General features: G+C 39.2%; 9 protein-coding genes and 1 long non-coding RNA gene across 15 annotated transcripts; 4 read left to right on the top strand and 6 right to left on the bottom strand.

The window, feature by feature from the left end:
- Nucleotides 1-8,290: 8,290 nt before the first annotated feature.
- Nucleotides 8,291-10,857, top strand: LOC141591488 (pentatricopeptide repeat-containing protein At1g07590, mitochondrial). Its single transcript, XM_074411838.1, has 2 exons — nucleotides 8,291-8,978; nucleotides 9,523-10,857. Exons 1-2 carry the CDS (start codon nucleotides 8,634-8,636, stop codon nucleotides 10,771-10,773), a joined length of 1,596 nt encoding a protein of 531 aa, XP_074267939.1. The 5' UTR covers nucleotides 8,291-8,633; the 3' UTR covers nucleotides 10,774-10,857.
- A 106-nt stretch (nucleotides 10,858-10,963) lies between these two features.
- Nucleotides 10,964-12,876, bottom strand: LOC141591489 (uncharacterized). Its single transcript, XM_074411840.1, has 2 exons — nucleotides 12,353-12,876; nucleotides 10,964-11,749 (listed from the first exon to the last, which is right to left on the bottom strand). The coding sequence occupies exons 1-2, from the start codon at nucleotides 12,837-12,839 to the stop codon at nucleotides 11,115-11,117; spliced, it is 1,122 nt and encodes a 373-aa protein (XP_074267941.1). The 5' UTR covers nucleotides 12,840-12,876; the 3' UTR covers nucleotides 10,964-11,114.
- A 2,545-nt stretch (nucleotides 12,877-15,421) lies between these two features.
- Nucleotides 15,422-21,248, bottom strand: LOC141591484 (glucan endo-1,3-beta-glucosidase-like). The gene is made up of 4 exons (XM_074411833.1): nucleotides 20,712-21,248; nucleotides 18,073-18,659; nucleotides 16,073-16,376; nucleotides 15,422-15,653 (listed from the first exon to the last, which is right to left on the bottom strand). The coding sequence occupies exons 1-4, from the start codon at nucleotides 21,157-21,159 to the stop codon at nucleotides 15,625-15,627; spliced, it is 1,368 nt and encodes a 455-aa protein (XP_074267934.1). The 5' UTR covers nucleotides 21,160-21,248; the 3' UTR covers nucleotides 15,422-15,624.
- A 1,158-nt stretch (nucleotides 21,249-22,406) lies between these two features.
- Nucleotides 22,407-26,667, bottom strand: LOC141591487 (bifunctional protein FolD 2-like). 2 transcript variants are annotated; one of them, XM_074411836.1, is made up of 6 exons: nucleotides 26,514-26,667; nucleotides 24,164-24,480; nucleotides 23,729-23,965; nucleotides 23,469-23,636; nucleotides 23,183-23,363; nucleotides 22,407-22,761 (listed from the first exon to the last, which is right to left on the bottom strand). In XM_074411836.1, the coding sequence occupies exons 1-5, from the start codon at nucleotides 26,665-26,667 to the stop codon at nucleotides 23,193-23,195; spliced, it is 1,047 nt and encodes a 348-aa protein (XP_074267937.1). In that variant the 3' UTR covers nucleotides 22,407-22,761; nucleotides 23,183-23,192. The 2 variants fall into 2 exon arrangements, with proteins under 2 accessions (XP_074267937.1, XP_074267938.1); XM_074411837.1 differs by lacking the exon at nucleotides 26,514-26,667 and adding an exon at nucleotides 25,344-26,295.
- LOC141591485 (bifunctional protein FolD 2-like) lies at nucleotides 24,387-31,093 on the bottom strand. Of its 2 annotated transcripts, none has more exons than XM_074411835.1 (6): nucleotides 30,775-31,093; nucleotides 29,156-29,472; nucleotides 28,426-28,662; nucleotides 28,158-28,325; nucleotides 27,148-27,328; nucleotides 24,387-24,480 (listed from the first exon to the last, which is right to left on the bottom strand). In XM_074411835.1, exons 1-5 carry the CDS (start codon nucleotides 30,992-30,994, stop codon nucleotides 27,158-27,160), a joined length of 1,113 nt encoding a protein of 370 aa, XP_074267936.1. In that variant the 5' UTR covers nucleotides 30,995-31,093; the 3' UTR covers nucleotides 24,387-24,480; nucleotides 27,148-27,157. The 2 variants fall into 2 exon arrangements, with proteins under 2 accessions (XP_074267936.1, XP_074267935.1); XM_074411834.1 differs by lacking the exon at nucleotides 24,387-24,480 and adding an exon at nucleotides 26,400-26,804.
- A 1,658-nt stretch (nucleotides 31,094-32,751) lies between these two features.
- On the top strand, nucleotides 32,752-36,908 carry LOC141591483 (methyl-CpG-binding domain-containing protein 5-like). Its single transcript, XM_074411832.1, has 3 exons — nucleotides 32,752-33,260; nucleotides 36,152-36,274; nucleotides 36,398-36,908. The coding sequence occupies exons 1-3, from the start codon at nucleotides 32,982-32,984 to the stop codon at nucleotides 36,659-36,661; spliced, it is 666 nt and encodes a 221-aa protein (XP_074267933.1). The 5' UTR covers nucleotides 32,752-32,981; the 3' UTR covers nucleotides 36,662-36,908.
- A 798-nt stretch (nucleotides 36,909-37,706) lies between these two features.
- LOC141591482 (triosephosphate isomerase, cytosolic) lies at nucleotides 37,707-41,069 on the top strand. Its single transcript, XM_074411831.1, has 9 exons — nucleotides 37,707-37,833; nucleotides 39,027-39,102; nucleotides 39,436-39,559; nucleotides 39,756-39,840; nucleotides 39,935-40,067; nucleotides 40,161-40,255; nucleotides 40,377-40,455; nucleotides 40,669-40,751; nucleotides 40,859-41,069. The coding sequence occupies exons 1-9, from the start codon at nucleotides 37,795-37,797 to the stop codon at nucleotides 40,907-40,909; spliced, it is 765 nt and encodes a 254-aa protein (XP_074267932.1). The 5' UTR covers nucleotides 37,707-37,794; the 3' UTR covers nucleotides 40,910-41,069.
- Nucleotides 41,070-53,702: 12,633 nt separating this feature from the next.
- On the bottom strand, nucleotides 53,703-57,708 carry LOC141590837 (uncharacterized). 2 transcript variants are annotated; one of them, XR_012520513.1, is made up of 5 exons: nucleotides 57,140-57,708; nucleotides 55,807-56,112; nucleotides 55,206-55,263; nucleotides 54,904-54,981; nucleotides 53,703-54,191 (listed from the first exon to the last, which is right to left on the bottom strand). It is a non-coding gene; the product is annotated as an uncharacterized LOC141590837 (long non-coding RNA). The 2 variants fall into 2 exon arrangements; XR_012520512.1 differs by lacking the exon at nucleotides 57,140-57,708 and having other exon boundaries at nucleotides 55,807-56,682.
- A 1,280-nt stretch (nucleotides 57,709-58,988) lies between these two features.
- LOC141591481 (putative serine/threonine-protein kinase PBL10) lies at nucleotides 58,989-63,569 on the top strand. Of its 2 annotated transcripts, XM_074411829.1 has the most exons (7): nucleotides 58,989-59,223; nucleotides 59,772-59,926; nucleotides 60,845-61,164; nucleotides 61,630-61,765; nucleotides 61,856-61,992; nucleotides 62,089-62,212; nucleotides 62,872-63,569. In XM_074411829.1, exons 2-7 carry the CDS (start codon nucleotides 59,875-59,877, stop codon nucleotides 63,309-63,311), a joined length of 1,209 nt encoding a protein of 402 aa, XP_074267930.1. In that variant the 5' UTR covers nucleotides 58,989-59,223; nucleotides 59,772-59,874; the 3' UTR covers nucleotides 63,312-63,569. The 2 variants fall into 2 exon arrangements, with proteins under 2 accessions (XP_074267930.1, XP_074267931.1); XM_074411830.1 differs by lacking the exons at nucleotides 58,989-59,223; nucleotides 59,772-59,926 and adding an exon at nucleotides 60,381-60,444.
- Nucleotides 63,570-63,572: 3 nt separating this feature from the next.
- Nucleotides 63,573-69,068, bottom strand: LOC141591480 (serine/threonine-protein kinase PCRK1). Of its 2 annotated transcripts, none has more exons than XM_074411826.1 (4): nucleotides 68,205-69,068; nucleotides 65,825-66,085; nucleotides 65,141-65,263; nucleotides 63,573-64,576 (listed from the first exon to the last, which is right to left on the bottom strand). In XM_074411826.1, exons 1-4 carry the CDS (start codon nucleotides 68,631-68,633, stop codon nucleotides 64,004-64,006), a joined length of 1,386 nt encoding a protein of 461 aa, XP_074267927.1. In that variant the 5' UTR covers nucleotides 68,634-69,068; the 3' UTR covers nucleotides 63,573-64,003. The 2 variants fall into 2 exon arrangements, with proteins under 2 accessions (XP_074267927.1, XP_074267929.1); XM_074411828.1 differs by having other exon boundaries at nucleotides 65,825-66,092; nucleotides 68,205-68,288.
- Nucleotides 69,069-129,788: the final 60,720 nt, after the last annotated feature.

Below are 129,788 nucleotides of genomic sequence, written 5' to 3'. Positions count from 1 at the left end.
TTAATTCAAAATTACTAAAAATCTCCCCTAAAATACTCATCTCGCCCCTAATGTTCATTTCTTTTTCCAAGTTTGCCCTTCTCTCTACTTTAACTCTCTAAAATTATTTTTTTGCGGTAAATCGTAAATGAGTAACGGTAATCCTTTTTTTTAATTATCTCTTTAATTCATACAATAATGAAAGTTCGTACAATAATGAAGGAAATCGATTTCAAAACGATTGGAATGCCGGACAACATTATCGGTATAACCAGGGACGAAGTTAGGACAAAATGAGTACCAGGGCCAATTGTATCTAATCAAAGTATATAAAGCACTCTTAATGATAGATTTTATTAGGCGGTTTTATGATAAATTAAAGTGGGACTAAAATCGTACAAATATCACTCCGGAAAAATTGTTATTGACAAAAAAATGTTTTATAGATCGTCCAAGCACGACGTATTATCTAAACAAATAAAGCAAATTGTAAAAAAAATTCATAAAACTCACTAAGATTCCTCGAACGCGTGACCATTGGGGCTGAATGCTAATACACTAACCATTATGCCATATTCATTTCATTGTATAATTGCCTACATATATGTTACTTATTCTCAGAAGTCTCACATGGGCCATGGCCCATCCGGCCCAGGCGTAGCTTCGTCTCTGGGTATAACGATCAACATTATAGTTACGGTAACGGTGAAGGAAGTGGTTATGGAGATATTAGGAGCACGGGAAATTACGAGGAAGAAGCTTAAAATACGCAACACAATGAGGTATTATACGTTCTTCCCTACATTTTAACTTTTTTTTTACGACACACGATTTTTAATTTCCAGAAAATACGCATTCGGGTGAAATTCACGAGATAACCAAAGCTAAATCGTGTGAAAATCACGAATCAACCCAGGCACATTCATGTAAACCGCACGAAATGATCCAGGCCCATTCATGTGAGTTACACGAAATGGCCCAGGTTTATTCGTATAAACCACACGAATAGGCCCGGGTTGTTTCGTGTGATTTACATGAACAGGCCCAGGTCATTTCGTGTATTTCACACGTCCAGGTTAAGGTTGTTTCATGTATTTCACAGGAATGGACCATATTTTTTTTTATTTTTTAAAAAAAAAATGGTTGATGAATTTAATTAGGAAAATATTGAAGATCCCAGTGAAGACGATGTAGATTACAATGATATGTTTGTATTTGAGTATCCATTTAAAACATTTGAAGAAGCATTTGATCGTTGTGATGAAGTTGCATACAGGTTAGGTTTTCATTTGGTAAAGGCTAAGTATCACATGGAAAAGAGTCCTCCGTATAAAATAGTGAAATGTGAGCGATACGGACCTTACAATAGCAAGGCTAAGGACGGATCCCGAGAAACCGTAAAGAAAATGGAAGACCAAAAAATTTATGTGTCCATTTGCAGTAAGGGTGATAAAAAGAGGTGAAGGTGCGTGGGTTGTAGTCCCGAAGTGCGGGGTTCACAATCACAAGTTTGGAAAGTTTCTAGAAGGTCATAGATGTAGAGCGAAATTTACTGAAGAACAAGAAGAATTGATTAAGCAGTATCGGCAGTCTCATGTGAAACCGGGATGGTTAGACATGCTTTTACGCTTAGGTATCCTGATCAACCGCCTCCGGTTCTGAAACAAATTTACAATGAGAATGTCCGATTGAGTACAAAGGATAGAGATGGGAGAAATAGTGTGCAATATATGTTGCATTTAGCGAACGAAGCTAACTACCTTAGTGAGTCCATCAAAAATCCTCTAACAAAAGAACTTACACATGTTTGGTTTACTCATCCCGAGGCAGTGCAGGTGTTCAAAGTGTGGTCAGATGTTATTGGTTCAATATGTAGGCGTCACACCTGTTGGTTCAATGTGTAGGCGTCACACCTGTTGGAAAAAGTTTTTTGGTAGGTTACGCGTTAATTGAGAGAGAGAGAGAGAGAGAGAGTACCGATGGGTATACGTGGGTTCTGAGAAGGCTAGAATCATTGTTGGAACCAGATGTGAGGCCAACAGTCATAGTTACGGATCACGAGCGTGGTCTAATTTCTGCACTTCCTGCTGTATTTCGTACTTCCCATCATTTTTTGTGCCTATTTCACGTGTACACTGCAATTGAGGCCAGAGCAACGAACATGGAAAGGAATGGTAATTTTGGGAAAGTGTTAGCACGCGACGCTTGGGAAAAAGTTGTTGAAGCTAAAACGTTTGATGAATGTAATATGGAGTGGAATGAGTTGAGGAAAAAATATTGTGATCATCCTGTACTTATCAGTTATCTTCAGTTGACATGGTGGCATAATATCCATAAGTTTGCCAAATGTTTTACTAATTTGGTACTTCATTTTGGTAACACAATTACGTCTAGAGTTGAGTCCGCTCATGCTCAATTGAAGATGTGGTTAGGATCAACTAAACTTACTCTTGACAGTATATGGAAACGGGCTGATGTTATGATGCACGGGCAACATATTGAAATTCCTAAAAAACGCATTTGGAAGATTCTATAAGCAAGATGGTTGTTACTAACATGTATTGTGGGAATATATTTTCAATGTTAAGTGGAAGAGTTTCGGCGACCGCCATTGAAGCAATGTTAGTGGAATATAATCGTGGGACTGATTTGGGTTATTACTTGCAGGAGTATTGTAGTTCCACATTATGGACCGCTCATAAGCTATTGTGTGCTTGTCGGTTACATACAGGTTTCCACGAAGGTAAAAGAATCCATCCAGATGATTTACATGTATTTTGCTCAGGGTTATCCTACACGGATTCCAGTCATCGCCGTTCTCGCCATAATGATGTGATTGAGGACCTTTTCTATAAAGTTCGAGCTTCCCGCCATTCGGTCCAAAGAGATGTAATTGAGTCAATGTTCACTAAGTTGTTTCCTGAGGATGAGGTTGTTGAGGAACCTGAAATAATAGATATACGACGTGGTCGTCCAAGGAAGTCCAATACCCGTATTAAATCTGCCTTCGAACATTCCAGATGTAGTTACCCGAGTACGATAACAAGTAACGGTGGAGGTATGTTAATTTTTAATGTTAATATTTAGTTAATTTCAATTTTTAATGTTAATAGTTTCTGTTTATATTTAGTTAATTTCAATTTTTAATGTTAATATTTACGTTAATTTTGCACTTTATATTTAATGTAGGTGATGCCCCCCGAGCTTAATTATGACATTATAACACACGTTGGTGTTTTTGCCTATGAGGATTGTATGCCTGAGGCGATCATTGATAGGTTTTTACTTTTTAGGAGCTTTTGACCCGGTGGGTGATGGTCATTGTGGTTTTCGGGTTATGTCGCATGCAAAAACAGGAAATCAAAGAAATTATCTCGAGATGCAACAACAATTGTTGGTGGAGCTAAAAGACAATCTTTATGACACTGTCTACTACGGTGAGCGAAACAGTGCTTGTAGAGTATGTAGACGAATCAAATGGGTTCAACATAAACCATGTCAAAAGCCGAATTGGATGGAAGCCTTGGATTTGCATGGTTTTGCAACATTGTTCAAGTGAACAATATGTCTCGTGACTTTGGGAAGTAACCTAAACGGCGATCGTGTATGGTCCGGTTCTTCTACGTACCTACCTCTACGACCAGTTCCAGGTGTCAGGTCCCCGTATGGTATTCTATGGATTCTTTTTACAGGTAATCATTTTGTACGTTTACGCATGGATGATAATTGTGCCATGCCTCCCATCCACACTCACTGGTTTAATAATCGGCATGAAGACGTCGCTCATTATGAAGACATTCATACTGAAAGACTTGATTTGTGGTGGCAATTTGTATCTTCGGGTATTATGTGGAACCCGTTTGCTTAGTTATTGTAATGTTTTAGATAATTGACTTAATTAAGTTAAACCATGTTTTAATTAAGTTGTAATTTTTAATTAAGTTAAACTAAAAGTGCAACATAATAATAAGTACAAGTCCAACAAGATAACAACTACAAGTCTAACAAAATAACAACAAAAAGTCCAACAAAATAACAATTACAAGTCCAACAAAATAACAACTAAAAGTCATCTAATAGTCCAACAACATCTAATAAGTACACCCCTACAAGTCGTCGGCTCTGATCTCAACCACCTTTGGACATCATCGCCGCCTCGACCTCTCCCTCGTCCAGACTCGACCTTCTGATCATGACGATCCCTCACCTCATTTTCCCGGCTCCTACCACGACCTCCAGATCGTCTGCCTCTCCCCCTACTACCCTCAGCAACCGGGGGTCAGCCAGTGTATGCACGCATCTGAGGATGAACATTCCTTATAAACTACGTGAATTTTGTGCTCACTGCAGGGTCTTCGACATTCTCGAACTGCGAGAACCTGTGAATAAGAGACTGTCCAACCTGAAAAAATGAAACAAATATATTATAAGTATTAGTGGACCACAACAAACTATCGAAGACATCGATCTGGCTGGTACGACTCAACAATATCAATAAATCTCAACAAACCATTGTAAACACTACGCGGGTGCTCGATCTCGGATGGTCGTGGTACGGTCTCAAGCTATCGACTTAATCGGCATCATATCAAGTGCTCCCGATAGGAGATCAAAGCTCTCCCTGCCTCACATTGCGGAACCGTACTAATGGACCACAACATAGCCCTGAGTGCACCCGGAGCGGCCGCCAAAGTAGCCATTGGCCTAAATGCCGGGAAATACTCAAATATCCAAGACTGCAACAAGGTCAAACAACCGCACAAACCTCTACAATCAGACCTCTTCGCGATCCCCATTTTCCTATATAGATAAGTAAGTGTGTCGGCACCCCAAGCACGCCCAACAATACTACCAACATCTCTAAGCATCGACAATGTGTTAGCCCGTACTCTATCACTTGATCTATCAAAAAATAACGTTGAACTCAATAAAATCATCAAGTAGCCCTGAGCCTCCGATACCATTCCTCGCTTGTCTCCCTGAACCAAATCTTTCAAAACTTTTTGTAAAATCAAATTTCCCTTGTAAATATTTGCATCCTTATCAGGTCCCCACTGACCTCCCAACTACGCCTCAGTCATACCCAACAACTCCGACATGTCAAGTATCGAATGTGCCATATCAGCATCGGGTATGCTACAAGGAAATCCATCAATCTCGATCCCAAGAATCTCCTGCACATCATGTAGTAATTAATATCGTCATCTCACCCCATAGCATGTTAAAAGTGTTGGTGTCTGGCTGCCACCTCTAAATAAAAGCACACAACAATGGCATGTTCAAATGTTTATGCATGATGTTGGGCAAGTAACTAAGTCCCGAATCCTCAACTAACTTCCGAACTGGTTCCGACAAATTTCATGCACGAAGCTCGGCCAAAGATCACTCTCTAGTATATTTAGTCAACAAACGCTCCGACTGAGGTTGACTCCACAAAAGGTAAGATATGTGTCCACCAAAACTTGGAATCACATCCGGTACTAATGGTCCTCCCGGTGCTCGCCCGTCAATATCCAGCTAGTATCTTTCCCTCTAGCCCTTACTTTCCTCTGCGGCTCAGGAATCGAAGTGCTAGACCCCTTACCATAGACCTCAAATTTAACATGGATCCCTCGCCTAATTATACGTAATGCAGAAGTAGCCTCCACATTTCCCCCTCCTGATTTCCCGTCTGCTGATTTCCCGCCACCTCATTTCCTTGCTCCTCATCTTCCTCCTCCTCATTTTACGACCCCTAATAATTTCTTACCTCTTCCTCAAGGTCTCTCTGATATTGCTCGTACTCGCCACCTTCATAGAAATCTGTCTCAGAAGCAATTGAAACTTCTTTCGACCCAAAACTAGTATTTCCCATCTTGAAAGTAATTGTTTTCCGGCGAGCAGAAGCATGAAGTTTGTTTCGACGTTCATCACCGTCGGTCATCTCCATCCCCTATTTACTAAATGAATAGGTGAACTCACAAACTTTCCCTCCAAAAAGCATCTTTTTAAATAAGGAAGTTATTGATATTTTAATTGTATTAACTAAATAAGGAAATTAATAATTATAATGAATTTCATTATATAATTCTTTTCATTAAATTAATCTTTTAATCAAATTATATAATCTTCACTAAACATTAAAATATTATATTTTAACTAAAGTATAAATAATATAAAACTATAAAATATTAAATTTTTTATTGATATTATTATTTGATAATGATTTGACTCATACTATTCATACTATGTATAAACAAAAGTATAACTGGTTTTGATTACTTTCATAACAAAAAAAATGTTGAGAGAATTTATAAATTGGAATCATTAGCGTTGTGGTATAAAAAATAACTTAAAAAAAAAAGTATTTAAGCACATTACTTAATCCTCTTAGATTAATTTTCAGTTTTAATATATTTTTTGCTTGAAACAAAATATAATAACGAGAAAAATGAACAATTAATGAGATACGCCTATTATTTTACAGTTCAATTTTACTTAGTTTTTTTTGAGTAATTTTACAGTTCAATTTTTTTCCTCAAAATATAATAATGGGAAATATGAAAAATTAATGAACGGTTACTTTAGCATGATTAAGTAATACAAAAATAAAAAGTCTATAAATACAGCGCATTCATTGCGCGGGATCTAAACTAGTTAACAAATAATTTATTAATACGAAAACAATTACGTAATATTACAAATATAAAACTAATTTAAACTTAATATTACAAATATAAAAATAATTCAAATGTAATATTACAAATATAAAACTAATTCAAACGTAAAATTATAAATCTAAAACGTAATATACAAATGTAAAATTATAAATTTAAAACTAATTCAAACGTAATATACAAAATTATAAATCTAAAACGTAATAAATCTAAAACGTAATATAGAAAGAGGGAACGTCTCTACAACCCTGATCATCTTCAATTTAGTTTTTCTCGTCTAAGCGTGAATGGACCCACCACAGAGGACTTTGTGCCATCTCATTCTTCATGCAGTCCAGTAAATTCCTTAACTAGCAATGATTCTACCTCTATTACATCGAGTGAGAGAAAGCATCTCTGATTTCGAGACAAAATTGGAGGAAGAAACTTTGTATGCTCAACTGCTGGAAGTGAAAGCAGAAGCCGAGACATTCAAGACTAAAGCATTTGCACAAGTTTTGAAACGTGAAAAGCTGGAAGCTCAAGGTATTCAAGCAATGAAGAAGGTGGTTTCACAATTCTACTACCTAGGATGTCGAAAATAACATGATACATCACATTATAGTTTGAAATTGAATAAGTTACTACCTAGGAAATATCTTAACTAGAGTTTCAGGGGTCGTCCTGTTTATTGAATTTGGTTTGTTCGCTTTTAAAATACTCGTAACCAAGTATGGTCAAAGCATTTCTGATCCACTAATCCGTTTGTTCGTGAGCTAAAAAGTTGAATGTGAATCCTACCCATAAGTCGACCCAAATCCGTATTTAATCTCCTCTATTATTCCTACGGTCAAGAGTCAATATGCTTGCAAATGTTATCGATCGGTCCTGATATGGGCCATAGGGCCCATATATTTCCTATGAGAGGACGTGGGCTGATCACTCTAATAGTCTACTTGGGTTGGTAGTATGGGTTAGAAGTCTGGGCTTTTTTTTTTTCATTTTGATTGATGCTACGATATAAAACGGTTTTATAGAAGAGTTAAAGTTAAATACACCATTTTTTTAGGGGAAAAAAGTACAAAACTTTGTTTTGACAACCTTATGTATCATTGAGAACTTACTAAACTTAATAATATTAGTAGTAATCACTAATCCCGATAACTTCTCAAAATATGTGATGCAGAATTTCATACAAATGGGACATTTTCAAATAATCGGAGCGGAGTTATAAAAATAAAGTTTAGTGTTAATTAAAATTAAGTATTTCAAATAATCGGAGTGGAGTTATAAAAATAAAGTTTAGTGTTAATTAAAATTAAGAATTTAAGTAATTAAAATAATCGATGATAGAGACTCTGTTGCAGTGTTTCATTCTTTGAACAATAATTTATTTCCTATGGTTGTAATCGATTTGTATCCGATTGAACTGGACATATGTTGTAGATGTCGTATGACTTTTTATTAATGATAATGATCTTTTCTCAAAAAATAAATAAATATTTAAATTGGATTATACTCTTTTTTGGCCCGTCCCATTTTTTATGACCATCAAATAAGAGTATTGCCGAAAAAAGTAGAAAGTAAGATTTATCCTCTTTTCTTTGGTGTTTACCATAAGTATACCTACTGGAGCACAGATAGCTGATACATTCTCCTTGGTATACTAAAAGCTTAGTTATTGTATTTTTCGGGCTCGACTTACAAATATACGAGGTAATTTTATAAAAGAGTTGATCAGAATTCTTTCACCGACAATTAGAACAATCTCTCCCGAGTTCCGAGTACTCAAAGTTAGCTAAGCTAACCATTAGCTCATAACCTCATACTATGCCATTCATTTCCTCATTTAAAAACGCATTCTAATTCCGCCATTCCCGCGAAACAAACCGCGGGAAATCAAAATAACATGAATTTCCTTCAAAATCACCCAAATTAAACTATGATTTCATTAATCTTCGCTTATAATCTGTTAATTAGCATCTCTAATGAACTGGGTTTCCATCAAATTTAACAAATATGAGATTATTACCCCTTGTTTACGGTCGCAAACTCAGTGCGGCATTTCATCAAACACTTGGTGTGCAACAGCAAATATGCAAATTACGACCCACATTTTCATTTTGCACCCATTCGACAGACGATCACCCCGATACGGGTCCGGAAAAGTCGAATAATCCGGACCCGAATGTCGTGGAAGCGCCAAAGGTGTTGTCTTTTAGGATAGAGAAGGTACCAAGAGGTGAAAATGTAGGATATGTGTTCCAAAAATGGATGGGTGAGGGTTTTCCTGTTCATAAAGGTGATATTTTTCATGCTATTAATCGGTTGAGACGGCTTAAGTTGCATAAACGCGCGCTTGAGGTATCGTTTTAAACTTACTCGCGGTGTTTTTGTTGTCGGGTTATTGAGTTGTTGATGATCAATGTAGGTTTAATGGTATTGTTTTAAACTTATTCGCGGTGTTTTTGTTGTCGGGTTTATTGAATTGTTGATGATTAATGTAGGTTTAATGGTATTGTTTTAAACTTATTCGCGGTGTTTTTGTTGTCGGGTTTATTGAATTGTTGATGATCAATGTAGGTTTAATGGTATTGTGTTATGTACTGGCATAGGATGTTCTTTTATTAGCTTGATTGAGTACATGTAAGTGTAAAAACTCAGATGAGACGGTCTTTGGGGAAGTTTTTTGTGTGTTGGGTCGGGTTCTAGATTGATATTTACTACTGTATCATAATCAGTCCTGTATCAGACGGTCTCACGAGACCTACCCAAATCATCGTGATCTCAAAAACCGTCTCACCTAAGTTTTTGCACTCAATCTTCTCGAAAAAAGGCTGAATGATAGGACTTTCTGTGAGCTGTTTGTCTTCACCACTGTGATTGTTGTAATTTGATCTTGTAACAGGTGATGGAGTGGGTGATCCGTGAGAAGCCGTATAAGCCGAAGGAATTGGATTATTCTTATCTTCTCGAGTTCACCATCAAAATTCATGGCATAGCTGATGGTGAAAAGCTGTTTACTAATGTTCCTACTGAATTCCAGAAGGATTTGCTGTACAACAATCTGGTAATTGCATGCATGGATAAAGGAGTGATCCGGCTGTCGTTGGAGTACATGAAGAAAATGAGAGAGTTAGGGCATCCCATCTCACACTTGGTCTTCAACCGCCTCATTATTCTTCATTCCTCTCCTAGACGAAGAAAAATGATCCCTAAAATACTCGCTCAAATGAGGGCCGATAAAGTTACTAGACATGTCTCAACTTTCAACATTCTCTTGAAGATAGAAGCTAATGACCATAATATTGAAGGATTGATGAAAGTTTTCGGAGACATGAAAAAGGCAAATGTTGAGCCAAATGAGATTACTTATTGCATTTTGGCAAACGCGCATGCTGTTGCAAGATTGTTAACTGTCTGTGGGAGTTACGTTGAGGCTATTGAAAATTCAAAATCGGGAACTAATTGGTCAACATATGATGTGCTCATCATTTTGTATGGATATTTAGGGAAACTGAAGGATCTCGAGCGAAATTGGGGCCGTGTGCTAGAATTACCTCAGGTTAGAACAAAGAGTTACTTGATAGCAATTGAAGCATTTGGTCGTATGGGACGACTTGATCGTGCTGAAGAACTTTGGGAAGAAATGAAATCAAAGATGGGTCTAAAATACACAGAGCAATATAATTCTATCATCTCGGTTTATTGCAAAAATGGGCTTGTTGACAAGGTTTCCGGGCTCTTTAAGGAAATGAAGACGAACGGATGTAAACCTAATGCTATAACCTATAGACATCTAGCATTAGGTTGCTTAAAAGCCGGTTTGACAAAGGAAGCCTTGAAGACGTTAGATATGGGATCAAGGCAAATTACGAGCAAGACGCTAACAAAATCAACTCCATGGCTGGAGACGACTTTAGCCATTATTGAGCTTCTTGCAGAGAAAGGAGATGTAGAGAATGCTGAGAGACTATTTGACGAGCTTAAGAAAGCGAATTATACCAGGTATACATTTGTTTATAATAGTTTGATAAAGGCTTATGTTCATGCCAAAGCCTATAGTCCAAATCTCCTTAGGAGAATGATTCTAGGAGGTGCTAGACCAGATGCCGAGACTTACAGTCTGGTTAAGCTTGTTGAGCAGTTTAAAACTTGATTAATCAACTTTCAAATTTTTCGGTATTTCTGTGTTCAGCAAAATATTGATTCCCACATATGTCAACTAGATTAGATGTTAAAATCACAAAGGGTGGTACTCGTAGCCTGGAGTTGAAGCTTATCGCATGATCGGTGTCAAAACTGCACTTGTGGCTCCATGTACACCAGAAACTAGATTATCAAGAAATACTGAAATGCACTAAAATGTCACAGATTATCCTTAATGCAGCAATCACAGACCGGAAAATTTTAGTCGTCCCTACTGAAAAAAAAAACAGACAGAAAACCGAAGTGGTTTCAATTCACTATTGAAGATAGCATTGCTCACTGAACCTGCTGTCAGAGTGCATTCTCTATTCTATACACAGGATAGCAATCCCAGGAATGTGCATTGGTTACAGTAAACTTAACTGCTGATATAAACCCGCTTTTCGAAAGCTTCCCCTCATCACACATATGGAAGGAAGGACCAGGTAATGTCGGCCAGGCAGATAAACCGTCAACCCAACAAAAGTTGTCATCTACTCCGGTCATGATAAATAAGTGTTTTTTAATCCTAACCAGTTTAGGTCCCTTATGGTCTAGCCAAGACCTGGCAACCTTGGTATCTGCATAAAACCCGACAAAGGTCCATTTTTTCGCCTTGGGTATAACATTGTATCGCCACAACTTCACCCCGAGGAAAGTAGACCAAGTAAGCAGAATCATTCGCCCGCCAACAGACCCTACAGAGTAGCCATCTGCCTCTTGTGGGATGAATTGTTTAGTTAAGACCCATTTTTTGGATTTAGGATGGTAAATTTGAGCTGAATGTTTATGATTTTCGCCACCAATGCAATAGAACAGTCCTCTGAATGCTATCCCTGTTGCGTTAGCTTCGGGTTTTAGCATCTTTGGAAGTGCTTCCCATTCCATTGTTGCAAGGTTTAACCTTTCTGCTGATCCCAATGGTTCTAATGCCTTTTCTTCTGCTTCTGATTAATTATCATAACAGTAAATACAGTATAAATAATTATGCAATAAAATCAGAGTGAAAGACTCAATTCCTTGGATATATGATGGAATGAAGAAAAATGACTTGAAACATATGCATTACGGGTCAACTATATGGTTATGACTGCGTACATGAAATTATTTTGGCTCATCTCGTGGCTAGAGAGACGGTTTTCATATGACCATGATGAAAATTCGGTTTAGGCCCGCTAGGTGGAGTCTAGTGGTTAAAACTTAAGTGAAATTCCCAAGAGACCCAGGTTCAAGCCTCCCCAAGAGCAAAATCTTGTGGATCATTCTTGGCCTGAGTCCATGCCTAATAGACTTCGAGCATGTCACCCTCGGGTGGCTTACCTGGTATACGTGGTTTGCAGGCTATCACGTACACACGAGGGTTTACCTAGTGCACACCGAAGCCGAAGGTGGCGGCTCCGGTTCCCTCGTCACCCCACCCAAAAAAAAAAAAAAAAAAAAAACGGTTTAGATCCAACAATGACAACCGCAAAATACAGGGTAAGGGACTAGGAGGGTCATATGTACGGAGTCTTACCCTTTATTATCGTACCTATGGAATCGAAACTTACCAGAAGAAGTAAGAGCCTTATAACCACCAGCAACATAAAGCCAACCATTAAGAATAGCAGAAGCAGCCGTAACCAAATTCCTATTATACCCTTCTTCTAACTCCATACAACTTTGAATATCAAACAGTTGGCTACTTTGACGTGAATAACTGCATAACTTTGCGTACTTCAACCCCTCGTTTGAAGACGGAAAAACGATCCTCACACATAAGAAATATTCAGGCATAACCGATATGACCTGTGTATGGCGTGGGACGGCTACGCCTACGAATTGCATTGGGGTGCATTCGTAGGCGTACCATTGCCATGGATTTCCAAATACAGTTTGGTTGGCATTTTGTTCGTTGTTGTTGTTGTCGTCGTCGGTTATTATGAATGAGATGTCTTCAAGATGGCCTGAGTTGGATGTAGAAAAAATGGATGTACGAGAGATTATAGAGAGATCTTTTGATGGTAAATTGCAGGGTTTTCTGCAAAGATACCACATTTTTTGTTTTAGTCTTAGATTCCTAGGTAGTTATGGACTTGTGTTTTGTGATCACTTATTGGATATAGATCCTATATATTGTTCATAACTAAATTGGACGTTTGAAATGGTCTCATCTATTCAAAATTAATAAAAAAAATTGATTATATTAATGATTAATAACTTCCCAAATTCTCATTTGGGTTGGACAGTATCTGTCCAAAGCCTGTGACGAGTCACGAGTTAAATAAAACAAAATGGGTAGATAAAGACAAATTATTTGTGACTTCGCATCCTGATTTTTGGCTTATCATGTGGGTGATATTTAACTCGTCACGAGCTTGTGACGAATATACCCGTCTCGTAACAAGAGAGACTTCCTGTAATAAATTTCTTATTATAAGGGTGAGACCGGGTACATACAGTTAATGTATTATACAACTGGTTGTATATACAACTTATTCAATGTAATTGAGCTTTGTTATAAAGTTATCGAGATCTACTGACAAAATTATCGAGTTATGATACAAAGTTACTGAGCTTAAAGGAATAATTATTAAGCTCAATAACTTCGTAAAATAGCTCAATAACTTGTAAAATAGCTCAATAACTTTGTGTAAGAGCTCAACAACTTTGAGGCGGTTGTACAATGCTACTATACAACTGGTTGTAGGATAGTATTTGTGGGGTACATACTAGTTTGTTGTTTCTTGCATATATATTTTCCAAATTAAATCGATGTTGTTTGTTGTTAGCGATAAACAGCTTGTTCTAAGTAGTTCATTTCAATTATTTGTGTACCTTTGGTGATGGTACAAAGATCAAGGAAAAAGGAGGGGCAATTATTAGACAATAAGGGGCCAAATTGAGTGTGGACGATCAAATTACTTATTAAAAACATTCCTAAAATAGAAAAGTGAAAAATTGACTGCGACACCAAAAAATGGAATATGTAAAACAAATGATCGAGACGGAGGGAATAAGCGTTGATTTTGTGCGCATTCGACCAAGATAGGCCCAGCCCAAAACATGGATTCTTCTGATAAAATAGCCCACATAAAAACCCGGAGCCCTACATATTTTTACATGCAATTTTAATGGATACGAAAAACTCAAATCACAGGACTTTTTTGGTACAAAAGTTTGTTGCTTGAAGAACAAGAAGAGAAACAAGAATTTGAACTAAAATCACCCAAAAAAATAATAAAACAAAAAAACAAAAAATTTAATAACAAACGGCATGGATTTAGGCAATTTTTCAGAGAAAGACAAGGCTAAGATGAACGCCATGATACACCACCTCGAAGTTCGCGATAGGTATTTTTCTCTACTACTCATTCCGTCCAGATTATTTGTATAACTTTAGTCGATTTATTCTTTATAGAGGTATTTTAATCGAAATTAAACAAATACTCTAATTGATTCGGAGTATTATTTTTTGAATTTTCGCCTTTATATTTGCCCTTAAGCTTTTATAACATGGAATTGAGCTATAAAATATAAAAAAGTTAAAACCTTTTCGAATGTATGTTTGATATGAATGTAATTTCATGATGGCCTAGTTAATTTCATCAAGATTTAGTCGTATCGAACTTTCTATAGCTTATCCCCTCTCGCTCCACCACTGAGTATGGAGTATTAACATGTGAATCGAATAAAAATACAGTATTTTTCTGTCACTTCATATTTGTATTTCTAATTTTCACCTGTTTATATACTTATTGTGTAATTAAACTTGGTTTTTGAAAGCATTAGTATAATTAAGTCCGAATTTTAGGTCATTCAGAAACTTTCGAAATTTTTAGTTAAAATTTTCGAATTTTTTCGAAGTGCCCTTAAAACATCACCCTTTCGCCCTTGCTGAAAATTTTCGCCCCCGCTGACTTAAAATCATGGCTCCGCTACTGCCTCTTGGCATGATACGGTTTTGGATATGATGCCGATTGTCTATTTGAAATTTTATTTTACAGTTTGAAGATGTACAATGCCCTGACGCAGAGATGTTTCACGGAATGTGTAAGCAGTTTTACTTCAAAAAGATTGAGCAAAGAAGAGGCTGTTTGTGTCGATAAGTGTGCTCAAAAGTTCCTCAAGCATTCTATGAGGGTCGGAATGAGATTCGCTGAGCTCAATCAAGGTGCAGCCACACCCGACAATCCTAGCCCGTAACTTCTTTTCACCTTAAAGGTCTAACTTTCACACCCTCCGTCTCAATCGTTTGGTTACATTTATTACTGTTGAAAAGAAATAGGAAAGGTAAGCAAACGACTGAGACGATGAGTACTACTGGTTTGCTCTGTTTATGTAATTTGGATGTCAGTTCAGAATTTAGACCCGTAATGCAATTTGTCGGTACTGGCTACTCCCTCCGTCTCAATCGTTTAGTTACATTAACACGGAAAATGTAGTTTACAGATTAATTGGTTATCCGTATCACTAATACTTGTGAAAGGACACCGATGAATTCATGTTATTTGCTTCTACGACCCTACGGGAGAACAACGCCGAGGTAGAAGAAGAAAATTAAGTCGGGTATTTTACGATGATTTTCCCCTTTTATCGAATTTACCTTATTACAAGAATGAAGAAATCAATCGACGACAAAAGTCCAAAACCAGCATCGATCTCGATTATATTATCAATAAACATCCGAGATGCAATTAAGTTAGATATATTCTGATTTCACAATCAAACAAATGAACAATCACACTAAACTACAACACACTGATAATAACATAGTAATTAATTAAATGATTCACATGATTACATAATATTACCATTACATTATGGAGCATGACCCGTCGACCTACGCCACGTAGTCGCATGCTTCGTAACCTAATCACAAAATCAAACACATAAACACGATCAATACGACATTTAAGTACAACGTACTATATAATACTATTATATACTCGTAACAAAAACAATGTTATGATGTTATCACAAAATTTCGGACTATGTTGAGTAATTTTAAGGAGTAAATGAGTATCTACCTTACTCTGTTAGTAACTCGTTTATCTTATTAAACCGTCTTACATGCGACTAACAATCCATTTCGTTTTAAACTCTTACCTGAAAAGGGCTAACTCAACCCGTCTTACATTTTTTCGACCAAATTTTCTTTTAGGTGTTGAATAAGCGAAAAGCGCAATAACGATTTAAGGGATAGGGCCGTAGTACGTCCATTAAGAAGAACGGTTAACATTGGAAAAATCTAGAAAGCTAATAAGATGGGAAGGTAAAAGAGAACATACTTGGGTTATTATAGGTAACAAGTCCAGAGCCATCAAAATAACAATCGGAATCATGCTGTCCGTTGATATGGTAGTAAGCATTCATGGCATACGAAGCGTGGCCTCTGACGGTATTAGGCTGGAAACAAGACCCGCCATCTTGAATGGGCTTACAGTCGATCCCTTTGCTACACACGTAATCCAAGTTCCCTTGTAACACTACATCCGTTGCATCAGGCTTTGCTACGCACCATTTCTGACCCTTTGAAGTTGACGGTGATGGTGCTACTGGTACTGGCCTTGTCGAAGCTGCGGGTCCACCGGTCTGAACAAATGTGAGAAAATGAATAACTTTAGCATCACCAACAGGATGTTCCTGAAGTTTCCCACTCGAGTGGGGCCTTAATCTCCAATCGATGTTTCAAACAAAATGTATTAAAATACTGATGATAATTGATAAGTGATTAATGCAATGAATTAAATAATTAGTGACCACAGATTAGTGTCTACAAGTTCGAACTCTACATCCACGTGATCCACCACACGTCCACGCGTCCACGCATGTTTAATCAAAAGTTTAACGGCAACTTTAGAAATTTGGTACACTAACTAACCTTATTATTTTATCTAACTCAAATTAAGAATTTGATACACTATTTCAGAACTTGATGCGCGAACCGACAAATCTAAGTACTAAACCAAGAATTAATCACTATAAATATATACTAGCACACGAATCAATATTTCAAATGAAATTAAGTAGAAGGTAAGTTAACAAATAATTGATTCATTCATCCAATTTGTTTCGCATATTTAACAACACCAGATTGATTATTCATTACATTTGCTGATCACATACTTGACATTTCAAGATTATACTTTGGACTCACAACCACTCATTCAAACCAGATATCTCACCGAACATAAAGATTTCTCTAGGAATGTTTTCTATTACGCATCATAAACCGGATTTTAGACCGGTTTTTGACGACGTACACATACAACTAAGTCCTTTAATCACATTTCTCAATAAGCAATAAACGTCGGTGCTACGACACCATCGAGTGGTACCAAGATATAAAATCTCGGTACCATCCTCTCACAGCCCTTATGTAGGTCCATCTAATCAACCCGGCATAAGAGTCGGTTGCGTTATCTCATTTTCATTAAATAATTGGCAAAAGCTCCAAAATTTGCACCAAAAGTCTAAAACCATGTGCAGTGTACCTCCATGGACCCAAAGCATCTAATGCAAAATTCACTACTTGTACATCCAAACAACAAGCATTCAAATAAAGCTATCAACTTTTTTCTAGAATAAGAATCAAGGAACAATGTACCACACCCACACCAATATCAACATCAAATAATAATTAAACCAGTCGACATCGAGAATCCAATGAAACCGAACCAAAGACATACGACCTATTAGCCTAGTGATTAATACGGAGGTATAATAATGCATGAAATCAAGCCTAAACTAGCCATAATACACCACACTCACATGAACATCAACATCAAAATAATACTACCTCCGACTACCTTCTATTCAACAGATTCTTTACGTTTTATAAAAACCCTGAAACAGAAGCAAATGCACCACACCCACACCAATATCAACATCAAATAATAACTAAACCAGTCAACATCGAGAATCCAATGAAACCGAACCAAATACATACGACCTATTAGCCTAGTGATTAACACAGAGGTATAATAACGCATGAAATCAAGCCTAAACTAGCCATAATACACCACACTCACACGAACATCAACATAAAAAATAATACTACCTCCGACTCTACCTCCAACTCAACAGATTCTTTACGTTTTATTAAAATACTCCTCATAAATAAATAAAAGTGTAAAAAATATGTTAAGCCAGAGGGAGTATTAAACCAATCGACATTGAGAATCCAATGAAACTAACCCAAAGACATACGAAGTATTAGCCTAGTGATTAATACCGAGGTACAGTAACGCATAAAATTGAAAAGACGGGAGATAGAAAAGACCATTACCTGACCGGTCTTGAGCACACCAACATTATAAACCGGGCTAAAATCCGGCCTAAACAAACCGTAATTCCTCTCGCTAGTACTCGGCTTCAAATTCTCATTAAACAGAGCAAATATATAAGTCTCAAACGTTTTATTAGGCATCAACGGCGTCCCTTTCCCTTCACGCAACCGCTTCACCAAATTACCATTATACGCCACAGCATTATCCCAATTGGCAAACGGCTCATTAGCGTCACCAGCAGCCGGCCACCCCGTCTCACCGACATTAATTTCCACGTCCTCGTACCCTAACCTTTTCATCGCGGAATAAACCCCGTCTAACAAGTAATCAAACATACTATAGTATCTCAATTTAGTGCCTCTGTCCAAAATACCCTTGTTTTTGTTTCCGAGAGCGAAATTCAAGTCTGTTGGTTTGAACCCGAAGTATGGGTATGGGTTTACCATGAAGGGTGATTTTGTCTCGCGGTGAAACTGTAAAAGTGGAGTGAAGAAGGTTTTCTCGTATTCAGGGTGAAAACGACCCGAGCTTGGTGACATTAATGGTGGTAGAATAGCTAGTGAATGTGGTGTAGTCACTTTAATTCCTGTTAAAGGACAAAGTATACGATTAAGCATCAAACTATATACTCTGACATTGCGAAAATTGTATTCATTCCGTCTCAATTATTTGTTTACCTTTCGATTAAAATATTGTTCGCCAAATAATATAAAAGGTAAACAAACAATTGAGACGATAACTATGTCTTACTTAAAATAGGCTCTAAAATATAAAAGGGTTTTTCTACGTAGTACCCTCGTATTTTTGCATTTTCCACATGGTACCCCTACATTTTAAAAAACATACATAGTACCCCTTAGTTTACTCAGTAATCCTCCGTCGTGCCCAATTGTTAAATCTCCGTTAATGTTTCCGTTAAGTTTCAACTTTTGACCATCTTCATACCTTCATCCACCTATATTCATAGTTTTCACTCACATCTTCATCGTTTTTACCCATATACTTTTCTTCTTTGCATTACTCAGTCACCATCTTCACCTATTATCCAGTTTCTCCTCCTACATAGTCTCCTTTAATAGATTTCCACACCTTTCCCAATTTCTATGGCTCAATCACCATCTTTGATTTTGGGAACAAACAATGTTTTTTTTTAATTAAGATAGTCCAAAAGATTCAATCTGTACTATTTATTATAAATTTCATAATTAGATGCCAAGAGAAACACCCAAACAATGTTTTTCTTTAAATAGTATTGAAGTAATAAATAAAGAATACCTCAGATTTAGGTGAGAATCATTTAGGGATTTTAATGGGCAATTGAGTACATAATTAAGGTTACCAAAATAGCAATCAAGAACAAAGTTTTTATCTATCATAAAGCTGTAATTATACAAAGGAGATATTTTAAGACATTTCTGGGCAGCATTCCATATTTCTTAAAAAATGAAGAGAGAAAATGAGGTGTGCTAGAAAGAAAAAAGGCAGATGTCTTCGTAATTGATTTTTATAAGATAAGGTTGTACAAAAAGATAAATATTGGTGGGTGAAAAGATGAAGAGTTTGGGGAAGAAGATGAAGATTGTTTGATAAAGAGAGATGGGGGTTAGAAAGTTGTGAATTAACGGAGAAACTAACGAGGATTTAACAATTGGGCACGGCGGAGGGTTACTACGTAAACTAAGGGGTACCATGTATATTTCTTAAAATGCAGGGGTACCAAGTAGAAAATGGAAAAATACGAGGGTACTATATAGAAAAACCCAATATAAAAAATTTACTAAGTAAAAAATAATCAAATTCACAAGTTCGCCGATTTAAATAATGTTAAAAAGGAAAGTACGTTGTGACTTGTGAGTCGTCCCAAGCTTGTGATTGGGAAAATGGAGTATGATTTAAGATATTCTCTCGAAAATTGATATAAATAGAAATTTAAAAAGGGGGAAAATGTAATTGAACTTCGAATAGGTGAAAAATACGATAATTCTTGTTAAAGACGGATAACCGTATACGTTTTAAACTTAAAACGGGTCGTATAGTATAAACATGAGAAAAGCAAAATATCTAAACTCTCGAGACTAGTTAAAAGTCCGTTAATGGATTATACATCCGATATACTACCACAGTTTTGTAGTTTTTGAGCATTATAATAAGGTTTTCGAGTTTTAGTTTAAGGTTTTTGATTATAACTAGAGTAAATTATCAATAACTCTTTTAAAATACTTTTTAAAACTTCCTCCCTTTAAAAAAAAAAAATTACCCAAAAAATTGCAAAAATTTAAAAATTGCTGCCTAACGGCCTAACCCATATTTTTGTTTTTTTTATGACAAAAATGCCCATCAGTTTTCGAGTTTTGTTTTTTTTAGCACATTCACTTAAAAATTAAGCTCAAAAAAAATTACAAATACGCTTAGTTAAAGTTAAATTTGAGTTTTAACAGCAAAAAAATTAAAATGTAAATTATAAATTTTAAAAAACTCACAAAAAATACACATAAGCATCCGAATGTATGTTCCTATTTCTCGTTAGAAGCCTATATCCTATTTTTAATCAGATCAACTGCTGTTTAAATACTCAAACGTAAACAAATAATTGGGACGGAGGGAGTAAAAAAGGAGGAAAGTCAAGAAGTAAACATACCTTTGGTTAAACTATTAGACTGTAAAACTTGATGCAAATTCCGCATAGCAGGAACAGTATTAAGAATAAGATTATTATCTCCACTAAAATGAACTTCATTTCCAACCGCAACATACTTAATTACCGTACCAGGTAAATGCGGAATAATACTTGAGTCAACAAATGATTGAGCCGAAGAAAGTTGCGTTAATCCGACGATATCGGAATTAGGGATATTTATAGTAAGGGAGACATTAGTGTTTGCGAAAGCGGATAGAATTGTCGGGTCGGAGTCGAAGAGTTTTAAGTGTGTGAAGGTTGTTTGGGTTGTTAAGAAAGTTGCGGTTTCGGTTGGGGTTGGTAGGTTGTTTGCTACTCGGCCGAAGTTTACGCCGATTATTGTGGTGGCGGAAGTGGTGGTTAGGACGGTGGTGAGGAGGAGAGGGAGAAGGATGGAGAGGAGGGACATTTTTAGAGAGAGAGAGAGAGAGAGAGTAGGATTTAGGATGGAGGAATAAAGGAGAAGTGAAGTGTGGTGAAGGGAGAGTATATAGGGAGACAATGGTCAATGGGTACGACACGTTATGATTTTATGTGGTTGCAAGGGTACACGTGATTGAGTTTGGTTCGCTTTGTTTGGCTTTAATTAATCAGTCCGTCACAAACTTGCAACGGGTTAAGTAATATTCATGTGGATAGATAAAATAACAGATTGTTACTTTGTAGGCATGCTGCTTTTGTTTTATCTACCCCACATAGATAATACTTGACCCGTTGCAAGCTTGCGACTGATATACCTGTCACAAATGAGAATTTGTGTTAATAAATTACCCCGTATTACATGAGACGGTCTCATATAATAATAAGACGGTTCTATTAAAAAAAATAACCAATTGAATGAATTTCCTTTTATAAAAATAGACCGTGTTAGACTTGACTTTCTTGTCATGATTTGGGTTTGGGCGTTTTGCCATACATGTCTAGATATGATAAAACTGATCTGAATTAGGCAATCTAGATAACTCGAGTTGTATTTGAACTGAGGACCGAATTTGACCCTCAACTCGAATTAAAGGGACTATACACTCATCCTAAGTATTTCGATTTAGATTTAATGTTATTAGCTTTAAACTCCAGTCATAAGTAACCCTTTTCATATACATTTATTGGCTAAACTAACAAACATCCACCGATTATTTAAGTCTTGCTTCAGACGGTTTGAAATAAGACGGATTAAATGTCACAATTTTTTAAATATAATGTAACCATTTAATGAAAAAATATAACTAAAATTGTCACTTTGAACCATGAAAATGATAACATTTTATCGTAAAAAGACTACATTTAGTCCGTCCGTCTTATTTCAAACAGAAAATAGCCCATCTAAAATAAGAATTTAGCCCGTCTGCAATAAGAATTTGCGTTCCTTAATACTCCGTACTTAATACTCGGTGTTACATTTACAAATGTTGAAAATCCAAAACGGTATTGGGAATAGACGAAACGGAAGTGAGTGATTTGAGTCGTTAAGGAAACAAGTGTCGGTCATCAAATAGGATACCGACAGAAGTCCAAGTTATGGAAGTAGCCGTTGAAATGTTGTGACGCCGACATCTTTGAAACTTAAAAGCAAATCTAAAGTATTCATTCATTCAATATTCATCGCCACGTCCCACATGCACAGTATTCAGTCAATAAAAGTCAAAAACAGACAGTAAAAAAAAGTAATACTACTACTATTCATAGAACTAGAAGATCCAAGGGCAGAATTACATTGAATTAATTTCCAGGTCAATTAGTCAAATGACGTGAGCCAGAATAACCTTAAAACGACTTATAAAACAAAACGATGAACTAAGAAAGTACGTGGTACTAACCACAATTTCTAACGCATGGACGCGGTGAGCCGGTGACTCCAGGACTGAGTGACTATCAATAAAACTCGAGGCTAATGGTTTAAAAATTTAAATCTTCATTCCCTTTATTTTTCGCTTCAAGATTCGTCACTCAAAGAGTGTTCCAATAGTGAATTGTGTGTTTTGTGTTTGATCCTCATTTTCCGTGTACCGGCCTACATTAAGAAAGTTATCATATCATGAATGACGGAATTTTTAATAAAGCAACTATCCAAAGGAGAAGGTGTAAACAAGGAAATTAATCACACAAAGTGCACTTCTACTTGGAAAATAACAAAACAGTTCGCGTACATTCCGCAACACGGTGATGATCCCAAAAGCCTAATTTAGCCGTTGTAACTTGTAAATCTTAAAAAAACTTATATCACAAAGAATACCGGAGGTTTCGAAAACCAAAAGGATAAGACTATCAATTTACAAAGAAACTATCAGGGCCGATATCAATTAGGGCATGTTTTCATTGAGGTAATCAGTTTGTGATCTACGCCACAACACATATAACAGACATCCGCAATTCTGCATCCAATAGGCAAAAGTACAAATCTCAGGAAGAAACGTGAACTTTAAATGTCGTACCTGGAGGAATTTAAGAAAAATTATAAGCACGTTTAGCTGAATCAAGTGTATTGGAAAGCAGCATGGAGATTGTTACAGGTCCCAGCCCTCTTGGAACCGGGGTGATTGCAGATGCTACCTCAACTGCTTCCTCAAAGCATACATCACCAGTAAGATGAAACCCGTGTTTCCCATTCACGTCCTATAAAAAAAATTGAGCGGTAAAAGCATTAAGTATTCCTTTCAATCAAGACCAATAATAGGATGGTAACTAATTTTTAGCTGAAGGTAAATTACCAAACTTTACCTTGATCGCATTTGTTCCTGCATCAATTACAACTGATCCTGGTTTTAGCCAATCACCTCGAACCATGTTTGGCACGCCGACATCAACAATGACAATATCTGCTTCACGAGTGATTTCTTGAGGATTCTTGGTGAATGAATTCACTAGAGTCACAGAGGCGTGATGCCTCTTCAAGTTGGGATGAAAATAACAGTGCTTATCAGAAAATAGTAATCTTTAAAAATGTGAAAGTAAAAATAAGAAATCTGAGGTTAGAGTACCTGAAGCAACAATGAAGTAGGTAATGCGACAATCTTACTTGTCCCGATCACAACAACATGTTTCCCCTTAAGTTCAACGCCAGACCTGAGCAACAAATCAATGCAAGCCTTAGCTGCACAAGGTATGAAATACGGCTCCCTTCCTTTCAATGCGAGATTTCCCATATTTAGGGGATGAAAACCGTCAACGTCCTTTTCAGGACTAATAACATTCATTATCTTCTCCTCGTCGAAATGCTGAGTCAAAAATTTGACGAGTCGTGAAAACAAGGACTAGATTGATAAAATGCTCAAACTACTAATGAAAAAACAATCCAGTGTAGGAAAAAAATCATTGTTTCAGTAAGTAGTACTCGATTACTGCATTAAGCAAAAAATCATGACGTCTTATTAGTAAAGACGTACAGAAGGCAGAAGAGAGAAAGAAGAAGTTACTTTTGGAAGGGGGAGTTGCACAATAACTCCATGCACAGATGGATCATTGTTTAAATCTGAAACAACTTGAAGGACTTCAGCCTCAGTCGACTCAGCTGGCAGCTCCACAATGGATGCAGCAATCCCAACTTTCTCACAAGCTTCCATTTTGATTTCAACAAAAGTGTGAGAGTCGTTTCTCTCACCCACTAACACCAAAACCAATCCAGGACACTTGTTGATAGAGTCCTTCATTCTCGCAATCTCATCACCTACTTGCGACTTGATCAAACGGGCAATCTCCTTTCCATCAATGATTGTTGCACTCTTTTTATCAACTGCTTCAAACAGCATAATCGAGATTGGGAAATCACATATAAAACAGGGCTGGCCCATGACATAAGCTCAAACGAGGTTTCATCCCGAAACCAATGTAGGTTAGATAAATCACCTATTTGATATATTTATCAACCCTCTCTTCATCTTTCAGTGCAGAACACACACAAGCAGCGAAACATAGGATGTAATTTTAAGAAATATGATTGCTAAAAATTTGTGTCCTTTCAAATCAGCACAACTATGTCTAATTTCTAGTACTCCCTCCGTCTCACCAGATTCTTTACCTTTTAACTCCTCACGCATGAATAAAAGTGTAAAGAATTTGTTGTGACGGAGGTAGTCTCATTTTTTGACTTTCAAACACCAATTAAAGTACTACAAGTATTAACATTTAAAAAACATTCATAAAAATCACCATACTACAATGTAATCACTCACAACACTCAAATTCATAATTTATCAATAACCCATCAACCCAGTGGCGTACCCACGGCTTTCCATGACAGTTGACTTGAAAATTTTACGTCTTTTAGATCCCATACTAAAAGGAAACATAGCAACATGCCAACTACACTAAAATTGACCCTACATTCTATTGATTCAGAGTACGGTACACCATTGCATCAACCCAATATTGCATTGATAGTTGACTAATTTTTCAAGAGTGCAATGTTTAGCTGCCAATCCAATAACCTTATGTGATCAAAATAACACAAACCCAGAAGTTGACTAATCCTGTAGCTCATAGAAAAAGTCAAACACATAAATTATATGATCAAAATAACATAGACCCAGAATTTTCCAGCTCCTAATTTTCATAACCTAATATGCAATCAATCATTAATCATAGAAAAAAAATTACCAATGGTTTGGGGATTAAATGAGAGGTTAGAGGAGGTGAAAGAAGGCCAAACTTCAGGAACATCAAGACCTAGATAATTGATTCTTTGAAATGCCATTACTGAAAGTAGTAAGAGGTATTGAATAATTAGTAGTAATAGTTGATTCTTTGACCTTTATTGAACTTGCCTTCCAAATTAATCTTATGCCAACTCCAAATCCCACCCCCATTTTTATAAAATAATGCAGAAACAATAAATAATTATAGTTTTGGATAGGGATCCAAATTATTTAACTATTTATCGTTTTGGGATACATGTGAGTCATTGACTTTGTACAAGCGGAGGATCAAAGTCTCCGTCACGCATGGTTATGGTAAGGCTTTTTTATTTTATTTGCTACTGCAAGCATAGTCTCTATTAAGTATTAAGAAGGACGACCTTACCATAAAGGTCGTCATGCGGTCATGCCCAATGGCGACTCTTAACCAACTGAAGATCTAACTACTCAAGACTCAAGAGGAAGAAACGATGCCTGACTAAAGAATGTCGGGAGCTAGAATAATCATCAAACAGAGGAAGATGAAAAAATGTACGAACAGTGTTCGATTATTGGAGTACTACCGAGTGCACCGTAACTAATCAATGAAACAATGTCGTTCCGATGATGACGGATCTTTTTGTCGTTGGATCCTTGCTAGCTTTTTCGGTACACAATCCAAAGGTATAAACAAGGAAATTAATCACACAAAGTACACTTCTACTAGGAAAAGAACAAACAGTTCAGCATATATATAAATAAATGACGGATACATTCCGTAACACAATGATGACCCCAAAAGCCTAATATAGCCGTTGTAACTTGTAAATCTTGAAAATCTAATTCTTAGTTTCAGTACCATCGTCTCATATAAATTATGTATTCCCCATACAATGGAAAAGAGAATTGTATAGCACCTACCATGTGCATGTAAGAGGGTGGTATCGAAACCCATTAGAGTCGGTACCAGCTGATGATGCTATCTAATATTCCTATATGATTGAAATATCAACAATATGCTGAAGTTCTAAACAGACTTGCACAAAACTGGAATGGTGCCATTGAAAAAAAAAAAGCATTTTATTGGTTCATGTCTGTGTCACCGTGTTAGATAACTAAACAAAGCTACCCTTATATAACAAAACAAAGCTACCTGCTACCGCGCTATGGGTGGAGCTGCTTGGCGCCAGCTCAGAACAAAATGTCTCAACGATGCTGCCTATTCCGAACTTTAGTCGAAAGGACTTCTCCCTTACATCCTGGAATATGGGTGGTTTTCTCCTACTTTTGCCTTGGGCTGTATACATTTCTATTTTGATGACGACTTTTGTTGATTCCTTGCAAAATTATTGTTTGTCGCGATCAAGCGGAATCTTGCTTGTTTCTTATAAGTTTCAAACTTTAAACTTTATCCTTACAATGCATTGATCACCACCTAGTTGAGCTGAAATGGCCATGGCAATAGCTGTATTAGCTTTACAGGCGGTCACAACCAGATCGTCCACATATATGGGGATATGCTCATTAATTGCCTTTCTAATGGAGGATATTAGAGGTTTTGAAGCCAAAAGGACAAGACTATCAGTTTTCAAAGAAACTAATTTGAGCCTATATTAAATAGGCAATGTGTCGTTGAGTGATCAAAATTGTGATCTAGGCTACCGCGCATATCATAGACAACCGCAGTTCCATGGACTAATGTACAAGTCTAAGGGAGGGGCATGAGGTTTTGAGCATTTCCTGAACCACATGCATTAGAGAAGCAAATTTACAAGCAAATGCCATACCTGGAAGAATTTAAGAAAATTTATAAGCACGTTTAGCTGAATCAAGTGTATTTGAAAGCAGCATGGAAATTGTTACGGGTCCCAGCCCTCCTGGAACTGGGGTGATAGTAGATGCTACCCCAACTGCTTCCTCAAAGCACACATCACCAGTTAGATGAAACCCGTGTTTCCCATTCGGATCCTACAAAAAGAAAAAAGAGCGGTAAAACCATCAAGCATTCCTTTCAATTAAAACCAGTAAATTAAAAATTCATTCGAGCAATGTGTTTATGATTAAGCTATGTCACTTCGACTCTTCTTTTCTAGGGTCATACCCGTGTCTCTACACTTGTCAATGCGATACTTCTCCTGAAAGGGCCACAAAGAGCAGCCCGTGTAAAAAATGTTGAGGAAGAAACCTTGTATGTCATTTAAGATTTTAAGCCTTATTTATTCTTTCGTAACTCTCTATCTCCCTTTAAAAATCTAAATATTTAAGCTTTATAAATACATTCATGTTTTACAGACGTGCCCTTGTATACTCACTTTAGGAAAGATCCCCCGAGTACAGAAGGCTTGAATCATGGAATGAACCAGTGTCCGACACCGTTACTGGAGCCTAAGTAATATAGCGGATAAGTATATTATTTCTCCTTTTACATTCATGGGCGAAAATTAAACAGCTCCTTTCACATTTCGGGTGTGTTTGGATTGGGGGATTTAGAGGGAAAGGGGGGGAGGGAATTGGAAGGATGAGAAATCCATTGTTTGATTAGCAAATGAAGGTGGAGGGATTTGGAGGGGAGGGAAAATGGATCCCTCCATTTCCCTCCTCCAAGGCAAATTATTACCCCACCAACATAGGCAAGATTTGGAGGGAAAATCACCTCCTCCATTCTCCCTCCCCTTCCCTTCCCTTCTCTTCCCTCCCTTTCCCTCCTTTTTTCCTATCCAAACAAGGCCTTCAGGTACGAAGCTAAGAATAAAAAGGACACATAAAACGGCAGCTGAAGGTAATTCCAAAACATTACCTTAATTGCATTTGTTCCTGCATCAATTACAATTGATCCTGGTTTTAACCAATCACCTCGGACCATGTTTGGCACTCCAACATCAGCAATGACAATATCTGCTTCACGGGTAATTTCTTGCGGGTTCTTGGTGAATGAATGAACAAGAGTCACAGTGGCGTTATGCCTCTTCAAGTCAGATGAAATAAACCATACTTATCAGAAAATTGTACTCTATCTGTACTATCCAAACACGTGAGTAAAAACACAACATCTGAGTTGAGTGTACCTGAAGCAACAATGAAGTAGGTAACGCGACAACCTTACTTCTCCCGATCACAACAGCCTTTTTCCCCTTAAGTTCAATGCCAGACCTCAGCAACAACTCAATGCAAGCCTTAGCTGCACAAGGTATGAAATATGGCTCCCTTCCTTTCAATGCAAGATTTCCCACGTTTAGAGGATGGAAACCGTCAACGTCCTTTTCAGGACTAACAACATTCATTATCTTCTCCTCGTCAAAATGCTGAGTCAAAAATTTAAACAGTCATAAACCAAGGACTAGATTTGATACATTTCTCAAACTACTAATGCAAATAACATCTAGTGTAGGAAAAAAAATATCGCTTCAGTGACTAGTAAATGCAATTATTAAGCAAAATTTCACTCGTTACTATACTCCTCTGTAAGACATTAATACGTCGTTAAATACAATCGTACTAACTTCTAAAGGAGATATTCTTGACACAATTCCATTATTGAACTTCCATTTTTAATTGGTTTACCGCAGTAATTCGTCTTTCGTAATTTCCACTTCACAGGCATAAAAATGAAACACTAAAAACCCAAAATGCTGAAGTAAAAATAATAGCATTAACAAGTCATGTTCACTACATGATCCTTCATTTTCACACCTTCTATTTTACTTACATCTTATTAGTAATGTTCTTATTAGTAAAGTAAAGGCGAAAAGAAAGGCAGAGGAGAGACAGAAGAGGTAAATCAGTTTCGAAACTTACTTTTGGAAGGGGTAATTGCACAATGACTCCATGAACAGATGGATTCTTGTTTAAATCTGAAACAACATGAAGGACTTCATCCTCGGTCGACTCAGCTGGCAGCTCCACAATGGACGAAGCAATTCCAACTTTGTCACAAGCTTTCATTTTGATTTCAACGAATGTATGAGAGTCGTTTCTTTCACCCACTAAAACAAAAGCCAATCCAGGACACTTGTTGATAGATTCCTTCATTCTTGTAATTTCATCACCTATTTGCAACTTGATCTTACTGGCAATCTCTTTTCCATCAATGATTGTTGCACTCTTTTTATCAACTGCTTCAAACAGAATAATCGAAACTGAGAAACCGCGTATAAAACCAGTGTGGGCCTCAGACACACAAAAAAGAGACTCCATTACGTATGTGAGTGGTTCGACCCTTGCTTTCACTATATTACTGTTTTAGTCATCTAGTTAAGTAAGCGTTATAAATTACTTTGATAGGCATACAACTTTTAGCCCGTCAACTAACCCAAAAGAGGTTCCATCCCAAAACCAATGTAGATCAGACAACTTGCGTTTTATATATTGATCAACCCTCTACTCACCATTCAGTGCAGAACACACAAGCAGTTAAACATAGGATGTAATTTTAAGAAGGATGATTGCTTAAGCATTAAGACGTAACACGCATATAATATATTGATATCATGAGAATTAAACATTACAGTGCCTATTCTGCACAAACAAATCGTCGTAGTTTTAGCTCGAACATTTATCATTGCAAGTGGCAACACAGTCAATGAACTTAATCACAACATTCTTAATTCATAACTTTCATAGCAAAGTACCGAAAATTCATTAACCATTAACCCATTATCTAGCCAACCATTAATCACAACATTCTTAATTCATAACTTTATTTACAACCCATCAACCCAAAATTGCATAAACAGTCAATTTTATCATTCTTTCAATACTACAATGCTTTGCTACCAATCCAATAACATAATGTGATCAAAATAACACAGACCCGAAGTTCGTAGCTCATAATTTGTGACGGCACTATTCCGTCACAAGCTTGTGACCTCTCACAAGAACAAGAAACAAGTAGGAGAGCAAGTGGAAGGGCAAGTGGGAGAAGGGCTGTGAGACGTCACAAGATTGTGACGGTCACAAGCAAGACTATCTGAATTTTCATAACCCATTATCTAATTAACCATTAATCACAACATTCTTAATTCATGTTCCACTCAATTTTATCATTCTCTCAGAGTCTCAGCACTCAAATCTTCCACAAATACTTGTGTATGACGACCTTACACTTTTTTTATAGTAAAACGGTTCTCTAATTACTACTCTTACCCACTAATTTAGTTATGTTTGGATCAATTTTAAACTATCTTTATGTAAAACCGCCTTACACAATACTAACCAATAACATAATGTGATCAAAATAACACAAACCCAGAATTTAATACCTCATAATCAACACAACCCATCATCTAGCTAATCATTAATCACACAAAAACACAAATTATGTAATCAAAACAACACAAACCCAGAAATTCCCAGCTCATAATTAACAAAACCCAATACATAATCAATCATTAATCATACAAAACCCAAGAAATTACCATTGATTTGGGGATTAAATGAGAGGTGAGAAGAGGTAATAGAAGGCCAAACATCAGGAACATCAAGACCTAAATGATTGATTCTTTGAAATGCCATTAATGGTGTTGAAGGTATTGAATAATTAGTAGTAGTTGTAAATAAAGATTTCAACTTTATTGAATTTGTTTTACAAATTTTGAGCAAATTCAATCTTCTTCCAACTCCAATTCCTACGCCCATTTCATGGATTCAATTTCTTGCTTTCTCTTTTCTATTTGCGGTGTTGGAGGTACGACCGTTTTGCTATTGATGTCGTGGCATATGGGGAGTGATTTTCGTTTTTCCGTGTACACAATCCGTTTTAGTTCGGATTCGAGTCAAGTCGGATACTCAGGTCATTTTATAGAATAAAATTCAAGGTACACCATAAAATTTTAAATATGTAAGGGTACAATAAAGAAAACCGATAAACTCCGGATACAACATAGAATATCCCTAAATTTTTTTGAAATTTAAAATAATTTCGTGAATTTTTACGGGTGTTACACTAATCTGCTTTAATTCGAATTCGAGTCAAGTCGGATCATTATAGTGATAAAAGTTTACACTAATGATTTTTATCGTTGCTGCATTTTCAAGTCTCGAAGGTCTAGTAGCGAAACTAAGGGGTTAAAAGTTGCTCGCCCTTTTGACCTTTTCCATAAGATTGTTACTCACTAAAATGAACTCTGAATAAGATTGTTGTACGCGTTATATACTTATATATATGTTACGCCCAAGTTCATTTGTTTAAATTTACTTTTGACATAAAGAGCAAAAAAAAATGAGAAAGAACAACCTGTGATTGTAGCTATTGGGTGACAGTTAAACAATCTTGCAATTGGATGATCGAATTAACCATTAAAAAAACTTCTCAATATTGAAATGTAAACAAATGAATGAGACACGCATGATAGATGAACCAACTCAACCAAAACCTTAAGGTAATGGTTGAAGCCCAACTATTATAAATATTCCTATTACGCTCCCTCACTCAAATGCCCGTTGGGCTTGAAGAGTGGTTAGTTGTCTGCAAGCTCCCCCCGCAGTGTGTCTTTGGGTTTCCACTTCGAGTTTTTGAGGAGTTTTGAGGTTGCCAGGATTTGAACCCGTGACCTTCGGTCACACTGGCTCTGATACCATGATAGATGAACCATCTCAACCAAAACCTTAAGGTTATGGAACCAAAACCTTAAGGTTATGGTTGAGGCTCAACTATTATAAATATTTCTATTAACGCATGATATAGGTAAACAAATGACCAAGACATAGAGTATACAGCGGTTTTAGCACACTACTACCAAATCTTTTTTTGAAAACACAATCCCCTAATTCCATCACAAATAACATCATACCTCCAGTGGTACAATAGCATCATACAACAAGTTATATCTTATCGAGCTTATGTGTAATTTTTTTGAGCTTTCTTAAAGTTAAATTTTTTTATGTTTAATGAGTGAGTTCATAAATTTTATGGTATAGCTCGACTTCTTTAAAACAAAACTCGAAAACTTTATTATATAGCTATATGCAACGGGTTTAATCTGCCATTTGATTTTGACGATTTACATCCCGACTCAACAACTCTACAACCATTTGATTTTGACGATTTACATACGATTACAAATATTTGATAGTTAATAACGGTCATAAAAAAACCGTTAAATTGCACACAACTTATAGAGAAACACGTACTATCCTGCAAGACCATTATACTATATGCAACGGGTTTAATCTGCCATCTACATCTTATATTTGAGTTATTATATACCACTCGCAATAAATTACAAATTCTCATTTCAGACGGCCAATTCTGTCTAAAAGATCCAAATGGGCTTTATGTAACCACATTTATGGTCAGATGACATAAGACCCGTTTGAAACCTTCAAACGAAGCCCCTAAAAACTGGCAATAAATAAAGTTCGGTATAATATAAGACGGTCATACTCAATAATTTATGGACTCAAACCTATAGACAAATGGAATGACAAGACAAATCACAAAATTACATTAACCAAAAATAACACTCAAAAATTCATTCTTTGATCTCACTTCACACCCTTTCATAAATCTCCTCGATAACTTCCCATAAATTCACACTTCCCTTCCCTTCAAATACTTTAACTCAAATCATCATAACTACTCCTCCATTTTCCCCATTTTTTTCTCTCAAAAACCCCTTAAAAAATGGAAAACCGGTACCACATCGACCCACTCTTGAATCCCGGAGCATTCATTAACCCGAACCCGGTTGGCCGGACCCCGGTTTCAAACGGACATGGAAAACCCAAGGGTAGACCCAAGGGTGAACCCAAAGGCGAACCCAGAGGTGAAAAGGGGAGTAACCCACGTCAAACTTCGGTTGAAGTTACTGATGAAAAGAACCGACCCGATTGGTTGCCTCCGGGTTGGGGGTTTAGGGAGACTCTTCGGACTTCTAGTGCTTCTGCTGGTACCAGGGACAAGGTTGTCTTTTTCTCTTTTACGGGTTTTTGTTTTTGTTTTTTTTTTCGATGATTCATGTTAGTCGACCCTAAATTATTATATTGCGACTTTTATTCGTGTCGTTGAATGAATGTGTATGTGTTTTTGTGTGTGTGTTTTTTTTTGGTACATGTTTTTGTGTGTTTTTTCATGTGTTTTACCCTGGCATTTGTTTTTTTTCTGTTTGTTGGGTTTATTTTATGATGATTCATGTTAGCCGACCCCAAATTATTATTTCGCGACTTTTAGTCGTGTCGTTTTAATGAATTCATGTTAGCCGACCCCAAATTATGTTGACATTTAATTTTTCTGTTACTTGTTGTGTTTAGGTTAAGACGATTGATGATTCATGTTAGTCGACCCTAGATTATTTTGCCAAATAAGTTGTTGAGAAGTTTTGGATGATATGTGTGTGTTTTTTTGCAGGTGTTTTAATCTGGGATTTGTTATTCTGATACTGGTGTTTAATTAATTAGGAGAATATTTTGGAATTTGGGAATCTTTTATAAGTTTAAAGAAAGAATGTTGGGGAGAGATTTGATTTTTGGCATCTGTGATTGGATTTAACTAAATTGTTCAGTAATGTTTATGATGATTTTTTGTATGTTGATTTATGATTCGTGTTAGTCGGCCTAAGATGATTTTGGGAATAAGACGTTGAGTCGTCTTGAATGAATGTGTGTGTTTAACTTTGGCATTTGTTTTTCTGTTTCTTGTGTCCACTTAACTGAGGGATTTTTTTGGATTTTCGGGATATTTTGTTCGATTGAGAAAGGAATGTAGGAGAAAGATTTGATCTTTGGTATAGGTGAGATGATTTGATTATATGGGGAGTAATTGATTGAGATGACGAATATTAAGAATGAATTTGTTTTCAAAAATGTGGAATTTGAGTTACATTGTATTTGGACTTTTAAGAAGGAATGTAGGAGAAACATTTGATTTTTGCCATCGATGAGATGATGAAATATGAAGGATGATATATTTGCAAAAAAGTGGAATTTGCGTACATGGTAATTGAGCTTTAAAGATTTGATTTGTGGCATCTATGAGATAATCTGAGTATATAGTTTATTTGATCTCAAAAGTTTCGATAAATTTGGACTCTAGATACGCGTGTAAGTTTTTGCGTGGCATGATAGATCTTTGAAGGACGACTATCTTGCCCGATGGCTGGGTTTTATGAATTATTTTGATATGCTTTCGTGTTGCTTAAGAAACTGGTGGTAGTTAATGCTTCCATGTTTTTCCTCGTTTCCTACCATTTCAGAATCCTGAATGTTTTGTCGTTTTGCTCTTATAGTCGAGGGAAGTTTTGGCCGCTAACTAACTGTGGTTTATTTTCCTATCTAAGTCAGCGTAGGGTTTCCTCCGATTGTTAGTATGCCAAAATTTCATCACCAAATCTTATGTGACATCTTGTGCTCGTTCAATCTATGTGATATGGTAGATAACACAGTTTTGAGAGAGCTAACGGTATGAAGTCTGAAGTGACTTTTTGCTAAAAAAATTGTACAAAGTCAGTTACGTCTAAATCATCTTGTCGATGCTGTCTATTATGAGTAAACGACCAAAAATAAGAATAAAGTGGTTAAGCCTTTTCATTTGTGAAGTATATTCTTGCAGGTAAGATATAGCTTTTTATAAATTCTCCTATATTTCCCACCTTAGTTCCAAATAGTGCATAAGTGAAGATTGATGATTCCTTAGGTAGGTAAGTTAGTTATTGGAAAGGCCGAAAAGGAATCACGAACAGTTGTGGAAACATGTCCAAGAATGGAACCTTACCCAGATATACAATACTCTTTGGTGTCTCAGCATTTTCTGAATCATCCTACCACTATTAGAGCACTAGATATTAACGGGAAAAAGTTTCGTATATAAGGATGTTTTTGAGTACGTGTCTAAATTTATAACTGCTCCTAGGTTATATATTCTCCTATTTCAATCCATTTTTGCCCGAACTAGGTTGTTCTTAATAAGTATCCATGCTAAATATATTCATTTTCCATTCCAGGGAGTTTGCGCTCTTTCTCGATCTTTTTGTTTTGCTTTTCTTTACTTTTATCATCTTCCTCATTCCCGACTTTCTTTCCCTCTCTTTTTCATCCCTCTGTTTCTACCCTTTATCGTTTTACCTCTTCTGTTTCCAATTATGGTACTCCTGTTCATTATTGTTGAAAGAAACCGCAAAATTTGCTTCTAGTAAGTTTAGCTATTTTTACATTTACACATGTTTCCGATATTCCCATTTCGATAAAAACTCTGATAACTATTTAATAATATGAAACATGCTTAAATTGAAATCTTTTTCGAAGAGATGCTTGTTTCTGTAACTGTATAGTAAATGTTAGGTGTATAGTGTTTCATATGTGATGAGCCCTAAAACTTTCAAACTGCGGCTTTGTAACAAAAAGCAGGAGTATTTACGTCTACTGATCCTCGGAATGCTAATCTATCTAGTGGTCTTCGTTCCCAAAATAGCTAAAACAACCCTTTACTGATGTGACATTGGGAGTGTCCGACTGTCGGTGAACTTTCTGCATTCGGTCAATGCTCAGTTAAGGGAACTGAATTGTTGATAGATTAATTAACTTGAAGGAACGTAAACATATACTCGGAGAAAGTAAAAATTATTTGAAAATTTCTGGCTTACTGCTATCCATCGACTATACGTCCTAGGCACTTGTCGTTTATATGTTCAGTCAAGTTTTATTAATGGATAAAAGCACGTGATGAAGACGTACAGGTCTACGGAAACTGGCTTTTTTGTTTCTGTTATTTCGATACACTTGGACTTGCTGATTGTTTCTCTTTTCCTTTCTCTGATCTGACATTTTCTTGCGGGTAATCATCTTTATATCCTTGGACAGTATTTCATTTGTCCGACCACAAACAGTCGATTCCGGTCTAAGAAGGAAGTCTTCCGCTACCTTGAAACCGGAGTTACTCCTATTCAGAAGAGGAAAGCTGGAACCTCTGATGCTGATAATATGGTTAGTTGATTTTAATTTATTTATTTTTTTTCCCCGTAAAAATCGTTATAAATCCTACCTTGTAGTTATAGTGAGACTCGGCAAATTCAGAAATTTGTTATTCAGCATATTGTGCATTTGCAGTCAGGGCCAAACTCTGCGGCTCCAAAGCAGAAGAAAACCGAAACAAAGCCAAAGCCAACGCCAAAGCCAAAGACGATAATCTCCATAGAAAATTTCAAATTTGACGATATCCCTGAGAAGGTAAAATGGGAGCTGACAGATGTTTATGCAGCAACATGGATAGCTAAGATCGACGATGCTAATCCAGTGCTTGAACCTACTAAACAGGAATGGTCAGCGGCGTTTAAATACCTTTCACTGAAAAGTGGAGATGCAATCTTCTAATGTCTCGCTTTCTCTCGTGAACGGATGATAAGAACCGGATTAACCATATACTAACCACATACAAAGGAAGATTTTTTTGTTTTTGGGTCTCTTATCATTCGGTTTAGTCTAGATTTGGGCTGGTTAGGACTAGAATGGAAACGATGCTTTTGCAGTATTATGCTCTCTTTGGTGGTATTTTTTGGGTTTTGAATATTTGTGCATAATAACTTTATTTAAATTATCATGGTTTATGCCTTTAATCCTTTATTTTTTTTTGGTCAATCGAAGCGCGCACTAGTCGCATTACAATAGAGGGGGGGATTCGAACCTGAGACCTAATATCCACAATACCTCCGTCTTAACCACTAGACTAAAACAGCTTTGGTTTTAATCCTTTATTATGGCAGGTAAAAATAGTTATTATGAATGTCCGTTTTATAAACTTTAAACAGATATATCCGTTTTAATTGAGGATGTACTGGTTGTTTGTATAAGCAAATTTATTAGTGTGTGTTGTGTGCCACATTATGTAATCATGACTCTTGTGTCATGTATCATGCAAGTCATGTCTAAGCTATAGAATGAGGCATGCCACATGGCCCACATTCCACCTTCCTTTTTTCACAAGAACGTGTCATGTAAAACCGCTTTACGAGTTTTAGTTAAAATTTTTGATTTTTTTTCGAGTTTGTCTTATAGCATTACTTGTTCTTCGCCCGCACTAGAATTTTTTGCCCGTGCTAACCTCAAATCCTGGCTCCGCCATTAAACACATTATATGAATCATGGTTTATCGATAGTATAACTTCAATTTTAGTTCGATTCCTCGTGAATGTTAGCGAAATTACAACACCTTATCAAACAAGTAACATCACAACGGTAAAATATCTTGTTATTTACGGTAAATATTACGTGTATATTATATTATATAAACCGACGAAAATAAAACCGTATATATTTAAAAAATTGGAAAAAAAGAAAGGAAAATAATTATTTTCCTTTTTAAAAAAAAAGACTAAATAAAGGTGTCTTGGAGAACAAACAAAGAGAGGACAACATATAAAACGACATTTCAATACACAAAAAGTCGCAAATATTAACAAAGCACTCTCTCGAACTTCATCTCATCCTTCAACTTTATTACTACAACAATGTCTCGAAAGTTCTTCGTCGGCGGCAACTGGAAATGCGTAATCTCTCGTTATCTCTCTATATTATATTCCGTTTCGATTATTTGTTTACTTTTTTTATTCTTTATGACCGGTATTTTAGTTAAACACAAATGATTTGGACGAAGCCAGTATACCTTCTTTTTATTTTAGATGTTCAATTCAGTTATATAACTGTCCCGTTAAGTAGCGCAATTAGGAGTCCAGTAAAGACGGTCGCCCTAGACATTTAAAAAGTTAGTAAATCGTTAGTTAAATTTTCCGATTTTAAATACTAGTTACGCCACTTGTAACGTTTCTAGGACTATGTTTCATTGTTCGCCTATAACGTGATTAATTTAACTTAGATTGTTTTGATTAATTGTATTCTATCATCATAATTGTAATTTCAATGATTATTTTAATTTAGATTGTTCTGATTAATTGTATTCTATCATCATAATTGTAATTTCTACGTGTTGAAGCCTTGACGGATTGATTTGAGAAATGATTAAGATCTTAATTTTGTAGTTTGATAATTTGTTAATCGGACTCGACAACACTTGTAGCCGAGTCAGGGTAACATAGGTTTGAGGTTCTACTTTGTAGTACTCATACTTTTTCCGTCTCAATTATGTGTATTTTTTTTTTGTCGAGTATTCTAATCGAGGCTAAATAAATGAATGGCGGAGGGAGTATGTTTATAGAATGTTTGATGATGATGATATTTTGATAGTTGATAAATCATGTTTTTGACAAATTAGCTATGTAATTGAAGTTAATTAAAATCTGACTTGCGACGAGTTACTCGGAAATATCAGATTTTGAATTATGCAGCGTCTCAGCTAACCGCTAGCTGATCGATATTTTGATAGTTGATAAATCATGTTTTTGACAAATTAGCTATGTAATTGAAGTTAATTAAATCTGGCTTGCGACGAGTTACTCGGAAATAACAGATTTTGAGTTATGCAGCGTCTCAGCTAACTGCTAGCTGATCGATATTTTGATTAATTGAAGTTAATTAAATCTGGCTTGCGACGAGTTACACGGAAATATCAGATTTTAAGTTATGCACTGTCTCAGCTAACCGCTAGCTGATCGATATAATGAGCAAATATCAGATTTTGAGTTATGCAGAGCTAATTGATATTATGAGTTCATTGATCTTATTAATGATCATTTTTAATTCGATTATGAGTAAATTGTGATTGAAATCTATTACATTTATTCAGAATGGAACATATGAGGAAGTGAAGAAGCTTGTAACCACATTGAATGAATCCGAAGTTCCCTCAGAGGATGTCGTGGGTGAGTTTGTAATCTTCGTATCTAAGATCCTTACTATCATGTCGGTAATTGTACCTGTTGTGATTCCGTGCATGCTTGGAATGGTAATTAAACCTAAAAAGATGTATTGCCATGTACTCCGTATATGTTATTGATGCGCTTGTATAAATTTTTTCACATAACTTTGCGCGATGTTGTAAAGACATGCTAATGTTTCTGAAGCGCAATGCTAAAGACATGTTTGGTGTATTACTGTATTTTAAACGTTGTGTTTTTTTATTGTGAAGTCTTGTATCTCTGTATGCAACTGTTATCGAATCTTACCTTTAATTTCCATCATGGTTATGTTTGCAGAGGTAGTTGTCAGCCCTCCTTTTGTGTATCTTACTCTGGTTAAAAATTTGCTGAGGCCTGATTTTCATGTGGCTGCACAAAACTGTTGGGTCCGGAAAGGCGGTGCTTTTACTGGTGAAGTTAGGTAAGCAACGAATCGATCCATATCAGTTTTATGACTTTATCTGTTCTGTTTTCGCCTGCTGATATCGGAGATTATGTTGAATTACGCCATTATATTGCTATTTTCTTTATCTTAATCTCATTCTTTCATCCTGGACTCGATATGGTTATCAGTTTCTTGTGTAAAACATTTTTTACTTATTTGCTGTTTAACACAGTGCTGAGATGCTTGTCAATTTGGGTATCAATTGGGTCATCCTCGGTCACTCTGAGAGAAGGGCATTACTGAATGAAACAAATGAGGTACGCAATGTTACCTGCTGACTATTCTATCCTATGTAATGACATATACAGATATACTAGTCTATTCGATTTTTCCATCCATGCTTTCTTCCAGTTTGTTGCAGATAAGGTTGCTTATGCGCTCTCCCAAGGCTTGAAAGTGATAGCGTGTGTTGGTGAGACGCTGGAGCAGCGAGAAGCAGGAACTACGATGAAGGTTGTTGCAGCTCAGACCAAAGCTATTGCTGGTAATTCCATATATTTTGTTAAACAATGTGTACATCATACATATGATGAAAATATCCCTGTAGTTAATTGTCGTCTAATTGTTGCCTTTCTAGATCTCGTTTCAAACTGGGACAATGTTGTCGTGGCTTATGAACCTGTCTGGGCTATTGGAACCGGAAAGGTTGCTACCCCTGCTCAGGCTCAAGAAGTAAGTGCACTGCTCTGATAACGCAAATATTAACATTCCTACGGGATGGTACTGCGCAATGCATTTCTACGGTTAGCATAAGACAGTTCCGTCTTAGTTTTTTTTATTCTACTTTTCATAGGTTCACTTGGAACTGAGGAAATGGCTTAATGACAATGTCGGTGCTGGAGTCGCTGCTTCAACTAGAATCATCTATGGAGGTATTTGAGTACGGTGTACATTACTAACGGTAGTGGGATCAGTTTTGGGTTTGGCCGACAACCTTCAATTTTTCGTAATTTTCAGTAGAAATTTGAGAACTGCCCGATTAGGGCTAATTTTTGTGGCACAACCCCCCGTCCCAAACCAAACCACATTACGGAAATGTTTTTCATTTTGAAGTAATTCTTGAATGGTGGTGGAAATTACTACAGGCTCTGTGAATGGAGGGAACTGCAAAGAATTGGCAGTGCAACCAGACGTTGATGGTTTTTTGGTCGGTGGAGCTTCCCTAAAGGTGAGATCAGTGGCCTATTGCAAACTGATTTGAGTTGTATGCGGTATGTGATCAAAATATTTCGAGAAAAACTTCCTAACTTTTCTTTCCCTTATGGTTTCATTCAGCCGGAGTTTATCGAGATCATCAAATCTGCTGAAGTGAAGAAGAGTGCTTAGATTTTGCAAATCCATCTCACCTTGTGAAATGGCTTAAACCCGGTCGGTTGTTAGTCAGTCTTATGACGCTCTCATGTTTTTGAACACTTCCGACTTTGCTTGAATGGATGAAAGTTACAATAATGACCTATATTCGTCTTTATGAAAATGTATTCGCCAATCTTTGTGTGGCTTTATCTGCATTGTAGCTAGTAGTCTTGGTTGAACTCCTTCGAGCTCACCTTCATCAGAAGGTCACCCTTCGGGTCATTTTCGTCTGAAGGCTTTAGACATGCATATTTGACCTTTACAGCCAAATGTGACAAAAGCCCGTCTAAAGGCTTCAGACGGAATTTATCTCTGAAACAAGAACTAGTGCTCGTCCATAGGTTGAGTCCAATTTGGCCCAAGTCCAAATTCTTTTACAAATCATGGGATTTTCTAATTCCTATGATTTTTTTGGGACAACCAAACAACACCTTACAATATCTAAGATTGCACACTATATTTAAACAAAACTTATTATGTTATTGGTTTACCTAATTACTTTGAATTTTTCAATATTAAAAGATAGTCCTTTCAATTAGAGCTGTTCATGCCCGTCCATTGAACCCGACCCATCTCGCCCGCTAAAAAAACGGGAATGAACAAGGCATTTTAAGAAAAATACAAAGACCCAGCCTACTAACCCATCCAAACCAGCTAACCCGCTTGCTCGTGGGTCAAAAATTAAACGTGAGTCCGACCCATGTTCGACCATAACCCACATTTGAGCACCTCTACTTTCAACATATCTTTACTTCCACCAGTAACCACATATATCAATCAATAGGAGACTGATCTAGCCTTGTAGAGGCCGGTGTCCTAGTTAATGTATTATACAATTGATTGTCTATATAACTTGTTCAATGCAGTTGAGCTTTGTTATAAAGTTATCGAGCACTACTAACAAAATTATGATACAAAGTTATTGAGCTTAACAGAATAATTATTAAGCTCAATAACTTTGTAAAATAGCTCAAAAACTTGTAAAATAGCTCAACAACTTTGTGTAAGAGCTTAACAACTTTGAGGCGGTTGTGTCATGCTACTATACAACTGGTTGTAGGATAGTATTTGTGCCGGTGCCCGGTGGTATTGAGATCGACTCTTTTGGTATATAAGTATATAACATATGAAGATAATAATATTAATTATATAATGAAATTTATTTCTTCGTAGTTATTCAATCTACCCTCCAAATTAATCTAGAATCGAGACTAATTCATATGAAACTTAATTCCCAACTTGGTAAATGACTATAATTTATCCTATAGTTGTTACACTTGCTATTTGCTAATGTAGATACGGAGTATATAGAATTGTCAAAAGTAGATATATAGGCCCCGAGTAGCGCAATTTGAAGGACAAAGTTAAAAGAAAAAGTAGCCAATAAGCTTAAGATTATGTGTCTTAAGTATATCTATTGAATAAATTGAATTCAATGTTGTCTAGATTTGTTACACCCACCACCAATCCACCATACTTGTTTTGATACTCCAATTGTTTGCTTTTACACTTCCTTTTTGTTTAAGGATTGCCTTTAATATTTGCCCCCTAGCTACAAATTAGAGGCAATTCTGTTTAAGAAGAATACAAATTCAATGTTCATCACTATGCATCATGCATAGAAGACTACCCTACGTCCATTTATTGTTATCATTACCTGGCCACCATGCATGCATGCATGCATTGTAATACACCAATTCTTATTTCAGACCAAGGTATCCGTCTTATTAATAAGACGGATACCATATTCTCTCACAAAATACCCATTTAGGGTGAGTGGAGAAGCACATGGGAGGTCCCACCTTTGTCCCCTCTACCCATTTCCTCTCACACAACGACCCGTCTTAAAATCCAACCCGTTTTAAGCAAGACTTACTCATTGTAATAACGGACTCAATTAGTCTCCCGTAGGACGGAAATATTAGTTTTATACCAAAAGTGAATCCAAGTCACAATTTTGCTATTCCCTAAATATTATTTTGGAATCTCTATTATTTTTTTAAGGAGTATTCTTTTTTTATTTTAGGTCAACAACCATTTTATTAAATTAAACAAAGAAATGTAATAAACTTGCTTAAAGCAAGCTATGACGACACATGACTTCAGGTAGGGTTGTTCAACGATGCGGGCCATCTTAGCCCGGCCCGCACCTCTGGACAATGGCGAGACCAGCCCTGTCCGATAACAACTTCGGGTTGTGGCTGAGCTGCAAGCCTGCAACCCCTTAGCCCGACCCATGAGTAGCCCTACTTGTTGACCTCCTCCTATCATTGTGATTATCAATCATTTATGTTGACTAGAATATATAATATGACCAGATATAAAAGATGCTTTGATTATTGTCTACCATGCCGATTTTTAGAGGTCGGGCCAAGGCTTGATTGACTATTACGTTGTAGTAGTAGGTTTATGAAGTACCCTAAAGTAGATACTACTTCCATAGTACATTTATTTTCCCCTAACAAAATAAAGTAAGTGTAAACTATTTACTGGGATAGAGGAACTACTATATTACTTTTAACCTTAGTAAAATTATGGATAAAATGTACTTCGTACAAAATAAAAATACTCGCTCTTATTCACCGAAAATGGTGTAATTTACTGTATCCGTCTTCAACGAGACAAGTTGTTTTAGTAATTCTTGTGAAGCTTATATATCACGAGCATTTGAAGGTGAATATGAATGCATATTCTTGTAATTTTCAGACAATTATCATCGTACTACATCTTTTCCTCTATAAGCTTTGTAACTTGCTCATAACGGAGGGATGACATGCACCATCAAACCAAAAAAAAAAACAATAAGATTGGTTTAAATATCTTTAACCTTCGGTTATAAGTTGTAATGGTTGTAAATAATCGGGAATTTGTGTTCTGTTTTACTTTTTTCACGATTTACTCGATTTATGCATATCATTTTTGCCTAGGAGTCATATTAATCTTATACTTCCTCCATTCAACTCCACTCTACCACTTTTAATTTTCGACACTATTTACAATTAAACATTCAACTTTAATTTTCTCTCAATACATAAGTGAAAATATATTCATGTGCGATCTTGTTTGATTCGTCTTTACGAGTACATTAAAAATATTTAACTTTTATAATTTTTGCAAATATGTAGCTAACGATATTGACCGCGTAAAATATGCGTTGACAAACGTGAAAAAGTAAAGTGGTAGAGTGGAGTTGAATGGAGGAAGTATGTATCGTTCCAATTTTACGTTCCAATTATTATTTAACTTTTATCGAAAGGACGGAGTATTATTATTATTATAAATTATATTCCTTATCGTAAAGATAAACTTGTGGAAAAAGTACGAAGTGGGACATGTTATTGTGCTACACTTGGCTAACATGCTTTGCCGACGACCCGAGTCTACCTTGTGTCTTATGGAATTTCTTTTACTGATTCACACGTTAGTTACTCGTAATAATTAATTGATTTGCAGAAATATATTAATTGGAAACTTTGGCATAAAATCAATTTCGGTATCCAATTGAACGATTCTTAAGCAATTCACATAAATTGTCAAATTGGAAATTTAATTCAACGATAATAATCAGATGACCCAAGGTTATTAAAGCGGATAAAAGTAACCCGACTCAAAAAGGCTGACCAGAGACCCAAAATTGAACCGAGCTATATCACCTGATTGTGACCTGAAAACTCGAATTAACCCGACCCAACCCAAACTTTCCTGACCCTCCCAAACCACCCAACCCGAACTTTCTTGACCCGTACTGACCCTCTCAAACCACCCAACCCGAAAAAGACCGGACAAAACATAACTTTTTTTTTTTTTCTAAAATGTAAGAATTTCATTAAAAATAGCAAATTACATCACAAGTCATTTTGCTAACACATAAATTCTCATTTGTGACGGCCGATATCCGTCACAAGCATGTGAAGGATCAAATATCACCCACATGGGTAAATAAGACAAAAAGTAGAATGCATAGAAAATCACAAATGACTTGTCTTTATCCTCCCATGTGGGTTTTATTTGATCCGTCACAAGCTTGTGACGGATATCGGCCGTCAAATGAGAGAATTAGTGTACTAGGAAACCAATACAAATTCTCATTTTTGATGTGTTCCAAGCTAATGACTCCTCACAATCGTTTTTTTTTTCCTCGCTGAAGGTGGTAAACAATCCTCCCATACAACCTTATCAGAAACCCGTGGAACACAATGTGCTAACACATGAGCCACACAATTATTCACTCGACTCACATGTAACCAAATTACATACTCAAATCTACTACTAAAATCAATGATATCCTCTATGACCGATGCGAAAATGCTCCTTCCGATCTTCCTTTCCTTAATAGCTTCGATAACCTGCAAACAGTCACTTTTCACCTCCACCTTTTGGACGACTCCACGACGTTGAAATATTATAAGTACCTATTTATTACACACATTCTTGTTTAAGACGACGATTATATTTTATCCGTCTTAAGCTATATCTGTCTTAAGCAATAAATTGGGTTAAATAAAAATGACAAACTCTTGTCTTATCCTATCCGTTTTAAGCTATATAAAAAACGACAAATTCTTATTTCATCTACTTATATGAACCGTTTTATACTTGTCCCTATACTAAAAAAAATAGCTTGGAAATTAAAAGCATACGAGTAGGATTGCAAGTAGAGGAAGATAAATGATGAGGCCAAGGTCCCTATATTTGACGGTGGTCATGAGAACAAACTAGTCAAGCCATCAAGTAAAGGTGAATGATTGATCCATGTAAAATGTTACTCCACGTCTTTCACGTAAAACATCTCAATATTCCTTCATGATTTTATTTTTTAGTGAATATCTTTCCATAACTTATGAAATTGTTCATACAATTGTTTTCTAATTTGTATTATGTTATTTGTATAATTTTGATAAAAAATGTCTTACACATTAAGACATGTTTTATTAAATTTAGTTCATTTTTGTTACATACATACATTAAACCATGTCCATCTTGAAAGTAATTAGTAATAAATTGTTAAAAATAATTAAGAAAACATCGATATCATTGTTAACAACGTTGATGTGGAGATGTTTTAGGCTATGTTATTTTTGACTGAAAATAGATAAATTAAACTGAATCGAACTTAATGGAGATAAACTGAACTAGACTGAAATAATAGCTAATTTGTGAAGAGATGAGTTGAACTGAACCGAACTTAACTGAATGAAGCCAAAATGCTGAACTGAACTGAACTAAATAGAGTCGAACTGAACTGAAATAAACTGAAATTAAGTCAAAATGAACATGGCCTAAGCCACCAACACATGCGCAAGTACAACAATATAGCACATTTTAATAAATCATAACTAATAAGTATATAGTTTAGTTTTTCTTTTTTTTTTCCACTTATATTTTGATTTGTTAGTGATGAAAAATATTATAAATTTCAACTTTTCATTCATTGAGTTTGTAATGTCGTGATACACCTAAAAAGTTTTGCTAAGAATATAAGAAGGATGGGCATGAAGGCACATAAAATTTACAAATCTATTGAAATTACAATAAATTTTCCTTAAGACGAGAAAATGTCAACATTTTATAATAAAAGTAATAATTTAATGATAAAATGTTATCAGGATAAATTTACATTTAACATAAAATGATCATATTTTATTCGTCTTAATTTAAATGAAAAAGACCCATCTAAAATGAGAATTTGCCGATAAATTTTTGGAGTACAAAGTAGATTGTTAAGAGTGTATGAGGGAAAAGCGTGATTGTATTGCTATGCCAAACTCGGCTTAAATAAGAATACAATGCAACCATAATATCATAAGTTATGGCAAGAATATAGGACTAATAACAATATGGAAAATATTAACAATAGTTTCCTAATAATATGGGATATGGATCCCAATACCCCCCCTCAAGCTGGAGCGTGAAGGTCGAGAACGCCGAGCTTGCTGAGAAGACTAAGGAACTGAGGAGCACCCAATGCTTTGGTAAAGATATCGGCTAATTGTGACGTAGTAGACACATGAGCCGTGGTGATCAAACCATCGAGGATAGCGTCCCGAATAAAATGACAGTCGATTTCAATGTGCTTAGTGCGTTCATGAAAGACGGGGTTGCGAGCGAGATCAATGGCCGACTTGCTATCAGAAAATACCTTCATAGGGACATTAATATGAATGTCGAAATTGAGAAGAAGACCTTTCGGACCATTTTAATTCACGAGAGGATGTTCGCCATGGATCGATATTCGCCTCTGCGGAGGATAACGAGACCGTGGTTTGCTTTTTGGTTTTCCACGATACAGGAGACCCGCCAAGGAGAATGAACCAACCTGTGACGGAGCGCCTCGATGTCGGACAGCCGCCGTAATCCGAATCACACCATCCAGTAATACGCAAGTCACTATCGATTCAAGTAAAATACCTTGACCCGGCCGCCCTTTAGGTACTTAACAACCCGTAATGCCGCGGACATATGTTCCTCTCGCGGTTGATGGAGAAACCGAGACAAAGATATGTGTACGGCGTAGGATAAATCGGGCGTGTCACCGATAAATAGACTAGACGACCAACAAGTCGCCTATAAGACTCGACATTTTCGAGTAGCGGCCCGAAGAGATTTGTACCAAGCGTGTGATCTTTGTTCAATGGGGGTCGAAGCGTGCTTACAACCCAAGAGACCCACTTCGAGAAATTATATCGAGAGCATATTTACGTTGACTAACATAAATTCCTTCTTGAATGCGAGAAATTTCGAGACCCAAAAAATATTTGAGGGGCCCCAAATCCTTCATGTGAAAACACTTTCCCAAATACAACTTAAAATTTGCAAAATGGAAGAATCATTCCCCGCAATAACCGGATCGTCAACATAAATAAGAATAAACAGTCGAACCTGGTTTTGCGAGTAGTAAAAGAGTGAATAATCGGAGTGCGATTGTTGGAACCCGTAATCTTTTAGGGCCGTGGTTAGTTTAGCAAACCAACAACGAGGAGCTTGACGTAGGCCATATAAGGACTTTTTCAAACGACAAACTTTACCTTCCTTGCCGCGACTGAAACCGGGTGGAATTCTCATGTACACTTCCTCGTCCAAGTCACCGTGCAAGAATGCATTGTGCACATCCATCTGATGAAGCTCCCATTTGTTAATGGCTGCGACAGCTAAGAAAGTGCGGACAGTAACCATTTTAACAACAGGAGCGAATGTCTCACCATAATCCAACCCTTCGACTTGGTGGTTCCCAAAGACAACTAGGCGTGCTTTCAGTCGTTCAATCGAGCCATCGGACTTGTATTTGATTTTATAAATCCATCGACAACCAAGGGCCTTTTTGTTAGGCGGAAGATCGGCAAGCTCCCATGTCTCATTCCTTTCAAGGGCAGCAATTTCAAGCTTCATAGCTTCGCACCAACCTTCGTCACGAATGGCTTCTTTGAAAGTTGGGGGTTCAATACCCATTGTCACAGCTGCTAAAAACTGACGATGATTTGGCGAAAATAACTGACAATTAACATAATTTGCTAAATCATAGGGCGTACCTGAGGGCGACACGGAAGAGCTCGGTGAGTCAGAGGACCGGGATGGACCGTGCGTGGTATCAAGAACATAACCGCTAAGACGAGAATTTGGAAAGCGAATGCGATGGCCCTTGCCAAGCGCGGCTGGTTCGGGTTCAATGCTCACGGTAGAGCTGTCCGTGGCCTGTTCTGTGTCGAGAACCGGGTCCACCTGAGGCTCCTCTGGACCAGGCCCATCAGTGGTCGGTGTGGCCGACCCATCAGGCGAAGGAGAAGGGTCCGGGTCAGAGGGCGGGGAGCCATTAAAAGGCTCATCAAAAATTGGTGAATCATGCTCAAGTGAGGACTCGATCACAGTGCCTTCATTAGTCACAAATGGGAAATCCGATTCATGAAAAACAACATCGCGGGAAACAAGAAATGTCTTGGTTTCGAGATCATAAAGCTTCCACCCCTTTTTGTTAGATGGGTAACCCACGAATACACACTTACGACCTCGCTTGGCAAATTTGTCTCCCTTAGTATTTTGATTATGAGCAAAGCACAGACAACCGAAAACTCGCAAATTCATGTATGTGGGTGCCGCACCAAACAGGCATTCGAATGGAGTTTTTCCATTTAGTAAAGATGAAGGAGTCCGATTAATTAAATAGGCAGCGGAAAGAACACATTCACCCCAAAAAGTCGTGGGTAGATTACCTTGAAAACGGAGGGCACGCGCAACATTTAAAATGTGTTGATGTTTGCGTTCGACACGCCCATTTTGTTGAGGCGTGCCGACACAGGATGTTTCGAACTTAATGCCTTGCTTGAAAAAATAACCAGCCATACAATTGAATTCTGTCCCGTTGTCGCTTCGAACGGTTTTGATTGTTTTGGAAAATTGATTGGCAATCATATTAATAAAGCTCATAAACATATCGGTAACCTCTGTTTTATCAAGCAGTAAATAAACCCATGTGGCCCGGGAGTAGTCGTCGACAATGGTTAAAAAATATCGCGCACCACACGATGAGGGAACTCGATAAGAGCCCCACAAGTCACAGTGTATCAATTCAAATAAATCGGAAGCATGTTTATTATTGGAATTAAAACTGTGACGATGTTGTTTTGCATAATGACAAATATCACAAACCAAGTCCTTATTTCGATTTATACCACTAAGAGGAGGAATTATCTTGACTACTTTATCTGACGGGTGACCAAGACGCCGGTGCCAGAGATCAAAAGTACCTTGTTGCGTCACACTATTCACCACCGCAGTTCTCGTCTCCGCACAGATCCAATATAGTCCATCCCGTAACTCACCGGCTCCAATCGTCGTCCTCAAGGAACGGTCCTGAATAAGACAAGAAGATTTAGCAAATTCAAAACAGAGATTAGTAGCCGATGTTAGCTGGGAAATCGATATCAGATTACACTTCAAATTTGGAATATAAAGGACGTCATAAAGAGTAAGAAATTTATTAACATAAACCGAGCCGGTCATGGTGGCAACGACTTGTTGTCCATTGGGTAAACAAACAGGCTCGCAGTATATTCTTACTGATCTTCCAAACATGACAAAAGACCCGTCACATGGTTGGAAGCCCCGGTGTCAAGAATCCAATTACACATACCGCTTAGACGATCGGAGGTAAGAAGAGACTGAGCCGTTGGACCCATCACGGCATTGGCGTGAACAGTGGTATCCTTTTCGCGTCCTGTCGTCCCTGCAGCCGTGTTGCCCCGTGAGCTACTGGGACCATTCGTCCTGTAGCGACGATAATCAGCTAGAGTGCGCGGCCTATCACCCCACCATGCAGGAAAGCGATTGGTCTTGAAGAAACAAGTAGGGAGTTCATGGCCACGAGTCTCACAGTGAGAACAAAATAAGGGTTGACGGGTGGCTCGTTCTTTATCCCGTAAAACCCTCCAATCCACGGTGGAAGTAGCCGAGGACAAGGCGAAAGCACTAACATCGGAGACATCAGGAACGACCTCGGAACGAAGGCGTTCCTCTTGAAGAACGAGATTATAAGCACGGTTCAAAGTGGGAAGGGGATCAAGCTGAAACTGTTGAGAGCGGATATTACCGTATAAAGTCGCATCAAGTCCCATAAAAAATTGGTGTAACCTCTCGTTGTCAAGGCGTTTAATAGCAGCTTGGCCAATCTGACAATCGCACTTGTTGCATTTGCACGAAAACAGAGGTTCGTGCACAAGCAAAGCATCCCATAATGATTTTAGTTTTCCATAATAAGTAGTGACGGACATACCTTTCGTTTGTTTGCAATTGTGAAGCTGTGTTTTCAAGCTGTGAATTTTGGTGCCATCAACCACAGCGAACTGCGACTCCAACTCGGCCCAAAGGATGGAGGCATCATCGACATAGGAGATGGCTTCAAGAATATCGGAATCGATCGTATTACGAATCCATTGCACAAGTGTACAGTGGACAACTTCCCAATTTTCTAAGTCGAATTGTGTGGTGGGTTTCTTAATTGTACCATCCACAAATCCAAACTTGCGACGGGATTTCAAGGACATCTTCATTGATTGTTTCCAATCGTCGTAATTGTCACGACGAAGGGTGACGGTGGAGATTTTGGCTCCAGGACCATCATGTGAGCCGAGATAGTAAGGGCTCGACGGATCGATTTTTGGGAATTCTGGTGTGGAAGCGTCTTTGCCCGTCATCGAGACTGCGTTGATGATTTTCGTGGTGTTTTTTTTTTTTTTTTTTTTTTTTTTTTAGGTTAGGGTTTGTAGGATCGAAACACCTGATACCATGTTAAGAGTGTATGAGGGAAAAGCGTGATTGTATTGCTATGCCAAACTCGGCTTAAATAAGAATACAATGCAACCATAATATCATAAGTTATGGCAAGAATATAGGACTAATAACAATATGGAAAATATTAACAATAGTTTCCTAATAATATGGGATATGGATCCCAATATAGATCAATGTCGTAAATAATATTCTCAATTTTGTAGTCAACAATGGGCAACTTTCTTTAGTAAGCAATCAATTCAATTGGTTTGATGATGGTGATAATAATACTCCGTAATAGTAATAATAAACTTAACAGCTAGTCTTGCTTGTGAAAGGAACTTGTTACAATATTAATTAGATAACTAATTTTATTTTTATTTTCAGGTAGGTCCATGATATTCCGTACGTTGATTGCTACTTTGGACACAAATATAGACATGAAATCTATGCTTTTAGGCATTTGCATTTAATATTCAAAATCAATATGATTATATGAAGACCATATCAAATTGGATTTGACGCATATTCTCATAATTAGAATGTGACACTAAATTTTTTTTTTTTGTAAAGAGGGATCGGAGTAGTGTGTAGGGATGCTCGAGGGTGTGACGGTTCAAAAAAGGGAGATGGCGGAGCCTTGTGTTGTGGAAGCAATGAAAATTTTGATTGGAATGGAGAAATCATGATAGATGGAATGTTGACAAGTGATCGTCGAGAGTGATTGTCTAAGCGTTATAGAAGCTTTGAAGTAAAGGAAACAAAGGAGGAACAATTTATAGTTAATTTTAGAAGATATTCTTGCATTATGTAATAGTTTTCCTAAGTGTTGTGTGGTCTTTTATAAGTAGGAATGTTAATAAAGTAGCTCATGAGCTTGCAGCTTGCTTATGCGACTACGCTAGTCCATGAATTTTAGGTGGGAGAGTTTGACCTACGCATTTTTTTCAAAAGATTGTTAATGTTAGCCTTATGGGATTTATGTTTATTGAATTAATATCATGCTATGAGTTTTATTAAAAAAAAATTGATTTAACATTTGGAAACTTCCTTGGTTATCAACTCAGTTTTCATATTTCTCTTTTCGATAAACTACGAGCTATCTTATTTTAAAAACCTGTAAATAAAATGAAAAAACAGGTAATGGAAAAATGCCTAATACTTACGATATCATCTACAATCAGTCAATCACTAAGTGAGAACGTTTATTTTTTTTACCCGTAAAAAAACAAATATAAAAGTTAGGATATTGTATCAATTGCAATGAGTTGGAGATGTTAAGGTATAAGATCATTACTTGAGCCTCAAGCCCTCAATCATCACCTTTGAGATTTCGGCGGAGATGATCTTCTTTCATGGTGGTAAATTTTAGAAAATCAGTATGGTTAATAAACAGAATACATGCATATACATCGTTAGTATCTTGCAATTTTTCCCGGCATTAAGAAAAGGCAATACAATGTACTTTGTGTTTGTACGTACAATCTAATAACGTAGATTGTTGACCCATTTTAACTTGATTTCAATTCAAACAATCATTCTTTCAAATTATTAATCAAATTATTAATTATTAATTTTCAAATATAAGAGGAAGATTTTAGAAAATGTAATAAAAAATTCAAATAAATGGAAGATATACAAGTATATACTAAATACTACATATAGCTCAGTAGTACTTGACAGTACATACCATCACTTGAACGTAACAAAACCTTGACTATGGAATGCAATGGGACAAGAAGATGAATCAAACCAATATTTTATGATGTAACTTAGGCGTGTACTCTTTTCCTTTTCTTTTGAGATACAAGTATTATTTATTTAAGACAGGTATTTTCATTTTATCTTTAAAATCGCTTAAGTATTACAAGCCAAAAACAATATGCATAGAATATTAAAAAGTTTGTCCCATTTATACAAACTAGTTGTTCCTCCGCGCGCGTTGCGCGCGGAGTTCCAATGACAATTTCCGTCTATCTTGAAAATATTAAGCTTGCATATAACTCAATTTTTTTTTTTAATAATATTTGTTTAGGTAACAATTGTTTAGGTACAAACTCTATGGTAAAATTTGATAACTCAGAGTCACAAGGCCCATCTCCGTCTCGTTTTAAACTATCAAGCTTGCGGATAATCGGAAGATAATTAAGCCATTTAAGAGGACTCTACAGTGAGATGTGCATTGACGGATATAGACCTCTTATTGGCTGTGAGCCGGCGACCCATACATTTTCACCTTTTCAGTCTTTTCTGCTCCCACACTCATCTCGACTTCCCTGAATTCCCATTCACCTTCCAAGATCAAGGCTACTTTTTTATGCCAGGCTAGTTTTCTCTAATTTATAACTTTAGATTGGGTTGAAACCGTCTCTTTTACTAAACGAAGCTTGGAGAGAATCGATTTTTCACCCAATTCATTTTCCTTTGCAATAAAAAAGAATAGATTCAGATGCAATAAAATTATTCAGATGCATTAAAATGTACCGGAGACTAATAGAATGGCTATTGTTGAGATTTTTAAAATATGGAAGTGGGGAGACATACTATGCAAATAGGGAGGGCTGAATGTGATCCAAACTTAATCCTTTCGAAATGTCCATGAGCCTGTTAAAGGCAAGATAAGAACACCTACTAATTTGGTTCTCGAACCTCTAATGTATTCCTTTTATATGAAAGGTCTCACAAGAAGCGTGTTGTAAGATAGTCTCATACATGAATTGGTGTAAATCTAATGGCATTCATTTTATAAAACTGAAGCTAATGGAAGAAATTTCCTGCTGTATATGCAGTTCAATTTCATAGGCAATAATGATTTGGTTAAATTTCTCAAGCTCAATGTTGAGAAAGGCATGTGGGTAACACTCAGGGTGGGGTATTTGTTCAAGCTGAATGGAATCATGGGTAATAATACCACCATAATCAAATTTCTTGTTGCTGCTCCCAACGATGTGGACACAGCGATCATAACTGTGTTGACTTTGGCAGCAACACGCACCTGTGGAAAAGTGAGTTCTACTATGTCAAATTAGTATAGTAAATAACATCGGTCAGGACATAACATAAGTGACGATATCAGTGGGGTATGTCTCTCGGTCGATATTAGCATTAGACTGAGTCTCATACAAGAGTAACTGAAATGCTATAATAAGTACTACTATAGATTAATGCGAGAATCCATATCGAGACACATTAAAAATTAATTTATTTATGTAGAACTGTCAGGAACTAATATTGCAACACATAAATAAATTAATTACATAAATAAATATTAACTTTCAAAACTAAATAAGACGGTAACCTAAACAAAGCCAAACACGGACGCTTTCTCTCCCTTTCCCTCTCCAAACCTCCCCCTCTCAATCTGACCATGACCAAGCACAAACTCTCTGTACCTCCTCCTTCCCATCCATCCTGCCTCTCTTACTCCCTCTCCATCTCTCAATCTTAATATGACTAAAACCAAACAGGAACTCTCTACACCTCCTTTCCTCCCCTACATCCATTCCCTTATCTCTCTTTCTCCATCTCTCCCGACCCCTTCAAAAATTCAGAATGTAAAGTGGTTCATAAAGCTTTTGAAATATAGCTTCAAGGATTGCTCACAGCCCACATATTTTGGACTCAGAGCTCAACATGTTCTTAAATGGAGAGGAAGAATAACACCTATAAGTGACCATCAAATAAAATATGTAAAATTTAGAAATTACCCCGATTCCGCAGGATCAACCACCATTTTATTCTTGTTTGTAACATGCGGATCTTCCTTATACATCACTTGAAATCCCCTGAAATGAAGGGATCATGATTTGTCGGATGATCAGCGTTGGCCTAAAACAAAAGTGGCTTACAATTCTTTGTAAAAGTTGTACACCAACTACGCTGTTCACCCTTTTACACAATCATTCACCATGGTAAATACAGTAACAAACTAATACCATAATGTGATGTACAAGATAATCAAACTAATAAACTAAGAGGACACACATAGGAAAACGAAATAGATGAATACCTAACCGACACTGGAGGCCGAATTTGAGGATGAAATTCTTCGTCCCCAACAACTGCAACTGCATTAAAAAAGACCACATAGAAGACAAACTCGGTTTCTTAATGTTTGGATTTGTTATTAGCCGGGTTGTTAACCAGGCAGAGAACATATGGCCGTGAATACGACAAGAAACATTGGCTGTTTCCCTGCTGTTTGCCTAACTACAGCAAGGAACCCCGGATTTGGTTAAACCTCGGCCCGATCGCAAGGTACTGAAGAGCAGTCGCTAGAATAAGTATAATATTAAGAAACCGAATTTGTCTTATAAATTCAACAGGAGAGCTCTAGCGCCTGCCACGTTGCGAACAAAATAAAATCAACTGGGGAGCTCAAGCGTTCACCACTTTACGAACGAATAGGCAAGGGAAAATCGAACTCTGAGTTTCAGGCAAGTGAATTTTGTTAAAAATATTAATAACTACCCTCGAAATATTTCGTATATCGAGAAATCGATCTGACTTCCAATAATTAAACCAGAGAGAGATTCCCTAAAAGTCAGCCTTAAACCTTATTGCCTTTCTCCAAAAATGTGATGGTAGCGAAATACAAACTCGGATCATACCTTCATGATGAGTAGAGGACCACAGTCAGAGCTACATGCTCATATGATGAAAGCACATACATATTATCTGCTAGCAAGGGAGAGCATCATCATCATCATCACCGACACCAATGCCTCCCGCCTTCATCTCGGTCGTCATCGTAACCAACAAAAAACAAAGTCAAATAAGATGTACCAACAAATAAATAAAGGGGAGATTCTGAAAAAAAAAAATGATTAGTAAACAAAAGAAATGAAAGTGTAAACGGGGAATGAAACTGTCCCGCAATCACCAACTTTCCACTGTCACTCACCACTTTCAACCACCTGCAACCATGACCCCCAATAGATTGCAATCAATAGCGATTCCAGTGTAAACCAAAATTAGTGAGCACATTAAAAATAAAAACCAAAAACACCCAACTTACCATACAAGCAACAACAGATACAATATGAGTACTGGGTTTGTGAATGAATTAATGAACACCCATATTCAAACCAACCTATGATCCACTAAAAGAAGACCCATTGATAGGGAAAATCCCTAATCCACCATTTACTATCTTTAACAAACCTAATGACGAATTCAAAACCAATCTTGAGTTAATCATATAGATAGTTTCCGATGTTTAATTGCGTACCATAAAACTTACAATAGAATTGATATGAATAAATTCAGCTGGAAAAATCGATCGCAAGGAATCATTTTCAAATCGGGAATGCTGGGAAGAGAAACACTGAATATAGAAACTCAAAATTCGACAGTAGAACAGAGATGTATATATTGTTGTTGGATAGAGGAATACCTAATCGACCCTTTTAACATCGAAACTCAAAATTCAGCTTGCCTTGTCTTTCTTAAATAGAAAAATTTACAAAATTTATAATGTAAAGTAATCCAAAGAATTGCCAAATCTCAAGAAAGTAACGATTCAAATCAGAAATTATAAATTGTTAAGTTCACTATACAGCGCAGATTTTAGAAAATCTAAGTTGAAAATACGGAATTTAAACCCTAAATCTCAAAAGATGAAGTTAATCACGAAAAGTAATTCCAGAAATCACCAAAACTCGAGTAGGAAATTATCCAAATCAGAAATTACAATTATTACTTGCTGCAAAAATTCAGAATGAAAAGCCAAGTCAGTGATTTGAAACAGATGCCACCAAAAAATTGTTTGAGCTTACAGCCAAGATCAAACCTATTAATACAGTACTTTCCAAATCTCGGAATTCGAAAGCATATGATTTCACAAGCAAGTTTCTTAAGGTTTTATTAATGGGTAAAGACGAAAATCAAAACACAAAAAATTAGTAAATAAAAAAGGAGAAAATCAGCAAATGAAATCAATACCTGGGCTTGAGCGAGTTATAACCAGATGCAAGAAAAAATTCCAGATCCACAGCCTGCTATGGGGAATCATCAATAGCTGTAGCCCTAATCGTAACAAAGGCGAGCAATCTTCATCATCAAAAATACGACCATCGATTCAGATTGAACTAATCGACATCGAGCAATTTAGAGAATCAATAAGTTGAGAATATGACCATCTTCATCACCCAACAATAGGACCATCTTCCCCATTTTGCTGTCTCAAGGATATGGTTATTGGTGTTGGTAAATGGGGTTTTGTTGTTTGATGAGGGAAAAAAGTTATAATAATTGATAATTGAGATTGAATATCTAATTGATATCAAGCAATTTAGAGAATTAGGATGAGATAAATATAAAAAATGAGCGATGAAGAAACGAAGAGAGAAGGAGGAGCATCAGAATGATGAAGAAATGAAGAAAGGAGCAGCAACGGCAGTAGAAGATGCAGAAGAGTACTGTTGAAATACTGTGGAGCACATGTGGAGCACGAAGGTTACTGCTCTACTGTTCCTCATAGAGAGAATTTCCAAAGTTTGGACATTTAGAAGGGTCTTAGATAAGGTGTTATTTAACTTATTTTATTCTATGACGAATATATAATCATCACAAAGAGTATAGTTCACGTCGTACAATCTTATCTAAAAGACTCAAACTGGCTTAGGGCCAGAAATGTGAGAACAAAAATCCAAATATATCATACTCCTATATAGTATTGAAAAGTCTAGTCTAGGAATTAATAATGATTTTACTTTAATTTAGCGTATAATCAATCAAATAGAGTAATAATTACGACGAATAAATTCATACCATAACTCACATAGACACCAAAAATGAATTTGATAAAAGTAAAAAAAAAAATTACTCTTAATGGAGCTAAGTTTTGAAGTTTGAAAGCGAAAATTTCAGGAAAACAAAAAAGTAATAAAATCAAATAAATTGAAAAAAACAAAAGATTTTTACCACGATACACATAAAAATAAATGATTTGCATTTTTACTATTAAGAAAATGGATTATCTTTAATTACCTCACCTTGATTTGATACTTACAGCCTTACCAGATACACATAACGCCACCCTTAAAATGCGCGTGTCACTTTATTACTTCCTTGAAAACTTAAGTTATTTTCAATCCTACACTACACTTATATTGGTTCGCACGCTTGATTATGGGGTGGCTCACTTCCTTAACTACTTGGGATGTAATCAAGTCGATATGAGCTCGAGCTTTGATGTGCTCGATCTCGTCAAGCCTAAAAACTAAAGCATGAGCTCGGCTAGAAAAAAGCTCGGGAGTCAAGATGGGATTGGAAAAAGGTGGACTCCGATTCAAGCTCAGTTCATCATTATATCCCTTTTCATTTTCTCATATTTTGAGTCAAACTAAATATAAATACATTTAAAAGCACACACCGTATAATACTAAGTAGTAAAGAAAAACAAATGACAAAACTAAGCAACCTTTCGATTCAAACTTAGTTGAGCTCAAGTTGGTTCTGATTTGGTAAGCTTTGACGGAAACTCAAGCTCGAGTCAATCTCTAAACAAAGCTATGACTAAAATTCCACAAATTGGCGGTAATCATTTACAACTAGGGCTGAGTATCGGTCCAAAATCGAAATAAACAGGACCGAACACCGAAAAAATTCGGTCTTGCACCAAACCAAACCCGTATTTCTCGATATGATCCAATTCATTCTTCCGATCCAGGCCTAAACTTGTTCAACCCTATTTACAACCCTCTTCATCCTCAATCCCTATAGGCTATAGCCCTATAGATGTAGGGTGTACCCCATGAAGAAACAATCAAGTGACACGAAGAGAAAGGGCGAGAATAGAAGAAATACACAAAGTGGACCCCAATTTCACCAAACCCCAACCCTGCCATTTATTACCTTTTGCTTCTCAACTTCCTTCCTCTTCTCCTCTCCTCTTTCTCCAAAGACAGCTCTTTTTATGCTGTACTACTTCTTAATTAATCACTTAATTTACACACTAACTAACTAAAATCTTCTTCACTCTAAACTCTTCTAATTTCTTCACTTGTTCTTCATGGTTTTTGAGGGTATTTCTTTAATCTTTCTCATTAATAATCATTTTTAAGTGTTTATTTGTAATTAATATGACAAGTTATGTACTGGGTTGTGTTCAAAATCCTACCTTTATGTTGTTCTAATTGCAAATTCTTGTGTAAAACCGTCTCACTCAAGAATTTGTGTACGTTCTGATCATTTATTTATCTTTTGTGGTAATAAAAAAGTAAACAAATGATGATCTTTTATGGTAATAAAAAAGTAAACAAATGATTGGTACGGGGACAAGTATTATGGTTATAATATGTGTACGTATGTATAAAGTCTAGAAATTTATTACAAATTCTCGTCTAAGACAGCCTTAAACAGTTGAACAAGTAGTCTGTAATTTTTTTTTACTTTAATGGGTTATGATGTTGGCATAAATGGACCCATTTTATGAACGTTTGTGTAAAATGGTTTGTCATGATGGCATAAATGGTTCGGTTTAACACAATGGTTGTATAAAACCGTCTTACACGAGAATAACTGGTTATGATTATTTTATATAGATGTTATTATTTGTTTGGTTGTTTTTCAGTGATTAAAGGATCCAGCTTGTGTTGTTCAGCTCAAAGTTGAGTTCTTTTATGCAAAAAGAAGTGTTTTTTGATTAAATTGGAATCAATAAATTCTGGGATTTGATGGGTATTTGTCTAAGTGCTCGAATCAAGGCTGAAAGTCCTTCTCATACTGGTAATTAAAACCCTAATTTCTCTGTTTTTATGTGTATTAATTGTATAAATATTGAGGTTTTATAATCTTTTATGTTGATTTTGTTGATGTATTGATCTTTTTTAACAAAAATGGTGTTTTTTAAGGTATTAATGTCCGTCCCAATCATTTGTTTACCTTTTATGTTCTTTGCCAGAAGTATTTTAATCAAAGGTAAACAAATGATTGAGACGTAATGAGTGAGTATATACTGTGGTTGTATAATTCCTTTCTTGGGGTGATTAAGTTGATGTACTTGATTTTGCTGACAAAAATGATGATTTTTGGTAGATTCTACAGTTGATTAGTTGTTACTGTTACCTTAACCTGCTAAGATTTTACTGCTGTTGCTGTATTTGGTAAAAAGTTGGCAAATGTTAGCTATTTTTATGGAAAGTTTATGTTTGTTAGGTTAAAGTAGTTAAGATTTTAACTTTCCAAATTCCACTAGATGTGTGGTGTCAGCCTATCAGGTGTGTGCTTCAGAAGTTATTGTGGAGGTTAATACTTGACTTTTACCCGAGTACTCCCACCGTCCCAATCATTTGTTTACTTTTTATGTTCTTTGTCAAATGTATTTTAATCAAAGGTAAATAAATGATTACGGCGGAGGGAGTACTTGAATGAGCTTCCAATTTCAACATTTGGTAAAAAGTTTAAAGCTTGTTGTATTCATTCATTTTGTTCAGTATCGGATCAGATCAAACAATGCTGAATGAATACAACAAGCTTTTAACTTTTTACCAAATGTCGAAATTTGAAGCTCATTCAAGTACTCCCTCTGTCGTAATCATTTATTTACCTTCAATTAAAATACCTTTGATGACTGCATTGTTTGATTTGATCCAATATTGATGTCAGGAACTAAGTGGTGTTTCCAAAATGTGCTGTCTTGTGTAGGTGTAGACTCGAAATATGTTAGCTCGGATGGAAATGATCCGAGTGGCAAGAGTAGTAAGGTCTCATCGGTACCCCCAACACCGAGAAGTGAGGGTGAGATTCTACAGTCTCCTAATTTGAAGAGTTTCAGTTTCTCCGAAGTCAGAGCTGCTACTAGGAACTTTCGGCCTGATAGTGTGCTTGGTGAGGGCGGTTTTGGGTCGGTGTTTAAGGGATGGATTGATGAGCACTCACTTGTAGCCTCTAAGCCTGGAACTGGTGTGGTGATTGCTGTTAAGCGGCTTAATACAGAGAGTTTTCAGGGTCACAGGGAATGGCTGGTGAGTTTCCGTTCCCCCTTTTGTATATTCTGTTCTATGGACTCGCTAAAATTAAAAGCCTTTGTTGCAAAAGGGTCGCTTGGATGTGAGGTAATTATAACGAGAGTAGTGCAGGTCAAAACAAAGGAGAAAATGATGGTGGACGTGGTGAAGGGAGGAATGGAGGATGAAGTTAAGCAATTCATCCCGTATGAGGGTAACGCATTACTGTAAGGGGGAGGTAGTTATCACCCTCTCATTATCGCCTTCCTCTATCCACGACGAGTACTTACCTCTTACGGAGTATTTCCGTTGTTTTTCCCACCATTATCCCCGTAACAAATACTCATAGTCCAAGCAAGCCTCAAGAAGTGTAATTTTGTTCTTTGAGTTTCCATTTTGCTCGTATTTTATGCTCAAATTTGAAGGGCTTTGGTATAAGTAGCATAAATTTACTCATTTAACTCTCCATTTTACATTTGTCAGGCGGAGGTGAATTATCTTGGTCAGCTGTATCATCCTAATCTAGTGAGATTGGTCGGTTATTGCTTGGAGGATGAGCACCGTCTTTTGGTGTATGAATTCATGCCTAGGGGAAGCTTGGAAAACCATCTATTCCGAAGTAAATTCACTATTTCATCTTGAGATCATAGTGGATTTATGGTTCTTATTAAGTCAAAACCAATGTAACATGATGATTGTGATTCCGTAGGAGGTTCATACTTTCAGCCTCTTTCATGGCAACTTCGCATGAAGGTCTCTTTCGGAGCTGCAAAGGGGCTTGCCTTCCTTCACGACACGAAAGTCATTTACCGGGATTTCAAGGCCTCTAACGTTCTCCTTGACTCGGTAATTAACCTCGATGACTAATACAGGACACACTGTGAGTTGTGACTTGCTTTATTTTTATGGTTGTTGAAAACCCCTCCTCTCGTCTAATCGCAGAACTATAACGCCAAACTTTCGGACTTTGGGCTGGCGAAGGATGGACCAACTGGCGATAAAAGTCACGTATCAACTAGAGTCATGGGTACCTACGGATATGCAGCACCGGAATATCTAGCTACAGGTACCTTGGATGCACATGACTCTTCTCTTAGCATTCATTTCTTTTTGTCCCTGTGTCTTCTACACAGCATATGCGAGATTCTTTCCCTTGGATTTTTTGCATTTATCCCATAACGAGATTGAAAATCGTGCCACCATGTTACACAAATCCTTTCTTAAATCAATAAACTTGACTTTAGATGGTGCCCATCCTTGCTCTTATTTATATTTTACGGTTGCTCCATACTCAAATGTCGGCTTATTGTATTTTGTACCCGATTTAATATTTAGAGGCTCGTCTTTAAGCGCTTATCTAGTGGGCTCAAGCAAATTGAGGACAGTTTTTAGCATTTTGTGAGTCTTGTGAGTTGTTACATTACATCTTTCGTTAACTTGCATTTCTGTTAAGTTACTATGTTCCGTAATTTTTGTTCAAAACTTAATAGGAAGTTTCTTCATGCAATCAAGAGTATGAATATTCGCGTCTTGCTTGTGACGGACACTATCCAGCACAAGCTGAAGACGGATATTGTCCCTCTCACAATAAGGCAAGTGTCATGAGAGGGGCAGTATCCGTCTTCAGCTTATGACGGAAAGTGCCCGTCTTCAATGAGAATTTGTATCATGCACTTAAAAGCCTTACGGCTTGTTCTGAAAATTTGGCCTTATTTACTGATGTAGGTCACTTAACTGCAAGAAGCGATGTTTACAGCTACGGAGTGGTTCTTCTTGAGATGCTATCAGGCCGACGAGCAGTAGACCAGAACCGTCCATCGGGAGAACACAACCTGGTAGAGTGGGCCCGACCATACCTCACAAACAAGAGGAAGATCTTCCGTATCCTAGATAATCGTCTAGAGGGCCAGTATAGTTTAGATACAGCTATCAGAGTTTCGGCCCTTGCATTTAGATGCCTATCAGCTGAACCTAAGTTTAGGCCTACAATGAAAGAAATAGTGAAAGAACTCGAGCAGCTTCAAGATGATACAGCACACACGCGTAGCAGTTCGAGCACTGGGGGCCGGTATAGGAGGCGAAATGCAGACGACAGCATTAATAGTAACTTGTCAAAATCTGCCGTATCGTATCCCAGACCACTGAAATCCCCAATCCACCCCTAAATTTAGGGAAAAACATTAATATGTTACTGATGTACTGTGTTTTCTAGAAGCGATCTGCTCAGACCGAAAATGTTCCTCGTCTTTTGGTCGTTAATATACACGACTGTACAATTATTGTAATTTGACTGGGGTTAGTCTCCAGGCAGAGGGCCGATTATAGAGATAACGATCGTTGTAACTTTGTAACCCCGGAGTGTTATGTAATGAGGTGCATCCATGCCTTTGCATATTGAGGCCGTTTTGATTGTGGGCTGCAAATTTGTAATCAATCGTCGCGCACTCCGTAATTATCTGGATTGTCAATTTTGGATCAACAAAATTTCAGGAACAACTTTTTTGAACAAAAATGCGAAGCACTGCCACAGCGTGGCGGCTTTAAGCTTACAATTACGCCTCATAATTAACATATACATATTTCCCTCGACAAACTGACTCGATCTCCAAAGTGAGAAAGGGGATCGGACTAAGGACTCCGATAAGTAAAAAAACGTCGCTCATGTAACCCTACGAGCCTAGAATCTTGCCCGTCGAACCAGAGGTGGGACTCCTGCAAAATAAGTAACATGCTGCGGCGCCTTATAGCTCAATGTCTGAACAGTGGAAATTTTTTAACATTCCGTTGGAAGGATCAATTCCCGACCACAACAGCTCCAACTGACTTCGATTTTCGGTCCAAGATCCACCGGTCCATTTCATGAAGATTTAACCAACCCGGGTGTCCAGTTTTTCCAGTCTAATTTTCCTATAGATCTGTTTCGTAAATTGACCTTTTCTTTGATCTCCAATACCCTTCTCAAGTAGTTATTCCCTGGTTTTCTAACTTCTGTTTCTGTTTCTGTTTCTTCGTCAACGTCTTCACTCTCGTCTTCAGCTTCTTTGACGGGTACTGGCGGTACTTCATCCTGTAATGATATCCCATCAATGATATCACCCAGTATCTCAACCACCTCACTCATCTTGGGCCGAGATTTGGGTTGCTTTGCCAAACACTTGTTTGCTAATGACGCGAGTCTCTGGGCCGATTTCTTACAGTACAGTCCAGCTAGCTGAGGATCAACAATCAAGTGGAACTTCTTTGAATCTGATACAAAGGGTCTCACCCATTCTAAAAGCTTTTGTTCGCTCCGTGGTAGGTTTCGTTCAACAGACCGTCTTCCTGTTATCAGCTCATATAACACCACTCCAAAACTCCATACATCACTCTTGATTGTTAGTTTGCCTGTTAGGACGTATTCGGGAGCCGCGTATCCTACTGTTCCCACAACCTACAACAAACATCATCATTAGCCTGATGTAGACCTGGCAAAAGCAATCCGATCCGATTGACTCGATTCGAAAAGATTGACCCGAGACCCGAAGTGACTCGAACCACCTCACCCGAATGTGACCCAAAAACCCGAATTGACCCGGCCCGACCCGAACATGACCTGAGCTTTCTTGACCTATAACTATCCCGATCCGAAAATGACCTGATCCGAAACCACCAAACCGGAAAATGACCGACAAAATATCTCTCTAATTGAACCGAAAAGACTATTTCTTTATTATTCATTGACCCGAAAATGACCCGACCCGAAACAACCCGACCCGCTTGACCCGAAACAGACCCGACCAACAAACCCGAAACAAACCCGAATTAACCCGCAATCAATGAGAGACCCAAACTGACTCGACCCAGATTAGCCCGACCCGAACCCGACCCGCTGACCTATTTTGCCAGGTCTTACTGCCCCGATGGCCGATGTTTACGGATTATACTGTAGGTCTCACCAAATAATTTGACGGAACAAGTAAATGTACATTTTACGGCGGTAAAAAAAGGGACTTACTGATGTTGAAACATGACTGTATCCTTCTGCTGGCCCCAGCCTAGCCAATCCAAAGTCTGAAAGCTTGGCATTGAAGTCTTCATCCAGAAGTACATTTGATGCTTTAAAATCTCTAAATATTAGCTGCATTAACATATAATAACAAAAAAAAGTCAACAGAAATTACCGTCATACTTGAAGACGGTCTTTTTATTCGTTAAGCACTCATTTATTACTATCAATAAGCGAGTGTTTTATGGTCAGACTGTCTTAAACAATAATTACTCGGAGAAAAAAGTCAACACCGATTAGTTGCCAAGTGCCAACCATGCTACCATAAAATAAATTAAAAAATAAATATTAAAAAGTCAAGCACACAGGTATGGAGCAAAGGTGTTGCTATAATAAGTCCAGAAAAGCACATGTTCTGAATGCTTACCAACATTCAATTATACAGTTTTCAGTATTGACCTACAAGTTACAACTGTACCTTGAAAAGAATGGTAGGAAAATGAAGAAATCTAGCATCTAACTTTCACACCAGAAATCGGAAATGCTAAGCCAGGTCGCATTCACGAAAACAAATTTTCATATGAGACGGATTTGCAAACACAAATTATTAATACCGCTTTAACAAGCATACATAAATTGCGGGGATGGGGGTTGTCTGATGTAGATATCGGTTCTACAAATCTAGATAACTACCTGAAAATCCATTTCTTCGTGTAAGTAAGCCAAACCACGAGCTGCATCCTGCGCAATTTTGAGTCTCGTCATCCATGGCAATGGTGATGAAACTCGACCAAACAGGTGGTCTTCTAGGCTCTTGTTTTTCATCAGTTCATAAACTAAAAGCCTTTGCATTCCTCGTTCATCATCGTCTGCACAGTATCCGACTAATTTAACCAGATTCGGATGCTTGATTACACCGAGCCAATTTACTTCATTAATCCACTCTTTATGACCCTGATCACTAGAATGGAAAATCGGATAAGGATTCATTGCATTAGAATTTAGAAACCAGTCACCACAAGCTCTCAACCAAAAGTAAACCTCAAGCCATAAAACCGATCTTCCTGACCAAGCCGTCAACTTAACACAGATAATAACGTAACAACGCGCAATCATACATTTAAGGTCTAAGTTCATTTCCAGAATCCGACAATTTTAGAAATATCAACTATAAGACCCCATTTATAATTCAGTTCATAGACTATACATCTGAGGTAGTACCTCTTATTGTTTATTTTCTGAGTTTTATTTTAAAATTTTGAGTTCTGCTCTAGTATCTAGTTTTTGAGCCACATTTACTAAAACATTACACTAAAAAAATACTCCTATAATATTGCTCAAAAACTATATTTATAAATGGTAATATGCTCAGAAAAAATGTGCATATGCTCAAAAACTACAAGGTCTGGGGTACTACCTCAAATGCGTAATCCTTTTTCTTTTTATAATTTAAGCTTACAAATCATGGAATCAACATTCAACAGTGCACAACTATATTGAAAAATTCAAATTAATTAACAATTCAAACCAATTAAACAGTTTTAACTCTTAACTACAAGTGAGCCAACAATCTCCATCTACTTTTTTGGAAAAATAAACAATCAAACCCAATTTTCCAATTGACCAAATTAATCAAAACAAACTAATGTTTGAGTCAAATTCAAGCAAATTACCTCATCAATTATTAACAAAATAAATAACCATAATTCTTCTCACCCTTCCCCACAAATTAAATATTGCAGTTACCACAATAACAATCATTTCTTCTTCCTTGAAGTGTATTCCAAGGTTAGACATCATAATGATGCCCTCAAAACACTCACTACAAGTTCCAAAATAATTTAAAATCGCGTATGATCCAGAACTTTAACAACTAAGTTAATTAAATCGACAATTGCGCGCATTTGAAATCGAAAGTTCCCAAACTTTAACAATTAAAGCACAAGTACTCAAAATTAGGTACATTGAAACTATTTTCAAGCTTCAAGTTCCTAATTAACCGTCACCTAATCATTTGCATCCGCGTACAGGACCGCGTATGATCCAAAACATGAACAACTAAGTTAGGTGACATTGCACTATCGCGACATTTGAAACTGAACACACAAAATTAATTGTTGACAATATTCTCAAGGTTCAATTTCCCAATTAAGCCTCACCTACTAGTTTCAAAATCATTTAGCTAAAGGTATGATCCAGAACTTAACAACTAAGCTAACCGATAATGAGATGCACTCATGCAGTCGAAATTAAAAGTGCCCATATCGTAACACCAATCAAAATCATCAATTCATCACAAGAAGACACAAACTTTATCATTTAAGTTTTAGCTAATATCGATTGAATCTCATGCAGTCGATATAAAAAGTGCCCATATCATAACACCAATCTAAATCATCCCAACAAAACACAAACTTTATCATTTAAGTTAGTGCTAACAATCGCATCTCATGCAGTCAAAATTAAAAGTGCCCATATCGTAACACCAATCAAAATCATCAGTTCATCACAAAGATGACACAAACTTTATCATTTTAGTTTAATATCGATTGAATCTCATGCAATCGATATTAAAAGTGCCCATATCATAACACCAATCTAAATCATCCCAACAAGACACAAACTTTATCATTTGTTTAATTTAATAACAATCGCATCTCATGCAGTCGATATTAAAAGTGCCCATATCGTAACACCAATCAAAATCATCACAACAAGACACAAACTTTATCATTTAAGCTAGCTGATAAAGACTGAATCTCATGCAGTCGATATTAAAAGTGCCTATATCATAACACCAATCTAAATCATCCCAACAAGACACAAACTTTATCATTTTTTAATTTGATAACAACTGCATCTCATGCAGTCGATATTAAAAGTGCCCATATCGTAACACCAATCTAAATCATCCTAACAAGACACAAACTTTATCATTTAAGCTAGTTGATAACGACTGAATCTCATGCAATCGAAATTAAAATTGCCCGAATAATAACAACAATCAAAATCACCAAAACAAAAACACAAAATTAATCAAACAAATCAAAATCAATGGAAAAAAATAACATGCCTGGAAACCATGACGATTAAGTTGTTTAACAGCAACATCAATAACTTCATTATTATCACCATTATCAGAAACCTTAAAATCATGAACAACACCTCGATAAACACACCCAAATCCACCTTCACCAATCAACAATCCTCTACTAAATCCTTTCGTAACCGATTTCAGTTCTCCAAACGTAAATGCTCTTACATCATCTTTCCCACATTCCCCCTGTTGTTTCGCCAACATGTTAAAAAACCCGGCTGAGTCGGGATTACACCCTGAATCGGACGAGTCACCCCTTGACTCGGACCGTCTCCGTGTGACCTCACTTGCTGTACTGGCTATGCTTAATGACCTTGCCCATGATACTCTTCCTGCTGAGGAAGAGTTGCTTTCTTCGCTGTCGTCTGATCTTTTTTCTCCGTTTGTAAAATGGAAGCACTTCATTGCCGAGGTTGTAAATCAGTTAGTTAGTCTTCTGTAAGACGGTTTTATACTAATCTCGTGTCAAAGACTGTTCATAAGCATGTTACTACTAAAGAAAACTGTTTTAAACAGATTCTTATATAAGGCGGTCTTGTGAGACGGTTTTAAGAGAGGGGGAGAATAAACTAAAAACTGTTTTTAAAATGGCTTTTAAATAAGGCGGTTTTCTAAGACATGTGCGGTGTTAGTTTTTTGTGAGACGGTTTTTAAGAGAGGGTGGGATGGGTTGGTTGAGGCATGTGGGGATGAAAAGACTAAAATCTCATAGGCATGAAAAAACTCTTTAAACAAAGCTTTACATAAGCATGTGAGAGTGAGTCTCTTGTGAGACGGTTTTAATAGAGAGGGAGAATAGACGAAAAACTCATAGGCATAAAACTTTTTTAAACAAACTCTTTATGTAAGGCGACCTTACAGGAATAAAATCATTTAAAACCGGCTTTAATGTAATAAGGCGGTCTAACAGAAATATAAGTGAATATTTTATTAGTTTTATGTGAGACGGTTTTAAAAGAGAGGGGGTGGGGTGGTTGAGGGGATGAACTAACAAATGGGGAATAATAATTGGAACATATAAAACTTGATGTAAGTTTGGGTTATATGATTAAAACAATATACTATAATAATAGAGGTAGTTAAAGCGTTAAGGTTTTAATGTCATAGATGTTGTCAGATGATATTTTTTTATTCGGAAAATTCACGTGGTACCCTCGAACTTTGCCATTTTTCACGTGGTACCCAACTTTTTAAGTTTGTGCACATGATATCCTTGAAATTTGATTTTCAAGCACAACATGTCCTTTTTATCGTTTTTAAAATTTTCAATTGAGCATAAATTATAGACCAGAAATCGGAATTGACTAATTTTTTTTTTCAAATTGATTAACTCTTCGAGATCTATAAATTGATAAAATGAAATTGGTCATTCAGAAATTTATGATCGAAGATATGTTTGATTTGAGGTTTTCGTTAAAAAAAACCCTATAAAATGTCAGTCAGCAATTTTTTTTTCTCAAATCGTAGATTATGACGAGATAATCATTTAACGAAAAAAATTGGCGATTAAATTCGATCTAGGAGTTATGCGAATTGAGTTTTTTTACAATGACAAAAAAGGATATGTTGTGCATGAAAATCAAACATGGAGGGTATAATGTACACAAACTTAAAAAGTTGGGTACCATGTGCAAAATGGCAAAGTTCAAGGGTACCACGTGAATTTTCCGTTTTTTATTTTTATTATTTTTTTATATATTTTTTAGATAAAATATTATGGAAAAAAAAGAGGGAGAGATCACGAGGGTGATGCAGAGAGAGAAAAGGAAGGGTGGGTGTCTGGTGTCAGAAGAAGGGCGGTGTGTATAATTTTGTAACGTTAAAAGTTAAAACCGTTGCTTTCTTATGTGGTAGGTCTCTGGTGGTAGTTTTAGTTATTTGTCCCCAACTAACCTTTTTCATTTATTTTAGGGTTTTTTGATAATCTATTTCTACCACGCTAAATCTAATTTTTACCAATCGCTACCAAAGAAATTTTTCTTTAAAAATTGCTACCAAAGTATTTGGTTCGGACGACAAATCACTACCACATTACAACCGCAGCCACAAAGATCGATTTGACCATTCATTTCAAATTCTTATTTTAAGTAGTATTTTCACTTCCTTATTTACCCTTACCCTCTCCCTTATGTTCTTCTTTTAGATTTGTCAACAACTCCATTAATCATTCTTCATCTTTAATTTTCAAGTTCATCCATTTCAATTCACATTCCCTCACTCCTCAATTATTATTCTCATTCTCATTTCTTGTTCAAGTAACCTCTACTCCACTAATTTAACTCAACAACTTCTTTCTTGAATTTAACCAAAAGTTTAGTAGATCCAAACCTTAAATCATCCGCCAAATCCAATTCTTCAATAACTTTATTCAAGTACATAAGATTACCTTCAAATAATCCCAAATAATTGCTTGAATTCCAGGATTCTCAAAAAAAAAAAAAAAAAGTTTGGAAAACAACCAAAAGTAGTGAAAACACAACAATGGTGGAAATCCATTGTAAATATCCTTATCTTTTTTAAAGAAACAACATTGGAATCCTTGATCTATGACTATATTGCTTTAAGAATGATGCACCTCTTCCAAAACTATTGTTCAACGTTTGCTCATCTTTCTTCAGCACAACTTCATTATCAAAAGAATCCATTGACAACATAAATAAAAACTAACAAGATTGAATAAAAGCTTGAATCTTTAACAATATTATACAAAACCCAGTTAAAAAAACCAAATTTTTGCTAAATTACCTAGAAACTTTGATTGATTTAATACTTGAGGAGTTCTCATAGTTCATAAGATTTCTATGATTTTGCCAAAGAAAAAACCAAAAATTTGATTAATGCACAGGAAAACTAGCAAAATTGAAGAAAAGGTTGAATCTTTATCAATATCCCACAAAACCCAAATGCCGTAATGAATTTTTAGTGATAGGTGTTGGTTGTTGTTTAGAGGATTTAATACAATAAAAAAAAACAAGATAAATAGTGTACCAAGACATATTTCATAGATTTATGGAGGGAATAAGTTTCATTGAGAGGAATTTATGATTGACCAATTTAATTCTATGTAATTAGGTTTAGATTTTTAGAACAATTGATGGGTAAAATGAAGTTAGGTTGGAGAGAGAAGTGTGTGGGTAATTGAAGGAATGAATGATGAGTGTGTAAAGTAGGGGCGATCTGGTCTAATTACGCACAATTTGGAGGTTCGTGGTCAAGTGGTAGTGATTTACTATCCGAACCTAATATATAGGTAGTAGTTTTTAAAGAAATTTTTCTTTGGTGTGATTGGTAAAAATGGGATTATATGTGGTAGCAAGATTATCAAAAACCCTTTATTTTATTGTTTGTGTTTTGATTTAGAGTTTCGGGACCCGTGTTGATTGGCGAGTTAGGCTTATGTTCCGGTTAGGTAGACTTGGTAAAGAGGTTAATCAGATCGAGTAAGTTCAAGTCGTGTTAGTTCGGATTAGTATCCCCTCTCTTTTGATCATTTGTTTACATATTTCTATTTTGGGGTCTTAGTCGATTGTTCACCATTCTATTTTTGGAATGCCTTTGATGAGCAATTTGATCATTTACACTCAAGTTGCTCTACTTATCATCTAATAATTCTCTTCTCTTTTTTTCTTGGTTTGTGTCAAAATTAAAGGTAAACAAATGACCGGGAGAAAGGAGTATATAATAAGAATTTTGGTGGGTGTTCATTTCAAGTTGTATCATTATCGGGTTATGTTGTATTGTTATCAAGTTATACATGATTGCATGTAGAATGGTTGATGTGCGGTAATAAATATTCGGTTTGAAACAGATAGAGTCGAGTCAATTTGGGTGTAAGATGGATATCTGGTCACATTTTTCGGGACAAGTCAATTTCACGACGTCTACAATTAGGTTTCATTTAATCAAGCTATTTGAACAGACTAGACCGGTATGACTTGAATTGAACTCAGTAAAACCTAAACCAAATTAAACTGAATTGAAATAGACCCAAACCTAAAAATCTTAAGGCTTATATTTGTTTGGGCCACTTAAGTACATTGTTAGCCCATCATTGTTGGATATTTATGATGCTACCGCAAACTATCATAATCATCCTCTCTTATTCTGTTATCAATTCGTCTCCTCATGATTTTACCAATTTGTGAAGGATATTTTGTGAGATAAAATGGTAACAAAATGGGTTAGTGGAGAAAGGGACCACATGAATAGTGTTGCAGAGAGAGAAAAAGTGGAGTACATTCATGAGAGTAAAATGGTATCCGTCTTGTTGTGCGGATATGTAAATATCTTCAATGAATTTGTGTTCTGTTATACGATCTAGAATGGTCTCACCACCCTATATAATGCAACAATGCAACTCATTATAACTAGCGTACAACAATCTTACACAAAACCGATTAACCAAGTCTCGTAAATGTGCCGAGTTAAGCATATCAGTGCATCCGCCCAATCGATGGGCTAGTTCGCTTGGGATGGACCAATATACCCAATTTACTTTGGCTTGTAAATGAAGGAGACAATAAGGTTGCAAAAAGTTGCAGAAATTGCTGAAGCCTGGAGACCATGCCAGACAATGCATGAAAACTTTTCACACTTTTTTGTCAAAGTAGACATGTTTTGTGTTCGATGGATCCCGATAACATTTATTCATGTTTAAAATCGTCTTAAATTTTAAGATAATCATTATATCCATCAGTAAACGAATCACATTAGAAAAAAACTCGTCCTAATCCTGACAATTCAAATGAGATCTTTCATCCGGACATAGTTTAGCTTAGGATTTTGCCAAAAAGGGTCTCAAATTCACAATGTTGGTTGTTTAACACCGTAAACTTTGTAAACCATTGAAGAACTTTGAATCAAACCGTCTCAAATCGACAGTAATGCAAGAAACAACATAAAAGCAAGCACGAGTTTTTTTCAATTGACCCGAAAATGATTTACAACACCAGTCGTAAAACATCATAAAATCGATTACACTAGTATACCGAGTATCATATACTATATGACCGTAAATTCGACACAAATTAAACATTAGGTTGCGGGCTACAAATTTCTGCAACCACTTCAACCCAACTTTCACTTTCACCAATCCTATGGTTAAAAAAAAAAGAAAAAAAAAGAAAAAAAAATCACCATGGAAATATTCTTCCTTACTTTAGTACTACTAAAAAGACTACTAAAATGGCGCCGATTTAATTCGAAAACTAAAACTTAAATCCCTAAAATGACGCCGATTTCAGTTCTCGAAACGTAAATGCCCTTACATCATCTTTCCCACATTCTCCTTGTTGTTTTGCCAACATGTTAAAAAACCTGGCTGAGTCGGGATTACACCCTGAATCGGACGAGTCACCTCTTGACTCGGACCGTCTCCGTGTGACCTCACTTGCTGTACTGGCTATGCTTAATGACCTTGCCCGTGATACTCTTCCTGCTGAAGAAGAGTTGCTTTCTTCGCGTCGTCTGATCTTTTTTCTCCGTTTGTAAAATGGAAGCACTTCACTGTCGAGGTTGTAAATCACTAGTCAATTTGTTGTATTTAATTTAATTAATTCATAAAATGATATTTATTTGATAAATATGCATTAAATTAATTAATAACATGTAACATACTACATGTGACATATTGTGTGACAATTGACAAAATAAAATGGTAGTCCATTTTATGTGGGTTAGACCGAAATGGAGGGAGTCATGGTGGTGTGTGGTTAATTATTTTATGAGATAAAGTAATATGTAATCATTCCTATACATACTAGCCTTACACACCTAATATGTTGATAAGAGTAAAAGAAAAAGGAGATTCCAATTTTTGGCATGTACTCCTTGCCCCCCACCGGTTTTGCTCCTCTTTCTATAAGAGATTTGTTCTCTTATTTTCCTACTCCTATTCATTCATCCATTACATGCAAAAGCTTTGCTCCTTATTCTCTCTAGTTCTCTCCAAAACAAGTTTTTAGAAATACAAGAAATTGTTCAACAATTCTAATATCAAAATAAGGTTACTAGTGTAGTAATAATAACAATATTAGAATTAATTTTAAGGGTACTAGTGTATTAATCTAGTTAATTAGTATACTAGTTTAAGGGATTAGTCTTGGGTGCAATCTAAGGAGGATATCTACATTGGGATTTTGGAGGATCATCCAACATATTATGCTCAAGAACAAATAAGGAAGGTGACCTTATTTGTGCCCAAAATTTCGAACCATCTTACAATGTAAGGGACATTTTTTTTCTTATAAATCACTTATTTTGTTATGCATGCACTAGATCTAAAGAACAAATAATTAAGAAGTTAATTAGTTCACTATTAGATGAGTCTAATAATAGGTATATGATCCAATGATTATATTAGTTTAGTTATTAGCTTAGCTTAGTTTAGATTTACTTTAGGCTATAAACATTTCAATACAATTTCCATTCAAGTTATATTCTAAGGTTTCATTTCAAGTTATTTCATTAAAAGTTTTGTTCTTCCATTTCCATTTCCATATTGCAAGGTAATTTCCATTTATATTTCCATTATGTTTATCATTTTAATTATCATTAGTGTAGTTTACATTTTTCATCATGTTTGGGTAGTTACATTTGTCTAAGGAGTAAGGGAAACCATGCATGACTAAGTAAATTGTAAATGTTAAAATGAGGCTAAGTTAAATTGATAAATTGTTTCTATCATATGTTTGTATCATCACGTTTAATCTATGTTTAAAAGCCTTATTCATTGATTAAGTTTGTTCATTCATTCTAAAAGTCAAGAGGCACGGAATTGAATTAGACTAAGCATGTGTAGTAGGACGACCTAGTCATGGACGAGAGTTCCTCTAGGACCCGATCTATGGTTGACACTAATATCGTAAGATGAGTGTCTTTAAGCCTAAACATTTATCGTAAAATCAACTTCCTAACTTGACATGAGAATTTACATAATTAGCATGTGTGACCCGACCTCCCTAGACATTTTCTTTATTATTGTTTTATCATCATATCAAACCAAACCAATCAATCAACCGTTAACCTACCCGAGATAAAAGTTCAATCCATAACAACTAATTAACAACTCCCCGTCTCTCGTGGTTCGAGCCCCTACGTACTACATTCATTTGTTTTGCTAGGTATAAATAGAATCTTTCCATATGTGTGCGATAGCCTATCACCTCCCGAACGGTTCAAATTGAAGTGTATAATACGATTTTTCCGGATTCCGTGGTCCCGGAACAAAATTCTCCGGAAATCACATAGATAGTTCCTCGGGTCGTATAAAGCGGCCACGCAAAGTTTGAGCACCAACGGAAGACATTTGGGGTGCTGTATGCCATAAACCAAAGATTCGTCGAACCTCGGATAATCGTGAAAAATGGAGTAATGCTCGTTATTTCAGGCCGAATCGAATAACTTAACTCCTGAAATGACCTCGGACGCGTGATTGAAAACCGGGAGAAAAAGATACCGGGTCCGGTTCGACCTCCCGAACGGCTCAATTTGAAGTGTATATATAATACGGTTTTTCGATTCTCCAGTGGTCCCGGAACAAAATTCTCCGGAAATCACGTAGAAAGTTCCTCGGGTCAGATAAAGTGGCCATGCAAAGTTTGAGTATCAACGGAAGACATTTGGGGGTGCCGGTATGCCATAAACCAACATTCGTCGAACCTTGGATAATCGTCAAAAATTGATTAATACTCGTTTAATGCTCATTATTTGAGGCTGAATCGAATAGGTTAACTCCTGAAATGACCTCGGACGCGTGATTTAATAACCGGGGAAAAAGAAACGGGTCCGTCGCCCTCCCAACGGCTCAAATTGAAGAGTATAATACCACGCTTTTTTGATTTCGGTCCCGGAATAAAATTCTTCTGAAATCACGAGAAAGTTCCTCTGGTCGATAAAGCGGCCACGCGAGTTTGAGTAGCAACGGAAGACATTTGGGGTGCTTGCAGGTATGCCATAAACCAACATTTGTCGAACCTTGATAATCGTGAAAAATGGATTAATGTCGTTATTTGAGGTCAATCGAATAGGTTAAATCGGGAAATGACTTCGACGCGTGATTGAAAAACTAGGAGAAAAGAAATCGGGTCGATCGACCTCCCGAACAGACTCAAATTGAAGTGTATAATACAGTTTTTGGGATTCAGGGTCCCGAACAAAATTCTACGGAAATCACATAGAAAGTTCCTCGGGTCGGATAAAGCGCCACGCAAATTTTGAGTAGCAACGTAAGACATTTGAGGGTGCCCGTATGCCATAAACCAAGATTCGTCGAACCCGGATAATCGTGAAAATGGATTAATGCTCGTTTAATGCTTGTTATTTGAAAATGAATCGAATAGGTTAACTCCTGAAATGACCTCGTACTCGTGATTCAAAAACCGGAGAAAAGAAACCTAGTCATTTACCGACCACCGAACGACTCAAATTGAAGTTTATATAATACACGGTTTTGGGATTCGGTGGTCTTGGAACAAAATTCTCCGAGAAATCACGAGAAAGTTCCTCGGGTCGATAAGCGGCCACGCAAAGTTTGAGTAACAACGGAAGACATTTGGGGGTGCCGGTATGCCATAAACAAACATTCGTTAACCTTGATAATCGTGAAAAATGGATTAATTTCGTTTAATGCTCGTTATTTCAAGCTGAATCGAATAGGTAAACTCCTGAAATGACCTCGGACGCGTGATTGAGAAACCGGGAGAAAACGAAACCCGCTCCCACGACCTCCGAACGGCTCAAATTGAAGTGTATAATACACGATATTTGGATTCAGGTCTCGGAACAAAATTCTCGGAAATCACGAGAAAGTTTCTCGGGTTAGATAAAGTGGCCACACAAAATTTGAGTAGCAATGAAGACATTTGGGGTGCGGTATGCCAAAACCCAAAGATTCGTCGAACCTCGGATAATCGTGAAAAATGGATTAATTCTCGTTTAATGCTCCTTATTTGAGGCTGAATCGAATAAGTTAACTCCTGAAATGACCTCGGACGCGTGATTGAAAAACCGGGAGAAAAGAAACCGGGTCGATACGACCTCCCGAACGGCTCAAATTGAAGTGTATAAAAATACACGGTTTGGGGATTCGTGGTCCCGGGCGAAATTCTTCGGAAATCACATAGAAAGTTCATTGGGTCGATAAAGCGACCACGCCAAATTTGAGTATTAACGGAAGACATTTGGGGAGCTAGTATACATAAACAAGCATTCGTCGAACCTTGGATAATCGTGAAAAATAGATTAATGCTCGTTATTTGAGGTCAATCTAATAGGTTTACTCTGAAATGACCTCGGACGCGTGATTGAAAAACCAGGAGAAAAAGAAACCCGGGTCCGATCGACCTCGAACGACTCAAATTGAAGTGTATAATACGGTTTTGCCAGATTCGGTCCCGGAACAAAATTCCCGGAAATCACATAGAAAGTACCTCGGGTCGATAAAAGCAGCCACGCAAAATTTGAGTAGCAACAGAAGACATTTGGGGGTGTCGGTATGCCATAAACCAAAGATTCGCTCGAACCTCGGATAATCGTGAAAAATGGACTAATGCTCGTTAAATGCCGTTATTTGAGGTGAATCGAATAAGTTAACTCCTTAAATGACCTCAAATGCGCGTGATTGAAAACCGGGAGAAAAAAAACCGGCTCGATCACGACCTCGAACAGCTCAAATTGAAGTGTATAATACACGGTTTTTCGAGATTCTAGGGTCCCGGAACAAAATTATCCGTAAATCACATTGAAAGTTTCTCGGGTCAGATAAAGCGGCCACGCAAAATTTCATAATGTGAGGACGGAAGACATTTGGGAGCTGGTATGCCATAAACCAGAAGATTCGTCGAACCTCGAATAATCGTGAAAATGGATTATTGCTCGTTTAATGCTCGTTATTTGAGGTCAATCGAATAGGTTAACTCCGAAATGACCTCGGACGCGTAATTGAAAAACCGGGAGAAAAGAAACCGGTCGACGACCTCAACGGCTCTAATTGAAGTTTATAATACGGTTTTTCGGGATTCCCGTGGTCCCGGAATAAAATTCTCCGTAAATCACATAGAAAGTTCCTCGGGCGGATAAAGCGCCACGCAAAATTTGAGTAGCAGCGGAAGACATTTGGGTGCGGTATGCCATAAACCAAAGATATCGTCGAACCTCGGATAATCGTGAAAAATGAATTAATGCTTGTTATTTGAGGCTGAATCGAATAGGTTAACTCCTGAAATGACCTCGAACGCGTGATTGAAAAATCGGGAGAAAAATAAACCGGGTCGATCGACCTCCCGACGGCTTAAATTGAAGTGTATAATACGGTTTTGCCGATTCGGTCCCGGAACAAAAGTCTCGTAAATCACATAAAAAGTTCTTCGGCCGGATAAAGCGGCCACGCAAAATTTGAGTAGCAACGGAAGACATTTGGGGTGCGCGATAATGCCATAAACCAAAGATTCGTCGAACCTCGGATAATCGTGAAAAATGGATTAATGCTCGTTTAATGCTCGTTATTTGAGGTCAATCGAATAGGGTAACTCACGAAATGACCTCGGACGCGTGGTGAAAACCGGAAGAAAAAAAGCAGGTCGTCGACCTCTCGGGCTCAAATTGAAGGTATAATACACGGTTTCGAATTCGGGTCCAGGAACAAAATTCTCGGAAATCACATAGAAAGTTTCTCGGGTGGATAAAGCGGCCACCAAATTTGAGTAGCAACGGAAAACATTTGGGGGTGCGGTATGCCATAAACGAGCATTCGTCGAACCTCGAATAATCGTGAAAAATGAATTAATGATCGTTTAATGCTCGTTATTTGAGGCTGAATCGAATAGGTTAACTCCTGAAATGACCTCGGACGCGCGATTGAAAAACCGGGAGAAAAAGAAAGCTGGGTCGTGCGACCTCCCCAGGACGGCTCAAATTGAAGTGTATAATACACGGTTTGAGATTCAGTCCCGAAAAAATTCTCCATAAATCACATAGAAAGTTTCTCGGGTAAGATAAAGCGGCACGCAAAATTTGAGTAGCAACAGAAGATATTTGGGGGTGCGGTATGTCATAAACGAGCATTCGTCGAACCCGGATAATCGTGAAAAATGGATTAATGCTCGTTATTTGAGGTCAATCGAATAGGTTAACTCTGAAATGACCTCGGACGCGTGATAGAAAACCGGGAGAAAAAGAAATCTGGTCCGTCAGACGACATCCCGACGGCTCAAATTGAAGTGTATAATACACGGTTTTTCGGGATTCTAGGTCTCGGAAAAAATTCTTCGTAAATCACATAGAAAGTTCCTCGGGCGATACGGCGACAGCAACGCAAAATTTGAGTAGCAACGGAAGACATTTGGGGGTGCGGTATGCCATAAACCAGCATTCGTCGAACCTCGGATAATCGTGAAAAATGAATTAATGCTCGTTATTTGAGGTCAATCGAATAGGTTAACTCTGAAATGACCTCGGATGTGTGATTGAAAACCCGGAGAAAAAGAACCGGGTCGATGCGACCTCCCGAGCGGCTCAAATTGAAGTGTATAATATGCTGTTTTTCGGGGTTCGGTCCCGAAACAAAATTCTCCGGAAATCACATAGAAGGTTCCTCGGGTGGATAAGCGGCAACGCAAAATATGAGTAGCAACGGAAGACATTTAGGGGTGCCGGTATGCTATAAATCAGCATTCGTCGAACCTCGGATAATCGTGAAAAATGGATTAATGCTCGTTTAATGCTCGTTATTTGAGGCTGAATCGAATAGGTTAACTCCTGAAATGACCTCTTACGCGTGATTCAAAACCGGGAGAAAAAGAAACCGGGTCCGGTACGACCACCCGAACGGCTCAAATTGAAGTGTATAATACACGGTTTTGGGATTCCGGGTCCCGGAAAAAAATTCTTGAAATCAAATAGAAAGTTCCTCGGGTCGATAAAGCGGCCATGCAAAATTTGAGTAGCAACGGAAGACATTTGGGTGTGCCGGTATGCCATAAACCGATTCGTGAACCCGGATAATCGTGAAAAATGATTTAATGCTCGTTTAATGCTTTCGTTATTTGAAATTTGAATCGAATAGGTTAACTCCTGAAATGACCTCAGACGCGTAATTGAAAAACCGGGAGAAAAAGAAACCGGATTTGCGATACGACCTCCTAACGGCTCAAATTGAAGTGTATAATACGGTTTTCGAGATTCAAGGTCGGAACAAAATTCTCTATAAATCACATAGAAAGTTCGTCGGGTCGGATAAAGCCCCACGGAAAATTTGAGTAGCAACGGAAGACATTTGGGGGTGCCGGTATGCCATAAACCATCATTCGTCGAACCTCGGATAATCGTGAAAAATGGATTAAGGATCGTTTAATGCTCCTTATTTGAGGCCGAATCGAATAGGTTAACTCCTGACATGACCTCCGGGAGAAAAAAACTGGAGTCATCGACCTCCCGGAGCTCAAATAAAAGTGTGTAATACACGGTTTCGGGATTCGGTGGTCCGGAACAAAATTCTCCGAAAACCAAATAGAAAGTTCTTTGGGTGGATAAAGCGGCCAAGCAAAATTTGAGTAGCAACGGAAGACATTTGGGGGTTCCGGTATGCCATAAACCAAAGATTTCGAACCTCGGATAATCGTGAAAAATGGATTAATGCTCGTTATCCGAGGTGAATCGAATAGGTTAACTCCGGAAATGACCACGGACGAGTGATTGAAAAACCGGGAGAAAAAGAATTGGGTCCGTATGACCTCGAGCGGCTCAAATTGAAGTCTATAATACACGGTTTGTCGGGATTCGTGGTCCGAGAACAAAATTCTCGGAAATCACATAGAAAGTTCCTCGGTGAGATAAAGCGACCACGCAATATTTGAGTAGCAACGGAAGACATTTGGGGGTGTCGGTATGCCATGAACCGGTGATTCGCGTGAACCTCGAATAATCGTGAAAATGTATTAATGCTCGTTATTTGAGGCTGAATCAAATAGGTTAACTCGTTAAATGACATTGGACGCGTGATTGAAAAACCGTGAGAAAAAGAAACCGGGTCCGGTACGACCTCCCGAACGGCTCAAATTGAAGTGTATAATACACGGTTTTTCGGGTTTCCGGGGTCCCGGAACAAAATTCTCCGAAATCACAGAAAGCTCCTCGGATCAGATAAAGCGGCCACGCAAAATTTGAGTAGCAACATAAGACATTTGGGGGTGCCGGTATGCCATAAACCAGCATACGTCGAACCTCGGATAATCGTGAAAAATGGATTAATGCTCGTTAAATGCTCGTTATTTGAGGCTGAATCGAATAGGTAAACTCCTGAAATGACCTCGGACGCGTGATTGAAAAATCGAGAAAAGAAACCGGTCCAGATTGACCTCCCAACGGCTAAAATTGAAGTGTAAAATGTACGGTTTTTTGGGATTCCGGTCCCGAAACAAAATTCTCCGGAAATCACATAGAAAGTTACTCGGGTGAGATAAAGCGGCCACATTGAGAATTTAAGTAGCAACGGAAGACATTTGGGGTGCCGGTATGCCCAAAACCAAGATTAAATCCCGAACCTCGGATAATCGTGAAAAAATGGACTAATGCTCGTTTAATGCACGTTATTTGAGGTCAATCGAATAGGTTAACTTCTTAAATGATCACGTCACGCGTGATTGAAAACCGGGAGAAAAGAAACCGGTTGATACGACCTCCCGAACGGCTCAAATTGAAGTGTATAATACACGGTTTTTTCGGGATTCCAGGGTCCCGGAACAAAATTCTCCGGAAATCACATAGAAAGTACCTCAAGTCGATAAAGCGCCGTAAAATTTGAGAAGCAACAGAAGACATTTATGGTGTCGATATGCCATAAACAAAGATTCGTCGAACCTCGGATAATCGTGAAAAATGGATTAATGCTCGTTAAATGCTCGTTATTTGAGGCTGAATCGAATAGGTTAACTCCTTAAATGACCTCGTACGCGTGATTGAAAAACCGGGAGAAAAAGAAACCGGCTCAAGTACTGCGTCCCGACGGCTCAAATTGTTGAAGTGTATAATACGGTTTCGAGATTTCAGGTCCCAACACAATTCTCGTAAATCACATTGAAAGTTTCTCGGTCATATAAAGCGCCCACGCAAATTTTGAGTAGCAACGGAAGACATTTGGGGTGCCGGTATGCCATAAACAAAGATTCGGCGTCGAACCTCGGATAATCGTGAAAAATGGATTAATGCTCGTTAATTGCTCGTTATTTGAGGTCAATCGAATAAGTTAACTCCTTAAATGACCAAATGACGCGTGGATGAAAAACCGGAAAAAGAAACCGGCTCCGATCGTCCTCGAACGGCTCAAATTGAAGTGTATAATACACGGTTTTGAGATTCAGGTCCCGGAACAAAATTCTCCGAAAATCACAAAGAAAGTTACTCGAATTCGGATAAAGCGTACCCGCAAAATGTGAGTAAGCAATGAAGATATTTGGGGGTGCGTGATCGCCATAAACCAAAAGATTCGCCGAACCTCGGATAATCGTGAAAAATGGATTAATGCTCGTTTAATGCACGTTAGTTGAGGCTTCTAATCGAATAGATTAACTCCTTAAATGAACTCGTCACGAGTGATTGAAAAACCGGAGAAAAAAACCGGGTCGATGCGACCTCCCGACGGCTCAAATTGAAGTGTATAATACGGTTTTTGATTCGGTCCGGGAACAAAATTCTAGGAAATCACATAGAAAGTTCCCGGATCGGATAAAGCGGCCACGCAAAATTTGAGTAGCAACGAAAGACATTTGGGGTGCCGGTATGCCATAAACAAAGAGCATCGTCGAACCTCGGATAATCGTGAAAAATGGATTAATGCTCGTTAAATGCTCGTTATTTGAGGCTCAATCGAATAGGTAAACTCCTGAAATGACCTCGGACGCGCGATTGAAAAACCGGGAGAAAAAGAAACCAGGGGCGATGACGACCTCCCAAACGGCTCAAATTGAAGTGTATAATACACGGTTTTTGATTCGTGGTCCCGGAACAAAATTCTCGAAATCATATAGAAAGTGCCTCGGGTCGAGATAAAGCGGACACGCAAAATTTGAGTATCAACGGAAGACATTTGGGGGTGTCGGTATGCCATAAACCAAAGATACGTCGAATCTCGGATAATCGTGAAAAATGGATTAATGCTCGGTATTTGATTTGAATCGAATAGGTTAACTCCTGAAATGACCTCGCACCCGTGATTGAGAAAACCGGGAGAAAAAGAAACCGGTCGGTACTACCTCCCGAACGGCTCAAATTGAAGTGTATAATACACGGTTTTTGATTCAGGTCCCGGAACAAAATTTTCGGAAATCACAGAAAGTTCCACGGGTTGCTTAAAGCGCAACGCAAAATTTAGTAGTAACGGAAGACATTTGGGGGTGCCGGTATGCCATAAACCAGCATTCGTCGAACCTCGGATAATCGTTAAAAATGGACTAATGCTCGTTATTTGAGGCTGAATCGAATAGGTGAACTCCTGAAATGACGTCGTTCGCGTGATTCAAAAACCGGGAGAAAAATATACCGGGTCCGATACTACCTCCCGAACGGCTCAAATTGAAGTGTATAGTACACGGTTTTTCTGGATTCTAGTGTCCCGGAATAAAATTCTCCGGAAATCACATAGAAAGTTACTCGGGTCAGATAAAGTGGCCACGCAAAATTTGAGTAGCAACGGAAGACATTTGGGGGTGCCGGTATGCCATAAACGAGCATTCGTCGAACCTCGGATAATCGTGAAAAATGGATTAATGCGCGTTTACTGCTCGTTATTTGAGGCTGAATCGAATAGGTTAACTCCTTAAACGACCTCGACGCGATGCGTCATTGAAAAACCGGGAGAAAAAGAAACGGGTGATGCGACCTCCCGAGCGGCTCAAATTGAAGTGTATAATACGGTTTTTTGGCGTTCAGGGTCCGAAACAAAATTATCCTGGAAATCACATAGAAAGTTACTCGGTTAGAATACACTGCCACGCAAAATTTGAGTAGCAACGAAAGACATTTGGGGTGCCGGTATGCCATAAATCAGCATTCGTGAACCTCTGCAATCGTGAAAAATGGATTAATGCTCGTTCTTTTCGTTATTGAGGTCAATCGAATAGGTTTTTACTCCTTAAATGACCTCGTACTCGTGATTCAAAAATGGATTAATGCTCGTTTACTGCTCCTTATTTGAGGCTGAATCGAATAGGTTAACTCTTGAAATGACCTCGGACGCGTGATTGAGAAACCGGAAGAAAAAGAAACCTTGTCAGTCGACCTCCCGAACGGCTCAAATTGAAGTGTATAATACACGGTTTTTCGAGATTCAGGTTAGGAACAAAATTCTCCGGGAAATCACATAGAAAGTTACTCGGCCGATAAAGTGGCCACGCAAAATTGAAGTAGCAACGGAAGACATTTGGGTGCGGTATGCCATAAACCAAAGATTCGTCGAACCTCGGATAATCGTGAAAAATTGATTAATGCTCGTTTATTGCTCGTTATTTGAGGCTGAATCGAATAGGTTAACTCTTAAATGACCTACGTGCAGCGTAATTGAAAACCGGAGAAAAACCGAGGTCAGTATGAACTCGAACGGCTAAAATTGAAGTGTATAATACACGGTTTTTGGGATTCAGGTCCCGGAACAAAATTCTCGGAAATCACATAGAAAGTACCCGGGTCGAGATAGAGCGGCCACGCAAATTTTGAGAAGCAAATGAGAAGACATTTGGGGTGTCGGTATGCCATAAACCGACTTTCGTCGAACCTCGGATAATCGTGAAAATTGGATTAATGCTCGTTAAATGCTCGTTATTTGAGGTTGAATCGAATAGGTTAACTCCTTAAATGACCTAAATGAGCGTAATTGAAAAACCGGAGAAAAAGCGGCTCCGTCTGACGACCTTTGAACGGCTCTAATTGAAGTATATAATACACGGTTTTGAGATTCAGTGGTCCGGAACAAAATTCTTCGGAAATCACATAGAAAGTTCCCGGGTCAGATAAAGCGGCCACACAAAATTTGAGTAGCAACGGAAGACATTTGGGGTGCCGGTATACCATAAACAAGATTCGTCGAACCTCGGATAATCGTGAAAAATGGATTAATGCTCGTTATTTGAGGTTGAATCGAATAGGTGAAATCCGGATATGACTACGGGCGTGATTGAAAAACCGGGAGAAAAAGAAACCGGGTCCGATGCGACCTCGGAAGCGGCTCAAATTGAAGTGATATAATACACGGTTTTTCGGGATTCTAGGGTCCCGGAACAAATTTCTCCGGAAATGGCAAAGAAAGTTCCTCGGTCGATAAAGCGTACGCAAAATTTGAGTAGCAACAGAAGACATTTGGAGGTGCCGGTATGCCATAAACTAGCATACGTCGAACCTCGGATAATCGTGAAAAATGGATTAATGCTCGTTTAATGCTCGTTATTTGAGGTGAATCGAATAGGTTAACTCTGAAATGACCTCGGACGCGTGATTGAGAAACCGAGAAAAACAAACCTTGTCCGCATCTGACCTCTAACGGCTCAAATTGAAGTGTATAATACACGGTTTTTCGGGATTCGAGGTCCCGGAAAAATTCTCGAAATCGCAAAGAAAGTTCCTCGGTGAGATAAAGCGCCACGCAAAATTTGAGTAGCAAAGAAGACATTTGGGGTGCGGTATGCCATAAACCGTAAAGCATCGTCGAACCTCGGATAATCGTGAAAAATGGATTAATGCTCGTTTAATGCTCGTTATTTGAGGTGAATCGAATAGGTTAACTCTGAATTGATGTCGTTCGCGTGATTTAAAAACCGGAGAAAAGAAACCAGGTCCGTGACGACCTCGACGGCTCAAATTGAAGTGTATAATACACGGTTTTCGGGATTCAGGGTCCAGGAAAAAAGTCCCCGGAAATCACATAGAAAGCTCCTCGGTCGGATAAAGCAGCCACGCAAAATTTGAGTAGCAAAGAAGACATTTGGGGTGTTGGTATGCCATAAACCAAAGATTCGTCGAACCTCGGATAATCGTGAAAAATGGATTAATGCTCGTTAAATGCTCGTTATTTGAGGCTGAATCGAATAAGTTAACTCCTTAAATGACCTCGTACGCGTGATTTAAAACCGGGAGAAAAAAGAAACCGACTCCGCACGACCTCCCGAGCGACTCAAATTGAAGTGTATAATACACGGATTTTCGAGATTCCAGGGTCCCGGAACAAAATTCTCTGGAAATCACATAGAAAGTTCCCCGGATCAGATAAAGCGACCACGCAAAATTTGAGTAGCAATGGAAGATATTTGGGGGTGCCGGTATGCCATAAACCAGCATTCGTCGAACCTCGGATAATCGTGAAAAATGGATAAATGCTCGTTAAATGCTCGTTATTTGAGGCTGAATCGAATAAGTTAACTCCTTAAATGACCTCGTCTGGCGTGATTGAAAACCGGGAGAAAAAAACCGGCTCGTCTACGACCTCCCTAACAGCTCAAATTGAAATGTATAATACTACGGTTTTCGAGATTCTGGGTCCCGGAACAAAATTCTCGGAAATCACATAGAAAGTACCTCGGGTCAGATAAAGTAGCCACGCAAAGTTTGAGTAGCAACAGAAGACATTTGGGGGTGTCGGTATGCCATAAACCAGCATTCGTCGAACCTCGGATAATCGTGAAAAATGGATTAATGCTCGTTTAATGCTCGTTATTTGAGGCTGAATCGAATAGGTTAACTCCTGAAATGCCCTCGGACGCGTGATTAGGAAACCGGAAGAAAAAGAAACGGGTCCGTACAACCTCCTAACGGCTCAAATTGAAGTGTATAATACGGTTTTTGGGATTCCAGGATCCCAAACAAAATTCTCGGAAATCACATAGAAAGTTACTCGGTCAGATAAAGCGCCACGCAAAATTTGAGTAGCAACGGAAGACATTTGGGGGTGCTGGTATGCCTATAAACCAGCGATTCGCCGAACCTCGAATAATCGTGAAAAATGGATTAATGCTCGTTTAATGCTCCTTATTTGAGGCTGAATCGAATAGGTTAACTCTTTTGAAATGCCCTCGGACGTGTGATTTAGAATCCGGAAGAAAAAGAAACCGGTCGGCACGGCGTCCTAACGGCTCAAATTGAAGTGTATAATACGGTTTTCGGGATTCGGGGTCCGGAACAAAATTCTCCGGAAATCGCAAAGAAAGTTCCTCGGTCGGATAAAGCCACCCAAAATTTGAGTAGTAATAGAAGACATTTGGGGTGCGGTATACCATATAAAAGACATCGTCGAACCTCGGATAATCGTGAAAAATGGATTAATGCTCGTTTAATGCTCCTTATTTGAGGCTGAATCGAATAGGTTAACTCTTGAAATGACCTCGGACGCGTGATTGAGAAACCGGGAGAAAAATAAACCTTGTCGTGACGACCTCTGAACGGCTCAAATTGAAGTGTATAATACGGTTTTTGGGGATTCTAGGGTCCGGAACAAAATTCTCCGGAAATCGCAAAGAAAGTTCCTCTGGTCAAATAAAGCGGCCACGCAAAATTTGAGTACCAACAGGAGACATTTGGGGTGCGGTATGCCATAAACAAACATACGTCGAACCTCGGATAATCGTGAAAAATGGATTAATGCTCGTTTAATGCTCGTTTTATGAGGTTGAATCAAATAGGTTAACTTCTGAAATGATGTCGTTCGCGTGATTTAAAAACCGGGAGAAAAAGAAACCAGTGCATACGACATCCCGACGGCTCAAATTGAAGTGTATAATACACGGTTTTTCAGGATTCAGGGTCCCGGAACAAAATTCTCCGGAAATCACATAGAAAATTCCCGGTCGAGATAAAGCGCCACGCAAAATTTGAGTATCAACGGAAGACATTTGGAGGTGCCGGTATGCCATAAACCAACATTCGTTGAACCTCGGATAATCGTGAAAAATGGATTAATGCTCGTTCGTTTTCGTTATTTGAGGAATCGAATAGGTTAACTCTGAAATGACCTCGGACGCGTGATTTAGAATCCGGAAGAAAAAGAAACCGGGTGATGCGGCGTCCCTAACGGCTCAAATTGAAGTGTATAATACGCGGTTTTCGGGATTCGGTCCGGAACAAAATTCTCCGGAAATCGCAAAGAAAGTTCCTCGGGTTGAGGATAAGCGCCACCCAAAATTTGAGTAGTAATAGAAGACATTTTGGGTGCGGTATGCCAAAACCAGCATTCGTCGAACCTTAGATAATCGTTAAAAATGGATTAATGCTCGTTTAATGCTCGTTATTTGAGGTCGAATCGAATAGGTTAACTTCTGAAATGACCTCGGACGCGTGATTGAGAAACCGGGAGAAAAATAAACCTTGTCGATACGACCTCTGAACGGCTCAAATTGAAGTGTATAATACACGGTTTTCGGGATTCTAGGGTCCCGGAACAAAATTCTCCGGAAATCGCAAAGAAAGTTCCTCAGGTCAAATAAAGCGGCCACGCAAAATTTGAGTACCAACAGGAGACATTTGGGGTGCGGTATGCCATAAACCAACATACGTCGAACCTCGGATAATCGTGAAAATGGATTAATGCTCGTTTAATGCTCGTTTTATGAGGTTGAATCAAATAGGTTAACTTCTGAAATGATGTCGTTCGCGTGATTTAAAAACCGGGAGAAAAAGAAGCAGTGCAGTACGACATCGACGGCTCAAATTGAAGTGTATAATACCTGCGGTTTGGGATTCGTGGTCCGGAACAAAATTCTCCTGGAAATCACATAGAAAGTACCTCGGGTCAGATAAAGTAGCCACGCAAAGTTTGAGTAGCAACAGAAGACATTTGGGGGTGTCGGTATGCCATAAACCAAAGATTCGTCGAACCTCGGATAATTGTGAAAAATGGATTAATGCTCGTTTAATGCTCGTTATTTGAGGCTGACTCGAATAGGTTAACTCCTGAAATGCCCTCGGACGCGTGATTAGGAAACCGGAAGAAAAAGAAACCGGTCGGTACAACCTCCTAACGGCTCAAATTGAAGTGTATAATACGGTTTTTGGGATTCGGTCCCCGAAACAAAATTCTCGAAATCACATAGAAAGTTACTGGGTCGATAAAGCGCCACGCAAAATTTGAGTAACAACGGAAGACATTTGGGGTGCCGGTATGCCATAAACCAAAGACGTTAACTCGAACCTCGGATAATCGTGAAAAATGGATTAATGCTCGTTTAATGCTCCTTATTTGAGGCTGAATCGAATAGGTTAACTCCTGAAATGACCTCGGACGCGTGATTGAGAAACCGGGAGAAAAATAAACCTTGTCCAGCACGACCTCCGACGGCTCAAATTGAAGTGTATAATACGGTTTTGGGATTCTAGGGTCCGGAACAAAATTCTCCGGAAATCGCAAAGAAAGTTCCTCGGTCGAGATAAAGCGGCCACGCAAAATTTGAGTACCAACGAGGAGACATTTGGGGGTGCCGGTATGCCATAAACCAGATTCGTCGAACCTTGAATAATCGTGAAAAATGGATTAATGCTCGTTTAATGCTCGTTATTTGAGGTGAATCGAATAGGTTAACTCTTGAAATGCCCTCGGACGTGTGATTTAGAAACCGGAAGAAAAAAAACCGGTCGATACGACCTCCTAACGCTCAAATTGAAGTGTATAATACACGGTTTTGCCAGATTCGGTCCCGGAACAAAATTCTCCGGAAATCACATAGAAAGTTCCTCGGGTCGATAAAGCGTACGCAAAATTTGAGAATCAACGGAAGACATTTGGAGGTGCCGGTATGCCATAAACGATATTCGTTGAACCTCGGATAATCGTGAAAAATGGATTAATGCTCGTTCTTGCTCGTTATTTGAGGTCAATCGAATAGGTTAACTCACGAAATGACCTCGGACGACGTGATTGAGAAAACCGGGAGAAAACAAACCTTGTCGATTCGACCTCCAACGGCTCAAATTGAAGGGGTATAATACGGTTTTCGGGATTGGGGTCCCGGAAAAAATTCTCCGGAAATCGCAAAGAAAGTTCCTCGGGTCGAGATAAAGCGCGCCACGCAAAATTTGAGTAGCAAGAAGACATTTGGGGGTGCGGTATGCCATAAACCAAAGATACGTCGAACCTCGGATAATCGTGAAAAATGGATTAATGCTCGTTTAATGCTCGTTATTTGAGGTGAATCGAATAGGTTAACTCTGAATTGATGTCGTTCGTGTGATTTAAAAACCGGGAGAAAAAAAAACCAGGTCCTCGACCTCCCCGAACGCTCAAATTGAAGTGTATAAACACGGTTTTCCGGATTCGAGTCAGGAAAAAATTCCCGGAAATCACATAGAAAGCTCCTCGGTCGGATAAAGCGACCACGCAAAATTTGAGTAGCAACGAGGAAGACATTTGGGGTGTTGGTATGCCATAAACCATTAAGATTCGCCGAACCTCGGATAATCGTGAAAAATGGATTAATGCTCGTTTAATGCTCGTTATTTGAGGTGAATCGAATAGGTTAACTTCAAATGCCCTCGGACGTGTGATTTAGAAACCGGAAGAAAAAGAAACCGGGTCGGCCTCGACCTCTAACGGCTCAAATTGAAGTGTATAATACGGTTTTCCAGATTCGGGTCGGAACAAAATTCTCGAAATCACATAGAAAGTTCCTCGGTCGGATAAAGCGGCCCACGCAAAATTTGAGAATCAACGGAAGACATTTGGAGGTGCCGGTATGCCATAAACCGATGATTCGTTGAACCTCGGATAATCGTGAAAAATGGATTAATGCTCGTTTTCGCTCGTTATTTGAGGTCAATCGAATAGGTTAACTCTGAAATGACCTCGGACGCGTGATTGAGAAACCGGGAGAGAAACAAACCTTGTCCGGTACGACCTCCCGAGCAGCTCAAATTGAAGGGTATAATACGGTTTTTCGGGATTGGGGTCCCCGGAAAAATTCTCGGAAATCGCAAAGAAAGTTCCTCGGGTCGGATAAAGCAGCCACGCAAAGTCCGAGTAGCAACGAGAAGACATTTGGGGTGTCGGTATGCCATAAACCGACATTCGTCGAACCTCGGATAATCGTGAAAAATGGATTAATGCTCATTTAATGCTCGTTATTTGAGGTGAATCAAATAGGTTAACTCTGAATTGATGTCGTTCGTGTGATTTAAAAACCGGGAGAAAAAGAAACCGGTCGTGACGACATCGACAGCTCAAATTGAAGTGTATAATACGGTTTTTCGATTCGGGTCCGGAACAAAATTCTCGGAAATCACATAGAAAGTACCTCGGTCGATAAGCGACCACGCAAAGTCCGCGAGTAGCAAGGAAGACATTTGGGGGTGTCGGTATGCCATAAACCGACGATTCGTCGAACCTCGGATAATCGTGAAAAATGGATTAATGCTCGTTTAATGCTCGTTATTTGAGGTGAATCGAATAGGTTAACTCTTGAAATGCCCTCGGACGTGTGATTTAGAAACCGGAAGAAAAAGAAACCGGGTCGGATCACGACCTCCCTAATGACTCAAATTGAAGTGTATAATACACGGTTTTGAGATTCAGGGTCCCGGAACAAAATTCTCCGGAAATCACATAGAAAGTTCCTCGGGTCGAATAAAGCGGCCACGCAAAATTTGAGAATCAACGGAAGACATTTGGAGGTGCCGGTATGCCATAAACCGATTCGTTGAACCTCGGATAATCGTGAAAAATGGATTAATGCTCGTTTTGCTTTCGTTATTTGGTGAATCGAATAGGTTAACTCCTGAAATGACCTCGGACAGCGTGATTGAGAAACCGGAGAAACAAACCTTGTCGATTTACGACCTCCCGAGCGGCTCAAATTGAAGGGTATAATACGGTTTTCGGGATTGAGTCCGAGGAAAAAAATTCTCCGGAAATCGCAAAGAAAGTTCCTCGGAGTCGATAAAGCGCCACGCAAAATTTGAGTAGCAAGAAGACATTTGGGGGTGCGGTATGCCATAAACCAAAGATACGTCGAACCTCGGATAATCGTGAAAAATGGATTAATGCTCGTTTAATGCTCGTTATTTGAGGTGAATCGAATAGGTTAACTCTGAATTGATGTCGTTCGTGTGATTTAAAACCGGGAGAAAAGAAACCGGTCAGACGACCTCCCGACGGCTCAAATTGAAGTGTATAATACGGTTTTGGGATTCAGTCCAGGAAAAAATTCCCGGAAATCACATAGAAAGCTCCTCGGTCGGATAAGCGACCACGCAAAATTTGAGTAGCAAGAAGACATTTGGGGGTGTTGGTATGCCATAAACCAAGATTCGTCGAACCTCGGATAATCGTGAAAAATGGATTAATGCTCGTTTAATGCTCGTTATTTGAGGTGAATCGAATAGGTTAACTCACTGAAATGCCCTCGGACGTGTGATTTAGAAACCGGAAGAAAAGAAACCGGTCGATGCGACCTCCCTAACGGCTCAAATTGAAGTGTATAATACCGGTTTTTCCAGGATTCAGGTCCGGAACAAAATTCTCCGGAAATCACATAGAAAGTTCCTCGGGTCGGATAAAGCGCCACATAAAATTTGAGAATCAACGGAAGACATTTGGAGGTGCGGTATGCCATAAACGATTCGTTGAACCTCGGATAATCGTGAAAAATGGATTAATGCTCGTTTCGCTTTCGTTATTTGGTCAATCGAATAGGTTAACTCACGAAATGACCTCGGACGCGTGATTGAAACCGGAGAGAAACAAACCTTGTCCAGTCGACCTCCCGACGGCTCAAATTGAAGGGTATAATACGGTTTTTAGGATTGGGGTCCCGGAAAAAAATTCTCGAAATCGCAAAGAAAGTTCCTCGGGTCGGATAAAGCGGCCACGCAAAATTTGAGTAGCAAAGGAAGACATTTGGGGGTGCTGGTATGCCATAAACGTAAAGATCACGTCGAACCTCGGATAATCGTGAAAAATGGATTAATGCTCGTTTAATGCTCGTTATTTGAGGTGAATCGAATAGGTTAACTCTGAATTGATGTCGTTCGTGTGATTTAAAACCGGGAGAAAAAGAAACCAGGTCGATGACGACATCCCGACAGCTCAAATTGAAGTGTATAATACCACGGTTTTTCGGGATTCGGGGTCCGGAACAAAATTCTCGGAAATCACATAGAAAGTACCTGGTCGGATAAAGCGACCACGAAAGTCCGAGTAGCAATGAGAAGACATTTGGGGTGTCGGTATACCATAAACCAAAGATTCGTCGAACCTCGGATAATCGTGAAAAATGGATTAATGCTCGTTTAATGCTCGTTATTTGAGGTGAATCGAATAGGTTAACTCTATCAAATGCCCTCGGACGTGTGATTTAGAAACCGGAAGAAAAAGAAACCGGTCGGTCGACCTCCTAACGGCTCAAATTGAAGTGTATAATACACGGTTTTTCGAGATTCGAGGGTCCCGGAACAAAATTCTCCGGAAATCACATAGAAAGTTCCTCGGGTCGAGATAAGCGGCCACGCAAAATTTGAGAATCAACGGAAGACATTTGGAGGTGCCGGTATGCCATAAACCGATTCGCGTTGAACCTCGGATAATCGTGAAAAATGGATTAATGCTCGTTTCTTGCTTTCGTTATTTGAGGCTGAATCGAATAGGTTAACTCCACGAAATGACCTCGGACGCGTGATTGAAACCGGGAAAACAAACCTTGTCCGATACGACCTCGACGGCTCAAATTGAAGGGTATAATACGGTTTTTCGGATTCGGGGTCGGAAAAAATTCTCGGAAATCGCAAAGAAAGTTCCTCGGGTCAGATAAAGCGGCCACGCAAAATTTGAGTAGCGAGAAGACATTTAAGTCGGTATGCCATAAACCAAAGATACGTCGAACCTCGGATAATCGTGAAAAATGGATTAATGCTCGTTTAATGCTCGTTATTTTGGCTGAATCAAATAGGTTAACTCTGAATTGATGTCGTTCGTGTGATTTAAAAACCGGGAGAAAAAGAAACCAGGTCGTCGACATCGACGGCTCAAATTGAAGTGTATAATACGGTTTTTAAGGATTCGAGGGTCGGGAACAAAATTCTCCGAAATCACATAGAAAGTACCTCGGGTCGGATAAAGCAGACCACGCAAAGTCCGAGTAGCAACGAGAAGACATTTGGGGGTGTCGGTATGCCATAAACCAAAGATTAAATCGAACCTCGGATAATCGTGAAAAATGGATTAATGCTCGTTTAATGCTCGTTATTTGAGGCTGAATCGAATAGGTTAACTACTGAAATGCCCTCGGACGTGTGATTTAGAAACCGGAAGAAAAGAAACCGGTCGATCGACCTCCCTAACGGCTCAAATTGAAGTGTATATACACGGTTTTGAGATTCGGTCCCGGAACAAAATTCTCCGGAAATCACATAGAAAGTTCCTCGGGTCAGATAAAGCGACCACGCAAAATTTGAGTATCAACGGAAGACATTTGGAGGTGCCGGTATGCCATAAACCAGTATTCGTTGAACCTCGGATAATCGTGAAAAATGGATTAATGCTCGTTTCTTTCGTTATTTGAGGTCAATCGAATAGGTTAACTCCTGGAAATGACCTCGGACGCGTGATTGAGAAACCGGGGAGAAACAAACCTTGTCGCATTCGACCTCCCGACGGCTCAAATTGAAGGGTATAATACACGGTTTTCGAGATTAGGGGTCCCGGAAAAAAATTCTCGAAATCGCAAAATAAGTTTCTCGGGTCAGATAAAGCGCCACGCAAAATTTGAGTAAGCAATGAGAAGACATTTGGGGGTAGGTATGCCATAAACAAGATACGTCGAACCTCGGATAATCGTGAAAAATGGATTAATGCTCGTTTAATGCTCGTTATTTGAGGTGAATCGAATAGGTTAACTCCTGAATTGATGTCGTTCGTGTGATTTAAAAACCGGAGAAAAAAAACCAGGTCGAGACGACCTCGACAGCTCAAATTGAAGTGTATAATACACGGTTTTGGGATTCAGTCCAGGAAAAAATTCCCGGAAATCATAGAAAGCTCCTCGGGTCGGATAAAGCAGCCACGCAAAATTTGAGTAGCAAAGAAGACATTTGGGGTGTTGGTATGCCATAAACCAAGATTAATCGAACCTCGGATAATCGTGAAAAATGGATTAATGCTCGTTTAATGCTCGTTATTTGAGGTGAATCGAATAGGTTAACTCTGAAATGCCCTCGGACGCGTGATTAGGAAACCGGAAGAAAAAGAAACCGGGTCCGGTACAACCTCCCTAACGGCTCAAATTGAAGTGTATAATACACGGTTTTTCGGGATTCCAAGGTCACGAAACAAAATTCTCCGGAAATCACATAGAAAGTTACTCGGGTCAGATAAAGCGGCCACGCAAAATTTGAGTAGCAACGGAAGACATTTGGGGTGCGGTATGCTATAAACCAAGATTCGTCGCGAACCCGGATAATCGTGAAAAATGGATTAATGCTCGTTTAATGCTCCTTATTTGAGGTCAATCGAATAGGTTAACCCCTGAAATGCCCTCGGACGTGTGATTTAGAAACTAGGAAGAAAAAGAAACCGGTCGATCGACCTCCCTAACAACTCAAATTGAAGTGTATAATACGGTTTTTCGAGGATTCAGTCACGAAACAAAAATTCTCGGAAATCACATAGAAAGTTACTAGGGTCGGATAAAGCGGCCACGCAAAAATTTGAGTAGCAACGGAAGACATTTGGAGGTGGGTATGCTATAAACCAGCATTCGCCGAACCTCGGATAATCGTGAAAAATGGATTAATGCTCGTTTAATGCTCCTTATTTGAGGCTGAATCGAATAGGTTAACTCTTTGAAATGCCCTCGGACGTGTGATTTAGAAACCGGAAGAAAAGAAACCAGGTCAGATCGACCTCCTAACGCTCAAATTGAAGTGTATAATACGGTTTTTCGGGATTCGGTCCGGAACAAAATTCTCGGAAATCGCAAAGAAAGTTCCTCGGGTCGATAAGCGGCCACCCAAAATTTGAGTAGTGAGAAGACATTTGGGGTGCCGGTATGCCATAAACCAAAGATATCGTCAACCTCGAATAATCGTGCAAAATGTATTAATGCTCGTTTAATGCTCGTTTTTTGAGGTTGAATCAAATAGGTTAACCAAAATGATGTCGTTCGCGTGATTTAAAAACCAGGAGAAAAAGAAACCAGTGCAGTACGACATCCCGACAGCTCAAATTGAAGTGTATATAATACACGGTTTCGGGATTCGGTCCGGAACAAAATTCTCCGGAAATCACATAGAAAGTACATCGGGTCAGATAAAGCGACCACGCAAAGTCCGAGTAGCAACGAGAAGACATTTGGGGGTGTCGGTATGCCATAAACCAAAGATTAAATAACCTCGGATAATCGTGAAAAATGGATTAATGCTCGTTTAATGCTCGTTATTTGAGGTCGAATCGAATAGGTTAACTCCTGAAATGCCCTCGGACGCGTGATTGAGAAACCGGAAGAAAAAAAACCGGGTCCGTGACGACCTCCCTAACGGCTCAAATTGAAGTGTATAATACACGGTTTTCGGGATTCGAGGGTCCCGAAACAAAATTCTCCGGAAATCACATAGAAAGTTACTCGGGTCAGATAAAGAGGCCACGCAAAATTTGAGTAGCAACGGAAGACATTTGGGGGTGCCGTTATGCCATAAACAAAGATTAATAGAACCTCGAATAATCGTGAAAAATGGATTAATGCTCGTTTAATGCTCCTTATTTGAGGATGAATCGAATAGGTTAACTAACAAATGCCCTCGGATGTGTGATTTAGAAACCGGAAGAAAAAGAAACCGGTCGATGCGACCTCGCTTAACGGCTCAAATTGAAGTGTATAATACACGGTTTTTCGGGATTCGGGTGTCCCGGAACAAAATTCTCCGGAAATCACATAGAAAGTTCCTCGGGTCGGATAAGCGCCACCCAAAATTTGAGTAGCGAGAAGACATTTGGGGGTGTCGGTATGCCCATAAAAACGACATCGTCCAACCTCGGATAATGCGTGAAAAATGGATTAATGCTCGTTTAATGCTCGTTATTTGAGGTGAATCGAATAGGTTAACTCCTGAATTGATGTCGTTCGCGTGATTTAAAAACTGGAGAAAAAAAACCAGGTCGTACGACCTCCCGACGCTCAAAATGAAGTGTATAATACCTGCGGTTTTCGGGGATTACGAGTCGGGAAAAAATTCCCGGAAATCACATAGAAAGCTCATCGGGTCAGATAAAGCAGCCACGCAAAATTTGAGTAGCAACAGAAGACATTTGGGGGTGTTGGTATGCCATAAACCAGCATTCGTCGAACCTCGGATAATCGTGAAAAATGGATTAATGCTCGTTAAATGCTCGTTATTTGAAATTTGAATCGAATAAGTTAACTCCTTAAATGACCCCGTACGCGTGATTTAAAACCGGGAAAAAAACCGACTCGATGCGACCTCGACGACTCAAATTGAAGTGTATAATACACGGATTTTGAGATTCGGTCCGGAACAAAATTCTCCGGAAATCACATAGAAAGTTCCCCGGATCAGATAAAGCGACCACGCAAAATTTGAGTAGCAATGGAAGATATTTGGGGGTGCCGGTATGCCATAAACCAAGATTCGTCGAACCTCGGATAATCGTGAAAAATGGATTAATGCTCGTTAAATGCTCGTTATTTGATTTGAATCGAATAAGTTAACTCCTTAAATGACCTCGTCGCGTGATTGAAAAACCGGAAGAAAAAGAAACGGCTCGAGACGACCTCCCGACGGCTCAAATTGAAATGTATAATACACGGTTTTCGAGATTCCAGGTCCGGAACAAAATTCTCGGAAATCACATAGAAAGTTACTCGGGTCAGATAAAGCGGCCCCGCAAAATTTGAGTAGCAACGGAAGACATTTGGGGGTGCCGGTATGCTATAAACCGGAAGATTCGCGAACCTCGGATAATCGTGAAAAATGGATTAATGCTCGTTTAAAGCTCGTTATTTGAAAGTTGAATCGAATAAGTTAACTCCTGAAATGACCTCGGACGCGTGATTGAGAAACCGGAGAAAAACCTTGTCGATGCGACCTCCCGACAGCTCAAATTGAAGTGTATAATACACGGTTTTCGAGATTCGGTCCGGAACAAAATTCTCGAATTCACATGGAAAGTTACTCGAAGTTGATAAAGCGGCCACGCAAAATTTGAGTAACGGAAGACATTTGGGGGTGCGGTATGCCATAAAAACATTCGTCGAACCTCGGATAATCGTGAAAAATGGATTAATGCTCGTTTAATGCTCCTTATTTGAGGCTGAATCGAATAGGTTAACTCCTGAAATGACCTCGGACGCGTGATTGAGAAACCGGGAGAAAAATAAACCTTGTCGACGACCTCTGAACGGCTCAAATTGAAGTGTATAATACACGGTTTTTTGGATTCTAGGGTCCGGAACAAAATTCTCAGGAAATCGCAAAGAAAGTTCCGGGTCAGATAAAGCGCCACGCAAAATTTGAGTACCAACAGGAGACATTTGGGGGTGCCGGTATGCCATAAACCTTGACATCGTCGAACCTCGGATAATCGTGAAAAATGGGTTAATGCTCGTTTAATGCTCGTTTTTTGAGGTTGAATCAAATAGGTTAACTTCTGAAATGATGTCGTTCGCGTGATTTAAAAACCGGGAGAAAAAGAAACCAGTGTCAGTACGACATCCCGACGGCTCAAATTGAAGTGTATAATACGGTTTTGGAGATTCCGGGTCCCGAAACAAAATTCTCGGAAATCACATAGAAAGTACCTAAAGGTTAGGATAAAGCAGCCACGCAAAGTTTGTGTAGCAAGAAGACATTTGAGGGTGTCGGTATGCCATAAACCAGCATTAAATCGAACCTCGTATAATCGTGAAAAATGGATTAATGCTCGTTTAATGCTCGTTATTTGAGGCTGAATCGAATAGGTTAACTCTGAAATGCCCTCGGACGCGTGATTAGGAAACCGGAAGAAAAAGAAACAAGGTCGGTACAACCTCCCTAACGGCTCAAATTGAAGTGTATAATACACGGTTTTCGGGATTCAAGGTCACGAAACAAAATTCTCGAAATCACATAGAAAGTTACTCGGGTCGATAAAGCGCCACGCAAAATTTGAGTAGCAACGGAAGACATTTGGGAGTGCCGGTATGCTATAAACAACATTCGCTTAGAACCTCGGATAATCGTGAAAAATGGATTAATGCTCGTTTAATGCTCCTTATTTGGTCAATCGAATAGGTTAACTCTGAAATGCCCTCGGACGTGTGATTTAGAAACCGGAAGAAAAAGAAACCGGGTCGGTACGACCTCCCTAACGCAACTCAAATTGAAGTGTATAATACGGTTTTCGAGATTCAGGTCCCGGAACAAAATTCTCCGAAATCGCAAAGAAAGTTCCTCGGGTGGATAAAGCGGCCACCCAAAAATTTGAGTAATGTGAAGACATTTGGGGTGCGGTATGCCATATAAACCAAGATATCGTCCAACCTCGAATAATCGTGAAAAATGGATTAATGCTCGTTTAATGCTCGTTTTTTGAGGTTGAATCAAATAGGTTAACTTCTGAAATGATGTCGTTCGCGTGATTTAAAAACCGGGAGAAAAAAAACCAGTGCGTACGACATCCCGACGGCTCAAATTGAAGTGTATATAATACGGTTTTGAAATTCGGTCCCGGAACAAAATTCTCCGGAAATCACATAGAAAGTACATCGGGTCAGATAAAGCAGCCACGCAAAGTCTGAGTAGCAACATAAGACATTTGGGGGTGTCGGTATGCCATAAACCAACATTCGTCGAACCTCGGATAATCGTGAAAAATGGATTAATGCTCATTTAATGCTCGTTATTTGAAATTTCAATCGAATAGGTTAACTCTGAAATGCTCTCGGACGCGTGATTGAGAAACCGGAAGAAAAAGAAACTGGTCGATCGACCTCCCTAACGGCTCAAATTGAAGTGTATAATACACGGTTTTTAGGAGGATTCAGGTTCGAAACAAAATTCTCGAAATCACATAGAAAGTTACTCGGGTCGGATAAAGAGGCCACATAAAATTTGAGTAGCAACGGAAGACATTTGGGGGTGCCGGTATGCCATAAACCAAAGATTCGTAGAACCTCGAATAATCGTGAAAAATGGATTAATGCTCGTTTAATGCTCCTTATTTGAGGTCAATCGAATAGGTTAACTACTTGAAATGCCCTTGGATGTGTGATTTAGAAACCGGAAGAAAAAGAAACCGGTAATCGACCTCCCTAACGGCTCAAATTGAAGTGTATAATACACGGTTTTTCGGGATTCGTGGTCCCGGAACAAAATTCTCCGGAAATCGCAAAAGAAAGTTCCTCGGGTCGAGATAAAGCGGCCACCCAAAATTTGAGTAGTGAGAAGACATTTGGGGTGCGGTATGCCATAAACAGAAGACATCGTCCAACCTCGGATAATCGTGAAAAATAGATTAATGCTCGTTTAATGCTCGTTATTTGAGGCTAAATCAAATAGGTTAACTCCTAAAATGATGTCGTTCGCGTGATTTAAAAGTGGGAGAAAAGAAACCAGGTCAAAACGACCTCCTCGAACGACTCAAATTGAAGTGTATAATACGGTTTTTGGGATTCGGGTCCGGAACAAAATTCTCGAAATCACATAGAAAGTTTCTGGGTCAGATAAAGCGCCCATAAAATTTGAGTAGCAATGGAAGACATTTGGGGATGCGGTATGCCATAAACAATCATTCGTCGAACCTCGGATAATCGTGGAAAATGGATTAATGCTCGTTAAATGCTCGTTATTTGAGGCTGAATCGAATTCGTAAACTCCGAAATTACCTCGGACGCGTGATAGAAAAACGTGAGAAAAAGAAACCGGGTTGATGCGACCTCCCGACGGCTCAAATTGAAGTGTATAATACACGGTTTTCGGGATTCCAAGGTCCCGGAACAAAATTCTCCGGAAATCACAAAAAATTCCTCGGATCGGATAAAGCGTTCACGCAAAATTTGAGTAGCAACGAGAAGACATTTGGGGTGCGGGTATGCCATAAACCGGCATCGTCGAACCTCGGATAATCGTGAAAATGGATTAATGCTCGTTTAATGCTCGTTATTTGAGTTTGAATCGAATAGGGTAACTCTGAAATGACCTCGGATGCGTGATTGAGAAACCGGGAGAAAAAGAAACCGGGTCCGGTTTGACCTCCCGAACGGCTCAAATTGAAGTGTATAATACGGTTTTTGATTCAGGGTCCGGAACAAAATTATCCGAAATAACATATAAAGTTCTTGGTCGGATAAAGCGCCACGCAAAATTTGAGTAGCAACGAGAAGACATTTGGGGTGCGGTATGCCATAAACAAAGATCGTCCAACCTCGGATAATCGTGAAAAATAGATTAATGCTCGTTTAATGCTCGTTATTTGAGGCTAAATCAAATAGGTTAACTCCTAAAATGATGTCGTTCGCGTGATTTAAAAGTCGGGAGAAAAAGAAACCAGGTCGATGCGACCTCGACGACTCAAATTGAAGTGTATAATACACGGTTTTGGATTCGGGTCCGGAACAAAATTCTCGGAAATCACATAGAAAGTTTCTCGGGTGAGATAAAGCGGCCACGCAAAATTTGAGTAGCAATGGAAGACATTTGGGGATGCCGGTATGCCATAAACAATCATTCGTCGAACCTCGGATAATCGTGGAAAATGGATTAATGCTCGTTAAATGCTCGTTATTTGAGGCAGAATCGAATTCGTAAACTCCTGAAATTACCTCAGACGCGTGATAGAAAAACCGTGAGAAAAGAAACCGGGTTGATACGACCTCCCGAGCAGCTCAAATTGAAGTGTATAATACGGTTTTCGGGATTCAAGGTCCCGGAACAAAATTCTCCGGAAATCACATAAAAATTCCTCGGACGGATAAAGCGTTCACGCAAAATTTGAGTAGTAACAGAAGACATTTGGGGTGCGGTATGCCATAAACCATCGTCGAACCTCGGATAATCGTGAAAATGGATTAATGCTTGTTTAATGCTCGTTATTTGAGGCTGAATCGAATAGGTAACTCCTGAAATGACCTCGGACGCGTGATTGAAAAACCGGGAGAAAAAACCTGGTCGACGACCTCCCTAACGGCTCAAATTGAAGTGTATAATACAAGGTTTTTCGGGATTCGGTCCGGAACAAAATTATCCGGAAATAACATATAAAGTTCTTCAGGTGGATAAAGCGGCGTACGCAAAATTTGAGTATGAGGAAGACATTTGGGGTGCGGTATGCCATAAACCGAAGATCGTCAAACCTCGGATAATCGTGAAAAATTGATTAATGCTCGTTTAATGCTCGTTATTTGAGGCTGAATCGAATAGGTAAACTCCTGAAATGACCTCGGACGCGTGATTGAAAAACCAGGAGAAAAAAAACCGGGTCGATGCGACCTCCCGAACGGCTCAAATTGAAGTGTATAATACACGTTTTTCGGGATTCAGGGTTAGGAACAAAATTCTCGGAAATCACCTCGAAAGTTCGAGGTCGGATAAAGCGGCCCACGCAAAATTTGAGTATCAACGGAAGACATTTAGGCATGCCGGTATGCCATAAAGAAGACATCGCCGAACCTCGGATAATCGTTAAAAATGGATTAATGCTCGTTTAATGCTCGTTATTTGAATTTGAATCGAATAGGTTAACTCGTGAAATGACCTCGGATAATCGTGAAAAATGGATTAATGCTCGTTTAATGCTCGTTATTTGAGGCTGAATCGAATAGGTTAACTCTAAAATGAGCGTCGGACGCGTGATTGAGAAAACGGGAGAAAAAAAGCAAGGTCGCAGTCGACCTCCCGAGCAGCACAAATTGAAGTGTATAATACACGGTTTTTGATTCAGGGTCCCGGGAACAAAATTCTCGGAAATCGCAAAGAAAGTTCCTCGGGTCAGATAAAGCGGCACGCAAAATTTGAGTAGCAACATAAGACATTTGGGGTGCCGGTATGCCATAAACCAAAGCATACGTGAACCTCGGATAATCGTGAAAAATGGATTAATGCTCGTTTAATGCTCGTTATTAGAGGCTGAATCGAATAGGTTAACTCCTGAAATAACCTCGGACGCGTGATTGAGAAACCGGGAGAAAAAGAAACCGGTCGATACGACCTCTGAGCGGCTCAAATTGAAGTGTATAATACACGGTTTTTCGGGATTCTGTGGTCCCGGAACAAAATTCTCCGGAAATCGCATAGAAAGTTCCTCGAGTCGATAAAGCGCCACGCAAAATTTGAGTAGCAATATAAGACATTTGGGGGTGCCGGTATGCCATAAACCGCATCGTCAAACCTCGGATAATCGTGAAAAATGGATTAATGCTCGTTTAATGCTCGTTATTTGAGGTGAATCGAATAGGTTAAATCCTGAAATGATGTCGTTCGCGTGATTTAAAAACCGGGAGAAAAAGAAACCAGGTCCGGTACGACCTCCCGACAGTTCAAATTGAAGTGTATAATACGGTTTTTGGGATTCAGGGTCCCGGAAAAAATTCTCGGAAATCACATAGAAAGTTCCTCGGGTCAGATAAAGCGCCACGCAAAATTTGAGTAGCAATAGAAGACATTTGGGGATGCCGGTATGCCATAAACAATCATTCGTCGAACCTCGGATAATCGTGGAAAATGGATTAATGCTCGTTAAATGCTCGTTATTTGAGGTCAATCGAATTCGTAAACTCCTGAAATGACCTCGACGCGTGATTGAAAAACCGGGAGAAAAGAAACCGGTTGCACGAGCTCGAGCAGCTCAAATTGAAGTGTATAATACACGGTATTTGGATTCGGGGTCCGGAACAAAATTCTCGAAAATCACATAGAAAGTTTCTGGATCGGATAAAGAGGCCACGCAAAATTTGAGTAAGAGAGAAGACATTTGGGGTGCGGGTATGCCATAAACCTAAGCATCGTCGAACCTCGATAATCGTGAAAAATGGATTAATGCTCGTTTAATGCTCGTTATTTGAGGTGAATCGAATAGGGTAACTCCTGAAATGACCTCGGATCGTGATTGAGAAACCGGAGAAAAAGAAACCGATCCGTCACGACCTCCCAACGGCTCAAATTGAAGTGTATAATACACGGTTTCCGGGATTCGGTCCCGGGAACAAAATTATCCGGAAATAACATATAAAGTTCCAGGTCGGATAAAGCGGCCACGCAAAATTTGAGTAGCAACAGAAGACATTTGGGGTGCCGGTATGCCATAAACCAAAGATACGTCAAACCTCGGATAATCGTGAAAAATTGATTAATGCTCGTTTAATGCTCGTTATTTGAGGCTGAATCGAATCGAATAGGTAAACTCCTGAAATGACCTCGGCGCGTGATTGAAAAACCGGGAGAAAAAGAAACCGGTCAGTGACGACCTCGACGGCTCAAATTGAAGTGTATAATACACGTTTTTGGGATTCGTGGTTAGGAACAAAATTCTCCGAAATCACCTCGAAAGTTCGAGGTCGGATAAAGCGGCCACGCAAAATTTGAGTATCAACGGAAGACATTTAGGCATGCCGTATGCCATAAAGAAGATCGCCGAACCTCGGATAATCGTTAAAAATGGATTAATGCTCGTTTAATGCTCGTTATTTGAGGCTGAATCGAATAGGTTAACTCGTGAAATGACCTCGGATAATCGTGAAAAATGGATTAATGCTCGTTTAATGCTCGTTATTTGAGGCTGAATCGAATAGGTTAACTCCTAAAATGACGTCGGACGCGTGATTGAGAAACCGGGAGAAAAAGAAACCGGTCGACGACCTCCGAACAGCTCAAATTGAAGTGTATAATACACGGTTTTTCGGGATTCGGGGTCCCGGAACAAAATTCTCCGGAAATCGCATAGAAAGTTCCTCGGGTCGATAAAGCGTACGCAAAATTTGAGTAGCAACATAAGACATTTGGGGTGCCGGTATGCCATAAACCAAAGATACGTCGAACCTCGGATAATCGTGAAAAATGGATTAATGCTCGTTTAATGCTCGTTATTTGAGGTGAATCGAATAGGTTAACTCCTGAAATAACCTCGGACGCGTGATTGAGAAACCGGGAGAAAAAGAAACCGGGTCCGCATGACGACCTCTGAACGGCTCAAATTGAAGTGTATAATACACGGCCGATTCGGTCCCGGAACAAAATTCTCCGGAAATCGCAAAGAAAGTTCCTCGATCGGATAAAGCGCCACGCAAAATTTGAGTAGCAATATAAGACATTTGGGGGTGCCGGTATGCCATAAACCAAAGATACGTCAAACCTCGGATAATCGTGAAAAATGGATTAATGCTCGTTTAATGCTCGTTATTTGGGGCTGAATCAAATAGGTTAACTCTGAAATGATGTCGTTCGCGTGATTTAAAAACCGGAGAAAAAGAAACCAGGTCCGAGTCGACCTCCTAACAGTTCAAATTGAAGTGTATAATACACGGTTTTGATTCAGTCCCGGAAAAAATTCTCGGAAATCACATAGAAAGTTCCTCGGGTCGAGATAAAGCCACGCAAAATTTGAGTAGCAATAGAAGACATTTGGGGATGCCGGTATGCCATAAACAATCATTCGTCGAACCTCGGATAATCGTGGAAAATGGATTAATGCTCGTTAAATGCTCGTTATTTGAGGTGAATCGACCAGTAAACTCGAAATGACCTCGACGCGTGATTGAAAAAAAACCGGGAGAAAAGAAACCGGGTTGCATGCGAGCTCCCGAACAGCTCAAATTGAAGTGTATAATACACGGTATTTGGGATTCGTGGTCCCGGAACAAAATTCTCCGAAAATCACATAGAAAGTTTCTGGATCGATAAAGAGGCCACGCAAAATTTGAGTAGCAATGAAGACATTTGGGGGTGCGGTATGCCATAAACCGACACGTCGAACCTCGATAATCGTGAAAAATGGATTAATGCTCGTTTAATGCTCGTTATTTGAGGTTGAATCGAATAGGTTAACTCCTGAAATGACCTCGGATGCGTGATTGAGAAACCGGGAGAAAAAGAAACCGGTCCGTACGACCTCGAGCGGCTCAAATTGAAGTGTATAATACACGGTTTTAGGATTCAGGGGTCCCGGAACAAAATTCTCCGGAAATAACGTATAAAGTTCCTCAGTCGATAAAGCGCCACGCAAAATTTGAGTAGCAACGAGAAGACATTTGGGGGTGCGGTATGCCATAAACAAAGCATCGTCGAACCTCGGATAATCGTGAAAAATGGATTAATGCTCGTTTAATGCTCGTTATTTGAGGTGAATCGAATAGGTTAACTCTGAAATAACCTCGGACGCGTGATTGAGAAACCGGGAGAAAAAGAAACCGGTCCGAGCACGACCTCTGAACGGCTCAAATTGAAGTGTATAATACGGTTTTTCGGGATTCGGGTCCCTTTAACAAAATTCTCGAAATCGCAAAGAAAGTTCCTCGAGTCGATAAAGCGCCACGCAAAATTTGAGTAGCAATATAAGACATTTGGGGGTGCCGGTATGCCATAAACGAAGATCGTCAAACCTCGCATAATCGTGAAAAATGGATTAATGCTCGTTTAATGCTCGTTATTTGATTTGAATCAAATAGGTTAACTCCTGAAATGATGTCGTTCGCGTGATTTAAAAACCGGGAGAAAAAGAAACCAGGTCCGCACGACCTCGACAGTTCAAATTGAAGTGTATAATACACGGTTTTGGATTCGTGGTCCGGAAAAAAATTCTCCGGAAATCACATAGAAAGTTCCTCGGGTCGAGATAAAGCGCCACGCAAAATTTGAGTAGCAATAGAAGACATTTGGGGATGCCGGTATGCCATAAACAATCATTAAATCGAACCTCGGATAATCGTGGAAAATGGATTAATGCCGTTAAATGCTCGTTATTTGAGGTCAATCGAATTCGTAAACTCCTGAAATGACCTCACGCGTGATTGAAAAACCGGGAGAAAAAGAAACCGGGTTGATGCGAGCTCCCGACGGCTCAAATTGAAGTGTATAATACACGGTATTTCGGGATTCGGGTCCGGAACAAAATTCTCCGAAAATCACATAGAAAGTTTCTGGATCAGATAAAAGAGGCCACGCAAAATTTGAGTAGCAACGAGAAGACATTTGGGGTGCGGGTATGCCATAAACCGGCATCGTCGAACCTCGATAATCGTGAAAAATGGATTAATGCTCGTTTAATGCTCGTTATTTGAGGTCAATCGAATAGGGTAACTCCGAAATGACCTCGGATGCGTGATTGAGAAACCGGGAGAAAAAGAAACCGGGTCCGCACGACCTCCCGACGGCTCAAATTGAAGTGTATAATATACGGTTTTTAGGGATTCGGTCCGGAACAAAATTCTCGGAAATAACATATAAAGTTCTCGAGTGAGATAAAGCGGCCACGCAAAATTTGAGTAGCAATGAAGACATTTGGGGTGCGGTATGCCATAAACCAAAGACACGTCGAACCTCGGATAATCGTGAAAAATGGATTAATGCTCGTTTAATGCTCGTTATTTGAGGTGAATCGAATAGGTTAACTCTGAAATAACCTCGGACGCGTGATTGAGAAACCGGGAGAAAAAAAACCGGTCCGATGCGACCTCTGACGGCTCAAATTGAAGTGTATAATACACGGTTTTTGAGATTCCAGGGTCCCGGAACAAAATTCTCCGGAAATCGCAAAGAAAGTTCCTCGAGTCAGATAAAGCGGCCACGCAAAATTTGAGTAGCAATATAAGACATTTGGGGTGCGGTATGCCATAAACCAAGATACGTCAAACCTCGGATAATCGTGAAAAATGGATTAATGCTCGTTTAATGCTCGTTATTTGAGGTCGAATCAAATAGGTTAACTCTGAAATGATGTCGTTCGCGTGATTTAAAACCGAGAGAAAAAGAAACCGGTCGGTGCGACCTCCCGAGCAGTTCAAATTGAAGTGTATAATACGGTTTTCGGGATTCCGTGGTCCCGGAAAAAATTCTCCGAAATCACTTAGAAAGTTCCTCGGTCGATAAAGCGCCACGCAAAATTTGAGTAGCAATAGAAGACATTTGGGGATGCCGGTATGCCATAAACAATCATTCGTCGAACCTCGGATAATCGTGAAAAATGGATTAATGCTCGTTTAATGCTCGTTATTTGGTCAATCGAATAGGTAAACTCTGAAATGACCTCGGACGCGTGATTGAAAAACCGGGAGAAAAAGAAACCGGTCGTCACGACCTCCCGACGGCTCAAATTGAAGTGTATAATACACGGTTTTTCGGGATTCAGGGTTAGGAACAAAATTCTTCGTAAATCACCTCGAAAGTTCCGAGGTGAGATAAAGCGCCACGCAAAATTTGAGTATCAACGGATGACATTTAGGCATGCCGGTATGCCATAAAGCGACATCGTCGAACTCCGGATAATCGTTAAAAATGGATTAATGCTCGTTTAGTGCTCGTTATTTGAGGCTGAATCGAATAGGTTAACTCGTGAAATGACCTCGGATAATCGTGAAAAATGGATTAATGCTCGTTTAATGCTCGTTATTTGAGGCTCAATCGAATAGGTTAACTCCTGAAATGACCTCGGACGCGTGATTGAGAAACCGGGAGAAAAACAAACCGGGTCGATCGACCTCCCGACGGCTCAAATTGAAGTGTATAATAATACGGTTTTTGATTCGGGGTCGGAACAAAATTCTCCGAAATCGCAAAGAAAGTTCCTCGGTCGATTAAGCGGCCACGCAAAATTTGAGTAGCAACATAAGACATTTGGGGGTACCGGTATGCCATAAACCAAAGCCTCGTCGAACCTCGGATAATCGTGAAAAATGGATTAATGCTCGTTTAATGCTCGTTATTTGAGGTGAATCGAATAGGTTAACTCCTGAAATGACCTCGGACGCGTGATTGAGAAACCGGGAGAAAAAGAAACCGGGTCCGACGACCTCGACAGCTCAAATTGAAGTGTATAATAATACACGGTTTGCCGGATTCTGTGGTCCGGAACAAAATTCTCCGGAAATCGCAAAGAAAGTTCCTCAAAGGTCGATTAAGCGCCACGCAAAATTTGAGTAGCAACATAAGACATTTGGGGTGCCGGTATGCCATAAACCAAAGATATCGTCGAACCCGGATAATCGTGAAAAATGGATTAATGCTCGTTTAATGCTCGTTATTTTGGTGAATCGAATAGGTTAACTCTGAGGAAATGACCTCGGACGCGTGATTGAGAAACCGGGAGAAAAGAAACCGGTCCGTACGACCTCTGAACAGCTCAAATTGAAGTGTATAATACACGGTTTCGGGATTTTGGTCCCGGAACAAAATTCTCCGGAAATCGCAAAGAAAGTTCTTGGTCGGATAAGCGGCCACGCTAAATTTGAGTAGCAATATAAGACATTTAGGGGTGCCGTATGCCATAAACCAAGATCGTCGAACCTCGGATAATCGTGAAAAATGGATTAATGCTCGTTTAATGCTCGTTATTTGGGGCTGAATCAAATTCGTAAACTCTGAAATGACCTCGGACGCGTGATTGAAAAACCGGGAGAAAAAGAAACCGGGTTGATCGACCTCCGAATGGCTCAAATTGAAGTGTATAAATACACGGTTTTCGGGGATTCCAGGGTCCGAACAAAATTCTCCGAAAATCACATAGAAAGTTCCCGGATCGATAAAGCGCCACGCAAAATTTGAGTAGCAACAGAAGACATTTGGGGAGCAGGTATGCCATACACCGCATACGTCGAACCCTCGGATAATCGTGAAAAATGGATTAATGCTCGTTTAATGCTCGTTATTTGAGGCCAATCGAATAGCTAAACTCCCGAAATGACCTCGGACGCGTAATTGAAAAACCGGGAGAAAAGAAACCGGGTCGACGACCTCCCGAACGGCTCAAATTGAAGTGTATAATACACGGTTTTTCAGATTTGTGGTTAGGAACAAAATTCTCGGAAATCACCTAGAAAGTTCCCGAGGTCGATAAAGCGGCCACGCAAAATTTGAGTATCAACGGAAGACATTTAGGCATGCCGGTATGCCATAAAGATATCGTCGAACCTCGGATAATCGTTAAAAATGGATTAATGCTCGTTTAATGCTCATTATTTGAATTCAATCGAATAGGTTAACTCGTGAAATGACCTCGGATAATCGTGAAAAATGGATTAATGCTCGTTTAATGCTCGTTATTTGAGGCTGAATCGAATAGGTTAACTCTGGAAATGACCTCGGACGCGTGATTGAGAAACCGGGAGAAAAAAAACCGGTCGATGCTGACCTCCCGAAGCAGCTCAAATTGAAGTGTAATACTACGGTTTTCGGGATTCGAGTTTGAACAAAATTCTCCGGAAATCGCCTAGAAAGTTCCCGAGGTCGAGATAAAGCGCCACGCAAAATTTGAGTATTAACGGAAGACATTTAGGCATGCCGATATGCCATAAGCGCTAAAGATCGTCGAAACTCCTCGGATAATCGTTAAAAATGGATTAATGCTCGTTTAATGCTCGTTATTTGAGGCTGAATCGAATAGGTTAACTCGTGAAATGACCTCGGATAATCGTGAAAAATGGATTAATGCTCGTTTAATGCTCGTTATTTGAGGCTGAATCGAATAGTTTAACTCGTGAAATGACCTCGGATGCGTCATTGAAAAACGGGAGAAAAAATGGGTCCGATATCGACCTCCCGACTAGCTCAAATTGAAGTGTTATAATATACGGTTTTTGAAGATTCCGTGGTCTGGAACAAAATTCTCGAAAATCACATAGAAAGTTCTTGGTCGCTAAAAGCGACCACGCAAAATTTGAGTAGCAACGGAAGACATTTGGGGGTGCCGGTATGCAATAAACCGAAGATTGCGTCGAACGCGTCGGATAATCGTGAAAAATGGATTAATGGCGTTTAATGCTCGTTATTTGAGTGAATCAAATAGGTTAACTCTGAAACGACCTCGTTCGCGTGATTCAAAACCGGAGAAAAACAAACCTGGTCCAGACGACCTCCCGAACGGCTCAAATTGAAGTGTATAATACACGGTTTTGGGATTCCAAGGTCCCGGAACAAAATTCTCCTGGAAATCCTATAGAAAGTTACTCGGTCAGATAAAGCGCCATGCAAATTTTGAGTAGCAACGGAAAACATTTGGGGGTGCCGGTATGCCATAAACCGACCTTCTTCGAACCTCGGATAATCGTGAAAAATGGATTAATGCTCGTTTAATAGTCGTTATTTGAGGTCAATCGAATAGGTTAACTCTGAAATGACCTCGGACGCGTGATTGAGAAAGGGGAGAAAAAGAAACCGGTCGATTCGACCTCGACGGCTCAAATTGAAGTGTATAATACGGTTTTTGGATTCCGGGTCCCGGAACAAAATTCTCGGAAATCGCAAAGAAAGTTCCTCGGGTCGATAAAGCGCCCACGCAAAATTTGAGTAGCAACATAAGACATTTGGGTGCCGGTATGCCATAAACAAGATACGTCGAACCTCGGATAATCGTGAAAAATGGATTAATGCTCGTTTAATGCTCGTTATTTGAGGTCGAATCGAATAGGTTCACTCCTAAAATGACCTCGGACGCGTGATTGAGAAACCGGAGAAAAGAAACCGGGTCCCATCGACCTCGAACGGCTCAAATTAGAATGTATAATATACGGTTTTTGGGATTCGGTCCCGGAACAAAATTCTCGAAATCGCAAAGAAAGTTCCTCGGGTCAGATAAAGCGACCCACGCAAAATTTGAGTAGCAACATAAGACATTTGGGGGTGCCGGTATGCCATAAACCAAAGATACGTCGAACCTCGGATAATCGTGAAAAATGGATTAATGCTTTCGTTAAATGCTCGTTATTTGAGGTCAATCGAATTAAGTAAACTCCGAAATGACCTCGGACGCGTGATTGAAAAACCGGGAGAAAAAGAAACCGGGTTGATGCGACCTCCGAACGGCTCAAATTGAAGTGTATAATACGGTTTTGGGATTCCGGGTCCCGAACAAAATTCTCCGAAAATCACATAGAAAGTTCCTGGATCGAGATAAAGCGCCACGCAAAATTTGAGTAGCAACAAAAGACATTTGGGGAGCGGTATGCCATAAACCATAAGCATCGTCGAACCTCGGATAATCGTGAAAAATGGATTAATGCTCGTTAAATGCTCGTTATTTGAGGTGAATCGAACACGTAAACTCCTGAAATGACCTCACGCGTGATTGAAAAACCGGGAGAAAAAGAAACCGGGTTGATGCGACCTCGAACGGCTCAAATTGAAGTGTATAATACACGGTTTTTCGGGATTCGGGGGTCCGGAACAAAATTCTCCGGAAATCACATAGAAAGTTCCCTGGATCAGATAAAGCGGCCACGCAAAATTAGAGTAGCAACAGAAGACATTTGGGGTGCGGGTATGCCATAAACTACGGCATACGTCGAACCTCGGATAATCGTGAAAAATGGATTAATGCTCGTTAAATGCTCGTTATTTGAATTTGAATCGAATAGGTAAACTCTGAAATGACCTCGGACGCGTGAATGAAAAACCGGGAGAAAAAAAAGCGGGTCGAGACGACCTCCCGAGCGGCTCAAATTGAAGTGTATAATACACGGTTTTGGGATTCGGTCCCGGAACAAAATTCTCGAAATCGCAAAGAAAGTTACTCGGTCGATAAAGCGGCCACGCAAAATTTGAGTAGCAACATAAGGCGTTTGGGGTGCCGGTATGCCATAAACCAAGATACGTCGAACCTCGGATAATCGTGAAAAATTGATTAATGCTCGTTTAATGCTCGTTATTTGAGGCTGAATCGAATAGGTTAACTCTGAAATGACCTCGGACGGCGTGATTGAGAAACCGGAGAAAAAGAAACCGGGTCCGTGCACGACCTCTCTTAACGGCTCAAATTGAAGTGTATAATACGGTTTTCGGGATTCGGGGGTCCCGGAACAAAATTCTCGGAAATCGCAAAGAAAGTTTCGGAGTCGGATAAAGCGCCACGCAAAATTTGAGTAGCAATATAAGACATTTAGGGTGCCGGTATGCCATAAACATAAACATACTTCAAACCTCGGATAATCGTGAAAAATGGATTAATGCTCGTTTAATGCTCGTTATTTGAGGTCTGAATCAATAGGTTAACTCTGAAATGACCTCGGACGCGTGATTAAGAAACGGGAGAAAAAGAAACCGGTCGATCGACCTCCCGAGCGGCTCAAATTGAAGTGTATAATACACGGTTTTTGGGATTCGGTCCGGAACAAAATTCTCGAAAATCACATAGAAAGTTCCTGGATCGATAAAGCGACCCACGCAAAATTTGAGTAGCAACGAGAAGACATTTGGGGAGCAGGTATGCCATAAACCGGCATACGTCGAACCCGGATAATCGTGAAAAATGGATTAATGCTCGTTAAAAGCTCGTTATTTGGTGAATCGAATAGGTAAACTCCGAAATGACCTCGGACGCGTGGTTGAAAAACCAGGAGAAAAAGAAACCGGGTCTGACGACATCCCGAACGGCTCAAATTGAAGTGTATAATACAAGGTTTTCGGGATTCAGGGTTAGAACAAAATTCTCGGAAATCACCTAGAAAGTTCCCGAGGTCGGATAAAGCGGCCACGCAAAATTTGAGTATCAACGGAAGACATTTAGGCATGCCGGTATGCCATAAAGCAAAGATCACGTCGAACCTCGGATAATCGTTAAAAATGGATTAATGCTCGTTTAATGCTCTATTTAATCGAATAGGTTAACTTCGTGAAATGACCTCGGATAATCGTGAAAAATGGATTAATGCTTTCGTTTTCGTTATTTGAGGTTGAATCGAATAGGTTAACTCTGAAATGACCTCGGACGCGTGATTGAGAAACCGAGAAAAAGAAGCGGGTCGTCACGACCTCGAGCAGCTCAAATTGAAGTGTATAATACGGTTTGCCGGATTCGGTCCCGAACAAAATTCTCCGGAAATCGCAAAGAAAGTTCTCGGGTCGAGATAAAGCGCCACGCAAAATTTGAGTAGCAACATAAGACATTTGGGGGTGGTATGCCATAAACCAAGATATCGTCGAACCTCGGATAATCGTGAAAAATGGATTAATGCTCGTTTAATGATCGTTATTTGGTCAATCGAGTCGTAAACTCTGAAATGACCTCGGACGCGCGTGATTGAAAAACCGGGAGAAAAAGAAACCGGGTTGATGCGACCTCCCGACGGCTCAAATTGAAGTGTATAATACACGGTTTTTCGGGATTCGTGGTCCGGAACAAAATTCTCGAAAATCACATAGAAAGTTCCTGGATCGGATAAAGCGCCACGCAAAATTAGAGTAGCAACATAAGACATTTGGGGTGCGGTATGCCATAAACCACCTTAAATCGAACCTCGGATAATCGTGAAAAAATGGATTAATGCTCGTTTAATGCTCGTTATTTGAGGCTGAATCGAATAGGTTAACTCTGGAAATGACCTCGGACGCGTGATTTAGAAACCGGGAGAAAAAGAAACCGGGTCCGGTACGACCTCCCGAACAGCTCAAATTGAAGTGTATAATACACGGTTTTCGGGATTCGGTCCGAGGAACAAAATTCTCCGGAAATCGCAAAGAAAGTTCCTCGGGTCAGATAAAGCGGCCACGCAAAAATTTGAGTAGCAACAGAAGACATTTGGGGTGCGGTATGCATAAACCAAAGATCGTCGAACCTCGGATAATCGTGAAAAATGGATTAATGCTCGTTTAATGCTCGTTATTTGAGGTGAATCGAATAGGTTAACTCCTGAAATGACCTCGGACGCGTGATTGAAAAACCGGGAGAAAAAGAAACCGGTCGATGCGACCTCCCGAGCAGCTCAAATTGAAGTGTATAATACACGGTAAGCCAGATTCAGGGTCCGGAACAAAATTCTCGGAAATCGCAAAAGCTCCTCGGGTCAGATAAAGCGGCCACGCAAAATTTGAGTAGCAACATAAGACATTTGGGGTGCCGGTATGCCATAAACCAACATACGTCGAACCTCGGATAATCGTGAAAAATGGATTAATGCTCGTTTAATGCCGTTATTTGAGGTGAATCAAATAGGTTAACTCTGAAATGATGTCGTTCGCGTGATTTAAAACCGGGAGAAAAAGAAACCAGGTCGATGCGACCTCCTGAACAGCTCAAATTGAAGTGCATAATACACGGTTTTTCGGGATTCTAGGGTCCCGGAACAAAATACTCCGGAAATCACATAGAAAGTTCCTCGGGTCGATAAAGCGCCACATAAAATTTGAGTAGCAATAGAAGACATTTGGGGATGCGGTATGCCATAAACAATCATTCGTCGAACCTCGGATAATCGTGGAAAATGGATTAATGCTCGTTAAATGCTCGTTATTTGAGGCTGAATCGAATTCGTAAACTCCTGAAATGACCTCAGACGCGTGATTGAAAAAAAAGGATAAAAAAAAACGGGTTGCACGACCTCCCGAACAGCTCAAATTGAAGTGTATAATACACGGTTTTTCGGGATTCCAGGGTCCCGGAACAAAATTCTCCAAAAATCACATAGAAAGTTCCCTGGATCAGATAAAGCGGCCACGCTTTGAGTAGCAATAGAAGACATTTGGGGGTGCAGGTATGCCATAAACCGGCATACGTCGAACCTCGGATAATCGTGAGAAATGGATTAATGCTCGTTAAATGCTCGTTATTTGAGGCTGAATCGAATAGGTAAACTCCTGAAATGACCTCGGACGCGTGATTGAAAAACCGGGAGAAAAAGAAACCGGGTCCAGTACGACCTCCCGAACGGCTCAAATTGATGTGTAATACACGGTTTTTCGGGATTCCAGAGTTCCGGAACAAAATTCTCCGGAAATCACCTAGAAAGTTCCTGAGGTCAGATAAAGCGGCCACGCAAAATTTGAGTATCAACGGAAGACATTTAGGCATGCCGGTATGCCATAAAGCAGCATATGTCGAACCTCGGATAATCGTTAAAAATGGATTAATACTCGTTTAATGCTCGTTATTTGAGGCTGAATCGAATAGGTTAACTCGTGAAATGACCTCGGATAATCGTGAAAAATGGAATAATGCTCGTTTAATGCTCGTTATTTGAGGCTGAATCGAATAGTTTAACTCGTGAAATGACCTCGGATGCGTCATTGAAAACCTGGAGAAAAAAAAGTCCGATCGACCTCCCGAACGGCTCAAATTGAAGTGTTATAATATACGGTTTTCAGGATTCGGGTCGCGGAACAAAATTCTCTGGAAATCACATAGAAAGTTCTTCGGGTCGCTAAAAGCGACCACGCAAAATTTGAGTAGCAATGGGACATTTGGGTGTCGGTATGCAATAAACAAAGATTCGTCGAACCTCGGATAATCGTGAAAAATGGATTAATGGCCGTTTAATGCTCGTTATTTGAAATTTGAATCAAATAGGTTAACTCTGAAAGGACCTCGTTCGCGTGATTCAAAACCGGGAGAAAAAGAAACCTGGTCGTCGACCTCTCGAACGGCTCAAATTGAAGTGTATAATACACGGTTTTTCGGGATTCAAGGTCCCGGAACAAATTTCTCGAAATCCTATGAAAGTTACTCGGGTCGAGATAAAGCGGCCACGCAAAATTTGAGTAGCAAAAGAAAACATTTGGGGTGCGGTATGCCATAAACCACCTTCTTCGTCGAACCTCGGATAATCGTGAAAAATGTATTAATGCTCGTTTAATGCTCGTTATTTGGGGCTGAATCGAATAGGTTAACTCCTGAAATGACCTCGGACGCGTGATTTAGAAACCGGGAGAAAAGAAACAAGGTCGATGACGACCTCCCGAACGGCTCAAAATAAAGTGTATAATACGGTTTTTTCGATTCCGAGGTCGGAACAAAATTCTCGGAAATCGCAAAAAAGTTACTCGGGTCCGATAAAGCGCCACGCAAAATTTGAGTAGCAACGGAAAACATTTGGGGGTGCCGGTATACCATAAACTTGACCCGTCGAACCTCGGATAATCGTGAAAAATGGATTAATGCTCGTTTAATGCTCGTTATTTGGGGCTGAATCAAATAGGTTAACTCTGAAATGATGTCGTTCGCGTGATTTAAAAACCGGAGAAAAAGAAACCAGGTCGTCGACCTCCCGAACGGCTCAAATTGAAGTGTATAATACACGGTTTTTCGGGATTCGGGAGTCCCGGAACAAAATTCTCCGGAAATCACATAGAAAGTTCCTCGGGTGAGATAAAGCGCCACGCAAAATTTGAGTAGCAATAGAAGACATTTGGGGATGCCGGTATGCCATAAACAAGCATTCGTCGAACCTCGGATAATCGTGGAAAATGGATTAATGCTCGTTAAATGCTCGTTATTTGAGGTGAATCAATTGGTAAACTCTTGAAATGACCTCGGATCGTCATTGAAAAGCTGGGAGAAAAAGCGGGTCCGATCGACCTCCCGACGGCTCAAATTGAAGTGTTATAATATACGGTTTTGAGGATTCGTGGTCCCGGAACAAAATTCTCTGGAAATAACATAGAAAGTTCTTCGGGTCGCTAAAAGCGACCACGCAAAATTTGAGTAGCAATGGGAGACATTTGGGTCGGTATCACGATAAACAAACATTAAATCGAACCTTGGATAATCGTGAAAAATGGATTAATGGCCGTTTAATGCTCGTTATTTGAGGCTGAATCAAATAGGTTAACTCTGAAAGGACTCGTTCGCGTGATTCAAAACCGGGAGAAAAAGAAACCTGGTCGATCGACCTCTCGAAGCGGCTCAAATTGAAGTGTATAATACACGGTTTTGATTCAAGGTCCCGGAACTAATTTCTCCGGAAATCTTATAGAAAGTTACTCGGGCAGATAAAGCGTACGCAAAATTTGAGTAGCAACGGAAAACATTTGGGGTGCGGTATGCCATAAACCTTGACCTTAAATCGAACCGCGGATAATCGTGAAAAATGGATTAATGCTCGTTTAATGCTCGTTATTTGAGGTTGAATCGAATAGGTTAACTCTTGAAATGACCTCGGACGCGTGATTTAAAAACCGGGAGAAAAAGAAACCGGTCGTGACGACCTCCCGAACGGCTCAAAATAAAGTGTATAATACACGGTTTTCGGGATTCGTGGTCCCGGAACAAAATTCTCCGGAAATCGCAAAGAAAGTTACTGGGGTCGAGATAAAGCGCCACGCAAAATTTGAGTAGCAACGGAAAACATTTGGGGGTGCAGGGTATGCCATAAACCTTGACCTTAATTCGAACCCGGATAATCGTGAAAAATGGATTAATGCTCGTTTAATGCTCGTTATTTGAGGCTGAATCAAATAGGTTAACTCTGAAATGATGTCGTTCGCGTGATTTAAAAACCGGAGAAAAGAAACCAGGTCCTAAGACGACCTACGAACAGCTCAAATTGAAGTGTATAATACGGTTTTGGATTCGTGGTCCCGGAACAAAATTCTCCGGAAATCACATAGAAAGTTCCTCGGTCAGATAAAGCGGCCATGCAAAATTTGAGTAGCAACGGAAGACATTTGGGGATGCCGGTATGCCATAAACAAGCATTCGTCGAACCTCGGATAATCGTGGAAAATGGATTAATGCTCGTTAAATGCTCGTTATTTGAGGTTGAATCGAATTGGTAAACTCTTGAAATGACCTGACGCGCGTGCTTGAAAAACCGGGAGAAAAAGAAACCGGTTGATACGACCTCCCGAACGGCTCAAATTGAAGTGTTATAATATACGGTTTTTCAGATTCGTGGTCCCGGAACAAAATTCTCGGAAATAACATAGAAAGTTCTTGTCGCTAAGCGACCACGCAAAATTTGAGTAGCAATGGGAGACATTTGTAGGTGCTTGGGGTATGCGATAAACCGGCATTCGTCGAACCTCGGATAATCGTGAAAAATGGATTAATGGTCGTTTAATGCTCGTTATTTGAGGCTGAATCAAATAGGTTAACTCCTGAAAGGACCTCGTTCGCGTGATTCAAAAACCGGGAGAAAAAGAAACCTGGTCCAAGACGACCTCTCGAGCGGCTCAAATTGAAGTGTATAATACGGTTTGGAGATTCAAGGTCCGGAACTAATTTCTCCGGAAATCCTATAGAAAGTTACTCGGGTGAGATAAAGCGGCCACGCAAAATTTGAGTAGCAACGGAAAACATTTAGGGGTGCCGGTATGCCATAAAACCGACCTTCGTTCCGACGCGGATAATCGTGAAAAATGGATTAATGCTCGTTTAATGCTCGTTATTTGAGGTGAATCGAATAGGTTAACTCTGAAATGACCTCGGACGCGTGATTTAGAAATCGGGAGAAAAAGAAACGGTCGATGCGACCTCCGACGGCTCAAAATAAAGTGTATAATACATGCGGTTTTTTGATTCAGGTCCGGGAACAAAATTCTCCGAAATCGCAAAGAAAGTTACTCAGGTCAGATAAAGCGCCACGCAAAATTTGAGTAGCAACGGAAAACATTTGGGGTGCGGTATGCCATAAACACCTTCGTCGAACCTCCGGATAATCGTGAAAAATGGATTAATGCTCGTTTAATGCTCGTTATTTGAGGCTGAATCAAATAGGTTAACTTCTGAAATGATGTCGTTCGCGTGATTTAAAAACCGGGAGAAAAAGAAACCAGGTCCGGTACGACCTCCCGAACGGCTCAAATTGAAGTGTATAATACACGGTTTGCCGGATTCGGGTCCTAGGAACAAAATTCTCGGAAATCACATAGAAAGTTCCTCGGTCATTAGGATAAAGCGCCACGCAAAATTTGAGTAGAAATAGAAGACATTTGGGGATGCCGGTATGCCATAAACAAGCATTCGTCGAACCTCGAATAATCGTGGAAAATGGATTAATGCTCGTTAAATGCTCGTTATTTGAGGTCAATCGAATTGGTAAACTCTTGAAATGACCTCGGACGCGTGCTTGAAAAACCGGGAGAAAAAGAAACCGGGTTGATGCGACCTCCCGAGCAGCTCAAATTGAAGTGTTTAATACACGGCGCCGGATTCCGGGTCCGAAACAAAATTCTCCGGAAATCACATAGAAAGTTCCCCGGATCAGATATAGCGCCCACGCAAAATTTGAGTAGCAACAGAAGACATTTGGGGGTGCAATTATGCAATAAACCGGCATACGTCGAACCTCGGATAATCGTGAAAAATGGATTAATGCTCGTTAAATGCTCGTTATTTGAGGTTGAATCGAATAGGTAAACTCCTAAAATGTCCCGGACGCGTGATTGAAAAACCGGGAGAAAAAGAAACCAGTCGTATGACCTTCCAAACGGCTCAAATTGAAGTGTATAATACACGGTTTTTCGGGATTCCAGGGTCCCGGAACAAAATTCTCGGGAAATCACATAGAAAGTTCCTCGGGTCAGATAAAGCGGCCACGCAAAATTTGAGTATCAACGGAAGACATTTGGGGGTGCCGGTATGCCATAAACCGGCATACGTCAAACCTCGGATAATCGTGAAAAATGGATTAATGCTCGTTTAATGCTCGTTATTTGAGGCTGGATCGAATAGGTTAACTCTTGAAATGACCTCGTGCCCGTGATTCAAAACCAGGAAAAAAGAAATCGAGTCGTCACGACCTCCGAACGGCTCAAATTGAAGTGTATAATACACGGTTTTTGGGATTCAGGGTCCGGAACAAAATTTTCGGAAATCACAGAGAAAGTTCCTCTAGTCGCTTAAAGCGGCAACGCAAAATTTGAGTAGCAACGGAAGACATTTGGTGGTGCCGGTATGCCATAAACCAAAGATTGCGTCGAACCTCGGATAATCGTGAAAAATGGATTAATGCTCGTTATTTGATTTGAATCGAATAGGTGAATTCCTGGAAATGACGTCGTTCGCATGATTTAAAAACCGGGAGAAAAAGAAACCGGGTCCCATACGACCTCGACAGCTCAAATTGAAGTGTATAATACACGGTTTTCGGGATTCCGGGTCCCGGAACAAAATTCTCCGGAAATCGCATAGAAAGTTCCTCTGGTGGATAAAGCGCCACGCAAAATTTGAGTAGCAACATAAGACATTTGGGGTGCCGGTATGCCATAAACCAGCATACGTCGAATCTTGGATAATCGTGAAAAATGGATTAATGCTCGTTTAATGCTCGTTATTTGAGGCTGAATCAAATAGGTTAACTCGAAATGATTTTGTTCGCGTGATTTATTAAAGGAGAAAAAGAAACCAGGTCCAGCACGACCTCTTGAAGCAGCTCAAATTGAAGTGTATAATACGGTTTTGGTTTCGGGGGTCCCGGAACAAAATTCTCGGAAATCCTATGAAAGTTACAAGGGTCGAGATAAAGCGGCCACGCAAAATTTTAGTAGCAACGGAAAACATTTGGGGTGCGGTATGCCTTAAACTTGACCTTCGTCGAACCTCGGATAATCGTGAAAAATGGATTAATGCTCGTTTAATGCTCGTTATTTGAGGATGAATCGAATAGGTTAACTCCTGAAATGACCTCGGACGCGTGATTGAGAAACCGGGAGAAAAAGCCGGTCCTAAAATCGACCTCCTAACGGCTCAAATTGAAGTGTATAATACACGGTTTTCGGGATTCCAGGGTCCCGGAACAAAATTCTTCGAAAATCGCAAAGAAAGTTACTGGTCGAGATAAAGCGCCACGCAAAATTTGAGTAGCAACGGAAAACATTTGTGGGTGCCGGTATGCCATAAAACCAGACCTTCGTCGAACCTCGGATAATCGTGAAAAATGGATTAATGCTCGTTTAATGCTCGTTATTTGAGGTCAATCAAATAGGTTAACTCGAAATGACCTCGGATAATCGTGAAAATGGATTAATGCTCGTTTAATGCTCGTTATTTGAGGTCAATCAATAGTTTAACTCGTGAAATGACCTCGGATCGTCATTGAAAAACGGGAAAAAAAACCGGTCCGATACGACCTCAACGGCTCAATTTGAAGTGTTATAATATACGGTTTTTTCAGATTCGGTCCGGAATAAAATTTTCCGGAAATCACATAGAAAGTTCTTCGGGTCGCTAAAAGCGACCACGCAAAATTTGAGTAGCAATGGAAAACATTTGGGGGTGCCGGTATGCAATAAACCAAAATTCGTCGAACGTCGGATAATCGTGAAAAATGGATTAATGGCCGTTTAATGCTCGTTATTTGAGGCTGAATCAAATAGGTTAACTCTGAAAGGACCTCGTTCCGTGATTCAAAAACTGGGAGAAAAAGAAACCGGTCCGATGACGACCTTCCGAACTAGCTCAAATTGAAGTGTATAATACACGGTTTTCGGGATTCGGGTCCCGAACAAAATTTTTCGGAAATCAGAGAAAGTTGATCGGTCGCTTAAAGCGGCAACGCAAAATTTGAGTAGCAACGGAAGACATTTGGGGTGCGGGTATGCCATAAACCAAAGATTCGTCGAACTTGGATAATCGTGAAAAATGGATTAATGCTCGTTTAATGCTCGTTATTTGAGGTGAATCAAATAGGTGAACTCTGAAAGGACCTCGTTCGCGTGATTCAAAACCGGGAGAAAAAGAAACCGGGTCGAGACGACCTCCCGACGGCTCCAATTGAAGTGTATAATACGGTTTTTCGGGATTCCGTGGTCGCGGAACAAAATTCTCCGAACTCACATAGAAAGTTCCCGGATGAGATAAAGCGGCCACGCAAAATTTGAGTAGCAACGAGAAGACATTTGGGGGCGGGTATGCCATAAACCAAGCATACGTCGAACCTCGGATAATCGTGAAAAATGGATTAATGCACGTTAAATGCTCGTTATTTGAGGCTGAATCGAATAGGTAAACTTCTGAAATGACCTCGGACGCGTGATTGAAAAACCGGGAGAAAAAGAAACCGGTCGAGCGACCTTCCAAACGGCTCAAATTGAAGTGTATAATACGGTTTGCCGGGATTCGTGGTCCGGGAACAAAATTCTCCGGAAATCGCAAAGAAAGTTCCCTGGCGGATAAAGCGGCCCACGCAAAATTTGAGTAGCAACATAAGACATTTGGGGTGCCGATATGCCATGAGACCGACACGTCGAACCTTGGATAATCGTGAAAAATGGATTAATGCTCGTTTAATGCTCGTTATTTGAAATTTGAATCAAATAGGTTAACTCCGAAATGATGTCGTTCGCGTGATTTATTAAAGGGAGAAAAAGAAACCAGGTCGACGAACTCGACGGCTCAAATTGAAGTGTATAATACACGGTTTTGATTCGGGTCCGGAACAAAATTATCGGAAATCCTATAGAAAATTCTGGGTCGAGATAAAAGCGGCCACGCAAAATTTGAGTAGCAACGAAAACATTTGGGGTGCCGGTATGCCATAAACCAGCCTTCGTCGAACCTCGGATAATCGTGAAAAATGGATTAATGCTCGTTTAATGCTCGTTATTTGAGGTGAATCGAATAGGTTAACTCACGAAATGACCTCGGACGCGTGATTGAGAAACCGGGAGAAAAGAAACGGGTCCGATACGACCTCGAACGGCTCAAATTGAAGTGTATAATACACGGTTTCGGGATTCCAGGGTCCCGGAACAAAATTCTCCGGAATTCGCAAAGAAAGTTAGTCGGGTCGATAAAGCGGCCCACGCAAAATTTGAGTAGCGACGGAAAACATTTGGGGGGGTGCGGATGCCATAAACCAGCCTTCGTCGAACCTCGGATAATCGTGAAAAATGGATTAATGCTCGTTTAATGCTCGTTATTTGAGGTGAATCGAATAGGTTAACTCGTGAAATGACCTCGAATAATCGTGAAAAATGGATTAATGCTCGTTTAATGCTCGTTATTTGTGGCTGAATCGAATTGTTTAACTCGTGAAATGACCTCGGATCGTCATTGAAAAACTGGAGGAGAAAAAACCGGTCCGATCGACCTCGAACGGCTCAATTTGAAGTGTTATAATATACGGTTTTGAGATTCGGTCGGAACAAAATTCTCCGGAAATCACATAGAAAGTTCTTCGGGTCGCTAAAAGCGACCACGCAAAATTTGAGTAGCAATGGAAGACATTTGGGGGTGCGGATGCAATAAACCAAAATTCGTCGAACCTCGATAATCGTGAAAAATGGATTAATAACCGTTTAATGCTCGTTATTTGAGGCTGAATCAAATAGGTTAACTCCTGAAAGGACCTCGTTCGCGTGATTCAAAAACCGGGAGAAAAAGAAACCTGGTCCGGTACGACCTCCCGAACGCTCAAATTGAAGTGTATAATACACGGTTTTTCGGGATTCAAGGTCCTGGAACAAAATTCTCGGAAATCCTATAAAAAGTTACTCGGGTGGATAAAGCGGCCACGCAAAATTTGAGTAGCAACGGAAAACATTTGGGGGTGCCGGTATGCCATAAACCTTGACCTTTCGAACCCGGATAATCGTGAAAAATGGATTAATGCTCGTTTAATGCTCGTTATTTGAGGCTCAATCGAATAGGTTAACTCCTGAAATGACCTCGGACGCGTGATTGAAAAACCAGGAGAAAAAGAAACCGGTCCGATCGACCTCCCGAACGGCTCAAATTGAAGTGTATAATACGGTTTTTGGGATTCGGGTCCCGGAACAAAATTCTCCGGAAATCGCAAAACGTTCCTCGGGTCAGATAAAGCGCCACGAAAAATTTTAGTAGCAACATAAGACATTTGGGGGTGCCGGTATGCCATAAACCAAAGATCGTCGAACCTCGGATAATCGTGAAAAATGGATTAATGCTCGTTTAATGCTCGTTATTTGAGGTGAATCGAATAGGTTAACTCTGAAATGATGTCGTTCGCGTGATTTAAAAACCGGGAGAAAAAGAAACCAGGTCGATTTACGACCTCCCGACGGCTCAAATTGAAGTGTATAATACGGTTTTTGGGATTCCGTGGTTAGAACAAAATTCTCGGAAATCACATAGAAAGTTCCTCGGGTCGGATAAAGCGGCCACGCAAAATTTGAGTAGCAACGGAAGACATTTGGGGTGCGGGTATGCCATAAACCAAAGATACGTCGAACCTCGAATAATCGTGGAAAATGGATTAATGCTCGTTAAATGCTCGGTATTTGAGGTCAATCGAATTGGTAAACTCTTGAAATGACCTCGAACGCATGCTTTAAAAACTGGGAGAAAAAGAAACCGGTTCGCACGACCTCCCTAACGGCTCAAATTGAAGTGTATAATACACGGTTTTTGGGGATTCCAGGGTCCCGGAACAAAATTCTCAAGAAATCACATAGAAAGTTCCTCGGGTCAGATAAAGCGGCCACGCAAAATTTGAGTAGTAAAGGAAGACATTTGGGGATGCGGTATGCCAAAAACCAGCATTCGTCGAACGTCGGATAATTGTGAAAAATGGATTAATGCTCGTTTAATGCTCGTTATTTGAGGCTGAATCGAATAGGATAACTCCTGAAATGACCTCGGACGCGTGATTGAGAAACCAGGAGAAAAAGAAACCGGGTCCGGTACGACCTCCCGAACGGCTCAAATTGAAGTGTATAATACACGGTTTTTCGGGATTCGAGGTCCGGAACAAAATTCTCCGAAATCGCAAAAAAAGTTCCTCGGGTCGGATAAAGCGCCACGAAAAATTTGAGTAGCAACATAAGACATTTGGGGGTGCCGGTATGCCATAAACCAAAGATACGTCGAACCTCGGATAATCGTGAAAAATGGATTAATGCTCGTTTAATGCTCGTTATTTGAGGTGAATCGAATAGGTTAACTCCGAAATGATGTCGTTCGCGTGATTTAAAAACCGGGAGAAAAAGAAACCAGGTCCGGTATGACCTCCCTAACTAGCTCAAATTGAAGTGTATAATACACGGTTTTCGAGATTCCAGGGTCCCGGAACAAAATTCTCGGAAATCACATAGAAAGTTCCTCGGGTGAGATAAAGTGGCCACGCAAAATTTGAGTAGCAATAGAAGACATTTGGGGATGCCGGTATGCCATAAACAAGCATTCGTCGAACCTCGGATAATCGTGGAAAATGGATTAATGCTTGTTAAATGCTCGTTATTTGAGGCTGAATCGAATTGGTAAACTCTTGAAATGACCTCGGACGCGTGGTTGAAAAACCGGGAGAAAAAGAAACCGGGTTTGACGACCTCCCGAACGGCTCAAATTGAAGTGTATAATACACGGTTTTTCGGGATTCCGTGGTCCCGAAACAAAATTCCGAAATCACATAGAAAGTTCCCGGATCAGATATAGCGCCCACGCAAAATTTGAGTAGCAACAGAAGACATTTGGGGTGCGAGTTATGCAATAAAAAGATACGTCGAACCTCGGATAATCATGAAAAATTGATTAATGCTCGTTAAATGCTCGTTATTTGAGGCTGAATCGAATAGGTAAACTCCTGAAATGTCCCTGGACGCGTGATTGAAAAACCGGGAGAAAAAGAAACAGGTCCGTGACGACCTTCCAAACGGCTCAAATTGAAGTGTATAATACGCGGTTTTTCGGGATTCCGGAACAAAATTCTCCGAAATCACATAGAAAGTTCCTCGGGTCAGATAAAGCGGCCACGCAAAATTTGAGTATCGACGGAAGACATTTGGGGGTGCCGGTATGCCATAAACCAACATCGTCGAACGTCGGATAATCGTGAAAAATGGATTAATGCTCGTTTAATGCTCGTTATTTGAGGTCGAATCGAATAGGTTAACTCTTGAAATGACCTCGTGCCCGTGATTGGCGGGAGAAAAAGAAACCGGTCGTGCGACCTTCCGACAGCTCAAATTGAAGTGTATAATACGGTTTTTTGGGATTCGGTGGTCCCGGAACAAAATTTTCTAAATCACGAGAGAAAGTTGCTCGTCGCTTAAAGCGGCAACGCAAAATTTGAGTAGCAACGGAAGACATTCGGGGTGTGCGGTATGCCATAAACCAAAGATTCGTCGAACGGATAATCGTGAAAAATGGATTAATGCTCGTTTAATGCTCGTTATTTGAGGTCAATCGAATAGGTGAACTCGAAAGGAACTCGTTCGCGTGATTCAAAAACCGGGAGAAAAAGAAATCGGGTCGTCGACCTCCGAACAGCTTCAATTGAAGTGTATAATACACGGTTTTCGGGATTCGGGGTCCCGAACAAAATTCTCGAACTCACATAGAAAGTTCCCGGATCGGATAAAGCGCCACGCAAAATTTGAGTAGCAACGAGAAGACATTTGGGGGTGCGGGTATGCCATAAACCGCATACGTCGAACCTCGGATAATCGTGAAAAATGGATTAATGCACGTTAAATGCTCGTTATTTGAGGCTGAATCGAATAGGTAAACTTCTGAAATGACCTCGGACGCGTGATTGAAAAACCGGGAGAAAAAGAAACCGGTCCGATACGACCTTCCAAACGGCTCAAATTAAAGTGTATAATACACGGTTTTTAGATTCGGTCCCGGAACAAAATTCTCCGGAAATCACATAGAAAGTTCCTCGACTCAGATAAAGCGGCCACGCAAAATTTGAGTATCAACGGAAGACATTTGGGGTGCCGGTATGCCATAAACCAAGATCGTCGAACCTCGGATAATCGTGAAAAATGGATTAATGCACGTTAAATGCTCGTTATATGAGGCTGAATCGAATAGGTAAACTTCTGAAATGACCTCGGACGCGTGATTGAAAAACCGGGAGAAAAAAACCCGTGTCCGCACGACCTTCCAAACGGCTCAAATTGAAGTGTATAATACACGCTTTTCGGGATTCAGGTCCCGAACAAAATTCTCGAAATCACATAGAAAGTTCCTCGGGTGGATAAAGCGGCCACGCAAAATTTGAGTATCAACGGAAGACATTTGGGGGTGCCGGTATGCCATAAACCAAAGATACGTCGAACCTCGAATAATCGTGGAAAATGGATTAATGCTCGTTAAATGCTCGGTATTTGACGCTGAATCGAATTGGTATACTCTTGAAATGACCTCGAACGCATGCTTTAAAACTGGGAGAAAAGAAACCGGTTCAGATCGACCTCCCTAACGGCTCAAATTGAAGTGTATAATACACGGTTTTTGATTCTAGGTCCCGGAACAAAATTCTCGGAAATCACATAGAAAGTTCCTCGGTCGATAATGCGCCACGCAAAATTTGAGTAGCAACGGAAGACATTTGGGGATGCGGTATGCCAAAAACCAGCATTCGTCGAACGTCGGATAATTGTGAAAAATGGATTAATGCTCGTTTAATGCACGATAGTTGAGGCTGAATCGAATAGGTTAACTCCTTAAATGAACTCGTACGCGTGATTGAAAAACCGGGAGAAAAAGAAACCAGGTCCGTGACGACCTTCCAAACTAGCTCAAATTGAAGTGTATTATACATAGTTTTTCGGGATTCCAGGGTCTCGAGAAAAAATTCTCCGGAAATCACATAGAAAGTTCCCGAATCGAGATAAAGCGGCCACGCAAAATTTGAGTAACAACGAGAAGACATTTGGGGGTGCGGGTATGCCATAAACCGGCATCGTCGAACCTCGGATAATCGTGAAAAATGGATTAATGATCGTTATTTGAGGTCAATCGAATAGGTAAACTTACGAAATGACCTCGGACGCGTGATTGAAAAACCGGAGAAAAAGAAACCGGTCATCGACCTTCCAAACGGCTCAAATTGAAGTGTATAATACACGGTTTTTCGGGATTCCGGGGTCCCGGAACAAAATTCTCGGAAATCACATAGAAAGTTCCTCGGGTCGGATAAAGCGGCCACGCAAAATTTGAGTAGCAACGGAAGACATTTGGGGTGCGGGTATGCCATAAACCAAAGATCGTCGAACCTCGGATAATCGTGAAAAATGGATTAATGCTCGTTTAATGCTCGTTATTTGAGTTTGAATCGAATAGGTTAACTCCTGAAAGGACCTCGTTCGCGTGATTTAAACACCGGGAGAAAAAGAAACCGGGTTGATGACGACCTCGACGGCTCAAATTGAAGTGTATAATACACGGTTTTGGGATTCCGTGGTCCCGGGAACAAAATTCTCGGAAATCACATAGAAAGTTCCTCGGGTCAGATAAAGCGGCCACGCAAAATTTGAGTAGCAATAGAAGACATTTGGGGATGCCGGTATGACATAAACAAGCATTAATTCGAACCTCGGATAATCGTGGAAAATGGATTAATGCTCGTTAAATGCTCGTTATTTGAGGTTGAATCGAATTGGTAAACTCTTGAAATGACCTCGGACGCGTGCTTTAAAAACCGGGAGAAAAAGAAACGGGGTTGAGCACGACCTCCGAACAGCTCAAATTGAAGTGTATAATACACGGTTTTTGGGATTCTAGGTCCCGGAACAAAATTCTCCGGAAATCACATAGAAAGTTCCTCGGGTCAGATAAAGCGCCACGCAAAATTTGAGTATCAACGGAAGACATTTGGGGGTGCTGGTATGCCATAAAGCGACATCGATACGTCGAACCTCGGATAATCGTGAAAAATGGATTAATGCTCGTTTAATGCTCGTTATTTGAGGTGAATCGAATAGGTTAACTCTTGAAATGACCTCGTGCCCGTGATTCAAAAACCGGGAGAAAAAGAAACCGGGTCCGGTACGACCTCC

This window comes from Silene latifolia, chromosome 7 (genome assembly GCF_048544455.1).
Source record: "Silene latifolia isolate original U9 population chromosome 7, ASM4854445v1, whole genome shotgun sequence".
Classification (NCBI taxonomy): Eukaryota; Viridiplantae; Streptophyta; class Magnoliopsida; order Caryophyllales; family Caryophyllaceae; genus Silene; species Silene latifolia.
The sequence above is the reverse complement of the archived record's forward strand: the minus strand, read 5'-3'. Positions and strand labels throughout refer to the sequence as shown.

What these genes read in the sequence shown, in the direction of transcription:
- LOC141591488 (XM_074411838.1), top strand. Translation starts at nt 8,634, where the DNA reads ATGAGATTATTACCCCTTGTTTACGGTCGCAAACTCAGTGCGGCATTT. An exon ending in TGCATAAACGCGCGCTTGAG is followed by an intron (nt 8,979 to 9,522) that starts GTATCGTTTTAA and finishes ATCTTGTAACAG; the next exon opens with GTGATGGAGTGGGTGATCCG.
- LOC141591489 (XM_074411840.1), bottom strand. Translation starts at nt 12,839, where the DNA reads ATGTGGTATCTTTGCAGAAAACCCTGCAATTTACCATCAAAAGATCTC. An exon ending in TAAGGCTCTTACTTCTTCTG is followed by an intron (nt 11,750 to 12,352) that starts GTAAGTTTCGAT and finishes ATAATTAATCAG; the next exon opens with AAGCAGAAGAAAAGGCATTA.
- LOC141591484 (XM_074411833.1), bottom strand. Translation starts at nt 21,159, where the DNA reads ATGTCCCTCCTCTCCATCCTTCTCCCTCTCCTCCTCACCACCGTCCTA. An exon ending in GTCTAATAGTTTAACCAAAG is followed by an intron (nt 18,660 to 20,711) that starts GTATGTTTACTT and finishes GTCCTTTAACAG; the next exon opens with GAATTAAAGTGACTACACCA. An exon ending in TGTTACCTATAATAACCCAA is followed by an intron (nt 15,654 to 16,072) that starts GTATGTTCTCTT and finishes TTTTGTGATTAG; the next exon opens with GTTACGAAGCATGCGACTAC.
- LOC141591487 (XM_074411836.1), bottom strand. Translation starts at nt 26,667, where the DNA reads ATGTATACAGCCCAAGGCAAAAGTAGGAGAAAACCACCCATATTCCAG. An exon ending in TGCAACTCCCCCTTCCAAAA is followed by an intron (nt 23,966 to 24,163) that starts GTAACTTCTTCT and finishes TTTTTGACTCAG; the next exon opens with CATTTCGACGAGGAGAAGAT. An exon ending in CAGGAACAAATGCGATCAAG is followed by an intron (nt 23,364 to 23,468) that starts GTAAAGTTTGGT and finishes TTTTTTTTATAG; the next exon opens with GACGTGAATGGGAAACACGG.
- LOC141591485 (XM_074411835.1), bottom strand. Translation starts at nt 30,994, where the DNA reads ATGGGCGTAGGAATTGGAGTTGGAAGAAGATTGAATTTGCTCAAAATT. An exon ending in TGCAATTACCCCTTCCAAAA is followed by an intron (nt 28,663 to 29,155) that starts GTAAGTTTCGAA and finishes TTTTTGACTCAG; the next exon opens with CATTTTGACGAGGAGAAGAT. An exon ending in CTACTTCATTGTTGCTTCAG is followed by an intron (nt 28,326 to 28,425) that starts GTACACTCAACT and finishes TCTGACTTGAAG; the next exon opens with AGGCATAACGCCACTGTGAC.
- LOC141591483 (XM_074411832.1), top strand. Translation starts at nt 32,982, where the DNA reads ATGGAAAACCGGTACCACATCGACCCACTCTTGAATCCCGGAGCATTC. An exon ending in CTGCTGGTACCAGGGACAAG is followed by an intron (nt 33,261 to 36,151) that starts GTTGTCTTTTTC and finishes ATCCTTGGACAG; the next exon opens with TATTTCATTTGTCCGACCAC. An exon ending in CCTCTGATGCTGATAATATG is followed by an intron (nt 36,275 to 36,397) that starts GTTAGTTGATTT and finishes GTGCATTTGCAG; the next exon opens with TCAGGGCCAAACTCTGCGGC.
- LOC141591482 (XM_074411831.1), top strand. Translation starts at nt 37,795, where the DNA reads ATGTCTCGAAAGTTCTTCGTCGGCGGCAACTGGAAATGC. An exon ending in TCCCTCAGAGGATGTCGTGG is followed by an intron (nt 39,103 to 39,435) that starts GTGAGTTTGTAA and finishes TTATGTTTGCAG; the next exon opens with AGGTAGTTGTCAGCCCTCCT. An exon ending in TCAGACCAAAGCTATTGCTG is followed by an intron (nt 40,068 to 40,160) that starts GTAATTCCATAT and finishes TTGCCTTTCTAG; the next exon opens with ATCTCGTTTCAAACTGGGAC.
- LOC141591481 (XM_074411829.1), top strand. Translation starts at nt 59,875, where the DNA reads ATGGGTATTTGTCTAAGTGCTCGAATCAAGGCTGAAAGTCCTTCTCAT. An exon ending in TGAAAGTCCTTCTCATACTG is followed by an intron (nt 59,927 to 60,844) that starts GTAATTAAAACC and finishes TGTCTTGTGTAG; the next exon opens with GTGTAGACTCGAAATATGTT. An exon ending in GGAAAACCATCTATTCCGAA is followed by an intron (nt 61,766 to 61,855) that starts GTAAATTCACTA and finishes GTGATTCCGTAG; the next exon opens with GAGGTTCATACTTTCAGCCT.
- LOC141591480 (XM_074411826.1), bottom strand. Translation starts at nt 68,633, where the DNA reads ATGAAGTGCTTCCATTTTACAAACGGAGAAAAAAGATCAGACGACAGC. An exon ending in ACGAAGAAATGGATTTTCAG is followed by an intron (nt 65,264 to 65,824) that starts GTAGTTATCTAG and finishes ATGTTAATGCAG; the next exon opens with CTAATATTTAGAGATTTTAA. An exon ending in ACAGTCATGTTTCAACATCA is followed by an intron (nt 64,577 to 65,140) that starts GTAAGTCCCTTT and finishes TGTTTGTTGTAG; the next exon opens with GTTGTGGGAACAGTAGGATA.